This window comes from Rattus norvegicus, chromosome 4 (genome assembly GCF_021556685.1).
Source record: "Rattus norvegicus strain SHRSP/BbbUtx chromosome 4, alternate assembly SHRSP_T2T, whole genome shotgun sequence".
In the NCBI taxonomy this organism is placed as follows: domain Eukaryota; kingdom Metazoa; phylum Chordata; class Mammalia; order Rodentia; family Muridae; genus Rattus; species Rattus norvegicus.
The window spans coordinates 67,928,611-68,062,170 of NC_141537.1; the positions used below are offsets into that span (position 1 = coordinate 67,928,611).

The 133,560-nt window shown below is 41.5% G+C and overlaps 2 protein-coding genes, 3 long non-coding RNA genes, 1 other non-coding gene and 1 pseudogene across 13 annotated transcripts; 5 read left to right on the forward strand and 2 right to left on the reverse strand.

Moving 5' to 3' along the window:
- Positions 1–10,067: 10,067 nt before the first annotated feature.
- On the reverse strand, positions 10,068–12,671 carry LOC147994809 (uncharacterized). The gene is made up of 2 exons (XR_015686487.1): positions 10,715–12,671; positions 10,068–10,579 (listed from the first exon to the last, which is right to left on the reverse strand). It is a non-coding gene; the product is annotated as an uncharacterized LOC147994809 (long non-coding RNA).
- Positions 12,672–13,088: 417 nt separating this feature from the next.
- Ubn2 (ubinuclein 2) lies at positions 13,089–86,116 on the forward strand. 7 transcript variants are annotated; one of them, XR_015685532.1, is made up of 19 exons: positions 13,089–13,762; positions 19,799–19,891; positions 29,205–29,306; positions 37,795–37,932; positions 39,300–39,403; positions 39,854–40,349; positions 44,639–44,709; positions 51,504–51,633; positions 53,705–53,823; positions 54,414–54,527; positions 55,013–55,156; positions 56,051–56,101; positions 58,427–58,469; positions 60,534–60,584; positions 61,626–61,938; positions 62,187–63,170; positions 70,069–70,300; positions 70,560–70,649; positions 76,196–78,252. XR_015685532.1 is itself a non-coding variant. In XM_087657235.1 (18 exons), the coding sequence occupies exons 1-18, from the start codon at positions 13,337–13,339 to the stop codon at positions 76,243–76,245; spliced, it is 3,999 nt and encodes a 1,332-aa protein (XP_087513361.1). In that variant the 5' UTR covers positions 13,089–13,336; the 3' UTR covers positions 76,246–86,116.
- Positions 69,948–76,543, reverse strand: LOC147994811 (uncharacterized). Its single transcript, XR_015686488.1, has 2 exons — positions 74,780–76,543; positions 69,948–71,517 (listed from the first exon to the last, which is right to left on the reverse strand). It is a non-coding gene; the product is annotated as an uncharacterized LOC147994811 (long non-coding RNA).
- Positions 86,117–105,285: 19,169 nt separating the features above from the next.
- LOC134486757 (large ribosomal subunit protein uL14-like) lies at positions 105,286–105,734 on the forward strand (annotated as a pseudogene).
- A 4,340-nt stretch (positions 105,735–110,074) lies between these two features.
- Positions 110,075–119,832, forward strand: LOC134486759 (uncharacterized). 2 transcript variants are annotated; one of them, XR_015686491.1, is made up of 3 exons: positions 110,075–111,636; positions 117,691–117,821; positions 119,524–119,832. It is a non-coding gene; the product is annotated as an uncharacterized LOC134486759 (long non-coding RNA). The 2 variants fall into 2 exon arrangements; XR_015686490.1 differs by lacking the exon at positions 110,075–111,636 and adding an exon at positions 117,354–117,471.
- A 219-nt stretch (positions 119,833–120,051) lies between these two features.
- Trnar-ccu2 (transfer RNA arginine (anticodon CCU) 2) lies at positions 120,052–120,124 on the forward strand. Its single transcript has one exon. It is a non-coding gene; the product is annotated as a tRNA-Arg (tRNA).
- Positions 120,125–120,707: 583 nt separating this feature from the next.
- Positions 120,708–128,728, forward strand: Fmc1 (formation of mitochondrial complex V assembly factor 1). The gene is made up of 2 exons (NM_001037795.1): positions 120,708–120,894; positions 127,580–128,728. The coding sequence occupies exons 1-2, from the start codon at positions 120,757–120,759 to the stop codon at positions 127,781–127,783; spliced, it is 342 nt and encodes a 113-aa protein (NP_001032884.1). The 5' UTR covers positions 120,708–120,756; the 3' UTR covers positions 127,784–128,728.
- Positions 128,729–133,560: the final 4,832 nt, after the last annotated feature.

Below are 133,560 nucleotides of genomic sequence, written 5' to 3' on the forward strand. Positions count from 1 at the left end.
CCATATGTAAAACACAAAAACAAGACAAAACATTATTCCTTTAATTTTCGCTGAGCTGGAAAATAGTTTTGTTTTTTGTTTGTTTGATAAACAAAAGACAAGTAGGGAACTATAGGTATAGACTCTGTGGTAATCACATGACTACTAGCTGCATTTGAATGCTGTGAGCAACCAGGTAGAAATGCAATTACTAACTGTTCTGCCAATTTCAACAGATGGCCATGATAACATTTAACTACATGTGTCAACTATGGCCCTGTGCCTCCTAGTCCTCAAGACTATGAGCATACCCTAATGTACTATCATCTGCATAAGTGGTTACAGGTCATGAAAAATAGCTGGAAAGGAAAGGTATATGTCTAACCTAGACACCCTGATAGCACATCTGCCCAGTATAGTGGGATTATACTTAAAATAAGGGGCTTAGGAGCATATAATATAGGTTTTGTCTGTCTGTTTATTGGTTTGGTTTGTTTGGCTTTTCTTTTTTCTTTTTTTTCGGAGCTGGGGACCGAACCCAGGGACTTGCACTTGCTAGGCAAGCGCTCTACCACTGAGCTAAATCCCCAACCGTTTGTTTGGCTTTTCAAGACAGGGTTTCTCTGTGTAACCCTGGCTACCCTGGCACTCAGACTGTAGAACTCCTCTTATTTCTGCCTCTGCCTCCTGAGTGCTGGGATTAAAGCTGAGTACCACCACCATCAGAAATAGTAGCTATTTTTTTAAGCCTAGCAAGTTGACACCACAGATAAAGGTTCTCTCCTCTAAAGCAGTGGTTCTCAATCTTCCCAATGCTTCGACCTTTTAATACAGTTCCTCATTTTGTGGTGACCCCCAGCCATAAAATTATTTTTGCTGCTACTTCATAACTCTAATTTTGCTACTGTTATGAATCATAATATAAATATCTATTTTTTTCCAATGATCTTAGATGACTCCTGTGAAGGGGTCATTCGACTTCCAAAGGGGTCAAAACCCGCAGGTTGAGAAGCATTTTTCTGGGGTTGGGGATTTAGCTCAGTGGCAAGGCCCTGGGTTCGGTCCTCAGCTCCGAAAAAAGAAAAAAAGAAAAAAAAAAAAAGAAAAAGAGAAGCATTTTTCTAAAGCCTGGTGGGTGACCTGAGTTTAAGTCCTGGGATCCAGTATGAAGCGGGTAGAGGAGAACTGACTCTAAAAAGTTGTGCTTCAACCTCCACATGCACATGTGGCAGCCAAGTGCACACATAGAGACCACACACACATACAACAATAATGTTACATGTTGACTAAAAAGTAAAAACAAAAGACTTATGTTTCAAGAGCATATGCGCCTGTGGTGACAAGTGCTGTTCAGACACTGAGATTCTATCTAAGCACATGTCCAGGGTGTCAACAGAAATACAGAGACCACAGAACATAAGAGACAAGGAAAACTCAAGTGTCTGGTGGGCAGAGGTGGGCCCAGACTATAATAAATGATGAACAAATTAATAGATGGCACTGGATGTCTTGATTGCAGCTCTATAAGTGCATTCTGAGGAGAAAATTTTCAACTAGAGACTGTCACTCAGGTATGTAGATGAACAGATATTTTATATATATTTCATATGTATGCATATTATTTACATTTCATATATATATATTCATATATATATATATATATCATATATCTCCTTTATCTCCTGCACGGTATGTGCCATCTAAAAAACACAGGCACAAACAGAAGAAAAAGGTCCCATCATATAAGAAACAGGGGCAATAACTTAAGGGTGATGGGAAGGCTTGAATGGAAGCAGATTTCAGGACTATTGTACAACAGTCCCAGGCATCACAACATATGGGTCCAAGACTGGTTCATTCAAGATTAGATTCATGGAGGGTGCACCTATGACCACATTGAGAAAAGTTTGTATGAGGGTTTGGAGGTCAGATAAGGCAGGGAAGTGAAGAAAACCATTATAAAGTTTTAGGGAAGGAAAAATACTGCTACTTCGTGATTCAGTTGTAAAAATGATTTCCATGGTTTACAAGAATGGAAGCAGAGCTGGAGAGGTGGCTCAGTGATCAGGAGCACCTGTGGCACTTGTACAGGACCCGGGTTGGGTTCCCAGTACCCACAGGGTGATTAACAGCCATTACTAACTCCAGTTCCAGGGTATTCAATGCCTTCTTCTGAACTTCTTATGTGCACCAGACATCTACGTTGAATACACACATACATGCAGATCAAACACCCATATACAGAAGACAAATATTGAAAAAGTAAACAAATATAAGCAACAAACACTTATTCAATCAAAGATGAATCCAACTGGGTTAGGAGATGGGATGTGTCCACATGTATGAAGGCTGTGTGTGTGTTTGAGAGAAAGGTTAGAGAGAAGGCATAGGAGCAGATGGAGAGGCAGACACACAGAAAGAATACAAAATCTTTCTGTTTGATTAAAATATGATGAATGCAACATTTTAACAGGAAATCTCCTTGGGTAGAGTTCTGAGGTGCAGAAGAGACAGCAGGACATCAGAGACCCAAGCAGTGTATGTAGAAAGCATCTCCCAGAGGCTTAGCAAACGAAGTGGTGAAGCGTAAGTCCAACTCAGGACCAGTGGGAGAATGCCTGTTTAGGGGCACACAGTCCCGGGTCCCTCACCCGAATGTTCATTATAGCAGCTTTCCCAGGAAATTCATGCTCCTCAAAGATGCGTAATCAAACCACAGAAATAGCATTTGTAAGAAATCAGCACAAGAGATAAACAAGAAAAGGAATAAAACCAAGATTTCAAAAAAGAAATCAGGGCTGAAGAGATGGCTCATCAGTAAATAGCACTTGCTATTCTACCAGGAGACCAGAGTTTGCTTCCCAACATTCATACTGGGCTCATAACAACATTTAAGTACAGCTCAAGGGGATCTGATGCCTTCTTGTAGTCTCTGTGGATACCTGCACATACATGGTACACACACACACACACACACACACACACACACACACACACACACACACACATCAGATCAAATCTTTTAAAAACATTATTGAAAATTGGTACATGTATGTGAAAGTTGTAAGAAAGCATTTTACTCTGAACAGAAAGGTAGACAGTAGTATTAGTACAGTTGTGTCATACTAGTGATCAATCTAGTTACAGGCATGGGTGTACCTTATAATTTAACTATAGAATACAGAGAAATAGCATTCAGGTTGTAGATAATGTCCAAAGAAATTTAGAATTAAGGTCATTTTAATTTTACCTCATTACACAATAATACAAAGCATTTAAATTCTCAGAAAAACATATACAAACTCGAAGCATCTAGCAATTTCTAGGAGTTTTGGAACGATGTAAAGGAGAAAGAATGGCAAACTAATGCCTCTGCTCAAACATACCTCTTGTTCAAACCTCTATATTGGTTTATGTCTTCTATTAAAGCAAAGAGACTGGTAGATTGAATCACAAAGTGAAATGCAACTCTGGGCTGCTTGCTCTTACTGAGAACGTAAAAAGATGGGCCGCAGTTCAACTGGGAAAATGCAAAGAGAGAGAGAGCAGGTGCCATAATCAAACAAGGTTGGATTCAGGTCAAAGTCATTAAGCAAGTCAAAGGGACACACTTGGAATGATAAAGGCTCTGTTTCCTGATGAATACAATGGTTGCGAACATGCAACAAAGGGAAGGCACTAATAATCAAAAAACAAAAATGATGAGAGATAACAGCAGTTTATAAATGGTGAAATGAAAACATAAGTAAAGCTGCAGTCATCTCAACATTATTGGCAATAAGCATAGCTTCATATGCCAAAGAACGGACCTCCCTTCAAGGATCCATGGGCTGTTCAATAAAGTTACTGCATAATAAGCCACAAAGAAAATAACATCACTTCCGGGATATGGCTCCCTGTTCTAAACATTTCACAATTGATTAACCCAATTAATCCAATTGATTCTCACACTATTTTTAAAAGATTAATGCATTTAATTTGTATATGGGCATGTGTGTTCCGTGGCAAGTGTGTGACGATCAGAGAACAAGTTGTGGCACTGGTTTTGTTCTTCCACCATGCGGGTCTTAGGGATGAAACCTAGATCATCAGATTTGACTGCAGTCACTTTGACCAGGTAAGCCAATTCATCTGCCCCAACACCAGTGCTTTAAATTATGTATTATCTCCATTTTACAAACCAAGAGAAACTGAGGCACAAAACAAGTGCTTAAGTGACTTTGTATATAGGTCACAGGGTGTATGATAGTAAGCAAGGAAGAGTTAAATCTAGGCAGCCTGTTCTCCCTCTGTAGTTTTAACCTCAAGGCCCAAGACCACCTTCAGTAAACTCAAAAGAACTTGTGTGTGGGGGTTGGGGGGTTGATTGTTTCTGGGTTTTCAAGACAGGGTTTCTCTGTGTAGCCATAGCTGCCCTGGAACGCTCACTCTGTAGACCAGGCTGGCCTTGAACTCACAGAGATCCACCTGCCTCTGACTCCCAAGTGCTGGGCTTAAAGGTATGTGCCACCACCCAGCTCAGTGTATTTATAATCACAGTGATATAAAGCAGAAGTTAATACCCAAACCGAAGCAGGTATTTACTGTGCCATGGACAGTTTCCTCTGTGTTACGCTAGGGATCTAACTCTGGAGTTCTGGCAAGCTTGCAAACTTCCTGCCACAGAGCAGTCATCCCAACTCTCAAGTGTTTAACATAAATAAAAGCAGAGAGAAAAAAATAACAAGTGTCAGGATTAAAACTTTCCTGTAACTTTTAAGTAAAAGGCAATCTAAACTAGATTTGTATTAAAGCTCAGGAGGATGAGGTCTTGAATCCTTAACACTAAAAAAAACAAAAAAAAAAAAAAAAGAAAATGGCATTGGGCTCTTGAGAAATTATAAAAAGATTATTGAAATAAGCATAAGGCTGCCACAAGAAACATTAATCAACTCCAAAATTAATTAAGTTATAAATAGAGGGCTGGAGATATGGCTCAGCGGTTAAGAGCACCGACTGCTCTTCCGGAGGTACTGAGTTCAAATCCCAGAAACCACATGGTGGCTCACACCCATTTGTAATGAGATCTGATGCCCTCTTCTGGTGTGTCTGGAGACAGCTACAGTGTACTCATATAAAATAAATCTTAAAAAAAAAAACAGTTATAAATAGAAGCCATATGGTGGTGACTGCCTAGAAACCCAGCACTCAGAATTCAGAGGTTTGAAACCAGTATGGCCTAAACAGTAAGATGTCTCAAAGGAAAAAAAATTTAAAAATGATACTATTAACAGATATTTTTAAAATAAAAAAATAAGTTAAGCCAGTAAAAGAAGAAAAAATCCTGTATATCTCACCAATCAAGTTGGATAAAAACAAATATGTACAGACTTTTATAGCTCTTCTGGCTGTTCAGATGGATTTCTGTGGATAAAGGTACTTGCCATCAACTGCTCGCCAACACAAGCATGAAGACCTGGGCCTGGATCTCCATACACCTATGTATAAAGCTGGGTATGGAGTGGCATGCTTCTAGGCTTGGCCCTGGAGAAACAGACAGGTGGATGGATCTATGGAACTTGCTGGCCCACCAGCCTAACCAAATTGATGCACTCCAAGTTCAGTGAGAAGCCTTTCTCAAACACTAAGGCGGATGAACTGATGAGATGACCTGGCAGGTTAACGGTTCCACCAAGCCCCATGACTCAAATTTGACCCCCGGATCCCACATGGTAGAAAGTAAGACCAAACTCCTGACCTCCACATGTACACCCCTCAAATACACAAACACTCAAAATAAATGTAATAAACTCCAAATAAGGTAGGAAGTGATTGAGGAAGACATCCAATGTCAGAAACCACAGGCATATGTGAACACAAAAGCATATGCATACAATACACAGATAAGGGATGAGTAGCTCAATAGATTATCTCTTAGGATATATAATGGTTAAATGAATGCATACACTTTAAGAGTATAATGTATAGTTAAAAATACTTTGCACGCAGATCCCGGCCCACAGCAGCTCTCTGCTCCCAAACCCCGTGGGAGAGAGACCTCACCGCCTGATCAGGTGGGCACTCCTGAGGCTGCAGAGCGGAGGAGACCACCAACACTGCCCACCCCTGCCCACATCCCTGGCCTAAGAGGCAACTGTATAAGGCCTCTGGGTTCCCGTAGGGGAGGGCCCAGGAGCGGCAGGACCCCTGCGCCTGAGACACCGCCGGAACCTGAAGGAAACAGACCAGATAAACAGTTCTCTGCACCCAAATCCCGTGGGAGGGAGAGCTAAACCTTCAGAGAGGCAGACACGCCTGGGAAACCAGAAGAGACTGCACTCTGTGCACATCCAGACGCCAGAGGAAAACACCAAACGTCATCTGGAACCCTGGTGCACGGAGGCTCCCGGAAAGAGCGGCGCAGATCTTCCCGGTTGCTGTCGCCACGGAGAGGACTTAGGCAGTACCCCACGAGCAAACTTGAGCCTTGGAACCACAGGTAGGACCAACTTTTCCCCTGCAAGAAACCTGCCTGGTGAACTCAAGACACAGGCCCACAGGAACAGCTGAAGACCTGTAGAGAGGAAAAACTACACGCCCGAAAGCAGAACACTCTGTCCCCATAACTGGCTGAAAGAAAACAGGAAAACAGGTCTACAGCACTCCTGACACACAGGCTTATAGGACAGTCTAGCCACGGTCAGAAATAGCAGAACAAAGTAACACTAGAGATAATCTGATGGCGAGAGGCAAGCGCAGGAACCCAAGCAACAGAAACCAAGACTACATGGCATCATCGGAGCCCAATTCTCCCACCAAAGCAAACACGGAATATCCAAACACACCAGAAAAGCAAGATCTAGTTTCAAAATCATATTTGATCATGATGCTGGAGGACTTCAAGAAAGACATAAAGAACTCCCTTAGAGAACAAGTAGAAGCCTACAGAGAGGAATCGCAAAAATCCCTGAAAGAATTCCAGGAAAACACAATCAAACAGTTGAAGGAATTAAAAATGGAAATAGAAGCAATCAAGAAAGAACACATGGAAACAACCCTGGACATAGAAAATCAAAAGAAAAGACAAGGAGCTGTAGATACAAGCTTCACCAACAGAATACAAGAGATGGAAGAGAGAATCTCGGGAGCAGAAGATTCCATAGAAATCATTGACTCAACTGTCAAAGATAATGTAAAGCGGAAAAAGCTACTCGTCCAAAACATACAGGAAATCCAGGACTCAATGAGAAGATCAAACCTAAGGATAATAGGTATAGAAGAGAGTGAAGACTCCCAGCTCAAAGGACCAGTAAATATCTTCAACAAAATCATAGAAGAAAACTTCCCTAACCTAAAAAAAGAGATACCCATAGGCATACAAGAAGCCTACAGAACTCCAAATAGATTGGACCAGAAAAGAAACACCTCCCGTCACATAATTGTCAAAACACCAAACGCACAAAATAAAGAAAGAATATTAAAAGCAGTAAGGGAAAAAGGTCAAGTAACATATAAAGGCAGACCTATCAGAATAACACCAGACTTTTCGCCAGAAACTATGAAGGCCAGAAGATCCTGGACAGATGTCATACAGACCCTAAGAGAACACAAATGCCAGCCCAGGTTACTGTATCCTGCAAAACTCTCAATTAACATAGATGGAGAAACCAAGATATTCCATGACAAAACCAAATTTACACAATATCTTTCTACAAATCCAGCACTACAAAGGATAATAAAGGGTAAAGCCCAACATAAGGAAGCAAGCTATACCCTAGAAGAAGCAAGAAACTAATTGTCTTGGCAACAAAACAAAGAGAATGAAAGCACACAAACATAACCTCACATCCAAATATGAATATAACAGGAAGCAATAATCACTATTCCTTAATATCTCTCAACATCAATGGCCTCAACTCCCCAATAAAAAGACATAGATTAACAAACTGGATACACAATGAGGACCCTGCATTCTGCTGCCTACAGGAAACACACCTCAGAGACAAAGACAGACACTACCTCAGAGTGAAAGGCTGGAAAACAACTTTCCAAGCAAATGGTCAGAAGAAGCAAGCTGGAGTAACCATTCTAATATCAAATAAAATCAATTTTCAATTAAAAGTCATCAAAAAAGATAAGGAAGGACACTTCATATTCATCAAAGGAAAAATCCACCAAGATGAACTCTCAATCCTCATCTTCGGTTGGTTTATATACAAGTGTGCAATTTCTAGGCTTGAAAGTAAAATGATGCTATCTGGTGCTGGATAGAGGAGCCTTATTTTTTATTATGGCAGCTTGCTATTTTTGTAACATGGTGATTTGGTTGAACACAATAAAGTACAGTAGTTACTGATCTCCCCCTCTTCCTGGATGAGTGAGGAGATGATTAAATGTTGATGTCAGCATCCATGAGCATATTCAGATGAGCTTCTGCTTCTGTTGAAAATGATGCTGTGTTTGATTGTGGTCCGAAGCTTTGAAGCACTACTTGGCATCTCCTTCCTTGGAGGTCTCACTGTTTAAACATAACAGATTTGATAGCTTGTTGGTAAGGTGAGGTCCAGCTTGTCTCCACTAGGTCATCTTCATGTGAATCCGGTGGTTATACGGTTTTGTTCTAGGGATATTTCATTTTTTTAATAACGGTTTTAGCTGACATTCATGGAGAGAATGAATCCTTAGAACTGTGCCACTAGTGAAAGGAAATCCTGTCTAGAGTATGTTTCTTTACAAAGCTGTGTCACACCATCCTTTGGGCCCTCTGCTGGAAAAGTAGAATCAAGTCTCAAATAATGCCTTTTAAATTGTATCCTCTAGTATTATAGATGTAGGACAGTACTGTATCATACCTCTGTGGATGTAAAATAGCTTGTACCTGCTTTATGATACATAGTAGTGACTGTGCTTTATCAGAGCTGTTTTTAATGATGTTGCTCAGAATGTTTTCTTTCCAGATGATGATTGAGAAGCTAATTTAAAAAAAAATGGTGCCAGGTACCACAAGAGTAACAGAACTGTGCTGTTTTCTCGGGTTTTGTTTTTTTACTTTTTTTTTTTAATGGAGTGTGCTGGATGTCTCTACAGTTTTGTTCAGATGACTGCAGAACCTGGAAAAGCTGTTGCTGCTGTTGATGCATAACACACTGCTATTATTGGTCTTTTTATATAAATATAAATATATATATACAGATATATAATTTGAATTTTTTGAAACTTTACCTGTGCTGTCAACTTTCGAAAAAAGTATCCCCGTTTACTGTGTTGAGTTGGCACTGTACAGAAATTAACAGCCATATTGGTCTAGAAATGTTGAACTTAAGTTTTTTCCATTTGTACAGGGGTAACACACTGTATTAAATATGTAAGGTCTTATATACGTGGGTTTGATTACAAAAACTAATAAAGTATTCTCTAAATTAAAAAAAATATATACGATAATAAAAATGTAACTAGAAGGAAAAAAAATACTTTGCACTCACTAGGAACTGATTATGACCTCTTTCTAGCCTCTTTAAGGCCCCCTTTCTTCAACTACATCATTTAGAGCTTTTAAAAATTCTCTCAGAATGATGGCCCAATATTTGAGAGCACTAGGTACTTCCAGAGGCTCTGAGTTCAATTCCTAGGAACCACATGGTGGCTCATGACCATCTGTAACACGATCTGATACTTTCTTCTGGTGTGTCTGAGGATACTGTCAGTGTACACACATACATAAAATAAGTAAATCATTCTTTAAAAGAATTCTCTCAGAAATGTGTAGGTATCTATTTTCTATCCCTAGTTCCTAGGGAGTAAAATTACTTTTTCCTGACTTGTTCAGTTTCTTAACTGCTAAGATGCACATTTACTTCGACTTCAAAACTGCAACCAGCTAGAGGGTTCAGAAACCTGTTTTGAGGGTTACAAGCATTATTTTAAAAAAGCAAGCAGCTAGGCAGTAGTGGTCAGCACTAAGGAGGTAGAGACAGGTAGATGAGTTTTATGCTTGTCTGGTTTCTAGAACGAGTTCCAGGACAGCTACACAAGAGAAATCCTGCTTCATCACTACCCCTCCCCACACATAATCCCCCTCCTCCCAACTCCACAAAACAACAACAACAAAGCAAATTATAATAGATTTTTTAAAAAAAATCAACACTTGACACACCCTCCTTTAGAACTTAAAGCATAACTTTTAAGACCAATTTACATGATCACAACACCCCGAGATATATGCAAGTAAGCACATGAGAATGTTGTTTGCTGACAGAAAACTAGAATTTCCTATTGAGTTTCAGGGTAGGGGAAACCCTATATTTTTTTCATAAAAAGATGTCATCAACATCATATGTGTATGTTAGAGATATCATTCAAGATACTATAAATTGTGCTCAAAGAGGATTTTTTTTTTTTTGGTTTTTTTTTTCTTTTCTTTTTTTTCGGAGCTGGGGACCGAACCCAGGGCCTTGCGCTTGCTAGGCAAGCACTCTACCACTGAGCCAAATCCCCAACTCCGAGGATTTTTTTTATTAGACAAAAGAATAGAAGCCCCATGCCTTGACACAAGATTTTTCTTCCTACCCTTGGCTGTCCTGACATTGTAGACCAAGTTGGCCTTCAACTCACAGAGATCTGCCTGCCTTTGCCTCCTGAGCTCTAGGATCAAAGGTGTGTGCCATTATACCTAGTGGTATATGCCTTTTATCACAGCACTGGGGAGCACTGGGCGGGGGGAGGCATAGGCAAGCAGATCTCTGCTTTTGAGGCCAACCTGGTCTACAGAGCTAGTTCTATGTCATCCAAGGCTACATAGTAAGAGCCTGTCTTAAAAAGCAAAGCAAAATGAAATAAAAACTTTATTCAGCACTGGTGGATACAGTAAATATGGTAGACAAGCTAACACAAATGTGTGGTAATGTCACAATCTAAACTGTTGCTACAGAGCATTTAGAATGAAAAAGTACACCACTTTACGCTAGATAAATGTAGCGAACCAGTCATATAATTATTACTGTCTGTGTAGGAAAATACACTCAAGACTAGAAATTAGCATTTAAACAATTCTAGGCTAACAAGATCACTCATTAGTACAGGCACTGCTGTGTAAGCTTGGTCACCTGGAAGGAGAGAACAGATTCTACAAAGTTGTCCTTTGACCTCCATCATTGTTTTTACTCTATGCTACATTATATTAGTAAGGTAGATTAAATTTCATGATGTGTGTGTGTGTGTGTGTGTGTGTGTACACTGGGTTACAGGGTAGAAACTACTTTTTTCTTGTTTTGTTTCTTGGAGACAGTGTCTCACTCACTACAGAGTTCTGGCCATCCTGGAACTCACTCTGTAGACCAGGGTGGACTCAATTTCATAGAGATCCACCTGCCTCTGCCTCTCAAGTGCTATTCTGAGTAGTTACACTGCCAATTAGAATCTATTGCTCACTGTCGATTGATGTTTAGTATTTGGAAAGCACCCAGCAGAAGATAATGTTGTGTGACAGGTTACCTATAGAAGAGCTTGGCGTGAGGACAGATTGCAATTTCTGTGATAAATTGCAGAAACTGAACACAGGTATAGTGCTCAGTCAATTGGAGATGGGATAGAGGGCGATATAACAACCAGTGTTTCAGAAACATTGACCCATTAGAAGACCGCAGAAACAAGTCTGTGAGCAGAAAGGTCACTTCAGTCCAAAATAGGAGACCCCAATCAAAATCAGTAGTAGTGGAAGGAATGTTAAACATAAAATATGTCAAGGAAATATTGCAGCGTTTTAAAGAAGAAATTCATTTTTTTTTTTTTTTTGGTTCTTTTTTTTCGGAGCTGGGGACCGAACCTAGGGCCTTGCGCTTCCTAGGTAAGCGCTCTACCACTGAGCTAAATCCCCAGCCCCTCATCATTTTTTTTCCCTTGTTGCCAGTTTGTTTTTTTCAGACAGGGTCTCACTATGTAGCTCTGGCTGGCTTAGAAGTCACCAAGTAGAACAGGCTGGCCTTGAACTCAAAGAAATCTGCCTGGCTCCAGAGTGCCACCACTTTCATTAAGAAGTGCTAGCTGACCTGCTTTTTTTTTTTTTTTTTAAATGTGGACAGTGTTGAAATGTAACAGCCTGTATCTTCCTGAGGCTAAATGAGGCTAAAGGCGTACATCTCCACACCTGGCTTAGAGCTAGCAGGACCTTTTGGGATGAACATTCCCTCACCACTTGGCATACACCTTTAGTAAGGAATAGAAGAGCAAATACTAAAAATGTCTGTGACGTCTCTTTGACTCAGCTCTTCAACATCTAATTTAGTTAATGCAATTAACAAGCGTGAGTTTCCTTGAGGATGTGGAAAGGGAGCCCTCAAATTCACTTTCTATTGAATAGATTTAAAGGGCCAATAGCTCTAGTCCTTTAAAATCTGAATTCCAGTTCGTTTCCCACGGGTGCTCCAGCGAAGCTTAAAACAACGCTCTTTCCTTTTTAGAATATGAGCCATGATTTTATTTTCCCCCAAGAGCATGTCCCCTAAAATAACACCAAACGCTGCCAAGACGTTCGAGTCTTCAAGAACTGTTCATTTGCCAGTTCAATTTCTCAACTGAGGCGCGTCACTAAGCGTCTCACCGCCATGTGCAAAGCGACTACGGAGAAGTGTGGGAGGCAGCGTGGCGCTTTCGGGAGGGGTCTGGGGCGAGTCTAGTCTTCGCCTTTCTACCCTGGACACCTCAGGTGACTGGGCAACGGACCGGCAGGCCGGGAAGACGGGCCGCCAGTCCCTCACCCCTTTCCTGGGTCCGCTAGGAATCCTCAGTTGACGACCCTGTTCCCCGACGCCGAGAGCCAGAGGCCAACGTCGGGCGGGACCCGGCGCCATGACTGGGTCGGTCCCAGGCACATCGCGACGCTCACCCTAAGGGATCCGCGAGCGTGCCTCGGTTTCCGGGCGAGAGGAGGAAATCACTCCGGGAACCCCAAACCCCTCCTTTGAAACCAAAGCATACATAGCGTCCCCGTTGCCACGGAGACAGGCCTATTTGTGACGTCATTTCCGCCGAGCTGTCTGGCCTCCAGACTGTTGAGAGGAAAAGAGGAAAACTGAGCAACAGCCACGACTGTGGACGCGAGCGTCTCTAGTGTGCGCATGCGCCCGCTCAGCGGCCTGCTTCTATTTATGTGGGGGATCCAACATGGCGGCTGCGGCGACCCTGGCGATGGTGGTGGAGCCCATCAGAACGTAGTAGCGGGGACAGGGACCTGGTCCGCACTCACGGTGGCGTCCGCGGGGACAGCTGAGGGTGCTGGAGGGAAGAAAAGTGACGGAGAGCAGAAGGAAAGGCGGGCAGGCACGCCGTGCGGCGTCGAGACGAGAGCCGGCTCGAGCGAACGCCGAGGGCCAGAACAGTGGGGATGGCGGAGCCGCGCAGAGTCGCGTTCATTAGCCTGTCACCGGTGAGGCGGCGCGAGGCCGACTTCGCGGGCGCAGAGCGCGAGCCCCCCCGACTGGAGCCGCAGCCGTACCGCGAGCCGGCCCGGGCGGAGCCGGCCCCCCGCGCTGACGCTCAGCCCCCGGCGCGCGACAAGCCGCTCCCCCAGCGCGAGGTCAGCCGCGCCGAGCCGCCCATGGCGCTGCAGCGCGAGCCCCCGCGGCCCGAGCCGCCGCCGCCGCCGCTGCCCCTGCAGACTCCCCCTCCGCGGGAGTCGGCTTCCCGGGCGGAGCCGCCCCCGCGACCGCCGAAGGAGACTGTTCGCCTGGAGCTGGTGCTCAAGGACCCCACGGACGAAAGCTGCGTGGAGTTCAGCTACCCGGAGCTGCTGCTGTGCGGAGAACAACGGGTACAGAGGGTCCCTCCCTCCCGGCCGCCCCACAGCCCGGGCGCCTCCGGACCCGCCGCCTGCCCGGGCTGCTCTGCACTTCGCTCGCCCCGGGGGTGGGGTGGCGGGGGCCGGGCGGCTAGACGGGGCGGGAGCTGCGCCGCTCGGCCAACCTGGGTGGCCGAGGCTGCCCCCTCCACACCGCGCCGAGCCGGTTTTCCTGTGCACCTTTCGAAACCTCAGCTTTTTCCTCCTTTTCCTTTCTGTTCCCCACACCAAATCCCGAGGCCCTGCGAGCCGTGCGGCTAGCTTCTTGTGGCACTTCCATCTGTCGTTCCGGTAGAAGGGAAGCGAAAAAACCTTGGGGGACACGCCCCCCGGTCTGAAGCGGAGAGATTGTGTGACCCCTTCTCGGCTCATCCTCATCCTTCCTCAACCCAGCTGTATCGTGCGCCAGGGCTGCTGAGATGGGCTCGTGGCCGGGTGGTTTATTTTCCTTGATTGAAGGGGATTTAAGAGAAATTAAACATTTTCAGAAACTAATGATTCCACGTTAGGAATGAAAAAGTGGATTCGTAATGTGGTTGCACTTGTGTTGGTAAATATTGTTAGCTTTGTGTGTGTTGAGTTTGTGCATATTGTCTTTGAATGGAAAGGTCTCCTGTCTTATTCGGTGGCTGTTCAGTCATATTATTTGAGTGGCTCTCATTAGTTCGAATTGGGAGCGTTTGTCCGTTGTGGTTTTGTGGAGAATGACGGAAAAAACATTCGCTCTTAATTTAAAAAAATTAGGAAAATATATCGGTATGCTTTTGAGGGAACCGGTGAACAATGGGGATTAGGACAGCGGTTTGTCGGTGACTGTAATTTTTATTGTTGTGGGTTGGTGATCTTTGGGGGGGGGAGATGGGAGAGAGAGAGAGACGGATAGAGGCAGGCAGGCAGACAGACAGAGGCATTGCCCTCTTGTTTAGAGACCATGCTCTTTATTAGACTGGGCTTTCTAATGGACTCCAGAATGCATTAGTTCCTTTCAACTATCTTTGTTGTTGCAGTGAAGGACTCTTTAGTTAAAAGTCTCACATTGACTAATACCATTAATCTGTGTTCATTTTGTGCCAGATAATCGTTTGATGGCTAGTTACAAGTATTGTGTGGCCATCATTACTAAATGTTTTCAGAGAAATTGAATCGTTAGGGGTAGAGACCATTTTAGTCACTTTCACGTATATTTTGTCCTGTAGACTCAATTCATCCATAACTCTTTTTGTTTTTGCAATATGAATATAATTTTTGTCTATTAAATTGGAGCATTTTCAAAAGAATTATCCTTGACTCATTAATATAAGTAGGTGTACAATTTTTACAATTTGCATAAGTTACAGATGCAAAACATTTTGTAGATGTGTATGGTAGCCTGTGACCTAAGCACTCTGGAGGCTGGGGTGGAAGGATGAAGAGTTCAGGACCACATACTGAGAACCTGCCTCAAAAAAACAAAAATTGGGCAACAAAATGGCTCAGCAGATAAAGGCACTTGCTGCCAAGCCTAGAGACCTGAGTTCCGTCCACATGGGGGAAGGAGAGAGCCATCTTGTCCAAGTTGTGTACACACACACACACACACACACACACACACACACAGGTATAATAAAACAGCAAGACAAAAGCCATTTTTGGTAGAAAAAAATTACATAATGCTACTTTGTGGTTTGTTGTTGTGCAAATAGAAAGTACCTACAATAACCTAGATTTTGTTTTGCTTTGAAACCGGATTTGGTGTCCTGGAATTCACTTTGTAGACCAGGTCTCCTACTCAGACCCCTCTGCCTCTGCCTCCTGAGTAGTGGAGTCAAAGGTGTACACTTTCCTGTACACCTGAGTAGGTGTTTTAGTCTGTTTTTAGATATATCCTACTTACATTTAACCTGCTGTATAGGCTCTGTGGTATTTACTGTTGTGTATGTGATCTTTCCTTGACCTTTAAAGCAATGTTTGGTACATGGCTATACTTTTATATTCTATGAGACATATGAGTTGGGTTTAATTTTTATGTTTGCTTCATAGATAATATCAATTTAGGGATTTATTGGTTCAATTTTCTCACTATATATTCAACCATTTATCTTTTGTTTGTAATTCCACAAAAGAATTTGTTTTTTAATGTGATATACTTTTGTAGGAAAAGTTGCCACATTTTCCTATGATTAGTCCCATTTAATATATTTATTATTTAAGAATGTATAAATTACACTTCTGTAAATGAATTGTGACAGTTCCATAAAGAAAGATCCTAGAAGACTGACCGACTGGAGGATGTCTACAAAGTGGTAATCCCAAAAGTTCCTCCTCCAGGAAGTCTAAGCCAAGGGTCTTGAATATGCCAGGCCAGGGATGTATTACTGACATGACTCCAAGTACTCCCCATCCTTTGTTTTTGAGACAAGATGATTCTGATGAGGCTGGCCATTAATTTACTTTGTAGCCCATATTGGCCTTGAATTTATGATCTTGTTTCAGATTTCTGAGTAGCTGGGATTATAGACCGGTACCACCAACACTGGCTTCGATTAATTTATTTTTATTTTTTTTTTTGGTTCTTTTTTTTTCGGAGCTGGGGACCGAACCCAGGGCCTTGCGCTTCCTAGGTAAGCGCTCTACCACAGAGCTAAATCCCCAGCCCCTAATTTATTTTTAGAGTTATAATTTTTCCAAAGTAACTTTAATTTTGAGTTACCGTAATTAGTGTACCTTAGTAGGCTAAGTCAAATTAGAAAAACAAATCTCAATTTTTAAATAGGTGTATGTCAGTGAATAAGATTTGTCAACTGAAAGTTGGTAGGTGTGGGCTATTGAAAACAGTATGTTATAAGTATCATCTACACTGGGGTATATTTAAATAACCATCCTTCTTCTTTCCTGCTAAATGAAGTGTGCAGTCCCAACTAACATACACAGTTGAAATTTGTCCATATTTATGAGGAAAAGTAGATCTTGGCTAACTCTAACAAGCAAGATCACCTTGCAGGTTAGATCAGCCCTTTAATTTGTTTTTTCTTTGTGGTATTTATGCCATAACTGTGGTTCACTATATATTCAACCATATATATATATTTTTTTTTTCAATGCCTGAGACATTGGAATCGTCCCTGCCCTGAGAGATCCATGTGTTCACCGTTGCTGGCAATAATGCATTCTGAATTATGGACATGACAAATACATAAGAAAAAAGTTCAGTTCCTAGCAAACCTAGGAATCAGATAACCTGAGTACCCATTTGAGAACAAAACGAGTTAAATGTTTCCTGTGAGAGAAACTGCTGGTGATGACTGCAGCATTGCAGAATGCTGGTATTCCTTTCTTATGTTGGATAAGACCTGCAAAGGATTTACAGGTGCTACTAGGGTCGAAGAACAGAATCATTGCATTGATATCACACATAGGTAGCTGATAACTTGCAATTTGTTTTACCTGGGTGGGGGAGATTCTTCTTGAGTTTTTATTGGGGAAAATGGTAGTTCTTTGTGGGTGTTTGTTGATTTGAGGTGTCACTGTGTAGCCCAGGTTGGCCTCACATTTCTGTCAGACTTCTTACCTCAGCCTCCTAAGTGCTGGGATTGCCAACATTTTTCTTAACTGTAGAGGAGAAGTGAGTCTTTTAATTTTCTAGACCATGTGTAAACAAGAGATAGATTTTGATGCCTGTATTAAGTACACAAAATACTTTAGAACGGGTTGGGCATGGTGATACTCTTTGTATCAGCATACTAAGACAGGATTATAATGTTGAGACTAGCCTAAACTGTAGTGAAATCCTGTCTTGAAAAACAACTTGGAATGACATTTTAAGGTGATTCTTAGTTAAAAAAAATACAAATCTTTGTTTATATTTACATATATAAAAATGAGTCAGGCTGGGTTGGAGGTAAAGCTCAGTGGTTTTAATTAGCATGTGGTGAAAGGCTCTGGGTCCCATAAAAGTCCCTATGCGAATAAGGGCCTAGTATTTGGACTGCACTGTGATGGGAGGGAACAATTTTAACAGCAAACATGATGATTGCTTCAGTTAGTTCCATTAGATGACTGCGTTTCCCAATTCAATGCTTACCTTCCTTACCAGTCTTCTGTTGCTAGGTTGTTTCCCTTTGAGTTTTATATTTTTCATTCATAATGCCATTAGGATAAGAAAATCTAAATATTTATTATTACATTTAAAAATTGATTCTAAAATCAACTCTTTAAAATCTTAAGAAGTCTCCCTTTATTCTGATGTGCTGGGGAAGATGAACCCCTTTGCCCTCATCCTGTTCATGTTTCCCTGTCCTGTTTTGGGCTGATTTTGTGTGTCAGTCTTTATATTTAGGATGAAGTGCCTTAGTTCCAAATTCAGGTCTTTGTCCTGGTTGTAATATACTTTCATTTTTAACTATTTAAAGATTTATTTATTTATTCTATCTAAGTACACTGTAGCTGTCTTCAGATACACCAGAAGAGGGCATCAGATCTCTTTACAGATGGTTGTGAGCCACCATGTGGTTGCTGGGAATTGAACTCATGACCTCTGGGAGAGCAATCGGGTGCTCTTAACCACTGAGCCATCTCTCCAGCCCCATTTTTAACTATTTAAAGCTGCTACATCAGTTAGAAAAAGTTAACCCTTTAAAATACTTACTTTCAGATGAGTGTGGTTGTGTACACTGTTAATTCCAGCATTAGGGAGAGAGAACTAGAAGGACCTCTGAGTTGGCCATCCCAGTCTATTCAGTAAGTTAGGTCGTTCAAGACTACATAAAGACCCTGTGTTCAAAAAAAAAACAAAACAGGCAAACAGCAAAACTAGAGTTTTTTCAAAGTAAATTTTTCTTAATTGGATAAAAATGGTATTTTTTAAAAGTAGCTCTTAGCTTTTTTGTACATTGAAAAACATGCATATAAAACACATTGGCCAAAACGCATGTCTAGTAAGACTAACAACCTGAGCTCACTCCCCACAATCCACAGAAAGGTACAAGTGAAGACCAAGCTCATAAGGTTACCCTTTGACTTCCACATGCATGCATACCCACTCATCCCCACCGTGCAGCAGCGCACAATAATATTTTAATTTTTAAAAGTAATAAAGTCGGGGCTGGAGAGATGGCTCAGTGGTTAAGAGCACTGACTGCTCTTCCAGAGGTCCTGAGTTCAATTCCCAGCAACCACATGGTGGCTCACAACCATCTGTAATGGAATCTGATGCCCTCTTCTGGTGTGTCTGAAGAGAGCAATGGAAATAAATAAATCTTTAAAAAAAAAGTAGTAAAATCAGGAAAGAGTACAAGTTTATCTGTTTTGGCAAGTGTATGGTGAATTGCTCAGTGTGTGTGTGTGTGTTAAACTATTTTAGAACGTTTCGTTTTACACCGTTAGAAGAAAGCCATGGTGAGCTATTGCGCTTTTTAGCTTTGTGTATCCCTTGAATTGATATCTATTGACAGGAGACAGATGATAAAGAAATTATTCTTAGTCTCAGCAGAAAGCCAGACAGCTGCAGATACTTCAGTAATAACTTGTAAGCATATTATAAATCCTGATTCTATAATTGATTAGCTTTTTAGGGATATTAAGTGGCTGAATCAGTCCTTTTTAGGGATAATATCAAAACAAAATGTATGTTTTCATTTTTACCTAATGTTAGTCTTGAGGAGCGATTGCTTTATTTGGGATGGGATCATTTTGCAAGTGGAGTCAATTTAGATTGTTGACTTCTTGACCATCAAAAAACTGTACAGTGTATATACGTCTATTAGCTGCTGATACTTTCCTACTATGTACTATCGTTAAAAATAGCTTTTAATGCTTTTGACCTATTTGTTTCTATTAGGAATATTGATTCATTGAAATATAAAGATATATTCAAGTCTGGAAAATAATACAATGGGTATAATGAGAATACTTGCTGTGCTATTAAATGTATATTTAGTTATATTGAACTGTAGTTGATATATGATTATTACATGGCAGTGTAGTTGAAGAAGTACTAATACTTGTGTTTCTTTCCCATTTCCTTTAAATCAGAAGAAACTTGTTCATACAGAAGATCCATTTACTGATGAGCATAAGGAGAGACAAGAAGTGGAAATGTTGGCTAAGAAGTTTGAAATGAAATACGTGAGTACAATAATATTTACCTCAGTCATTTTGCCCTCTTGGCCAGTTTTCTTTGTCTAGTTAGTTGGGAGGGCCTATAAATAGCAACTGCTTACTTATCTTGATCTCGCAAATTGAAGCTGAATGAATGGTTTTGACTGCCAGACAGTTTTACAGGTTTGTCCTGACTGTATTAGTAGGCTGCATTCGTTGCAGTCAGTCTTTCTAGAATCTAAACAGTTTGCTTAACAATGTATAATAAAAAAACTGTCAGGTAAGAAAGATTCACTGTATTTATAGATGAAGAGAAAGAGGCGCTAAGTGCCTGGTCCATGGTCACACAAAGTCAAGAATAGACAATACATCCTGCTGCGTGTAGCTCTAACCCTGTCCTCTTCCCACAGTTGTGGAGAACATTGTTCTTTTAGTATAGCAGTTATCCACCTTCCTCCTTTTAAGAGAAGTGCTTTAGACTGTACTACTAAGCTCTGTAGATCAGAATCAGTAGGAAACTCCTTTATGTCATATCCACCTTAAATATTCTTGTATATCCCATATTCCATGCAACAATATATTAATTCTTATTTTAATAAAATATAACAGTGTAATATAATTTCTCATATAACTTTTCCTCCAATTTTAAAACTATATAACTGACTGTAGAAAGCTCTATCCCTATGTCTTGTTTATTCAATGCTTTAACTACTCTTGGTGAGTTGGGAAATGAGGCTGCACTTCTGGTTCCTCTGTGCGCATTAGAAATGCTTTACAGAAATGGGATATCAGTATCCACTGGCCTGCCATTCCTGTTATCCTCAAAGTGTAACTCTTTAGATTGACTTTTTTTGGCTCCTGCATGAGAAAGAAATAACCAAAATACAGTGGAATTTGAGTTAAGTTGTAGGCTACTCTTTGCCACCAACAAATTGTGCCCCTTGGATGAAGTTGTTTTTTTTTTTTTTTTTTTTTTTTTTTTTTTTTTTTTTTTTCTTTCTTCGGAGCTGGGGACCGAACCCAGGGCCTTGTGCTTCCTAGGCAAGCGCTCTACCACTGAGCCAAATCCCCAACCCCGGATGAAGTTGTTTTAAGCCCCAACTTTCATATCTATAAGTGAGATTCCTTTTTTTTAAGAGTCCTTCTGGGTGTATAATCTGTGGCTCTTCACTAAGACAGATGAACTGGTAGATGCTCTAAAAGAAAAGATACCCAAAAACCCATGCCAGTTTGTAGTGAGGTCTTTTCTGGTTGTCCTTGCTGTTTTAAGACAGTCTCACTCTATAGCCAAGGGAAGCCTGAAAGTCATGATCTTTCTGTCTGTATCTCCTGAATAAGATGATGGTTTCAGATGTTGAGGCTAAACACCCCAGGTTCTGGCTATGTTTTAAGATAGTTTCTAAGTGGTGTATGTCAGAGCAGGGAACAGGGTGCATTTTAATGGGTTTAGACTTGTTCTCTTAGTTTGGTACTGCATATGTGTTGGGACTTCCATTTCTAGAGCTGGGTATAAATTCAGTAGTCTCTGTGAAGGTGTCCAGCACAGTGCCTAGTGCCTCACATGGGACTCAGTTAACTTTGATTGTGAGCAACTCCTTGACAAGCATTTACTACCACTGATGAATTATAGCTTTAAAGTCTCCTTACTTATAAAAATATCTGCTTCCCAAAGAACAACAATGCCAAGCAACCAGAGCTTCCAGGGTCTAAGCCACTACCTAAAGACTGTACATGGACTGACCCTGGACTCTGACCTCATAGGTAGCAATGAATAGCCTAGTAAGAGCACCAGTGGAAGGGGAAGCCCTTGGTCCTGCTAAGACTGAACCCCCAGTGAACTAGATTGTTGGGGGGAGGGCGGCAAGGGGGGAGGATGGGGAGGGGAACACCCATAAAGAAGGGGGGGAGGGGGATGTTTGCCCGGAAACCGGGAAAGGGAATAACACTCGAAATGTATATAAGAAACACTCAAGTTAATAAAAAATAAATAAAAAAAATAAAAAAAATCTGCTTCCTCTACCTTATAGATTTGGAATGCCAGTATTAATGTATGTATCAGAGTCCTAGTAGCTTCAGAGTATTTTATATTTTCCTTTTGCTTTTTTAAGGGAACAATGATAAATTTGGTGATCCAAAAGTAATTCTGAGGATCCATATAAATGAAATAGTTGAAGTAATCATTGTGTGGAGCATGCCTGTAACCTCAGCTCTCTGAGGACAGAGGCAGGAGGGTCACAACAAATTGTCTAGGCTAGATAGATTTGATTTGCATGGTGAATTCCATGTCAGGGCTACAAACCAGGGAAACTGTGTCTCTGGTTTTTGTCTGTCTGTCTGTCTGTCTGTCTGTCTGTCTGTCTGTCGTCCCCCCCCCCGTGTGTGTGTGTGTGTGTGTGTGTTTTTAAAAAAGTCTTGAGTTTTTTTTTTTTTGTTTTTTTTTTAAAGATTTATTTATTTATTATATATAAGTACACTGTAGCTGTCTTCAGATACACCAGAAGAGGGCATCAGATCTCTTTACAGATGGTTGTGAGCCACCATGTGGTTGCTGGGAATTGAACTCATGACCTCTGGAAGAGCAGTCGGGCGCTCTTAACCGCTGAGCCATCTCTCCAGCCCCGAGTTTTATTTTGCTATAGAGTATAAAACAAATATGTTAGATTGGCAAGATGACTCAGCAGATAAAGGCACTTTCTGCTGAGCCCAATGGACCTGAGCTTAATTTTTAAAATCCATGATAGGCTGACTTTTGCAAATTGTCCTCCAACTTCCACATGCCCCTTGCCCAAAATAACTAAATACATGTAAAAATGTTCCTTGTGTGTCTGTCCTGTTCTATCTGCCTATCCTTCCTTCTTCCCTCCCTCCCTCCTTCCCTCCCTCCCTCCCTCCCTCCCTTCCTTCCATCCATCATCCATCTATCCATCCATCCATCCATCCATCCATCCATCCATCCATCCATCCATCCATCCAAGTAGGATCTTATTATGCAGCCTTAGCTGGTCAGAACTCACAGACCAACCTGCTTCTGCCTCTCAAGTACTGGAATTAAAGTTGCATGCCACCATGCCCAGAAAAAAATAATAATTTAGTAATTGTATAAATTGTGTTGAGTGACCTAACAACTAGTTGTGAAATACTTTTAATAGTCCCCTTGGATATGGCATTAGGAAGTGGATATTATAAAGTGTGTTATCATTTTAAAAATTATATCATTCATTGGTGCTTCTAACTCCTTTGAGAAGTTAGAGCATTTGAGTAGCCTTCCAGGTTCTGGTTTTCTTCCGTTTTTGTCCTTTTATTGGGTATGGCTCCTAAGACTCAGCTTGCTAAAGTTTTGGATAGAGTTTGGGCAAACTTGTTAAGAAAACTACAAAATGAGTTCTACTCATGAAACAGAAATACCAGTGAATTTAGTGTTCTAGACTAACAGTGGTCTCCAACCAGGCTAGATGTAGTGACTCTCTGTGAGTACAAGCTGGTCTACATAACTCCAGGACTTCCAGAACTACATAGAGAGACCCTGTCTTGAAAAACAACAAAACTAAAAGCAAAAATAAAATAAAGTAGTAGCCTGGGACAGCCCGCCGTAGTTGTGGATTCCACCTCTTTGGACTCACCCCACTGAAATAAGAAGTGTTCTAAAGGAGAGAGAAAGAGACGTGTGTCTGTATTATACACATGGCAACTTTTTTGTAGTATTCCCTGAACAATGCAGGTTGCTAACTATCTAACATTGCACTAGCTGTTAACAAATATCTAGAAATAAAATATACAGCAGGATACAAGGGAGTTATGTATAAACACTATGATATTTTATACAGGATATTTGAACATCCAGAGATTTTGTTATTTTTAGGGGTCCTGAAAATCCAGGATATCATCATAAATGGTCTTTAAAAACTTTAAGGGAGGGGTGGAGAGAAGGCTCAGCGGTTAAGAGCACCCAACTGCTCTTTCAGAGGTCATGAGTTCAATTCCCAGCAACCACATGGTGGCTCACAACCATCTGTAAAGAGATCTGATGCCCTCTTCTGGTGTATCTGAAGACAGCTACAGTGTACTTATATATAATAAATAAATAAATCTTTAAAAAAAAAACTTTAAGGGATTGGGTAGTCTTAAAGGGAAAAGAAATCCTTGCTCAACAGTACCTTTTTGTTTAATTCTGATCATTTGCTTTGTTGAGCCATTTTTATTATATGGCCTCTGAGCTAAATACATTTTTAACATCTTTAATACCTGCAGACATATTGTGAAACAGCAGTTTTAGGACATGTGGAAGATCTTACACCCATAAGTGGTGGTTATCAAAGTGTGTATTAATGTTTCTGTGCTGGCGACTGTTTCCATTGATTTAAAACTGTAGGCTTTTTATTAGAAGGTTGAAATCAGCATGGATGTAAAAAGATAGTTCTAGGGGACTGTCTGGGGTAAAAATTGAGAGGCTTTGTGACAAGGATATTTTCTTCTGGTTGTAAGACCAGAGTCTTATCAGTTGGTGTCCTGCTTGCTCTGTTGGCCATATGTGATCAGAGAATGTTGATGCTTTGCTCCATTGACTGTCACAGAGGTGATGCGGTCCTGCCTTAGGAGTAGCTTGTTTGTTTCTCAGTTTACTACTGCAATCCTTCAACATTGGCTTGAGATACTGATTATCAGGTTAAGCCAGTACTAATGACTCAGTGCTAATGACTGACTCATGAAGGAGTACTTAGAAAAAGGACTTTAAAAGGGTTCTTTATTTGAGACGTAACAAAATGGAAGTAAATTTTGATTCTTTTAAAGTCTACTTAATGTGTAAATTATACAGTATAAAAAGATTCAGAAAATTATAAATTATGATTCTGTCGTAGGGCACAGTCTTTTTTAAAGATACTGAAAAAGAGTGATTCATTATAGGTTTGTCTACTAGGGAGGGCACATTGCTAATCTGTCTTGAGTTCCTTTAGGTAAATTTTAATGCTTAAAATTCACAACTCATATGTTCCTTTTGGGTGTCTATTGAATGAGTTATTCCAAGACAGAAATGGTGGCGCATGCTTGTAATCTTAGTACTTGGATGCTGAGATAGGGAGATTGCACGTTTTGAGAACAGCCTGAGCTGCACAACAAGTTCCAGCTTTGGGACTGGAATTACAGATGGGTGTAAACCACCTTGTGGGTGCTAGACTCAAACCGCCAGGTCCTCTGCAAGAGCAACAAGTACTCTGAACTGCATGAGCCATCTCTACAACACCTGTTTTAAACTTAAAAACTATATATTTAAGTATTTTATGTGATGTTTGCTTGGGTGTCCACATTCATATTACATGTGTGGATATCCAAAGACAATTCATGGAGTCTATTTTCTCCTCCTCTACATAGGTCTTTGGGGAATCAAGCTTTGTTGTCTGGGTGGGCAGCAAGTGTCTTTACCTCTGTGCCATCATTGTTGGCCCTCAGATATCTAATAAACACTCATAGTGTCCTTTCTGTGATTAACCTGAATTTTAAATAAGATTTAATAAACAGCTTTTCTTAGTCCTTATGTATAGCCTTTTGTTTTTAATGACTACTTGCATTGAATGATCATGTCATAGTTAAATGGTTTATATTTATATCTTTGATGCTGTTATTGATAGGATTTTTATGAGATTACATATTAATATAATAGCTTTAGTTAGCTCTTTTTGATAATTTAAGGTTGACACTTAAAAGGATTCATACCTGTTTAACAGTACTGCTATTCTGCTCCATAAGCACTAACAATCAACAATGGTCATTTTTAGTGGCAACAAGCTGGTAACCTTGACTAGACACACAGGTTCCTTCATCTAATTACCAATAAAGCTATTTGTTCTGTATTTGCTCATCACAACAGACCGTGGATTTGTGGTTTTGTTTCTAGTTTTCCCCAGACAAATTATACTCATCTAATTGTACCTTGCGCCTCTGCCCTGAAAGTATCCGATGAGCAGTGACTGTGGTTGTTTGCAGTTGTGATCTTAGTTAGCATTCTAGAGAAAACTTTAAAGTCCAGCTGAGCCATGAGAGTTAAGATGCATGAAGGGTAAGAGTCCATCAAAAGGGAACGAATAAGGATGAGCACATGTGCTTAGGATGAGGATTTCAAAGGACCAAAAAGCTCAGGTTAGAAAGTTGTGAGAGAAAGATGGATAGGCAATTGGACATACCATGCAGAAAACCTCACACTTGTGACTATTAAGGTCTTTGTTTGGATTTTCCTTATAGTAGCATATTTCTGAGGCAGGAGATTATAGGAAGTGATATGTTTGAACTGTTTATCAGATGTACTAAGGGTAAACTTGGGGGAAGTGAGGTTAGCCAAGGAATTGAATAAGTTTAGGTAAAAATAATGTCCAGCTCTCAAGACCTGGAGTTAGAATGGAAAGGAAGCTGGAGGTATGACTACATCTGTGAGCAGAGGTTCATGGGAGACAGACGTGAGCTAGAGATAATAATTCTTAACCCCAACTCTGGCAAAAAGTTAAAAGTTAAAAGGGAGAGATTGAGAAGGAAGGAAGGTAGAGAAGAAAGAACTGAATGACAGACGTTGAAGTTTAGAATTATTATTGAGATATAATTTAATAACAACTCATCAATTTTAATTGTGCAACTTAGTGAGTTTTAATAAGGGTACGCAGTCTGTAAGTATTGCTGCAGTCATGGTGTAGGCCAGTTTTATCTCCCCATAATGTTTTTCGGCAGACAGTCCTCTACTACTAGCCCAAGCCCTGGCAACCTCTGGCCTGTTTTGTTTCCAGAGGCTATTGTTTTTCTAGAATTTCCTGTAAATGAACCCTGTCTGTGTGGGGCTTTGGTTTAACATGGTCTTCTATTATCTCATGTGTCCGTGGGTCTTCCAGTGTTTTATTCATTCAGCACCCCAAAGGACATTGTACTGTTTTCAGAGTTTGGAGCTTTTATTTATCTTTATAAAATAGTTTTTTATTTTCTGTTCATATCGAGGCCAAAGGACAACATATAAGAGTTGCTTTCCCTCCTCTACCTTGTCAGTTCCAGGGACCAAGCTCAGGTTGTCATGTGGAAGCCTGATGTCAATCTGCAGACGTTGGTTTTCTCCTTCTACCAGGCAGCGGGTTCCAGGGATCAAACTCAAGCCACCCTGGCTTGGCCGCAAGGGCCTTTTTTTTTTTTTTTTTTAGATATCTTGTTAGGCACTGGCAGTGGTGACGTTAATCGCCCCACTCAGGAGGCAGGTTAGATGTTTCAATATCAGTTGTATGGCAAACAGTATTTATTTAGAATTACCTTTGGATGTTACTCTGAGGGTAAGCACTGTATTAGAGACATTGTTTATTAGAGACGGTGTAGCCTTTTTCTCCCTATCATTTTTTTATTTAGTTTTTATTTAAAGACAGGTTGCATTAAATGTAACCATCTTTAAACACTAGACTTGATGTGCATTAAAGTCAGCCCTGTGAGAACTGGAACCAAGTTCTCTTATCCTTTTCTACAAAGTCCACTGTGGCTTGAAAGTAACATGTTGATAGGCCAGATCCTTGGTATTTTCCTCTTCCTCCTTCTCCCTCTTCACAGGATGAAGAAATGGTTCAGGGATGCTTAAAAATCATAGTTGAGTTTGAATTTGTAAATGTAAATGTTCAAAGTGAGGCATAGGGTACCAGAGGTTTTCCTGGTACCAGAGGAAGGCTACTCGGTTTAAAGTACTTATCCCAAGCTTATATGGCACTCTGAGAATGTGAGTAACATTTTGTATCTAAAATAGAATGAGCTCTTTATGCTGTGGTTAGCCAGGGCAAAAGTAAGGTATAACTTAAATAATGCCATCTCCAAGAATTGGCTTGTTTTTGCCATTGTTTTGTTTTAAAAACATTTAACATTAATTATAGGTTCACAAGTTTCATAGAGTAGAAGAGATTCTTGTGCTCATCAATCACCCAGCTAGATACTCCCAGACTATGCCTCACATAATGACAGTCATCAAAACTGGAGTATGGACCTTGGCACAGGACACTTGAGAATAGGCTAGACAACAGACTTCATCTGACCACCAATTCCTGTATGTGCTTCTTTTCATAGTCGTATATTCTGCATGTACAATTATATAACATTTCAGTGTAACTTTTTAAGAATAGGTTTTGGGGCTGTAGAGTGGCTTGATGGCTTGCAGAGAACCTGAATTTGATTCCCAGCACCCACATCAGGTAGTTTGCTACTCTGTAACACCAGCTCCAGGGGATCTGATACACTCCTCTGACTCCTGAAGGCACCTAATCTTTGTTTGTATGTAGGTAGGTAGGTAGGTATGTATGTATGTATGTATACCTGCATGTGTGCATGTATTTACATGTATATACAGTGTACGTACATATACATATGTGTATATTTGTATATTTATGTATACATATACACACACATACTTACTGATGCACGCATGTGCACTCACAAAGCTAAAAATCTTAAAAAATAAAATAAAGGGCTGGAAAGAGATGGCTCAGTGGTTTATTTAGATCACTTGCTTGTCTTACAAAAGGATGCAGGTTTGGTTCTCATCATCCATAATTAAGTCCAGTTATAGGGAATCCAGTGTTGCCTTCTGGTTTCTGGGGGAACCGGGCATGTGTACATGTGCATACACATGCAGGCAGCATTCATACACATAAGATATAATATTTCTTAAAGAATGTTTTTATGTATTGTACACATGAGATATAGTTGCATGCCTATGGCATATGCGAGGTCAGAGGATAACTTGTGGGATTAGCTCTCTCCGTAGGCTTATCTAGATTGATTGTTTTTCTTTTGTTTCTTGGAGACAGGGTATCCCTGGCTGTTTTAGAACTCACTATGTAGGCCAAGCTGGCCTTGAATTCACAGAGATCCATCTGCCTCTGCCTCTCAGGTGCTTAGATTAAAAAGCATGTGCACCATATTCAGCAGATTGACTTTTTTATGTTTTCCTTGGCTTTGGTAATCATGATGGCTTTGCAGAACACTGATGAGTTATTTTATAGCCTCGTGGATGAACAAAGGCTTTTGAAGGAAGACCACAGAGTTGAAAAGTAATTTTTATTATTTCAAAGATAGATGCCATCCATTTGACTTCTCATTGTTCTGCTATGTGGTTGAGGACATGTTGACAGATTTTCTACCTTATAGTTACTTTGTCCAGCTTGTTGTACTCTGAAGAAAGAAGCAGTCACTAAGTGCACTTTACATGCCAGATATGGGGAGGTACAATTGCCTACAGAGGGTTTCTCTACAAAAAGGATGTGAATTCTCTAAAAGGCCTTTTTTAATTCATGGAAGCAGTACTGGTGCTGAGTAAATCTAATGTCTCTCTTCTTTGCAGGGTGGGAAAGCCCGTAAACACCGGAAGGATCGGCTGCAGGATTTAATTGATATAGGCTTTGGCTACGATGAGACAGACCCGTTTATTGATAACTCAGAGGCTGTGAGTACTATATTTTCAATATGGCAGGAAGCTCTTGGCAGTAGACGTCAAGGCAACTTAAAATATTTCCGGGGATGTTTATTTGTGCTTTTTAAAGCTGTTTATATAGCTTGAATTTTTTCTTAACTGTAGATTTACATTTTTCTAATGTTGGCTTGTTCATGGTAAGTTGTTACTATATTGCTGTCATAGGCCAGGTTTTGGCAAACTCTAAAGGGCCATGTGGTAAATATTTTAGACTGTGGGCCATATGGTGTCTCTTATAGCTCTTCTCTTACTCTAGCATGAGCACAGTCACAGAGAATATGTACATAGATTACTGTGGCAATGTGAAGGGTAAAACTTTACTGATAGACTGTAAAATTTAAACTCATGTAATTTTCATGCATCACAGAATATTTAATTTGATGTTTTCCCCACCACTTAAAAAATGCAAAATTCATTCTGGCAGGCTGTGTAATAAACTGTTAGGCTGAGCTTGGCCCGCAAGTCCTGGTTTGCCAACAAGATAGTAGGCCATTACTTGTACTTTGCTGTGCTTTCAGGTCTTTCCAGAATGTTTTGAGGTTAGTCAGTTACTTATTTTCAGGTACATAGTTAGCATTAATTCCTAGAGAAATCATTACTCCTTGCCCAAACTAAGAAGTAAAGTTTTCAAAAAGGACAAAGGCACAGTATTATATACTGGCAATCCCAGCATTTGTAGAGATGGGGGAATCAGGTGCTCAAGGTCATTCCTGAGTACGTGGCAAATTGAGGGTGTAGTCTGAGATTTATGAGACCCTATCTAAAAACAGAAGCACATAAGTAATCACAGAAGCACATGCACTCTCTTATACACAAGCACACACATTCATACTCATACTCAGGAGAGGGAATAATGTTCTAATCAAATGCTGAAAATGATTACATTAAACTTAATCAATAGTGGAAAACATTGATGTGCTTTCTTTTTTTTTTTTTTTTGGTTCTTTTTTTCGGAGCTGGGGACCGAACCCAGGGCCTTGCGCTTCCTAGGCAAGCGCGCTCTACCACTGAGCTAAATCCCCAACCCCTTGATGTGCTTTCTTAATTTTGTAAAATTTTATTATTTATGTGTTATGTATATGTGTATGTGTATGTGCCCAGGGAAATCAGAGAGGTATTAGCTCCCTGAAGTTGGAGTTCTAGACAGTTATTTGCTGCCTGATACGGGTGCTGTGAATTGAAGTTTGGTCCTCTGTGAGAATATGCGTTTTAACACTGAGCCATGTCTCCCTGATACATTTGTCTTAACTAATTTATTGAATTACAGTTTCTGGGTATACAGCTTAAACAAATTTTTTTTTGTTCTTAGGACTTCTTGGGTTTTATTTTTCTAGCTCTTAAAAGAATCACTTATAATGCTGGGGAGGTGGCTTAGAAGGAAAGTGTCTGCCATGCAAGCTTGAGAACTTGAATTTGGATCTAACACTCATGTAAAAGTGACATGCACGTACGCACGCACCAGGTAGACAGATCCTAGGGCTGGCCATTCAGGCAGGATTAACAGATCAGTGAGAGACTGAAAAATAAAATGAGGAGAGACTAGGAAGACCCCTGCGAACATAGACCTCTAGCCTCAATACCCACATGCACACATGGAAGGCAGTGCACCTTCATACAGTCACATGCAGCATATACATACATAAATCAGTTATGTTAAATCAACAACGCAGAAGATGGATACTAAGTACAAGGTCAAGTATTCCCCAAATGTCCCCCACCAAAACATAAACATAAAGTTCTTTTGTAGTCATCAAGAAATTCTTTATCTAATAAACATTCAACCTGTATGTCCTTGTAAAAAATAAACAAATATTATCATATGTATTTTAAATATTCTTTTTTAAAAGTCAACATCTTTTAGTAGTATATATTAGCACATATATACTGCTTTTAATGGTTTTTAACAATATATCATTTACTGATTTTAGTAAAAAAAGTTTTAATTCTCAGGGTTATGTGTTTGCAGGTAGTTGAGTATCTTGTGTGCATTCATCTACTTGAATAAACATATATTCAGGACACTTTATAGAGTTGAAATAATATGGCTGAGGCAAATTGCTAGCAGTAGAATTTATTAGTCATGGGGTCCATCCTGAGGCAAGCTTCTGGAGGGCATTTTGGAATGACTTATAAATTGCAAGCCAAGTAGTCCTGAGAGTTGGTGCTCTAGAGTTAAAGTTAGTTTGGCAGATAGCTAAAACTATTCAGTCTGTTGTTGTTGTTGTTGTTATTGTTGTTGTTGTTGTTGTTGTATACCTTACTACAGGGGTGGTGTATTAAGCACCAGACTTTATCACCAGTATGTTTTGACCAAATTCTACAACCTTAGCATCCAATTTCCCTTATGAAAGGAAGATGAAATTTGGGACAACATATAAGAATTATTAGTACTCTGTCTTTTTTAGTACATGAATTAAGGCTTGTCATGTTTTGTAGTGGGTAAGGGTCTTCCATTTTTATCTGAGTATTAGATTACTCTAATGCCTGGGATTATGATGTCCTTTAGGATTATCATATCTTCTGTAGTACTTAATGACAGTACTTAAATATCTTATGGTTTGCAAATTGGTATAGCCTTTGCATGGTGATAGAGCCTTGGTTGCATATATGGTGACAGATCGAGCTTATACTGGTATGAGAGTGGTTGGACTGATTGTCAGTGCAGTGCACACTGGATATCACGTTCCTAAACTATTTGTGCTAAGGCATATTAGCTGTTTAGATTAGAGAGCGCTCACCTTAGCAATTGGCAAGTTAAGATTGGGATGTTTCTATTTAGGTTATTGACTATTACTTGGAACTCAGTGTAGGAAGTCCAAGGTTCTAGTTTTTGTTTTTTTTTGGTTTTTTTTTTTTTTTTTTTTGGTTCTTTTTTTTTTTTTTCGGAGCTGGGGACCGAACCCAGGGCCTTGCGCTTCCTAGGCAAGCGCTCTACCACTGAGCTAAATCCCCAACCCCCCAAGGTTCTAGTTTTATATTATTAGTTCCTAATTTGACATTTGATCAAGAAAACATATGTCAGTGTTAGCTAATTTTCTGTGCATTTATTATCTACCAGTTTCTGTGCAATTACGATCTCCCAGAGTTACTTTGAGATCAAAAGAATGTAAATTTAAATATAGTAAAGAGTGTTGGGGTTGGGGATTTAGCAAGCGCAAGGCCCTGGGTTCGGTCCCCAGCTCCGAAAAAAAGAATTAAAAAAAAAAAGTATTAACAAGTATCAAACAGTAATAATGCTAATATGTAGATTTAAAATTCTGATTTACCCAAAAGGAAATTCATTCATGGCCGTTGCATGTGCCCATCTTTTTACTTAAATAGCTTCTTAAAGTATTTTAGAACAGATTTTTTTTTTTAATTCATTAGGTTTTTAGGTTTTTGTTTTGTTTTGAGACAGGATTTCTTTGTGTTGCTCTGGCTGTTTGCTCTGAAATGTAGAACATACTGGCCTTGAACTCAGATCTGCCTACTTCTGCCTGCCTCCTGAGTGCTGGGATTAAAGGCATGTACCATCACACCAGCTATTTTTTTAGTTTTTAGGGTTTTTTTTTTTTTCTTTTCTTTTCTTTTCTTTTTTTTTTTTTTCTTTTTTTCGGAGCTGGGGACCGAGCCCAGGGCCTTGCGCTTGCTAGGCAAGCGCTCTACCACTGAGCTAAATTCCCAACCCAGGGGGTTTTTTTGAGTCAGAATCTTACTGTATAGCTCTGGGTGTCTTGGAACATATATAGACTAGGCTAGCTTCAAACTCACTAGGATTTCCTTGGACCACCATGTCTGGCTAGAACAGTTTAAGAATCACAGCAAAACTGAACAGAAAGTACAAAGAACTTCCATATCCATTGGCTACACACACACACACACACACACACACACACACACACACACACACACACACACACACACGGTCTCCTTTACTATCAACATACCGTCTAAGGTGGTCTATCTGTTACAGTTGATGAACACTGTTATCACCTAAGTTCATAGTTTGTACCTGCTGGCATGATAGATTGTGTTAGTTTAGACAAATGTTTATTGACATATGTCTACCGTTATGACTATACAGAGTAGTTTCACTCTAAAAATTCTCTATGTTCTGCCTGTTCATCCCTCCCACCCTCTTGATCTCTAGCAGCGCCAACAATCTTAGTGTCTTCAGTTTTGATTTTTGGGGGGCAGGTTGGGGAGGGCTTCTTTGAGTAGCCCTGGCTGTCCTTGACTCAATCAGTAGACCAGGCTCCTTGAATCCCTTGCCTCTGCCTCCCAAGTTTTAGGATTAAAGGTGCATCACTGCCTGACTAAGTATTTACTCTTTGAGAGTGCCTTCTAATGGAAACCGTCATAGATGAACTTTCATCTGTGGTGTTTAAGTATCACTTAACAATATTTATAATATTTGATTAAATAATTTTCAACTTAATTTTGCACCTAATATATGAATTATGTGCCAATTTAGACCATATGACTTATTGTGTAATTATCCGTATGTGTATTTTGCCTGTGTGTATCTATGTGCAAAACATGCATGCCTGGTATCTGCAACAATCAGAAGCCAAGTTCCCTGGGACTGGAGTTATAGTTTTGAGCCATCATGTGGGTGCTAGGAATGGATCTTGGTTCTCTGCAAATTAGTGTTCTTAACTGCTGAGACATATGTTCTAGCCCTCACTAGTATTTCAAAGGAAACAAATCTAATGGAAAATGTTGTATCATAGATAACTTCACTTTCATTGTGTATGAGAATGCTGGGTTTTGATACAGCTTTTTTAACTTGGGTTGAAGAAACTTTGAAAACTGCTGCTTTGACAAGGATGAATTCTGTAGGTATAAGTTGTTGATTTCTTCAGTAATCTTTTGTCATTGATCTTTTTTAAAAAAGCATTTTAAAGATTTATTCATTTAGGTATGAGTGCTGTCTACATGTACACTTGCAGGCCAGAAGAGGGCATCAGATCTCCTTTACAGATGGCCATGAGCTACCATGTGGTTGCTGGGAATTGAAATCAGAACCTCTGAAAGAGCATCCTGTGTTCTTAACGTCTCAGCCATCTCCCCAGCCCTGTCATTGATCTTTTAAAAGTCACCTTGTTCTTTTTATAATTCAGACATAAAACAGTTATAATCCAATCAAAGGACACCTTGCTTGTATTGATTTGTTGCCAATAAGCTTTTTAAATTAAAAGTCATCTATTCCCAGTGAGTGTTTATAGTCTTTTGCTACCTTATTATTAAATGCCTAAAAGTCAGTCTCAGTTTTATTTTTCTAAACTGTAAAAGGACTAAGCATATAGCCTTCAGAAGTTAATGTTGTGAGGTTTGCCAAGTTCTTATTAGTCTTTTGCAAAGGATTTAGAGCAAGGATATCTTAAGTTGTTTCATTTTCTTTTAACATTGTTCTTAGATAGCTCAATTACATACCTGTAAAGTTATTCTGAGCAGTGCTAGGGTAGAAAGCCCAACAGAAAGAAGGCTTAGAGTAGTTATGATTGCCCTGAGTATCTGGGATGCATGTTTTCCCTCATGAAGAAGTGGTTTGGTTTAGCAAATGTGTTGAGAGTTGGCTGGTGACTTGAGTAAAGATACAAACTGGCTTTGGATAGATCCTTACCAGTTTTCACTTGCAAGATAGGGATAATGTTTGCCTTCCCTCCTCCCAAGGCTATCATGAGAACCAAAGAGAAGCATCCATGTGAAGAATCATTGAGAGCTAGTGGTATTTTCAGTATATGAAACCAAAGATAGAGGGATGTACCACAGAGTCATTTTCATCTTTCTCAGTCTTTCACTTGCAGTAATACTGATCTTTTCCATGAGGTGTGAAGGGCAGTGCATCTACTAAATCAAAAGAATAGTTTATTTTCTCCATTTCACGGCTTTGAAATTCAGCATAATTAAACTTTTTTCCTTTTCCATAATCTTTGAAAGGAATTAGTTAAAAATCCCATCATGAGGGGGTTGGGGATTTAGCTCAGTGGTAGAGCGCTTGCCTAGCAAGCGCAAGGCCCTGGGTTCGGTCCCCAGCTCTGAAAAAAAAAAAAGGAAAAAAAAAATCCCATCATAACGTAATGCTTAGCCTTAATAATTTTCTTTCTTTTTTTTTTCTCTTCTTTCTCTCCCTCCTTCCCTCCTTCCTCCTCCTCCTCCTCTCTCTCTCTCTCTCTCTCTCTCTTTCTTTCTTTCTTTCTTTCTTTCTTTCTTTCTTTCTTTCTTTCTTTCTTTCTTTCTTTCTTTCTTTCTTTCTTTCTTTCTTTCTTTCTACTTCCCTGAGACAGGGTCTCTCTATGTAGCCCTGGGTGTCCTCGTACACCAGACTAGCTTTGAACTCAGAGTTCCACCTGCCTTTTTATCTCCTGAATGTTGGGATTAAAGATGTGTGCCATTACCATGCCTTTTATTTATATAGTAACCAGTAAAATAGGCTTTTTCCTTACTTGTGACAAGGATGTTTTTCTTCTTTCTGTCTTTCTTTTCTTTTTGTTTGTTTTTTGAGACAGAAATTCTCTTAACAACTTTGACTGCCTTAGAACCTGCTTTGTACAGCAGGCTGACCCTGAACTCACAGAGATCTGCCTTTCAAGTGATGGGATCAAAGATGTGCACCACTGTGCCCGGCATCTTTTCTTTTAAAGATTATTTAAAATTTTATTTTACATGTACAGGTGTTTTTTCCTGAGTATGTATTTGTGTATCATATGTGTGCCTCGTGCCCACAGAGATCAAAAGAGGGCTTTGGGTCCCCTAAACGGTTGTGAGCCACTATATGGGTGATGGGAAGAAAACCCTAGGCCCTCTGTAAGAGCAGCAAGTGCTTTAAACTGCTAATCCATCTCTCCACTCCCATGGATGTTTTCTTTAAAAACAAAGCACAGTGTAATCTGAAGAATCCCAGGAGGAGATTAGTGAGACATCCTGTTTCCAGGCATCTGAGTACTGCTAGGTACAGAATGCTTTTTTTTTTTTCATTCTCAAATAAACACTGATTGCTTAGGATTGGCCTCCATTGAATATTTGCTTTTCGTCCATCTCCACTGGGCGAAACGATAAACCTTAAACTAGATTTTTGAGGCTGAGTCTGTTAGTTTCCCAGCATACTGCTTGATTCTGTATCTTTCCTTGCTCTGAATGTGGTTTTCGGCTTTCTTTGAAGAAGTATGCTTTACTTTTGTTTTAAATACTTGAAAATATATTTCTACTTACACACAGAGGCAAGACAAAGAATTTTCTTATTCTGCGTCATCTCCTTATTAACAAAATTGCACATTGCTGGGGTTTTTAGGACTGACTTTCTATCTGAATGCTCAGTTCTCTACTCTGGTTGGTTTAGACTCTGCATTAGGATTATTGTCATGAAGGGCAGTGGCAAGGGGAAGGGAATAAAGAACAGAACCATGAGTTCTTAACACCATCCGTCAGGGTTCTTCTGGAAACTCCTCTCTTAAGTAACATTGAATGATCAGAATTGCCTTTAATTCCAGATACTTTTTCTTTCTTTTTTTTTTTTTTTGGAGCTGGGGACCGAACCCAGGGCCTTGCACTTCCTAGGCAAGTGCTCTACCACTGAGCTAAATCCCCAACCCCAGATACTTTTTCTAAACTTATTCTCTCCATCAACATCTACTGTAGTCTTCTCTCCATTTATTTTAAATCAACAAACAATTTTAATGATCAGAGGATCACTAATTAGCCTGGATAATCCCCTAGCTATTTCTTTTTTTTTTTTTTTTGGTTCTTTTTTTCGGAGCTGGGGACCGAACCCAGGGCCTTGTGCTTCCTAGGTAAGCGCTCTACCACTGAGCTAAATCCCCAGCCCCAGAGCTAAATCCCCAGCCCCTAGCTATTTCTAAATACAACGTTTATCAACCAGTTTCTCCCTCACTTCTTTCTGCCTTTATCTCAAACCTCTGTGTTCACATATAGATACTGTATGGTACTGGTTTCTCTTTGCTGGCTTATTTTACTTAACATAATGTCTTTTATATATTGAATTGGATTTTCTGGCTTTTTTTTTTTCTTTTTTTTTTTCAGAAAGGGTCTCCCTATCTAGCTCTGGTGGTCCTGGAACTCACTATGTAGACCTGGCTGGCACTGAGCTCACAGATCACCCACCTCTCTGCCTTCCGAGTGGGATTAAAGCCATGTGCCATCACAACCAGTGCAGGCTTTCTGTTTTAGTGCCAAATAATGTTTCATTATATAAGTAAATGTACCACATTTTAATATTCCTCTCATTTACTGCTGGACACTTAGGTTGCTCCAGTGTTGGCTTTTGCAAATGATGCTGCATTTGAAGCAGAAACATGGCGTATCTTTGGCGCACTGATGTTATCATCTTTGGGAGTATGCCTAGTAGTGGGATGGCTAGATATGCAGTTAGTGTTTCAGGAAGTTGTCAGGAAGTGTTATTCTTTGACATGTTTATAGAATTATAGACAGAAGAGTATATTTGAAACGTTTTTTGCTCTAGTATGACGAATTAGTCCCTGCTTCTCTAACAACAAAATATGGAGGCTTCTATATCAACACTGGCACTCTGCAGTTTCGCCAAGCTTCAGATACTGAAGAAGATGATTTTACAGATAACCAGAAGCACAAGCCACCCAAGGTGAGTTTGACATCTCAGTGGTAAGGGAAGCATAGAATTAATATGATATGTTTTCTGTTTTATTTTGTTTATATTTTTGCTGTGTGTGCTTGCTAAAAACATGAGCCCAGGAATTCTTGCTGTACACCCAGACCAGAGTATGATTTGGTTATTCATTTATTATTACTATTGTATGTATCTAGTGATGAGTGTGTGCAAGCATGTGTATGCAATATTCTTGAGAGTTGGATCTCTCCATCCACTGTGAGCTCCGGTGATTCAACTCAGGCTACGAGGCTTGCATGGCAAGCACTTTTGCCTGCTGAGCCATCTTTCTTCCCCCAGGATATACTTGTGCACTGACTGGGCTGGAATTTGCTATGCACATCAGGCTGGCTTCAAACTCACAGAAATTTAACTGCTTCTGCCTCCTGAGTGCTGGTATTAAAGGCATGTGCCACTAGGCCTAGCCTTAGGATAGACTTTTTGAATATTTGTGCCACAACTATGAACATAAGGAAAAGTATTGTTTAATGAAATTGTACTTAATTATTTGTTTAAAATGTTTGTTTAGATGTGGGCAGGGGATAGCTTAATAGTAGAATCATTGTGTCCTTTGCACAAGGCCCTGGATTCGATCTCTACACTCTTTAAAAGGAACAAAATCAACCACACAAACAATCTTTGCTTTCAGAATTTAGGAGGCAGAGGCAGGTGGATCTTAGTGATTTCAAAGTCAGCCTGGTTTCCATAGCTGGTTTTCAGCCATGGATACAGAGTGAGACCCTGCCTCCAAAAATAAAACAACAAAATGGGCAAACAAACAAGAAAGTAAGATTTTCTGTATAAGAACCATCCATAACTATTGAGTTTCCCTCAGACCTAATTTGTAACAGCTTCTGTTGTTGTACTGTATCTCAGAAGTTAAGATTATCCATAATTGTTTTCTGCTATGGGGTCAAAGCCTGTATATTTACCAGAATCACTAAAGTCCTTTTTCAAAATGTCAACTCTGAGGTCCCAGTGAACTGAATCACAGCTACAGATAGACAGAAGGATATCTGGGCTTGCCCATAAGCCAGTCTATAATTGGTGAGCTCCATGTTCAGTGAGAAACTGACTGAGATGGAGAACAATTGAAGAACGTACCCATTGTCACCCTCTGGCTTCATAAACATCTGTACTCACATACCTATACACATAGACAACAATAACAACAAAAACTTAGGCAAGAATGCTTATAGACCCCAAGAATCTGTACTTTAAGCAAGTAATTCTAACTCAAAAAAACCACTTTAAAAAACTACTACCTTAGATGCTGTATTACTAACATCAAAGAGGAAAATAATTGATACATTAATAAATGATGCACTCTCACTATTTTGTAGGTTCCCAAAATAAAAGATGATGATATTGAGGCAAAGAAGCGGAAGCGGAAAGAGGAAGGGGAAAAAGAAAAGAAGCCAAGGAAAAAAGTACCCAAACAACTGGGGTATGCTAAATAAGCCTTTTCGGAAATTATTATCATAATATTCCAGTTTTATTTTAGAAATATATATTTACCGCTAATGTATTTAGTTATGTCTAATTTAACCTACATGTCATTTTAGAGACTCATGGTGTTTCAGATTACTTACAGATTTTTCATTGACTGTCTTGTTCACTACAGCTTTTTAACCTAAAAGAACCAGTTTAATCCATATGTGTTGTCACAAATCTGTAATTTTTGGACTTGGGAGGGTGAGGATGACATCTAAGGAGCTTGAGTGTAAAACCCTGTCCTCTAGATGTTGAAGGTGCTAATGTGAAAGTTTAATAAGAAACTAAGACGACAAAATTTTGTTCTGCCTCTCCTACATGATTCTTTTAATTATTTCGCTTATTTACATAGTGGATTAACTTTAAAATGATGAAGCCTAACCAGTCTTTCTCTCCTTCACAGAGTTGTGGCTCTCAATTCACACAAGTCTGAAAAAAAGAAAAAACGATATAAAGATTCCCTTTCTTTGGCTGCCATGATACGAAAATTCCAAAAAGAGAAGGATGCCTTGAAGAAGGAGTCTACCCCTAAAGTCCCAGTGATCCCATCAACTTCCTCTCTGCCTAAGCCCCCTTGTGCTGCCACAACCCTGGGGGATGATATCCCGGACTTAAGTCTGAACAGTGCTGATCCTGACCTCCCTATCTTTGTTAGCACAAATGAGCATGAACTATTTCAGGAAGCTGAAAATGCCCTAGAGATGCTGGATGATTTTGACTTTGACAGATTACTGGATGCTACTTCTGATGGAAGTCCCCTCTCTGAGTCAGGGGGAGAAAATGGAAACACCACCCAGCCCACCTTCGCCTCTCAGGTTGTGCCCAAGGTGGTTCCTACACTTCCAGATGGTCTACCTGTGCTTCTGGAGAAACGCATTGAGGACCTTCGTGTAGTAAGTGTAATGATGCTTTTGCTTTTTATTTGCTACACAGACACTTAGTTTGAAGTTTTAAGACAAAAACAACCCAGAGTCTCAACAACTTGTTATTCTCCATAGTCTGTTTTTTAGACATTGGCTGTATATGCGTAGTAGCATTGTTGAAGTTGTACCTGAACTTACTTGGTGGAAGCTGTTTTAACATGTAGTTGTTTTCTTTTGTTATATATTTTTGCAGTTCCAGGAAATCAAATACTGGGTTTCATAAAACTTGGTCAAGAGTTATGCCACTGGCCGGGGGATGGCAGCTGGAACACCTTTAATTCCAGCATTCAGGAGGCAGAGACAGGCAAATCTCTGTTAGTTTGGTATCAGCCTGGTCTACAGAGTGAATTCCAGGACAGCCAGGACTACACAGAGAGATTCTGTCTAGAAAGAACTCTACCTGTGAGCCACATTTTGAACTCCTAGTTACTTTATGATCTATGTTTCCAGCTAATTAGAAGCTGTAGTAAGCATTAGTTATAGTCCCACATGACAGCCGTCATTGGTTTCTCCTCATGCTCTAACTCACCGTTAGTCTGACCAGCTTCAAACTCACTCTCCCACAGCTCCTTTATCTGAGATACAGAATAGTTTGTATTCAAATTTGACAGACCTGCCTTAAATTGATCTTTGATTACTTGCATGTTTGTCTGAATTCATGCCATATTTTAGTAATTTTGAACTTTTCTTCCCCTATTATAAAAGTAATAAAACCTTTTTAATGGTAGGTGCAGTAGTGGATGCCTGCAATTCTAGCATGGAGTCAAAGACCAAAGGGTCTGCAGGTGGAGGCCAGCCTGGCCCATCTACTACAAACAACCTAGAGTGTACTTCATTCATAAGGCAAAACTCGCTCGCTCACCCCTAGCAGAATAGAATTAGCTGTTCTATATTTTTATTTATTTGAATGTCCTTTCTCAGTGCAGAACTTAGAGGAAGTGCGTTAAGAGGGCCAGTGATGACTATATTTCTTAAAAGTTTTATTTCATTTTTGATTATGGGTGTAGGTAAAATGGTCTGTGCACATATCTGTAGGTGCCCATGGAGGCCACAAGAGAGCACTGGGTTCCTGGAACTGGAGTAACTAGTTTCCTGACTTCTATGGTTGCTCCAAATTAAATACATATCTAAAAGTTCAAAGCTAGAATACACAAATAAGAGAGACTGCATCTTTCTGGGTCTGAATTACCTTAGAGTCATTATTTCCAGTCATTTCTCTGCAAATTTCATCATTTTTTTTTCATCACCTGACTCTTCTTTGCAGTTAAATGTACCATGTGTTCACTCTGTTTACTGTTGATTGACATCTAGGCTATTTGCTGGCTGTTAATGAAGAGCAGCAGTGATGGGTTGTCTGGTTTTTTATATTCTAGATACCATTTCTGTCAGATGCATAGCTGGTAAAGATCTTTTCCCATTCTGTACACTGCCTCTTCGTTTGAATGATGTCCTTGGCTGGACAGAAAGAGTTGAGTTTTATGGAGGTCCAATTTTTAATTGTTGGTCTTAATTCCTGCATTACCAGAGTTCTATTTGTAAAGTTCTCTCCTATGCCGTAGGTACAAGTCTTTTACTTCCTCATTTAGTTTTAGTCAGAGGGTTTTGTTTTTTTTTTTTTTTTTGTTGTTTTTTTTTTTTTTTGTAAAATTGTTTTTTGTTTTTATAAGTTGTGAATGGCATTGTTTCCCTGATTTCTGTCTTGGCTTTGTCGTCTTTGGTACATAGGAAAGCTCATGATTTGTGTTAGTTTTGTACCCTGTTACTTTGCTGAAAGTGTTCCTCAGCTGTAGTTTTGTGATGAAGTCTCTTAAGGTCTTTTATGTTTATCATCTGCAAATAAGGATCCTCTGACTTCTTCCTTTCCTTTCTTGTTTGTATCCCTTTTTTCCTCTCCTCTAGTCTTGTTGGTTAATTACTACTGTGTTGGAGTGGAGTGGGGAGAAGAGGCATTCTTGTCTTGTTTCTGATTTTTTTTTTTTTGTGGAAATGCTGTAAGTTTGTCTGTGTTTAACATAGGTTAGCTGTGGATTTGTTGTGTTTTACTATTATTATGCTGAGAGTTGTCCCCTGTATCCCTAATTTCTGAAGTTACAGGCTTTTGCCACAATGCCTGGTCTGTTTTCTATGGTTCCTATTCCTGTTGATACATAGTTATATTTCACTATGGCCAGTTAAAATTCAAGGAATTATTTCAATTTTCTTTATTTATTGAGATAGGTTTTACATCTCAGTATTTTAGTGTAGGGTTCAATGGACTGCTGAGAATGTATATGATCTAGTGGTTGGATGGAATGTTCTATACATATATATTAGATCTATTTGATCTATGATGTCGTTTAATTAATTCTCTGTTCATTTTTTATTTATATGATCGATCCATTGGTGAGAGAGGTGGTCAAAATGGGTTATTAAAGCCAGCTACTGATAATGTGTGTGTGTTAACCTGATACTTTACATCTGAGGTATTTGCTTTGTAGGAGTGAGTGCATCAAAATTTAGTGCATATATTTTTAAGATTGTAATGTCTTGATGGACATTACCCTGGGTCAGTATGTGGTGTCCTTATTTTAGTTCAGGACATCTATCTTCTTGGCATGTTTGCCCATCCTTGTCCTCTAAGACGGACTCTGTCTCTGGTGGTGAGGTATGTTTCTTGAAGGTAACAAAGTGATGGATAGTGTTTCTTAATTCATTTTGCTAGTCTGAATCTTTTGTTTGGAGAGTTAAAACCATTGATACCTACAGTTATTCTTGAAAGATACATGTGTGTATATATAACTGTCCTTTTGTTGACTTTATTGCATTTGATTTTCTTAGTTATCCTTTGTTATGCTTTCCTGTTACTACTTCTTGAATGTGCCAAACTCTTTCTTCAGTCCCAAGTATTCCTTTAAGGTTTCCTTTGTGAGGCTGGCTTGGTGATCATAAATTCCTTGAAACTGCCTTTTATCTTTGCAGGCTCTCCTTTCTCTTCTGGTTAGTAAAGAGAAATGTCTACTGGCATCAGTAGTCATCCAGACTTGTAAAACATCTGCCCAAGCCCTTCTGGCTTTAGAGAGTCTGTTGAGAAGCCAGCTGCTGCTCTCACAGGCATGCCTGGCGTCATAATGCTACTTTGTTTCTGTCTTGCAACTTTGAATATGCTTTCTTTGTTTTGAACATTGAATGTTTTGGCTACTACATGTTGTCTTTTGGTCCTGTCTATTTGATATTCTGTATGCCTTTTGCATTTTGGTAGGCATTTTTTCCCTAGTTTTGTGAATTTTTTCCTTATGATTGTGTTGAAAATATTTTCTGTAAGGTGGTGCGTGGGGCATGGTGGCATATATCTTTAATCACACTGCTCAAGAGACAGAGACAGGTGGATCTCCGTGAATTCAAGGCCAGCCTGGTCTCCATAGCAACAGGACAGCAAAAGCTATATAATGATACCCTGTCTTAAAAGACCAAGAAATAAACAACAACAAAAACAAATGAAAAATAGCAAGAAAAAAGAAAGCATTTTGTGCCTTTGACCTAAGTTTCTTCTACTTCTTCTAAACCTTTGATTTATAGGTTTGGTTTCTTTCTTTCTTTCTTTCTATCTGTCTATCTGTCTGTCTATCTATGTATCTATGTATCTATGTATCTATCTATCTATCTCTTTCTAAAGATTTTGTTTTTGTTTTTTGTTTTTTTTTTTAAGATTTATTTTATATGAGTACACTGTAGCTGTCTTCAGACACACCAGAAGAGGGCTTCAGATCCCATTACAGATGGTTGTGAGCCACCATGTGGTTGCTGGGAATTGAACTCAGGACCTCTGGAAGAGCAGTTAGTGCTTTTAACCACCGAGCCATCTCTCCAGCCCCAAGTTTTTGCTTTTTTTTAAAAAAAGATTTATTTCTTTATTATGTATACAGTGCTCTGTCTACACATATGCCTGCAGGCCAGCAGAGGGCACCAGACCTCGTTATGGATAGTTATGAGCTACTCTGATGACTGGGAATTGAACTCAGGACCTCTGGAAAAACAGACAGTACTCTTAACCTCTGAGCCATCTCTTCAGCCATTAAGTCTGTGCTGGCTGTTACAGCCACTGCAGCAAAAATACATGATAGCCTGTTTGATTCGGATGTCAAACGGCTTTGCCTGACTCTGGGTCAGAATTTGTGTTACTTTACTTATAATGATTGTTTACTAATTATTGTCTTGTTGTTGTTGTTAGACAATTCATGTCAGTGTTTTTTGTTGTGAATTACATTGTCTCTTTTATGTTTCTCTAGGCTGCCAAACTTTTTGATGAAGAAGGAAGGAAAAAATTCTTTACACAAGATATGAATAATATTCTTCTAGAGTAAGTGATTTTTGTCTTTTTCTTTTTAAACCTGGACTGGGAATAAATCTCAATAATAGAATACCTGCCTAGCATTCATGAGTTTAATTCCTAACTGGAAGGAAAGAAAAGAGAACAGATGGCGCACTTTGCAGGATGTAGTTAGTGAAGTGTTTGCTTAGCATGCCTGAAGCCCAGGACTCATATAGCTGCGTGTGGTGGTACATCTGTAATTCCAGCACTTCAGAAGTGAAGAGAGGACAGTTGTGAGTTCAAGGTCAGCCTGGGCTACTCTAGCTCAAATAATAAACTAATTAATAAAAACTTTGCAGAGGGTAGTTGTGTATGCCTCTAAACCCAGCACCAAGAGGCTTAGGCAAAAGAACTACAAATTTGAGGCTAACTTGGGATCTAAGTTGAGAGTTGATGAGATGGTTCAGTGGGTAAAATACTCGCTTATGCAAGTTTGTGCTTAATTTGAATCCTAGAACCCAGATGAAAGGAGAAAACCCACTCCCAGTTATCCTTTGAGCTCCACACACTTGGCACATTCACACTATAATAAATAGGTTGTTGGAGGGCTAAGGATATATATAGTTGAGCTGGTATAGTTCTTGGCTTTAATTATAAAGGTCTGGATCAGATCCCCAGTACTGCACAAACCGGACGTGGTGCTCTATACCTATGGTTTGCACAAACCGGACGTGGTGCTCTATACCTATGGTTTGCGTCTTTCATAACCAGTTCCAGTTTGTTATCCTCACAGTTAAACCTCGCTCCTCAGGCAGAAGTGTGCTCCTAGCAGAGTAGCGGTGGAGACTTTGTCAGCCTGGGGCTTTGTGAACGCAGTGCACTGGAGAGGTGTGGGGCTGCTCATACCCGTGCTGCTTAGGTCACTCCTAAACTCCAGTCACTAGGCAGTGCAGCGCTACTCCTCAGGGTTGTCCAGGTTCCAGATCAGATCTCACTAGCCATGGTTTCCTTGCTTATACACTGATCATCTCTTCTCATGGCTAATACTGGCCTTTTCACTCTCTCCCTTTTTTCCTACTCCATCTACTGTTCTATAAGACATGGATGGAGGGGGGTTGGGGATTTAGCTCAGTGGTAGAGCGCTTGCCTAGGAAGCGCAAGGCCCTGGGTTCGGTCCCCAGCTCCAAAAAAAAAAAAAAAAAAAAAAGACATGGATGGAGGAAGAGAGGGGGAGGCGAGAGAGGAGAGATAGGCTGACCAGGAGCATGTGGAGAGAGAGATGGGAGGAGAATGGGGAGAAAGGGAGAAAGGAGTCAGGGAAAGAAGAGAGCCAGAGAGAATAAGGGAGTAAGAGACCTAGAAGGGGGCAAACAGCCCCTTTTATAGTAAGCCAGCTGGGCAGAGCCTAGAAGGAATGCTAACAGGTAGCTTGCCTGCACATATGTTACTGCCTCGTGCCCAAACAGTTCAAAGAGTTTGCTGGATTTCTTGGCACTGAGAATTACACACCGTTGTTAGGTACCATGTGGGTGTTGGCATGTGGGTGTTGGGAATCTTCTGGAAGAAAGTCAGAGTGAGTCAGAGCCCTTAACCATTCGCTACACCATCTCTCCAGCTCCTCCCTACACCATTCATTCTTCAAGTCCCATAGTCAATTTCTATTGTTTCTGGCCTTTTTTCTCTGTCCTAAACCCACATGCTTTACTTTTCTAGACAGAGTTGCTGTTGTAATAGTGTGTGGTGGTTGTTTGAGGTAGAATCCCACAACATTACCCAGGTGCATTGGCCTCAATATTTCTTCCTTGTGCTGAGGAAGAGATGAGTTTCATGCTTCAACTTTCTTCATAGCTGAACTTGACCTGAATCAACAAGTATGCACACTATACTCATTTGATTTTCTTCCCTGTTACCTGAAGCACGCTTTCCTAATAGATAATGAGTTTTTGACTGTCTAGCACTTCCACTCAGATTGGGCTAGGTGTGTACTCCCAGTTTGCTGGACATGAAAACCAGTGACTTTTTAAATTGTCTCCTTGATTCAGTCTAGACTTCCTTCCATAGAATCTCTTTGTACTTGGGCAGTTTGTATTTTTCTTTCGGGATCACTGACTTTGTAACAATAAGGCAAGTCTAGAAGTCCCTTCTACTGGGAGTCTAGGCCCTTAGTAACTATCTACCCAATGACACCAACCAAGCATTTCTGAGTAGCACTCATGACCCTGGCATTTCCCCATGTCAGTGCTTATTTTTAACCTAATCACACTTAGGGTTTTTTTTGTTTTTGTTTTTGTTTTTTTCTTTTCTTTTTTTCACTTATTTTTTTAATACCAGGGATTTTTTTTTAACCAGTTCTAAAAAATGTGATTTTTGTCTTTTTTTTTTTTAAATTAACAATATCTATTTTTTTCCTCTGGTTTGTTTTATTTTTTTTTTTCCTGGCTGTCTTGGAACTTGCTTTGTAGACTAGGCTGTCCTCAAACTCTCAGAGATCTGCTTGCGTATGTTGTCCAACAATTGTCTGTGGTGACTTGGACATAATTTGTTACATAGAGCCCCAGTTTCTTCTACTTTGTTTTTTTGTTTGTTTGTTTTGTTTTGAAACCAGTCTTAACTGTGTAGCCTTTGTTGGCCTGGATCTCCTAAATAGACCAGGTTGGCCTTGAATTCAGAGAAATCCATGCCACTGATTAAGTATACACCATCATCCCGGCTAAGAGCTTCAGTAATGGCCTCAAACTGACATCTGTTTTTTGTTTTTGTTTTTGTTTTTGTTTTGTTTTTTTTCAGTAGCAGCTGCCAGTTATAGTCTTTTCTATTTTGAGAGACATCTTTTTTTTTTTTTTTTTTCTTTTTTTTTCGGAGCTGGGGACCGAACCCAGGGCCTTGCGCTTCCTAGGTAAGCGCTCTACCACTGAGCTAAATCCCCAGCCCCCATGAGACATCTTATTTATTAATATTTTCTCTCTGCTAAATATGGTAATTATTATAAGCTTTGCTGGTTTACTTTTAAAAGAGAAATCAAGTGAGAAGAGAGAAATATTACTCCCACTGAATGAGATTTAAAGAGGTGACATACTCTCTTCTGTAATGGCTTCTCAGCTGAAATTGTCAGGACACAGGAAGTCTGGAATGTTAGTCAGAAGCCAGGAAAGAGACTCAGGCAGTGGGGCATTCATCAGAAGTATCTGAAGAGGGGCTGGGGATTTAGCTCAGTGGTAGAGCGCTTACCTAGGAAGCGCAAGGCCCTGGGTTCGGTCCCCAGCTCCGGAAAAAAAAAAAAAAAAAAGAACCAAAAAAAAAAAGAAGTATCTGAAGAGACCAAACAATCATGTCTGCTGTACTGGTTCAAATCAGCTTTCTGCAAGTCCAGAGCTCCCTGGTTTTGTAGTCTACTTGTGTAGACATGGTATAGATAATCTTTGGAACAATTTGTAGTGAGTAACTGATTCCTAGATAGTGTTTGTCAGCCAAGTAGGAATCTGCAGGACAGACATAGACTGCAAACGGAGGTTAAAGTTAAGGAACTTAAGGAAAATTTTACATTTGGACCTTCTCCCTACAGGAATAGGTAATAGGCAAGGAAACTTAGGGTGTTGATTGTTGTCATGATAGAAGTACTTAGTCCATTTGACTTGTGACAGGTCAATTCAAATTGCAACTTAATGAAGCTTATTTAAATTGTTTTTGGTTTTTTGAGACAGGTTTTCTCTGTGTAGAACTTGTTCTGTAGACCAGCCTGGCCTCAAACTTAGAGCTCTGCCTGCCTCTACCTCTCAAGTGCTAGAATTACAGGTATGCATCACTACACCTGGCTCAAGGCCTGATTTTCATATATGAAATGTGTTAACCAGGCAAGCTGTTGCTAAATTGATAAAGCTACAGTTAGCTATCAACATCATTAGAGGTATGAGAGAGATAAATTATAGCAGGAAATATCAATTAAAGTGACAGAGGCCTAACATAACACTACTTAGACAGTCATGCTAGGCTTCAGTGGTAGTCTGTTGTGGGCAGAGGTCTGTCTTCAGCTGTCATGTTAGGACAGCATTGCATGTGCAGTAGTGCCCACAGCACTGTTGTCAGGGCCCTCCCTGGCAGCAGGTGAAGCATGGGGCAATTTTCCCGGTGGTTAGCATCATCATTATCCAAACCTGTGTGTGTGCCTCACCCGTCGTCGCCTTAGAGACCCTATAGTTGCCTGTAGGAGCTGACATTTCGATCAATCATAGGAATATTTTTTTTCATTAAACAGATTAAATGTCATGTTCATTGGAACTCTGTAAAGTTATGAGGGCCACTTATTAAGTATACCTGATTTTAAGTAAATTTTACTTGTTTTTAGTTATTTGTTTTATGTTTAACCTTGAAAACATTCAGGACTCTAAAATTTGTATTTAGCATCATTTACATATTAAACATTTAGTTATTTATAAGGTAACTTATTACTAACTTTTGTATTTTAATATCTTTAACAGTTTACAAGTTACTTGCTTTTATAAGATTAGCATTTGTATTTTTATCCCTGTTAGGTTTAGCCTTTAAAAAATGACAATTTTTGAGTTGAAGCTTTTTGAGTATCAAAATGAAACTTCAAGTCATAGGAGACTGGCAACTTTACTTTTCTGGCCTTTTTTTTTTTTTTTTTTTCTTTTTTTTCAGAGCTGGGGACTGAACCCAGGGCCTTGGGCTTGCTAGGCAAACACTCTACCACTGAGCTAAATCCCCAACCCCTTTCCTGGCCTTTTCATGGTGTATCATCATAGTATCTTTCTTATCTGACTTAGTTTATCAAAATAGCTAAAGCTTAAAAAAAGAAGAGACAAAGAGACTATACATATATTCCTAAGTGAGATTTTTAGCCTGAATAAACTTTAAGTGAGGAAAGACATTTTATAGGCTCTTTGCTAGACTACTTAGGTCATTGTCCTGCTGCTTCATGAGATAGGGATATCCCAGGGCACCTCTGGGAGCCCTGCTAGAGTTTTTAACAGAGAAGAAACAGGGCACAGTCATCACCTGGGCAAGGCAAGCCCAAACATTAACAGTGTAAACAACTCAATGCTTAATATCTGGGATTCATTTGAGATCCTTGTGTTTCTAAGGTGCCCAAGTCACCCCTCTGTCTCCACTCTTGACAGCATCCTATATAGCCTACCCCCTAGACTCCAGTCCAGTGGGCTTCATTTCATTGTGGCTGCAGTTCTTGATGGTCATCATACAAAATTGTTCAGGTCCCTCATTGCAAATGGTCTGCATTTTCCTCAGTAGTCTTACCGGGACTCCAGGAATTCCAGTCCTGCCATAGTGCCAAGGTTTAGCTGCTCTCTATGACCCTTTAATAGGCCTTTTAAAACTAGTACCATCTTGTTGACTCTTACAAAGTTTGGTTGCCAACACGAGATACCATCTTTGGATATAAATGCATGGAGGTGCAGCTTTAATATTTTATTAGCAAGTATTGTTTAATCTGGATGGAGGTGACTAAACTGGTTAGTTGGAGAATTGTAGGAACTTGGCAATGGGCCAGTTCCTGGGCATGGGTTTCTACTCTTGCGTCTTTGTTGTATAGTCCAACCATGTCCTTTGATTGGGTACAGGATTTTCAGATAGAGGCTATTCTTCTGACATCAAGTACCCTCACTGTCCCAGACAGGATCCCAGCAGACCAGCACCAGATGTCATAGAAGGAGATGCTTTACTGTGACTTACCAATGGAGGCCTCCTCAGACAGTTGCTTGCTGACTACTTCTTGTGTAGCAATTCTGATAGTCTGCCAAACAGAAAGTATGTTTGTGGCCTTGAGTTTTCTTCAAGGTACACACCTCCTGAGGCAGCAGTCTGCTCTGAATTGGGTTGGAGTCTTATCTCTTGGGGGCCTCCAAAAGTTACTCATCTAATGAGAGTAAAGATCACTGAAGCAAAATTTTTGGTCATTAATTATGCTTTATTTTCTTTCTGTCAGACATCGATACTCCCTAAAGTGGGGTTTGAGAAAATGGCATTGAACATAGGAGAGAGTAGGGATAATATAGCTCAGAAACCTGCAAGACTGGGGGGTTTCCAAGGGTTGTGCTTACCTAGAAACGTTGGAAGAACATCTCAAAATCATTTGGCAGAGCATATTAGCAGGGCGGAGTCAAAGGTATAGGGTATGGAACAAATTCCAGAAAATGGGTCAAGACATGGTCAAACTTAAGTTATGCAGAAAACTGAAAAGAATTTATTTTGACCTTATAACAAAATGGTTTCTATTCTTAAAATTGAGTCAGGCTAGTCCATCAGGAAAAAAAAAATAGCTACTAGGTAAAAAATACAGATTTAACAATTAGTTTTCCTCTCCAGAAAGGGAAGCGTGACCAATAAATTTACAATAAATTGAGTAAACTATTAAATACACAGCTATGTCAGAGTCACAATAGGGAAACAAAGATGAAGAAATAGCATGTACATATAGCTGGGTGTCAGGAGCTTCTCCTTTTCAGATACCTTCAGGGGAAGCACTCTATGGACTGTGGAGAGTGCAGTTCTGGAAACATCTTCTTCCCTCCCTCCCTCCTTCCTTCCTTCCTTCCTTCCTTCCTTCCTTCCTTCCTTTCTTTTCCTTCCTTATTTTGTTATGTTGTTTTGATTTTCAAAAGAGGGTTTCTCTGTAGTTGGGGCACTTGCTTTGTAGACTAGTTTGGCCTTGAACTCAGTGGCCTGCCTGCTTCCCTACTGCTGGGATTAAAGGTGTAAGCCACCACCACCTGACTCCTTTATAGCTTATATGGTGCTATGTAAAAGGGATTCTGTGTTGTTTACTGTGGTGTGGTTTGTTTTTTGTTTTTTGTTTTTTTGGGCAGCATCGAGTTACAGCTACAAGAACTAGGTCCTGTCATCCGTAGTGGTGTCTACTCCCATCTTGAAGCATTTGTGCCATGCAATAAGGAAACACTGGTAAAACGTCTAAAGAAGTTACATCTTAACGTCCAGGTGAGTGGAAGAATAATTTCTACATCTTGGGTTTTGTAACCAGTAAGCAAGAAAGTGTTTGCCCAGAGTCTTGCACATCTGTCACTTTATAGTTCTATTTGCATATCTTTAATAAACATGGAATAGCACTAAAGGTGTTTGAGAGCCCCTTCTCTAGGATTGGCAAGATGGCTCAGCAAGATGGTAAAGGCACTTGTCGAACAAGCCTACCAAATTTGTCCTCTGAACTTCACAAATATGCCATGACATGAGCAATAGTATACACGTGTATACACGGGTGTGTGTGTGTGTGTGTGTGTGTGTGTGTGTACACATAAAATTTTTTTTTATTTTATTTCAAAAGTTGATAGGTTTAGATGAGAAACACTGATTCCTAAGGCATAGATTCTTAGACTAGAAAGTCAATGTAGTAGGCAACACAAAGAGGTTTTTTTTGAGTTGAAAAATTATAGTTCCTTCTTGATTCAAATCAGGTTAATGAATAAAGAAATTGTATCTCATATCTTGTGTTTTGGCTAGCAATTTCAGACATTGGCAGTTGGAGCCAAAATTCAAATGACAAAAATGGGCAACTGATAAAATAGAAGTAGAAATAGAAACACTTTTTAGTTTTTGTTTTTTGAAACAGGGCCTCACTATGTAGCTTTGGCTGGCCTGGAGCTCACTATAGACAGCAGGTTGACCCTGAACTCACAGAGATCCAGCAGCAGTGCTGGAATTGAAGGTATGCGCCACCATACCCAACCCAGAGAAACACCATTTGTATAGTATAAAACACTTCATTTTCCTTTTTGAAAAGGACATAAAGACCTAAACTAGCCCAGATTTAGCAGGGTTTCCATTTGGGTGCTGGGACTTTAGGCCTTTACCATTTTGCTTGTTTTTGTTAGTGTTTTTTTTTTATCTTCTTCATGAATATTCTGCCTGTAGTATATTGGTATACATGAATGTTTATAGTGCCCACAGAGGGCAGAGAGTGTTAGCTTCTCTGGAATTGGAGGCAAAGGTTGTTGCTAGCTGCCATGTGGGTTTGGGGAACAGAATCTGGGTCTATCTCTCCCATGTGTCTTTCTTTTCTTTCCTTTTGAAATAGTGTCTTCCTGTGTAGCTTTGGCTGGCCTAGGACTGGCTATATAAATCAGACTGGACTAAAGTCATGCACAACCATGGCTAGTCTCACCTCACCTGGTTTTATGCCTTTCTAGAAATCGAACCTAGGGCTTAATGTTAGGCAGGACTTCAGCCAGCTAAGCTTGAGCCAGCCCCAGATTATAAACTAATTGGCCAGCTGTAGTGGTACCAGCCTCAGCAGCAGTGATTTTTTAATGCAAGCATTCTGGAGGCAGAGGCCAGCTGGTTCTACATATGATTTTCCAGGACAACCAGAGCTGCATAGTGAAACCCTACCATAAAACAACAACAAAAATAAACAATATATTTTCAAATTTGATATTTGAAGTTATTTAATATTCCATTGGATAATGGGAGAAAGATATCATCTATCTTGTCCTTGTTGGTATTTATATGAGCTTTGTCAGACCATTTCTATCCCAAGAGGAAAATGCTTCTGGCTGATTTAAGGTGTCAAATATAACATTCTTAATTCCTATGCTGAAGCCATATGGAGAGAAGTTTGTTTCTTCTTTCATTTGGCCTTGAACTTGGTTTTTGCTTGCAGCATAACTTATAGTTGCTAACAACAGAGGGGAGGACAGGATAGTCCCCAGTCGTGTATTGTAGTATTTCTGGGCAGTGTCTCTCCCGGGTTATTATCTAGGTTATTTGCATTACAGTTCATTCATAAGACTTATTGGCCAAAGCTTACTCATGCTTAAGAATGTGAAGTAGCAAGCAAAACTGGGACTCTGCTTGGTGAGACAATCATCCTAATTCTGCAGCCAAAGTGCCTTTTGAGAAATCAGTGCTTTGAAGAGATAGTCATATTAGATAATCATTTCAGGCCTGTAATCAATATAAGAAATGTGATTTCACCTACTGAGGATCTGCTTATAGAGTAAGTTTTCTTGGGATGTCTGAAAAAAATTCCAAATATATTCCCTCTCCCCTCTAGGATGATCGTTTAAGAGAACCTCTGCAGAAACTGAAGCTGGCTGTTAGCAATGTCATGCCTGAACAGCTGTTTAAATACCAGGAGGACTGCCAGGCTCGCAGTCAAGCCAAATGTGCCAAGTATGTGCCTCTTCTTTGGGCTGGCTTTACCAAATCACTTTTAGCTAATGTTCTTAAGTAGTCCTCATCCTTGTGTATGTCCCTGAAATGATGTGAATAAGTTTTCCTACTTGTCACTCCCCACTCAACTGCTTTGCTGTCAAAAGCACACCATTTTATCTGGTTAGTATTCATATGAACAAAACAAGAATCCAGCCGGGTGTGATGGGACATGTCTGTAATAACAGCAATTAGGAGGTTTCAGCAGGGTAATTCAGGTTCCAGACTAGCCTGGCCTGCACTTCATACTGAAATGCCGCTCAGAAGAAAAAGGAAAAAGGCTATGCTCTAGTGCTGGTGAGACATGCTGACCAGTCTGATTATACTGGGCCAGACACAGTAGCTGTTGACCTGAAGGATGAGCATTTGTACCTCTGTATTGTAGTTCAGAGGCTTTGTTTACTCAGCTACTTTATGCTACTTCAAAATTCACCATAGTGTGTGGAAATCGCTTCTTGTTTGTTCTGCTCTGAGTAAACATTTAGCTGAACAACTCTGATATTATGAACTTTGGGTGAAAACTTTGCTTCATAAAATGTTTCATTTTTCAGGTTGCAAGCAGATGAAGAACGAGAAAAAAATGGATCCGATGATGATGATGATGAGAAACCAGGGAAGCGAGTCATAGGCCCACGAAAGAAGTTCCACTGGGATGACACCATCAGGTGAGGCCTGTCAGTTGCCACTTACAGTCAGAGATATGGTGAGAAGAAGAGTCCACAGGCATAAGAGGGCTAGACTGGAAGCAGCCAAAGACTAGTTAGTATGTAAGAAAACATACTAAAGAATATTAACTTGGTACTTTGGTTTTGATACAACACTTCAATCACCTACTCAGTGAAGTGAGCCATTGTGGTTGCAGAGGACAAGCTTGTAATAAACGTTGGCGTGCTCTACCCCAGGGAAACAACTATTCCTTTCAGTCCTTACTCACTTAAACAAAGGAACCAAAGGCCCTTGTTGAAAGGTGGGGGTGACTGTGCAATGAATGGTGTTAGAACTTATCTCTCTAATCATTGTCTAAATTCTTTAGCTAATATTCTTTATTGCCACCAGATTTGTGTGCTTCAAAAACACTTCTTTTGAGTTTTATATTCTTTATTTTCACAACTCAGATTTTTGTATCAATATATATTTTTAATCTATTTAGAACTTTGTTATGTAACCTTGTTGAAATCAAATTGGGATGCTATGAACTAGAGCCAAATAAAAGCCAGTCTGCTGAGGATTATCTTAAATCCTTCATGGAGACAGAAGTGAAGCCACTGTGGCCTAAGGGCTGGATGCAGGCAAGGTAAGTAATATGCTTTCTAGGAGTTTGATGTGTTTTCTTGTCAATTTTATTAAATATATTTGCACAAAACGACATCACATTGATTTTGCTAAGAAATTACATGTTGGAGGGGGAGGTACATGGGAAGGTTTGGATGGAGGAAAGGGAAAGGGGGAGTATCATCTCAAAAAAATATTTAAAATAAGAAGTTACATGTTCAACATTCTGTTAATATATAGTATTACAGGCTGGGGCTACATTGAGAGATCTCCATCTCAATAAAATGTGTTTTTGTGTGTGTGTGTGTGTGTGTGTGTGTGTGTGTGTGTGTGTGTGTGTGTTATTTTAGATCATCACCACTTAACTTGTGGAAATAGAAATAAGTATGAAGATTTTATTTTGTTTTTAATTCAATTTTTTTTTCATTTTTGCTTCTGAGTTTAGTAGTAAGGAAAAGGTTGGAGGATGACGGTTCTACTTTTGATGCATAGGAAGGAAACTACATGCTGGATTTAGAGCAGAACTTGACATGGTGGCACAGCACTAATGAGAATGATACAGAAGGGTTGCAGGTTTGAAGCCAGCCAGTAGTAGAGAGTTCCAGCTTGGGCTGTGTAGTATAACACAAAATAATAAACCTTTTCTGCTGATTTGGTAAAATTTCTAAATACAAAGAAACTAAATAAAATTTTCATGAAATACATTATTGAATAAAGTTGTTAATACTTTGTTTGGTAAATAAACAAAAATTAAATGATTAAGGATTTTGAGTTCAAAGTCAGCATGACCTATAATACTACATTTGAAGCTAGTCTGAGCCACACAGCAAGATCTTGTATGTAAAACAAAAACAGAAAATGAAGCAATTACCATGTTAGTTACTATAGAAATAATGTTGTCTTTTAATGTTTCCAGAATGCTTTTTAAGGAAAGCCGGAGTGTACATAATCATCTTACTTCTGCTCCGTGAGTAAACCCTGATTCCAGATTTCTCCATTTGTTGTTATTCATGTTATGGCTTTAAGAAACAAAGGTGGGGCTGCAGAGATGGCTCAGTGGTTAAGAGCACTGACTGCTCTTCCAGAGGTGCTGAGTTCAATTCCCAGCAACTACATGGTGGCTCACAACCATCTGTAAGGGATCCGATACCCTCTTCTGGTGTGTCTGAAGACAGCTGCAGTGTACCCATAAACATAAAGAAATAATTCTTAAAAGAAACAAAGATGTTTACTAAAGTGCTGATTGACATAGGTAAGACTTAAGTCTACTTTTAGGTCATCGTCTCTCTGTTGCCACCCTTAGTTTGGTTTGGTTTTATGTTGTTTTGATTGGTGACTTTGGGAACAGTCCTGAGATACTCTCCCAGTCTAGATTGGTATTCTCCTGTGGGGAGCTCTGAGGGAGCTTAGGGTAGCTCCTCTCATTCTTATTGTCTGCATGTGTAACAGCATCAGATGAGCTGATCCAATAGTGATCTTCCTTGTGTACACAGAAATGGCTCTTTCTTAGAAATAATAAAAAAAAAACAGATTTCTAGGTCTGCAAAATGTTTCCGTGGATAAAAGCACTTGCCTTATAGACTTGATTGGAGCCCTAGAACCCAATGGTGAAAGGAGAAAACCAACTCCTAAAGTTGATCCCTGATTTCCACATGTGTACTGAGGCATGTTTATATCTACACACATATAGTTACTCACTAATAAAATCAAATTTTAAAAAATGTTAATACCAGAGATTAAACCCAGGTCCCAGCAATGCTAGGCAGGTACTCTTCTACTTAGCCACATGCCTAGCGCAGAGAGACTGCTGTTAAAGAGTGAGCCTTTATCCTCTTAATACATAGGAGAATGCAGTGTTTTGTTTGTGGTTGCTTTGGGGGTACATATTGATCCAGTGGGAAAATAGCTCAGTTAGTTGAGTACTTAAAATATATAAGGCCTTTGGTTTTATCTCTAGCACTTAAAAAAGGGTTATTGAAATATATAAAGTTATCAAGTTATAATTTGCTGAGCACTTTAATGTAGTTTTAATTATCATTTTGGGGATGATATTATCAAATTGCTGTTCTCCTTTCATACATACAGTTAGAAGAAATAGAAATTTTTAGTGTATAGAAAGGACACTTTGTTAGTTTATCATCAGAGATCTGTTGTGTTTCAATTATTCTGTTTTCTCTCTTGAGACAGAGTCTTGCTTTTTTGCCCAGTCTGGCCCTAATGGGCTCCATGTGGCCCTCCTGCCTCTGCTTCTCAAGTTCTCAGGTCATGAGTTCGGGCCACTATGTCTCGCCCCCATTGAGGCTGGCTGTTGAGCGACATCCTAGCCCACTCCTCAGCTTTTAAATAGTTCCACTGTTACTGCTACGTTTGTGTTTTATTGTGTGTATGCATGTATATATGTTTGTTTGTATTTTTATCAGAAAATAGAATAAGTAAGCCAGGCAGTGTTGCTACTTTAATCCCAGTACTGGGGAGACAGAGGCAGGAAGATCAGAGTTTGAGGCCAACCTGGTCTATGGAGTGAGTTTCAGGACAGCCAGGGCCATACAGAGAAAGCAGCCTGTCTTCAAAAAAAAAAGAAAGAAAGGAAGGAAGGAAGGAAGGAAGGAAGAAAATAAGATAGGTAAATATGACTGTCTTATGCTCTACTGCCTTCCTCCTAAAAGGGCATGGAGAATTACTGTTGCCTTCCTGAAACTCCATAATATTTGCAGGTATTTCATACTGGTTCCTAAATGTTCAAAGTTTCTTGCTTTATTTATTTTGAGACTTACAAGTGTCTTACAGTGTAGCCCAGGCTGGCCTGGACCTTACTGTGTAGACCAGAGCGACCTCAAACTCACAAAGTTTTCTTCTTGCCCTTTAGTTAATTAGTTATAAATCTAACAATTTTTTATTTTTTTCGTAAGTAAAGTGTCATTATTAACCCATTTCCATAATTTGCATTTGGTCTACCTTGAAAGCTGTTTCCCTACGTATAATTGTGAGTTCTTAACACTCTAAGTCTATCTCCTTAGGCACCTGTTGTGAGTTATTTTATGTTTTATATATTTATGTGTGGTTTTTAATTTTTTCTTATCTAAGATATTTCTTATTTTAGTAATTAATTGGCCTTTCAGTCAATTTGAATTAGAAAAATATTGCTTAAGTATTCCCAGGCAAGCTGAATACTTATATGTGGTTCCTGCCTTCAAGGACGTTTCCCAGTGGTGGAAGAAGTTAGAGTAGTCTGCTGTAATCCATAACATATAACTGCTTTTGAGATGACCTTCATTTCAATCTTTTATCACAGGGCAAAGAAAAAGGTGATTCCTGCATCAAAGCCCAAAGTCAAGGTAAGAGCCCAGCAACTCTGTAGTTGGTCCTGATTGGTGAGTGTTGGGATGGAGTTTAAGGTGAAAAGAACATATGCTGTTTAGCAAAGCATAGGTGCTTGTGTAAAATTCCTTGATTTCAACTTCATAAAAGTCCATTTGAAAAACATATGGTTATGGAGCTGTGGGGATTTGCATACATTAATTCTATGTATTGGGTGAGGGGCTGGGGATTTAGCTCAGTGGTAGAGCGCTTACCTAGGAAGCGCAAGGCCCTGGGTTCGGTCCCCAGCTCCGAAAAAAAGAACCAAAAAAAAAAAAAAAAAAAAAGAAATATTGGGTGAAATGAAAGAAATGTTCTTTAAAAACATAGTTGTCTGGGCATGATTGTATGTGCCTTTAATCCCAGCACTCGGGAGGCAGAGGCAGGCGCATCTCTGAATTCAAGACCAGCCTGGTCTACAGAGAGTTCTAGCACAGCTAGGACTGAACAGAGAAACTGTTCCAGAAAACCATACTAAGATTCTACATAGAAAGGAGGCAGTCCAGAGTCAGGGGAGCTACCCAGTGAGAGTCTGTTGCTGAGGCCCCACTGCCCTGGAGAAGACTGTCCATCTCATAGTGAGAGACTACATATGGAGTGAAACATTGTGGTTTCTTTTCACTTGACATTCAGAGTATTGCAGGATATTCTGGGGTTAGTACAAGTCAGAAATAGAAAAGAAGCCAGTGTAAAACAGGGCCCTGAGAGAGATGGAGAGATGGCTCGGTGGTTCTTCCAAAGGTACTAAGTTAAATTCCCAGCAACCACATGGTAGCTCACAACCATCTGTAATAGGATCTGATGCTGTCTTTTGGTGCGTCTGAAGTCAGCAGTCTACTCACATACATTAAAAAAGCAAAAGCCAAAAAAAAAAAAAAAAAAAAAAAAAATAGGGCCCTGAAAGAATTACATCTTTAGTTACAGACGAGGAGAGGGAGCAGCAGAGAAATGAAGACGATATGTCTTGACCAAGGGTCTAGATTAGAGAAAGACCCCTTCTCTATTGAAAATGTCTCCTTTGTTAGGATTTTAATTTGCATTACTTGGCAAAACCTTAAAGGTGGCCTAGAACAGCAGATAAAAAAAAGGTTTTGTTGTTCACATTCTAGGCTTACTTATCAGTCAGACATACAGGCTGCAGACAGAGCTCAGACAGACTGTAGACTTTGCGTGACAGAGGTCAGTGCTCAACCTCACCACCACGAAAAGACCCAGAATAATAAACAAAACAAAAAACACAAACAACAAGCAAAAAGAACCTATGAGCTTACTGTCTACTGTCTGAAATATAAACTACATGGGGAGGTATATTAGTATAGGTTAGAGTCAGCGGACACCACAAACAACTAAATCCCCAGGAGGACAGGCCATAGATTTGTTAATTTAGAACATAAAATTACTTGGGCATGGTGGTACTTAACTCTAATCCCAGCGCTCTGGAGGGAGAGGCAGAAAAATTACAGCAAGTTTGGGGCCAGTCTGTCTTCTCCATAACTCTGTGTCACTCAGGGATACATGGACCTGCTCCTACCTCCAAGAAAAAAATATAAAATAATTTTAGCAGTGCTTAGGAGAAGGAAGATTGTGAGCCCTCCCATGCTTCTTCTGTTCTTTAGCAAAGCACAAGTCTTGCCTCGCTACCAACATGAATATTTAAAGTGGAAAAGTAATAAAAAGCAGACATTCATAACATTGGAAGTTCAAGCTGATCCTTGGCTTGATGGAGTTGGAGCTTAAACTTGGGATAAAAAAAGATGCTGCCTCCCCTCAGAGAAATAGTTAAAACAGAAACTCTGTGCTGGTGATATTATTGCGCCACCTCTCTAATGATGGAGTTTTAGTAAGTGCTTGTACTGTCACCATGCGCAAGCATGAGTCTCATGTTTACCCGTCATGTGACAACAGCAGACCCTTATAGGGTCATACATACCCACTTTTGTAGATAGTGAGGCTTTGAAGTTCTTAGAGTAAAGTTGAGAACAAGTGCTCTGGAAGTTAGAGTGTACAGCATTCTTAACAGCTTACTTACTGTGACACCGTAGGAGGTGATGGTAAAGACCCTTCCTGTTCGTTCTTTCCCTACTATGCTGAAGGTAAGTGATGTGGCTGTAGACATCAGTATATAAGACTCTGGGTGTGGGACTTTTTCTTCCTAAGGAACTAATAGCACCTTTGAAATGATTTATTGATCTGTGCAATAGTTTTGTCTTTTTCTTAAACATGAAATTTAGCACTATTTATATTACTCTCAACAAATAAATGGTTGCTCTTTAACTTGCTAATATTTTTCTCTGAATATTTTAAACTATAATTCTCTTAACTCTTCCTTGACTTTAAAAAAAAAGTTAATTTAACTGACAATATTCACTTAGATGTTTAGTATTTTAATTACTAATACCTTCATTTTCTTAGGACAGTAAGACTTAGACTTAAGACTTAGATGAGTATTTTTTCACTTGTAGGAGACAGTAAGCACATATTTGATAAACTACAAATGCTGTCCATCAAAACGAGTAGAATGATTTGAATAACTAGTTTCCTAATATACTGTAGTCAGGAGCTACAGAAATACAAGGAAGCAGAGAACAAGAGTTGGCATCCCAGCAAACCTCACTAGACAGGAGTCATAGTCTTGATATAAAAGTGAAGTCCCTTCCACACACCAGGACAATGATGTCAGTCAGTGTCCTTTAGCCCCGTTTTCAGGTCCTGGGAAGGTGACTTGCAAGGACATGGTGGTATAGTATGTCACACTGGTATTTGGAGATCTGGATAGAGTACTGTCTTAATGTTATTTTGGTTTTGGCAGTCTTTTCAAGATTTCTAGCTTTAAAATAAAGGGCCTAGTACCTTGGCACATGACTTTTATATCAGTACTTGGGAGGCAGAGGCACATAAATCTTAGTGAGTTCAAGGCCAGCCTGGTCTACATAAGGAGTTCAGAACAGGCAAGGCTATAAACAGACCAGTATCAGAACAAAATAATTATAACAATAATAATAATAATAATAATAATAATAATAATAATAATAATAATAATTTTAGTCATAAGAATGTCTTAGTCTTATAAAAACTAAATTTAAAGTGTGTAAATTAACTCTGTCTTCTTTCTAATATGATGCTACTTATGCTAGGAATGTAGCCCCAAAAAAGACCCCAAAGCGCCTGCATCCGTGGTGGCTTCAGGTGGTTGTCCTTGCACGAGTTCCAGCACATCGATCGTTGCCTCAGCCAGCTCTAGCTCTACACCAGCCCAAGAAACCATCTGCCTGGATGACTCCCTAGATGAAGACCTTTCTCTCCCCTCAGCCTCTCTGGATCTTGTATCTGAAGCTTTAGCTGTCATCAACAATGGGAACAAGGGCCCCTCAGTCAGTTCAAGGCTAAATGTGCCAACCACAAAACCTCGTCCAGGCCTGAGAGAAGAAAAGCTAGCAAGTATCATGAGTAAGTTACCACTGGCTACTCCCAAAAAACTAGATTCTCCTCAGACTGCTCACTCATCAAGTCTCATTGCTGGTCACACGGGGCCAGTACCAAAGAAACCCCAGGACTTAGCTCACACTGGTATTTCTTCAGGCCTTATTGCTGGTTCTTCAATTCAGAACCCTAAAGTTTCCTTAGAACCTTTGCCAGCCAGGCTGCTCCAGCAAGGACTGCAAAGGTCAAGCCAGATACATGCTTCCTCTTCACAGACTCATGTCTCCTCCTCCCAAGCCCAAGCTGCTGCCTCCTCTCATGCTCTGGGAACATCAGAGGCTCAAGATGCTTCTTCGTTAACACAAGTAACAAAGGTGCACCAGCACTCAGCTGTCCAGCAGAACTACGTGTCTCCTTTACAAGCTACCATTAGTAAATCACAGACCAACCCAGTGGTGAAATTAAGTAATAACCCCCAACTTTCCTGTTCGTCCCAGTTACTCAAGACTTCAGAGAAGCCACTGATGTATCGCCTCCCTTTGTCTACCCCATCACCTGGAAATGGTTCTCAGGGGTCTCACCCCCTGGTTTCTAGGACAGCACCGAGTACCACTACCTCCAGTAACTATTTAGCCAAGGCTATGGTGTCACAAATCTCCACGCAGGGTTTCAAATCTCCCTTCTCAATGGCCGCATCTCCCAAACTTGCCGCATCTCCCAAACCTGCCACATCTCCTAAACCTTTGACCTCACCTAAGCCTTCTGTTTCACCCAAGCCCTCTCTATCAGCTAAGCCTTCAGTATCTACTAAACTGATTTCTAAATCCAACCCAACTCCCAAGCCTGCTGTATGCCCGAGTTCTTCTAGTCCAAACACACTAGTAGCCCAGAGTAGCCACTCCACAAGTAACAACCCTGCCCATAAACAGCCCAGTGGAATGAACATCAGCAGACAGTCTCCCACTCTAAATTTGTTGCCCTCAAATCGCACTTCTGGCCTTCCGACTACAAAAACTCTTCAGGCCCCTTCTAAACTAACAAACTCATCGTCCGCTGGAACTGTTGGGAAGAACAGCTTGAGTGGAATCCCAGTGAATGTACCTGCCAGCAGAGGTAGCAACCTTAATTCAAGTGGAGCTAATAGGACTAGTCTATCTGGGGGAACAGGAAGTGGAACACAGGGTGCTACTAAACCGTTGTCTACTCCACATAGACCAACCTCTGCCTCAGGGTCTTCAGTGGTAACAGCCAGTGTGCAGGTATGTATGGACTGTATATTTATATGATGATGTAAGATAGACAAACTTCCTAGGTCACCTTAATGACTTTGCAGGTGATGCATACAGCACATAGTTTGTGTTCAAAATGGGCTGATAACAGCCATGCCTATGAAATGGTCTCAGAGTTGACATCATAGTGCTGGGTGAAGTTTCCATTGGAATGTGGGTTTTTTATTTTTTCAACCAAGTATCATGTTAGGCCATGTGCGTGGTGCCATACACCTGTAATACTAGCACATGGAAGGCTGAAGCAGGAAGGCCAGCCTGGGCTATATGCAGGGGCTTCTAAGCTAGCCTGGGCTGCATAACAGAGTCTTAAGTAAGACTTTTAGATGGTGGGCACGTTAGCTCAGTGCTAGTCTCTCTAACACGTGTGAAACCCCAAGATTAGTCCCCCATACGAGAGAAAATCACATTTACCTTAACATTTGTTTTTTTTGGGGGGGGGGAAACTTGAGTGGATATTTACAGCTTTATCTCTTAGCCAGACCAGACATGGTGGTGCACTCCTGCAATCCTAATTCTTGCAAGGTCAGATGTTCAGAAGTTCAAAGTTGTTTTTGGTTACACATCAGGTTCAAGGCCAGCATGGGCTATATGACATCCTGTTGAGGGAAAAAAATCTCCACAAACTCTCTCATTAAAAGCAAAACTAAGTATTAGTAGTGCGGGTCTTTATAAATGTGAAATGGCATGATGTGCATATTGGATGCAGTGCTTAAGAATGCCAGAAGAGGGCGACAGAGCCCCCTGGAGCTGGAGTTACAGGCAGGCGTCAGCCTCTGACTTGGATGCTAGAAACCAACTCTGGTCCTCTGGAAGAGCAGCAAGTGAGCTTAACCACTGAGCTACCTTCCTTATTTATTAAGTCAAATGTATATATTTGTATTATTTTTCTTTAAGCATTTATCCTCTCCAAAATTTTGTTTTACATTAGCTTTTTGTTATGTATAATTCTGTCTGCTTAATGTGGAATGCCTATATACCACCTCCTCCCAGTTAATTTTTAGTGTAAACTTGCCTCTCAATCAAGGTCTGTTTGCTGGAAGGGACATGAATTGTATTTCCTTCACTGCTGTTGCACACCTGACCAGGTCTTTGTGTGCTGTGACACTTACCTGGCTTACCGACTGCCCTCAGCACTCCTGCATGGTGTTTAGGGTTATAGAAAGGTCTGAGGCCGTGCTAATTGAAGTACATCCTTTTATAAGAGGGTGTGTTTGCTCTGCTGACACGACTAGAAAACGTCCCTTTAAATCCCAGTATTCTTAGGCTATAGCTGTGCTGATCTCATTTCATTAATTTTGTACTTAGGACATAAAGAACCTCAGACCTGACTCTTTTTTCAGCTCAAGAATATCTTATTCTCAGTCAGTGAGATGGCTGAATGAGTAGAGGTACTTGCCACCAAGCATAATGACTTGAGTTCCATCCCTGGGACCCACAGGGTAGAAGAACAGACTCCCGAAAGTTGTCCTCTAGCCTCCACATCCACGTACCACTATTGCACAGTCTCCTCTGCCCAAGAATAAATGTAATTTTAAGATTATTTTTTATAAAAATAAAGACTGTTGTTCTGTGTTTGGTAGTTGTTTCTGATTCAGTGCTTTATTTAGATTTGTTTAGAGAGTAGACATTTGTATACAGACCTGACTGGCTAGGACCCTACTGCACTCCTACCTGTCCCTGAAGCTGAGACTCCCTGCATGTGCTGAAGGCTATTTTGAGAGGGCTTTTGGTTTTTTGGAGTTTTATGGGGTTATTTTTGTTTTTGATTTTTTGTTGTTTTGGGTTTTTGGTTTGTTTGTTTGTTTGTTTGTTTGTTGAGACAACTTGGACTAACACATCTGATACATTGTTCATATATTTCTTGGCTCTGACTTCTAAGTCATCTTGAATTGTGTCTACTTTTCCGCCTTGTCTATATTTTGAGATTTTTAAGAGACTTGTTCACATTAGTGATGTGGTTTAATATTTTTCCTCCTGGAAGTACTGTATATTCACTATGAACACATTTAGAGACAAGAAAAAGCCACCTGTGCGCCACCTTTTATTTGTAGGGTGTTTTAAGGCTGTTTTCAAAAACCTCTTACATAATAGTATATTGTAAATACCTTTTTGAAAATACATATTTTATGATGTATAGTCCTTAAATCTTTGCGAATGTGACTCATCTGTGAAATGAGTTCTTTAAGTTAATGCTTTAAGTTCTTGTTGCTTCCTAGTCTGTGGAATGGTAATTTAATGAATTTTCCCCTTGCTATTTGTAGAGGCTTCATGCAGTTCAGTATAGTGTTGAAGACTTGGTGTTGTGTACACATTTAATAATACCAAGTTATTCTTCAACTTACATCATTCTCCAGGAATACTAATGTAGAACAAATTCAATTTACTGGCACTTCACTGGTTCATATCCATATTGATGTTTTGTCTTTGTAAAACAAAAAAAAAATTGTTTTCATCATAATAAAGCTGAGTGAGGTGTTCTTCACCTATATGCCAGCACTGAGGCAAAAGGATCACTTGAGCCCATAAGTTCAAGACCAGCCTAGGCAAGATAGTAAGACCTTTCCTCAAGGAAAGGGTTAAAGACAAAGGGTAGAGAGGTAAATAACAAAAGTCAAATTCTCTGATTATGGAGATTATTTTTAAAATTGTTAATTATAGAAAAGGTCTGGGAATTAGCCTTTATTACTCTTCATATTTGCTAAAGAAGTGACTTACTAAAGTTAACCTTTAATTTGATCACAGAACAAAATGAAATTCCAACAAAAGTAGTAAGTAGTTCCTGGTCCACTCTCTCCTCCTTACCACCCACAGTCTCACTTTTTCTGAGACAAGGCCTTCCAGAAGGCCACTGCTTCCTGTGTGCTGGTGTCATAGGCATGCATCACTGTGCCCAGCTTGAAAGAAGAGTGAATGGCAACCAGGTGTGGCTCACCTTATTCCCAGGCAGAGGCAGGACATCTTGACTTCGAGATCAACCTGGTCTTCATTGAATTCAGACCAGGCAAGGCTGCATAGTGAGCATAGTGAGACCTTGTACAAGAAGAAGTGAATGAGTGAATGAATGACCCACTTAATTTTTATAAATGTTACCATATTGGTTCTCTTGTGATTTCCATTATAAAAATAAGAATTTCGGTTCTCTTATAGCTTTACCGTTTTGCTGAAACAGTGATCAAATTTTGGTTAAATCTCTATGACATAAGTATTGTCTTTGCTGTATTATCAGGGTTACAGCTTCGTTTCTTTATTATAAAATGCTAGGGGAGTTTTTTACACTTAAATTGGTTTTGTGTATTGTTGTTTACTTCATCGCCTTCAGGTATCTTGTTAAATTGTCCTTCACTTTTTTCCACCTCTGAAATCTGTCTGACCTTGTATTTGACTATCATTGCCCCAAAGGAAGCCATTCACTATCTTAAGAATAACTGATCTGTCAGCAAGAAGTCTGTATGACAAAATCTGTGCTCAAGACAAGTTCCTTCCTCCTATTCTTCCACTCCCAAGTGGCTTTACAACACAGAAACCCCAAGATGCCCTCCCTCTTTGATCTGTTTTTCTCTCTCTCTCAATGGTTCGACTCAGGAAAAAGTCAGCAGTTTATTAGCATCACGTACCCTCTGCAGCCAAGTAGTTGTTGTGCAGTAGACTGTCTCTAGTGTTGTCAGCTGCTTGTGGCCTCCAGCTGCCTACTGAACGCAGGTGCTGAAAGAAGACGTTCCTTGATGAGGGAGTAAATTTGGGGCCTGTTGCTCTTGCAGTTGCACCTCCTGTCTACAAGGCATCTGCAGGGCTATCTGAAGCACGATGAAAAGATAGGTCATTTAACAAAGGGTGGCAGGTCAAAGCTTAATACTAATTCTGTCTGCTTTCTACTTAATAACTTTCCTTCCAGAACGTTCTTCCCCTTTCTTGACCTCCAACCTATGACTTTGTATGACCCCATATTTGTCTCTTTATTATTCTAGAAGGCATCATTCAGTAAGCAAACTTGAGTACTATGTGAGTACTATGTGCCAAGCTCTCTTCCCTGTGCTGGGGAACCAGGTGATAAGCACAAGTTTATCTAAAAAAAGAAAGCATCTGCTATGAAAAGATTGTTAAAAATTGGTTGTTGGTAAGATCATAGACTATAGAAGGCCTGTTAAAGGAAATACTATTGAATTTGACCTGAGAGTTGGAGGAACAGGGCACAGCCATGTGTAGAAAAGATGGGAAATCAGTATGGGCTAGAGGAAACAGCAGTGTAAAAATGCCAAGTGAAAGAACCCTCAGTGTGCTGTGTGAGCAAAGTATGGGGCGAGACCCACACTATGTCAAGGGAACCTGGTAGGATTTGGGATTTACAATGTATGGAAGGGACGCTGGTAAAAGGTCTTAACTAAGAAAAACGGTATGGCTACATTTCAGAATATTATTCTGGATGAGTGGGAAACAGCTGTCTTACCCAACAGAATGCATAACTTTGTAAGAACAGGTGTCTACCTGAGAAAAGCAGTTTCCATTCATATTTTTTCTCAAAATGGAGAAAGTTTAGAAAACATGTCTGATTGTGGACACTATATATCCTGCTTATCTAGATAATGTTAACAGGTTTTCTGTGCTCCCAAATGTTATAAACGTTGAGATTTTCTACTTCCTAAAGTGCCCCTTAAAGAAACTTCTACATGTCAGTATAACATTGAGGTCACCTGACATTCCAGTTCCATAAACAAAATCAGGTGGAAAATCCTTACAACTAATGGAAACATTAGTTGTAACATTTTTCTAAAGATTTATTTTATGTATATGAGTACACTATAGCTGTCTTCAGACACACCAGAAGAGGGCATCAGATCCCATTACAGATGGCTGTGAGTCACCATGTGGTTGCTGGGAATTGCACTCATGACCTCTGGAAGAGCAGTCGGGGCTCTTAACCACTGAGCCATCTCTCCAGCCCATAACATTTTTTTAATTGCTGATTAATTCGTTATTTTTAAAAATAGGAACTTGTCTCAATTTATCTTCTATGTTGTAATGCTTAATTTAGATTCTTGCAGAAAGACTTTAAAAGGGTTAACTCATTTGCAGTATTTACTGTTTTCACTGAGGGAGTCCATTCAGGACACAGCCTTGGAGACTACCTTGAGACTACAATAGATTTAATATTTAAAATGAAGGACCATTATTGCTTATTTTTAAACTGGTACTGGATCCTTTTTATCCTAGTTGCTTTAAAAAGCTATTATTTCTAATTGGGTAGTTTTTCATAAATATACTCACTGTGTATCAGAATCAGCATAGTAAAGAAAAAGGCTGGCCACTTTTTAAAGTGTCACTTAACAGTGTTGAGAATTAGGTATAAGGAGAAAGTTGGGTGAGGAGGACACTGCCATTCAGTTTTGAAGACGGAAGACTCAGAGCATAGTCCCAACACCTGAAAGAGAAATGCTTGCTGAGGGCAGGGCATGGTGGACCACATGGTTCTAGGTTTGAACAGGTCAAGTGTTGGAAACCCATGGCGTGTTACTCTCTAAACTCTGATTCACAGGATTAAACCCGAGATGTCAGGTCAGAACTGCACTTCTAAATCTCCTCAGTAACAAACGAGAGAAGGGAATGGGGGAGTGAAAGCAAAACGAGATGGCTTCTGCAGATAATCTCACTTCTGTTCAGTAAGAGTATGAACCCTGAAATGTATAAATAGTGTGAATATGCCACACGTGTATGGGAAAGTTACATATATTTCTTAACACATTAAGAAATAAAACCTTCAGCCCTGGTAAGGCATGTTGGTGTCTGAAGCATTCCTGTAATCACAGTACTTAAAGACGTTGAGGCTTTCAGATTTCAAGGTTGGTTTGTGTTTTATAATGAGTTCCAGGCCAGCCTGGGCTACACAGAGACCCTGCTTGAAACAAACATAACTCTTAATTGATGAGGTATTTTAGTTAGAAGTAAGCACACAAAATCAACAATAGCTAATATGTATTATCAACTTAAAAAGCTTTTTGGAAGTTCTGGCTGGCCTGAAAATTGCTATGTAAACCAAACGGCCTCAGTTTCACAGAGATCCACCTGGCTCTGCCTCCCAAGTGCTGGGATTAAAAGCATATACCACCACCAACCCATGAGGAGACGCTTACTCTTAGTCTAAATTCAGAAAAGCAGAGCAATGGGAACCAGCTTTCAGCAGTTCTGGAGAAACTAGACTGTGGAAAATGGAGGAGGCTATCCTTCAGTAAGATTTTTTAAAAGATACAAATGATACCAGATTATTACTGGGAGATGGGGGAAAACTTGAAATAACAGTGGAGATATAGAAAGAAAAAGAGTCTGGGGGTAGGGGATGGAGAGGCACTGTCTATCCTACAGTTGGAGCCCGTGGTGTAGGTAGGGCAGTTATCAGCTCTAGGGAAGCATGGGTAAGAGCGAGGATGACGAGCTTTCAGAGGGTTCAGGTGCTGGGATGAGGGGGCAGTAGGTGAGGACAGCAGTGGGGGCCTTGTACCAGAAGAGCGAGCCTTCAGAGTCCCAGTGGAAGTGGCTGGAATTACTTCCTAGTGACTCCTGACTGGTTTTGGAAGGAGAAGCAGAGAAGGGGAGATGTAAGTTTTGGACTTTGAGGCTTACAAACAAGAATGGACGTTGAACATCCAAGAAGCAGGCTACCGTGCCAACAAAAGAGCTGTGTACTGCAAAAACATTCACTTGAGACTTTCAGAATCATTATGAATAACTCTTTGGATTATTGTTTTCACCTCAGTCTTAATTTCTTTCTGATTTGTTAGAATGGATAAAGAGACAGTCTTGCATCCGTGAATATGTTTATTCAATTTAGGTGCAATGCTTTATTTCTTATCTATTTTGACCCCTGGTTTCTACACAGTCTACAGCAGGAGCATCATTATTGGCTAATGCCTCACCTCTGACTCTCATGACATCACCTTTGTCTGTAACAAATCAAACTGTGACTCCCTTTGGGATGCTGGGTGGCCTTGTTCCAGTGACCATGCCCTTCCAGTTTCCCTTGGAGCTTCTTGGCTTTGGAACGGACACAGCTGGAGTGACAGCCACCTCGGGATCTACCTCAGCGGCTCTCCATCATGGCCTAACTCAGAGTAAGTGGGGCTCTATTCTAAATGAGCAGATGAACCCTCTAATGCCATATTTCCAAGGCAATGCAGTATGTAAGAGAAAGTCAAAGTTTGACGTAATCAAGACTGTATTTGCATAAGTCAACTTTTTAAATATGTGTGCTGTAGTGTTAGAAAGCTCTTAGAGCTTGGGCTTACACTGGTATTAGATAAGGCATTATTTCTAAGTTTGACCTGAGGGACTCACAGCTTACAATTACTAACAACTGTATTTTCCTCTCAGATTTACTAAAGAGTTTACAGCCAGGAACTCAGCACGCAGCAACCCTTCCCCACTCACCTCTGCCTACACACTTACAGCAAGCATTTAATGGTAAGCAGGCTCCTTGTTTCTGTTGTCTGCAAGTATTGAACTGTTTGTTTGTTTTAATGTACATTTGGTGTTTGGCCTGGAACTGGAGTTACAGGCGGTTGTGAGCTGCCATATGGGTGCTGGGAATTGAACCCGGGTGTTCTGTAAAAGCAGCTAATGCTCTTAACTGCTGAGCCATGTCCCAGACCCGAGGAAACTTTTTTGAAGGGTTTTATTATATAAATGTGTTGCCTAAGTATGAATTTATAAAATAATTAACCAAAATCATAGATGCTGAGAAGAAGGCTCAGCAGGCAAGTGAAGGAGGCACTTGAATTCGGGCCCCAGAACCCACAAAAAGAGGTAAATGAGAACAACTCCACAACAGTGTCCTCAGCTCCCACCTACACATGGGTAGGCACATTGCTGCACACACACAGTCAGGAGCTCAGCAGCTAAAAGTCTGCTCTTAGAACCGACCCAAGTTCAGTTCCTAGCAACTCATAAGAGTGTAACTTCAGGAGAGATGACACTCTCTTCTGGCCTCCAGGCACACACGTGCTGCATATACATACATGCAGGCAAAACACATGTCTTGGTTAGGGTTTTACTGCTGTGAACAGACACCATGACCAAGGCAACTCTTATAAAGACCACATTTAATTGGGGCTGGCTTACAGGATCAGAGGCTTAGTCCATTATCATCAAGGCAGGAGCATGGCAGTGTCTAGGCAGACATGGTGCAGAAGGAGCTGAGAGTTCTACATCTTCATCTGAAGGCGGCTAGCAGAATACTGGCTTCCAGGCAGCTAGGATAAGGTTATTAAAGCCCACACCCACAGTGACACACTTACTCCAACAAGGCCACACATCCCAACAGTGCCACTCCCTGAGCCAAGCATATATAAGCCATCACATTCCACTCTCTGGCCTCCATGGGCTTGTTCAAACATATGAGTCTATGGGGGCCATATCTAGCATAGCATAATTTAGAAAGTACATTTAGTCCAACTTCCCAAGTCCCCATAGTCTATAGTAGCATCAACAATGTTGGGCACTGGAGAGGTGGCTCAGTGGTTAAGAGCACTAACTGCTCTTCCAGAGGTCCTGAGTTCAATTCCCAGCAACCACATGGTGGCTCACAACCATCTGTAGTGGGATCTGATGCCCTCTTCTGGTGTGTCTGAAGACAGCTACAATGTGAAAGAAACAATGTTAAAAGTCCAAAGTTCAAAAGTCCCTTCTGAGATCCATCCAATCACTTAACTGTAATCCCTGAATCAAGACAAGAAACCAACTGGGCAAACTCCAAACTTTGTGTCTCCATGTCTGATATCAAAGCAGTCTTCAGATCTCCAGTTCCCTTTTCATCTTTGCTGACTGCAACAAACTTCTTTTTCTGGGCTGGTTCTACTCCCTGTTAGCAGCTTTCCTTAGCAGGTAGCCCACAGCTCTGACATCTCGAACATCTTGGGGTCTCCAAGGCAATTTCAGTGTTACAGCTTCTTGTTTAAATGTCTAGGATGCACATGTGATCTTCTGGGCTCCTCCAAAAGGCTTAGGTCACTTCTCCAGCTCTGCCCTCCATAGCACTGTAAGGTCAGGTTGATCCACTCCACTGCTGCTCCTGTTCTTGGTGATCATCCCATGGTACTGGCATCTCTAATACACTGGGGTCTTCTACTGCAACTAGGCTTCACCAATAGCCTCTCATAGGCTCTCTTCTTGGTGCCAAGCCTCAACTCCTTTGCATGACTCCTTCATTCATGGGCCATCAACTACAGATGAGGCTACACCTTCACCAATGGCCTTCCATGGCCTCTCACAGTGCCCAGCCTCAGCTGCTCTCCATGATCCCTTCGTACCTTCAAAACCAGTACCACCTGGGTGATTCTTGCACATTACCAAGTACAGCTGCAGCACAAGCTACAACCTTGGCTGTCTTTGGAACACAGCAAACACTTCCCAGAAGATTTCACCTCAGTGATGCTGGTCTCTTCTTAGTCACCATTAATTTCTTAGCTCCAGCTACCCAGCATCAATTGTCCCAGTAGTCCCTCCTATTCTGACTCTAAAGCTAGAGCCATGTGTCCAAAGATGTCGAATTCTGCTGTTTCCAGGTGTTTTATTACATTATCACCAGCTTTCTGTTTTCCAACTCCTTCACTGCCTAAGCTCAGCTGGCCTAGAACTTGCTGTATAGACTGACTTTGAACTCGAGGTCTGCATGCCCGTCTCCTAAGCACTGGGATTAAAGGTGTGGTCCACTAACCCTGGATTTAAGTTTTCCTTCACCTAGAACTTGCTGTGTTCTAGGCTGGCCTTCCACTCAGAAATCTGTCTTTGCCTCCTGGGATTAAAGACTTGTATTACCATGCCCAGACCTAAATTTAGCTGTGTGGAATCTTGCCCCAAAGTCACTACTTCCTAATTCAATTCAATATCCTAGAACACAGAACTCTATTTCACTTCCTGCTGCCCCATTAAAATTCAAACCATATTTTTTATTTTTCCTTTCTCAGCTTGCTACACTTGTTTAATATGGTCTTCTTGAGATTTAACCAGAAAACAAAGTCTATGATGGGTGTTTCTGACACTTCCCTTGTCAATGCAATTAATATAAATCTCTTCACCTTAGCCTCAGGTAGACTCTTGAAACGAAGGCAAAAAGCAGCCACATTCTAAACCAAAAAGCCACAAAAACAGTTTTTAGGCCACAGATTAAAATTATTATCTTCTAAAACATCTTGGACCAGGTCTGCACAGTTCAAATCTTTCACAGCAATGAAGTCTTCCATATTCCTACTAGGATTGCCCATTTAAAGCATTCCACTGCTTTCCAAATCCAGTGTCTCCAAATCCACATTTTTTCCAAACAAAAACATGGTTAGGCCTATCATAGCAATACACCAGTCCCTGACACCAACTTCTGTCCTAGGTTTTACTGCTGTGAACAGCCACCATGACCAAGGCAACTCTTAAAAGAACAACATTTAATTGGGTTGGCTTACAGGTTCAGAGGTTCCATCCGTTATCATCAAGGTGGGAGCACAGCAGCATCCAGACAGACATGGTGCAGCAGGAGCTGAGAGTTCTACATCTTCATCTGAAGGCAGCTAGCAGAATACTGGCTCCTAGGCAGCTAGAACAAGGGTTTTAAAGCCCACACCCACAGGGCCGCACCTACTCCAACAAGGCCACACCTCCCAACAATGCCATTCCCTGAGCCAAGCATATACAGACTATCACACACCCATACACATAAAATTAAAACTAAAATAAACTATTTTTAAACCAGTTTACTCTTGAGCATAGGGCAGAAATTAGAGTTATGCAACAGTCTTGAGGCAATAGGCTATCATTAATCCTGTGGTCATTCCCGTGATCAGGTACTCAAGGCTCATCCCTGAGAGAAGGAACGTAAACCCCATCTACTTCCTCTGCATTTGATTTGGTTTAAATGTATTCCTGTTGTGTGGTCCATCCAGTTGCAGACATGTGCTCTACTGACTGGTGTGAATGTGACCACCGACAAGGAAATTGACAAACAGGATTCTTGTTGCTCAAAAGACTCAAGCTCTATGTAAACTAACTTATCTAGTTAATACCACTCTCCCAGAACAGGAAAAAGGAAATCTAACTATTTTTCCAAATAACTAAAATTTAAGTTTAAAACTGTTTCCTTTCACAACCGCCTGTAATGGGATCTGAAGCCCAGCTACAATGTACTTATATGCATAAAATAAATCTTTACAAAAACCTGTTCACTTAAAAATACAATATAAGGCATTCAACTTGAGTTTGGATTCAGTTTGAAAATCTGCAGCATCACTTCTCTTATTCCACATTGAAAACAAAACAAAAAAGCTTCTAATAGACATAGGAATTCAATAAAAATAACTCATCTAGTAAATGGGTGTCAGTAAGAGCCCATTGTTTATTCTCCTAATCTTAATCTAAAACAGGGGCCAAAAGGAAGCTTTTTTTGTTTTTTAGAGATTCATTTATTTTTTTATATGAGTACACTGTAGCTGTCTTCAGACACACCAGAAGAGGGCATCTGATCCCATTACAGATGGTTGTGAGCCACCATGTGGTTGCTGGGAATTGAACTCAGGACCTCTGGAAGAACAGGCAGTGCTCTTAACCACTGAGCCATCTCTCCAGCCTGCTTTTTTGTTTTGGCTGGTTGGTTGGTTGGTTTGTGTTTTGAAACGGTCTCACTGTGTGGACCTGGCTGGCCTGAAATATGCTTTGTAGATCATACCAGCCTTGAACTCATTGCATGCTGCTGCCACCATACCTGGGTGGCACAAATAATAATAAACATTTTATAACTACCCAACTTTATCATTGTAATATAAAAGAGCCACAAATGACTTATAAATAATCAAGTAAAGTTGGCTTCCAATATAAAACTATATTAACAAAATAGATGGTTAATTGATTAAACTTGAATTTGGATTCAGTTCAGCCATGGGCCATACTGCACCAAACTCTGCTATAAAGAATTTCACAATACAGTTAATGGACCTTGCTTTATTTTGATAGTTAAATTATTTTGGTAATTAAACAACTTTTTTGTTACTTTGAACAAAATCCTATTTTAATAGTACCTTACCATTTTAATAATTTTGTTATACCATAGATCAAATCATTTCTCTCTACAAACATATATTGTGAATGAAAACAGCCTGGTTATTTCTAGAACTGTTAATACAACTTTGAAATAATCATTAGCATTGATACAGCTTTTCTTCCAAAGCAGTCTGTTTTGATTTTTTTTTTTTTAATGTTTTTAAGATACTTGGATATGACATGAGTGGATATGGCCGTGTGCCTTAGGATTCCTCCTCTTGTGAAGAATTTCCTTCCTTTGTAATTTTCTTTCAGGCCTGGCTTCTCTGAGTCTTTGTTTTCCTTACTAGGGCTCTGAAAATTAGCTGAGACTGTTCTCTTGCTGTTGTGGATGTTGGGTACTGCTCTTGCATGGGGAACCCTGTCTTCTCTTCCTCCGATGTTTTTAGAAGTGTTTGACTGAGAGTTACATAGAATAGTTACACATTGTGTGCCAGCAGTGACACACTGGTAGATGTGGAAACTAAGCTGCCCATAGGCAGCACAAGGCCAGGACCTAAACAAAGAGACATAGCTACATCTTGTGTACAACCAATGTGCTGTGTTCACAATACTTGGGAATTATCACATATCATATGGCAAAATATTTAATTCCACTTACAAGAAAATAAAAATGGCCTAGTCTTCCAAAGAAATCAAAAGATGGAGTAGGTTCCTTTAAGGTGGGCATTGTGTGATCTGATTCCTTGAGAACCCAGCATTGAACTATTTATTTAAAATAGTACATGCCTGCTGGGATAGTTTTCCTAGAGTTTTTAGCCACTGCCTTTCTACCTGTTAGGTTTAATCAACTTCTGTAATGCCATCACTATGGAGTAAAGGCTATCTTTTTAGAGATGTAAGTCACAATAAACTGATTCTTCTTGCTTTTGCTTTTTTTTCTTTTTTACAATATGCAAAGCATATTCATTTAATGTTTCTTTTCTCAGATGGAGGCCAAAGTAAAGGGGACACTAAATTACCACGGAAACCTCAGTGACTTTGCAGCAAGTGAGAGAGGAACCACGTGGCTGGCTAGCTGGGAGGTGGCCGACCTGATGGGAAGTCTTGGTGGTCACAGGGCTGCTGTTCCTGTCGATGTTTACATTCTTGTCCCAAGCACTGTGGAGAGAAGGAAAAGAAAGAGTATGTTACTTGAGCAAAGCCAGTGCAGGAGGAAGAAATGCTTCTGTGCAAAGTTAGTGACCTTTGGTCTTTTAAAATCAAAGTTCCCATGTTAACCTACTTAAAACAGACTCAGCTGTCAAACCCACAGAAGTATAAATTTGACTTTATAGAAAAAGAAAAAGAAAAAAGAAGGAAGTGAGTTGAGTGGATTTGGGTAAATGGCCATCCATCCTGGGGGTCGGATCTGAACACTCTACATATAAGTGCATAGAAAAAGCAGCTAAAAGTAGAATTAGCCCAGTTTGAGGAGAATCAGTCATGTCTGTTTAGTGGACAGATTTGCCACAGTCGCATGATGCTCTCCAGACAGTAGCCGAAGAGTACTGTACCCTCAAATGTCCTGAGCAAACTTGAATCTTCTCCAGTATGTAGCAGCTCCCTGTGCAAGTCAGCGGACTGAAGATGCTTCAGCAGAGTTGCTGTGACACAGTGATAATAGTACTATAGCTTCTAGATTTTTAAAGTCAGGAAAGTGAGCCTGTGCTCTTAAGAAACAAAATGTAGATAATCCCCTTTTTATAAAAGGGTCAGTTTCATCGTCCATTGAGAAGTAAGTACTGAACTCTTCCCGCAGGTAACTTGTCGCCTGCTATTGACTGGTTAGTATTTATTTCTAGTCCTGATGCACAGAAGTGACTGCTTGCATTTTCTCTTGACATGGGTCTTTGTTGTTGGGCTGCTGCTTTGCTGCTGTCTCTCTTGCAGCCTGCCAAGAACTGCAAATGCCCAGTTCCCTCCCTGCACAGTGCTCTTTCACTAATGGTACTTTAGGTGACTAGAGCTGTTGATATAAACAGGAGTGTGCACAGCATCTGTTTCTTCATGGGTCAAACAAATTACATACACACACACACACACACACACACACACATATATATATGTACATATATATGTATGTACGTACGTACGTATGTATGTATGTATATACATAAAATAGTATACCGTTTTTCATTCTGAAGTATTTTTAAAGGGATGAATTCCAGTAGGAATACAGATGTGCACAAGGGATGACCTTTTATAACTATCACAATGAAGCTTTATGACCCATATCCAGCGTAGTATGTTTTGAGCATTTGGAATCTTAAAAAGTTTTACTAGAATTTACTCAGAATGTTAATAGTCAAGTCAGCGTACAGATTATAAGATTCTTTAATTCTAGTTTCCATATGCAAATAGAGGCAATGAAGGGTGTGAAGGGAAAAACAGTTCTTTTGGGATACATTTTATTTTGCCTCAGCCAGGTTTGTGGTGTCCATTGAATTTTAACTTCTGAGTATTTTCAGAATATCCAAGAATAAGCTCTGAGTGATATAACTTTAGTTTATATATGGTGACAGACTAGCCTGGTAATAACAAGATTGCTTTTATAATCTCATTACATACTACCCTGTATCATTAAGTTTATTCAGATAAGAGTTTTGACCAGCCCCCATTTTCCTTTGATAAGCAAAAGTCCCAAGAAGCCTCTAGGACTATAATAACCGACCTCAGACCTGCTCCAGTTTTTATGCCTATAATTTGACTTCAAAGTCACAATGGCATGCTTAATAGCAAAAAGTCAGTGAAGAGTTGAAAGCTTTAGTTCCAAGAACTCGTTACGGTAAGGGAAGATGATTATTTAGAAGAACTATTGAAGCTGGGTATGGTGGCTCTTGCTTATAGTCCTAGCATTCAGGAACCTGAGGCAGGAAGATCTCAGGTTTGAGGCCAGCCTGGAATATTTAGCAGCAAGTCTGTACTGGGCTAACAATGAGACCCTGTCTCAAAAAAAAAAAAAAAAAAAAAAAAAAAAAGAAAAAAAAAAGGAAAGAAAAGAAAAGGAATCATTGGTATAATTTCTTGACTGTAGAAATTTACTTTACCAATTAAACAAATATGGAGGATATGTAAGCCCCAGTAGATAGTTTGGAAAGATACTGAGATATTGCAGAGAGGTTTGACTTGAATTAAGGTTCATTTGAAAGGTCTCTTAGAGAAACTTGCTCAGCTCTTGGCTTATACCAGCACCAGGTAACTTCCTTTCACAGGCCTGCTTGTACTTCATGGGTTGTTGTGCTGGAGTGTCTGTTGAGGAAGGGAGCCTTGTGCTTCATTTTCTCTACCCAGAGAGAAGTCCGTGTGTATTAGTGTCTCCTTGCTGATACTTGTGTTTTTGTGTATTTGCGTACACATACACATTCATATAAATTAATCACTACTAAAAGTCAAACAATAATCGTAGGTTCGTAAACCCATCGATTCTGAACCATGCTATATGAAGACCGTTGGTGGTTCTTTGCCATCCTTAGAGAAAAACAAAATTTGTAATTCTCTTTCCCATGTCATTTTGTAAAATTACCCTGGGCTCTGAGAATCTATATGTAAAGTATATGCTGTTCCTGCTGGTCTTGACTCCTAAGGACTGCTGCCAGATCCCACTCCAGCAACCCTTTCATGGTAGACAAATGAATCAAAGTCCTTTCTAAATGTACATACATTTCTCTCTGTATCATAACATTGAAAATGGTGTCCATACTTTATGGTTACCTGTCTTTACAGTTTTTATTACTAAACAAGCATATAAGTTGGTTATTTTTTAACAGAGATTTGGAATTCATACTGTATTTTTGCACTTAAAGTCAGATTATGTTATTTTTAAATGGTGAGTAGCTGGAAAGGGTATCTGTAGAGCAGTGTGTGTCGCTAAAGACATTAGCAGCATCCAAATGCAGAAATAGATCAGCACACTTAGGCCCCACTCAATGGGGTACTCGATTCAGGAAGATTAAACCGTCTGTCTCCAGCTGTCTTATATTGAAACTGCCTTCACTGATGTGTGAGCTGTCACTGTATGGACAAGGCGATCCTCAGTATTCATAAGCAATAACAGTCAGCAGAGCCGTCTGCGGGCAGCAATGCTGCACCACAGGTGGACTCCAAAATAAATGCAAGCAATAATTCCTATTAAAATTAAATTACAATTCTTCTCATGCTTCTGAGAACAAAGAATGAGAAATCATGATTTTAAAACAATCTGGAGAAAAGATTTGGGGAAAAGAAGCCAAGTTAATCTATAATAACAAAGTCCTGATACGTTGAAGAAATCAAGAAGATTCAATTAGTACATTCATTCATGCCCTCCACCCCTTTGATGGATGTTATTAGCCCAAATTATATTGTTTTGTGTCATAGACACCAAATAAAGCTTATTTGGGTCCCAACACTGGGGAAAGAACCGGGCATATACCTGTATGAAGACTGTGGGTTTGACACCTGCTTGGAAACAGCTTATTGAAAGTGATCTTAATCCAGGATATTTTTTCCCAAAGCAGATCTAAATTGTTTACTATGCAGAGATGGAAAGGGTAGGCACCCCTATTCTCTCTCCTCTGGTTACCCTCTCCCACAACCCTCCCCACCTCTACTTGGTTCAAGACTTTCTGAATGAAAATTCTGTGTTATTGCGACTGCCATTGGCTGTGAGAACTCTGTCCTTTGGGAAGGCCTCTAGAACTCATTGTCTGTCCTACTTGCTGCTACATTTGGAAGATGAACTGTGTTGCCTGTGTTGGTTGACTTTAACTGCTTTACTGGTAGGAGATTTTGTCCTGTCCTTTGACCCCTGTGTAGAAGAACTAGGGTACTTTATTTTAGGAGTGTACTATAAAAGCACACGGGTCCTTGTTGTGTTATTATTATATAGGTTTTGAATTTGCATCCTTTGTTGGTTTTTGTTTTGTTTTATTTTTCAAATTGAAAATAGAAGAAAAGTCTATAATCCAGACCAGACTTGAGAACCGCCCTGAGCTTCAGCACGGTGCTTCTGCTGACTCACGTTCTCTGAAGGGCACTTTTACTTCCAGGTGTGCATGGGCAACTTACTGTTTGGTTTTGCTTTGGGGGTGCTTTTGGTTTTGTAAAAACAAAGCAGAGAAAAGTACAGTAGTAGATAAATGATCACAAACATGTTATGCAATTTTATTTTATAAAGTTTTAAGGGAAAAGTTTAAATTGTTGTAAATAAGTTCTTATCTCTGGTAAAATGCTTATATTACTCCTCTAAACCATGCTCAATTCAGGCCTTTGTCTTTGTTAAGTGCCTTTTATTTCTTTCTTTTTCTCCACTTTAAAACTTTCAGACACCCTCCAGTACAGACTGATTAAGTCAGGGATTCAGGAGAAAGAATCTCAGACTTGCCAGAATCATGTCATGTAGTAACTCTTCCATCTGCTCTGTGTATGTGGACACAAATGTGAGATGCACAGTGTGTATAGAACCAGGGGCAGCTGCTCCGTGGCAATCTTTCTAAAGCACTGCCCGTTTGACATTTCAGAACATCTGCCTTGTTTATTCCATTGCTTTGCGTTGATTCAGATGGGCAGATTGGGAAGTAGTCTTTGCACATGATGCTAGCTTCCCTTTCTGAATATCTGTAGAAGTTAATATATATATGTGTGTGTATATATATAGGGCATTCTATATAAAACATGTGTTGGTTATTGCAAACATAATAAACTCGGTGGACTCATTGACTATTTCTGGATGTAATCCACTTCTCTCTACCCCTCAAATCCTGCAGAAGTAGTGTATGAGAAAGCATCAGAAAAACAAGAGTATCTTGTTGGTCAAGCTGATATGGTGCCCTATGCAGACAAGATTCAGTACAGGCTAGAGCTAGAACCACGGAATGGTATCTGAATACACTTTGAAGGAAGTTGACACTCATGTCAATATTAAAAGATATTTTCTTCTAGAGAATGATCTTGAAATTATATAGCTGAAACTTCAATAAACTTAGATTTTAGACAATGAGGAAACACTCATAGAATCTGGACATACTTGAGAAATTTTCAATCTGTTTATTGTCAGGTGATCAGATTTTGTTTTGATTTCATGATTGTCTTTCTTGAGCAAAATAACATAACTTTCAGTATCTAAGACCTTAAGGGGGGGGGTTGTTTTGTTTTGTTTGTTTTCTATAGATGTGACCAATGTTGAAAGAGACTAAGTTGAACTGATCCTCTATATATCTAGAAAGGACCGCCTTTTAAGTAAAATTTTAGTTGGAAAAGGATACTTGTGGCTAAAAAAAAAGAGGTTCCTGGTAGCAAAGCTGTTGTCAGCCAGCTTAGGATCAGTAGTGTGTGTTAATTCCTAAACTACTTTATCTAGGGGGAAGTCATTTAACCTTCGTGCCTCAGATTACCCATAAGACAGTTGGGTATAATAATAATCACCTACCTCCCAGGGATATCAGAGACTTTACTATTTCAAAAATATTTTGTTTTTCTAAAACATTCTATATAATTATAGTATTATCTTCTTGCAGAGGTTGAGAAAACAAATGTTTTCCTTATAGTGGATATAAAGAGCACCCTATGGTCTTTAAGTTAAAAAAAATCACTGGAATTTTAATTTAGATGTATATTTGATATTTAAATGTACCATATTTGTTGTGTGGTATAATTATTAGTTTCAGATTAAATCAAAGGGGGATGAACACTAAGTTTCCTAATTACCAATAGACTGTTGTAAAGCTTTTATGATGCGATTGTGTAATGTTTGCAAAGGTTGTGAAGTAAAGTTAGATAAAGCTTGAATTATGGATAAATGATCCTGAAAGTTTATAGCCTCCCTTGTCTACCTTCTGAATCTAATTTCCTTGCAGTATTTGCCTGATGATGGGAAAGTAATTTTTTACTTTTCTAAGAGTAAACAGACGCTGAGTACTACTCCTGCATCAGTAGGGCTATCCACCTTTCCCTGTGGGTGGGGCAGGCCTACCCTTGGGCAGCTGTACATTCCTTTACCTTTGTATTTCCTGCTTTTTCAGTCAGAGCTGTCAGCTGCTCAGGTTGTAGGAAAATAGGAGGGAGAAAGGCAGGGTTCACTCCCTAGCCAGGGCAGAGGTAAAGATGATCTGGATAGAAGGAAATAGGATCTCCCTAGCTCCCGGGAGGAGGTTAGGATCATTTTATCTCACCCTCCATTCATGCACACTAAGTAGCAATGCATGACACTTTTCTCTTTAAAGCAGTAACAACAGGGACAAATGGATGCTACAGGTTTTGCTAGGGCTGAATAGTGTATGTGAGAGAGTGTGTATGGGTGAGTTTAAATTCCAGCTCATATTCAGGGTCAGAAAGAGAGTGGAATGTAGGGTGTTGAGGAACACTTAGTTGCCCAGCTCAATGAGTTAGCAGGTAGCACTAGGCTGAAGCAGCCAGCACATCTGGGCTGACCCAGAACTGGCTCAGACCTAGTCATTCTCTAGTTCTTTTTCTAAAATCACTTTGGGGATTTTTGTTTAATTTTTTTTCTTTCCAGTAGCCTCTAAATATCAGCTATGCAGATAAGCACACTCTTCATTTCCACATTATATTCTTACTCATTCTTCAATAACAAATGTTAGGATTTCCACCCAAAGTAATAAGATTTAGGGTTTTTGTTGTGTGTGTGTGTTTCCTCTGGGGAAGAGTAGCAGAAGCCTAAAATAGATAATCATCTGTGTTCCTCTGCCCTAAAATGGGAACTTTCCATAAAACACTAGCTGAAGATCCTTTTGCCGGTGCAGACCTAGAATTGATGTTGGGAACGCGTTTGAGCTTTTGTGATAAAGTCACCTCATTGTAATGCCGAGACCCGCTTTGGGCTCTGATTAAAAACAGCTTTGAATATTAATGTTGAATTTTTTCTTCATTTCTTTCAGTCTTCATTCAGTCTTTGGTGTGAGCTCTTAAGTTACCACTTGCTCCACTACAGTGTAAGTTGCCTGTTGTTAGATCTAGGGAGAAAAGGTAAACTGTTTCTACATTCTCTTCTCCCTCACTTTGCCATCTGTCCTCAGTCCCATCAACTGCAAAGATAGTATAGGGGGTAGTTTACCTCTTAGTGGAGAATACCGGCATAGATTATTATCTTTAGAGTTTAGTGGAAATACCTTTGACTGGCCTGATGCTAAATGACACATTTCTTATGCACACTCAAAGGACCATTTGCTTTAATGCAGCTGTTTCTGATTTCCTTGTGTTGTGCTGTTTCTACTTGTCTGTCTTTCCTATGTATTTCCATTTCATAGCAGTTAGTATTCAAACTTTGTATACTTTGACACTGCTGCCCAAATTAGTGACACGGTTTGAAGTCTTTATGGTACAAATTAAGGTTCTATACATAGTCTAGAACTTGGGGGGGGGGGTGTCACTGATGACTGCAAATTTTTTTCTCTCTTCATTTATATTAAAAAATAGATTTTTAAAAAAATAGGTTTCATAGGCTGAGAGTGTATCTCTTACCCAGCATATGCATGGGCTGGGGGTCCACACACAGTAGTGCAGAGTAACAATAAATAGATCTCACTTTTACATAATCTGCTAATACCAGTATCTTCCAAGATTCTTCAGAAAAAATACAGACTTTCATTAGGGGCTCATAACAGCTTGCCTTGCCTGTTTTCATACCTTCCTACAACAGAGCTCTTTTGCCAAGGTCTGAGCCAACCAGATCATTGAATCCTTAGTCCCAGTTTTTGGTACCTCAGAAACTATTACTTGCCCCCACTTTGCTACAGTATTCTGGTTTTTTTTTTTTTTGTTTTGTTTTGTTTTTTTCTGAGTCTGGTTGTTAGATGCTTGTTAATAGTAATAGAGCTCTGGTTGGAATAGAGTTAAGATTATTTACCTGAGATAACACAGGAGTCAGCGGCCCCATCTATCCTCAAACTCCATTTAGGAGTCAACAGCAACCAAGACTAGCCACTGTGTGTATGTGTGTATGTGAAAGTCTGTGCTTAAAATTTCATCACCATATTGTATTTTCTGTACTTACAACCATAGTCTTTCCTCTGTTTTGCTTGCCTCTACTGTTTACAGAAACATTATGCCCTATCAGAAAATTCACTGACAAAGTTACCAAGGATTTGCCCAATTTTGGGTAGTAACATAAAAAGGAAAATATATTTTTGTCAGTTGACAAAGGTATTTGTTTTAAATAGAAAGTTAACCCAGCCTTGGTCAGCTTTCTTGACATTTTGGCTCTGACTCCATAACAGATTGTATGTACTTTGACATGTGGTCATCAGGGGTCCTCTCCCAGTAAAGACTGGTTTTCCTCCCACACGGCTTTCAAGGAAGAGAGCCAAGCTTTTCAGTGACCTATTGTCAGCTGTCTTTGAAAGACTATCTTATTCTAGAAAATGCTGTCGTGCTAAACTGTTCTTGGAGAAGAGTGTGCTAGTTTGTTCCTCCCCATGGTGTCTCTTGTCTTGTTAAATGTGTCAGATTTCAAGGACAGGAAGAGAAATCTCTGGCTGGTAAATTTCATGTCCCAAATAATGAACTTAAGTCTAACCAAGGTGACTCAAGAGATGGGAGTTTTCTCTCTCTACTTTGAGCAAGGTTTATTTATGATTGTAAGACTTACCATGGAACTGCAGACCTATTTACTGTAACTGGAAAACATGAGTCTGGTTAAGCACAGATTTCTAACCCTAGGATAAAAGTTTAGGTAAGGGGAGACTTTTGTTTAGTAGCAGAAGAAAAAACAATTCTTTATTCAGTGAGTGTCCACCCCGCAAAGCCACTTCCCATAAGGGAACAGCTCCTCCTCTTCAGTGACCGTCACCCTACACAGATGCTACCAAGTTTGCAAGCCAGTCTCCAAGATAGGAGCCTGAGGACTCAGTTGATGGTCCTTTAGGGGAAAGGCCCTAATTACTGTGTTGCGTCTGCTTGTAGGAAGGTGTGTTTGCTAACGTGAAGGAATATATGCTGTACTTCAAATAAGTGTGTGACTTAATACTTTGGGATTTTTTTCCCTCTAAAACTGGACCTGAACACAGCTTTGAGTTGGTATTTGTAATAATCTCAGGACCTGAAAGATTGTAGCATTTAGTGTGTCTTAATAATTATGTACTGTACCAGCCATGGAGTTTTGTAAATATACCTGTCTCCCTTTTTTGTATTATTTTAGTAAACAATAAATAAATAAATAAATTTAATAAAAGGGGGTGGTGATGATGTGTGTATGTTTGTGTGAATGTGTATGTGTGCGCGCGCACGTGTGTGTAAGGCTCTTTTGAGACAAACTGGTGCTTGTTGAATTTCTAGTTCAGCTCAGCAGGAATATGGACAGACTGCTGTTGTTGACCCTGCAATGAGCAAGGAGGAGGCCCTTCATTCTGCCATCCTGTGGTCTGTCCACATAGTACTAGCAAACTGGAAGTCAGGAGCTAAACTCTTCTCCTACGGCCATATTGCCTTTGAGTTCTTGGTCTAGTTCCAGCTTTCTTTGAACGCTGGTGTTAAAGCTTCCACACTTTGAGGATTCCTGGTTTTAGAGCTCTTATAACTTTCCTAAGAGGCAGATTTAAATAAACAAATAAGTAAATAAGTGCAACAAGAGAGCCTGGCATTCCATAGGACCGCTGGTAGAGTTTGGAAATCCCCAGACAGGCATCTGAGAACTTATTAAACTGGCCCCATGATGCACTCCTCAGTGCAAGGATTTCTGTGTTCATTGTGCTTTGCGACAGCCTCGTTCATATTCCAGGTGTAGCTAGCAAACCCATTTTGAAATGAGAGCCTTATTTGATCCAGTACACATTTCCTGTTGATCCTCATTGACAGGACCTTTTACATGAGTGATTTTTTTTCTTTTTGTATCTGTTATGTGTTTGTTGTATTAAATAAAGAGGAATGTAAATACACTCTTGTGTCTTGTGTTATTGGGTTAGCTTGGGTTTAAATGTTCCACTGTCAGCAGAGGTTGAGAGTCTTAATACTGTACTTGAGCATAGTATAATAATAAAGAAAGTCACAGCCTGCTCATGCTTTCCTAAACAATTTGCAAACACCACCAGTTTTGATGTATACAAAAAGAATTCTTCAAACTTGCTTTGCCACCAGACAACTGAGTTCTGTTCTGGAACAGCACAGGAGGACTCAGGGAGTAGAGAAAGCTCGTGGTGGACCTCCAAGCCATTGGCAGTCAGGAGGCAGTAACAGGTGTACTGGGAGGTATGTGCTTGAGTGGGTACAGTCCTAGAATGCAAGCTCGCTAAATCCTTCCTGTAGGCAACATCTTTGAATGATACACATCTGTGCATAGAAAATACAGGCAAGAACATAGATGCCCAAAATAGGAAGAGTGGTTTGAGTGTGTGTTCTTTTTTCCCTTTTATACGGTGTAAAAGTGTCTTGTCCTGAAGCTAAAAAGGACTAAATTTCAAAAGGGATCAGGTGCTTTGAACTACAAATTAAAGACAGTGTATCTGAGTTCTCCCTGAAGGCACTTCTTAACGCCTCTCAAAAAACTCCCAAACACCTGAGTTAAATAATTTGACATTATGAGGTCATTCTTTTGTCAGTGTATATTATGGATGTATTAAGATACCATTGTAATTTTTTGGAGTTTAATTTTTACTTACATGTGTGTGCGTCCATGTACATGAGTGGAATGAGCATGTTAGTGCTCATAAAGGCTGAAAGAGTTGACTCCCTGTAGCCGAAGTTGTGAACCGACTGAAAAGGGGGCTGGGAACTGAATTTGGGTCCTCTGGAAGAATGTGGTCTTCAGCACTGAGCTATCCCTCCAGGTCCCTACAGATGCATTGTCCTCAGTCAAAGTGGTAAAAAGATCTGTTGTTGGCTCTGAGTAAAAGTCCCTGTGTTAAGCCTAAGAGCCTGAATTTGATCCTTGACCCACATGGTGTACAGTGAGAACCAGCTCAGGAAAGACTCTGTGACCTTCACATATTCGGGCAACCACAGAAACACACCACTCTCTCTCCCTCTCAAAATATACTTAAAAAAAAAAAATCCATCCTTGGTTTGGCACACTTGTCTTACCCAAAGTAGTAGATAAGCAATAGCCCCGCTATTAATCATATATACTAAAAAGTGTTTCTCTATCTAGCCTTGAACTTGTAATCCCACCTCAAACTCCTAAATGTTAGATTACAGCTGTATGCCCATGGGCCTGGCGGAATCTTGTTTCATTGCTTGTTCTGTAAATGGAAATGTTTTTTGAAGAAAAGTCATCCAGGGAATTAAAGGGTTTTGGAATAAGCTAACGGTTTAGAGAGCCAAGAAATAACTGGGTAAGACTGATGCTGTCATGTAGAGCTCAGTGAGCACCAGGTGGAGGTGTTACTGTGGTGTGGTAAACCTTTAATGCGAGCAGAGAATTAAAGAGGCTGACTTGGGGACACACTGGTCTATCTATACAGCAAATTTCAGACCAGCCTGGGCTAAATAGATAGTATGACTCTGTTGTTTCAAAAAAGAGAAAGGAAACCAGTTTTATTCTTCACTGTGGAGGCAACAAAATGGAAAGTAGCTAAGGAAAGATGCTAGGTGGAATTTCAAGCTAAATTTAACAAATTGTTGATGAAGATATTTTGCTTTTATGAATTCTGGGGTTGTGCAGAGGTTTGGGTCCAAGTGTGTCACTAGCCTTGTAACAGTATAGGAATGTAGTCTAACACACAATTGGCTCAGGAAATCAAGTAAAAACACTTGAGAGCATTTCTTAAAATGATCCAAAGCTGAGCATGCCACTGTTTGCCTGTGATCTCACCTCTTGGGAGATGGACAGGAGCTCAGGTCATCCTCAGCTACGTCATGAATGTGAGATCAGACAGGGCTGTATGAGTCCATGTCAGAAAGAGCAAAAGTGGTGTTCCATTGTAGGTGAGATCCTATGCTTTCCAAAGGATAATAGCAGACATCTCTTCTCCAGGTATATACTAGTACGTTTTGTCATCTCAAAAACATGTATCATCCACATGTGCCTTGATGTGGGTGTCCTTTTCTGTTTGTATTTACTGTTCTGTGTTCTGGTGTGTGTTCCTTCACTGTCTCCCCACTATGTTTTTTACTAGTAGGGTGGCATAAGTGTGAAGGAGAACAAGTGGTCATTAGACTTGGGTTCACATGGCTCCACTATAAAAGTCTCACTTAAAATGTGTTCTTGCCTGTTTCTCCCCCAGTGAGAGTGGCTGGACTAGAACCATGCAGACAGTGCCTAGCAGAGTGCCTAGCACAAACCAATAACAGCAGCTGTTAGTTACTCTTCTGCATGGCTGTGCGTCCTCATCCTTTCCCCATTTTCCAAAACGTAAATGAAACAGTCTTGTAAACTGCTGTGATCACTGCTTAGCACACAGGTATGGATAAAAACCAGTTAAAGTGCCTTCATCACAGGTGTCAGGAACTCCTGACTTAGTAAGGGGACTCTTCTTGTGTACCTAGCAGTCTTTCAAAGGTTACCCTGGTTCTGGAGAAGTTTAATCTAGTGAGCACTAAAGTTCGTCTCTTTACTGGTAGCCTACCTGCTGCTGGCTTTTGCTTCATAGCCAATTGGCTACTGCAGTTCCAAAATATTTGTAAGCATGTATAGCTGATAATGTGTCAGTTCAAAAGCATTCTGTTCTCTGATTATACCCTTCGTCCCTGTTCCTCTGTCCATCCTTTAGTCCCTCTCCCTACACTCCCCCGTCCTACAAGCACCTGTTGCTTTTTTGATGCATTTCCTTGTACAAGCATCCTGGTAAGTAGCATTACTTTGCATACACTCATTTAATGTATGCAGTTGATACTAAACTATACGTTTCCTACCTTTTCTGTTGGATTATCATGGTTCTACATACTTGTGTGCTGTCATGGTCTGTTGCGTCATTTATACCAAGTGTGTTTCCTACCCTACTGTAAACTGCTCATCCCCTAGAGGTGGGTACCCTAGTTTGTCACTTAATTCCTTATTACCACAGAAAAACTTTAAAAAAAAAAGGCTCTAGGTAGTCTCCCCTTCTGGAAATTGCTTGATCTTTGCTTGCTTTTCAGTTGCACTCTCTGTCTTCACTGTGGACAATCTCCTCTTGTCAGTCTTGGATGTCACACTTACCCATTCTTTAATGTTGTGTCTGGCATTCTTTACTCAACAATACTTTGCTTTTTAATAGTCCAATTTAGCAAGGGTGGTAGCACATGGAGGGGTGCGAAGCAGGAGGATTGTGAGTTTGAGACCAACCTAAGCTGCACAATGAGACCTTGTCACAAAGGGGCTGGGAGAGATGCATGAGAACACGTAGGTGTTTTCCAGGGCTTCTTTTTAACACGCTTCCCTATCCTAAACCACAGATTTCCTCCTTCATTTTCTCCTCGAAGACTTAACTTCCCTCTCTCTTCTGCTTCACTTAGGCACTTCCCTGAAATCACCTGGTAAATCCTCCCCTACCCTTCGTGGTGCCAGTCTTGTCCCCTGCCCATTTTCCACAGACAGAGGCCCTGCCCAAGCTCTGCTCTCCTCGGTGGGACTGTACTGCACCAGCATTTAGAGGATGCTTCCCGTCAATTCCCCAGTTCTCTGTCCACCTCTTTTTTGTTTGTTTGTTTGTTTAGACTTATTTATTTATACTGTACACTGTAGCTGTCTTCAGACACACCAGAAGAGGGCATCAGACCCCATTACAGATGGTTGTGACCCACCATGTGGGTACTGGGATTTGAACTCAGGACCTCTGGAAGAGCAGTCAGTGCTCTTAACCACTGAGCCACCTCTCCAGCCTCCTGTCCACCTCTGTGGATCGAGCTAATTGTGGGTTTTTATTGTCACATTCCACACTGGGGCTGGCAAGATGGCTTGGTGATTGTGAGCACTTGTTCATGCAGAGGACCCAGCTGTCCCCACATGGTAGCTCACAGCCACCTATAACTGCAGCCCCAGGGAACCCAGTGGTCCCTCTACCTTGGTGGACACCGGGCATGGACATGGTGCTCAGACACATGCAATAGAACTTCATACTCATCATCTGTCTACAGAAAAGTGGAGTAAATCTTTTTAAAAAAAAAAATCCACATTGCACTTGGCATGACTAGCACCTCCTTTTAACTCCAGCACTCCAGTGGCAAAGTTCTAAGTTAAGGCCAACCTGGTCTAAATACTGAGTTCCAAGATAGTCAGAGCTATATAGTGAGTCAGTCTCTCTCTCTCTCTCTCTCTCTCTCTCTCTCTCTCTCTCTCTCTCTCTCTCTCTCTCTCGTTCTCACTCTCTTGTTCTCGCTCTCTCAAGAAAAACCACATTTTAAGAGCACTGGCTGTTCCTCCAGAGGACCCAGGTGGGATTCAGCACCCACATCATCTATAATCCTGCCCTGGGGGATCCAATGCCCTCTGGCCTCTTTGAGGAACCAGGTACCCAAATATACATGCAAGGAAAACACTTATATACATAAAAAAAAGTTTTAAGCTTGCCTTAGTTCCTTTTCTATTCCTAGGAAGAGACTGACCAAGGAAACTTTTTTTCCCCAAGCAGTTAATTGGTGGTTTGCTTACAGTGTCAGAATTGTAGTCCATTATCACGGCAAGGGAGCATGGCAGCACACAGGCAGACAAGCCACTGGAGTACTAGCTCAAAGTCACATCTAACCCACAGGCACAAGGCAGAGTGAGAGACTGGCCCTGGTATTCATTTTTAAACCTCAAAGCCCACCCCAAGTGACACCACACCACAAGGCCACTCTTCCTGATCCTTCTCAGAACTGTCCCAACTAGGAACCAAACATTCAAATGCATAAGCCTGTGGGGGCCATTTTCATTCAAACCACCACAAAGTTGAAATTTTTATTTAGATGGAATTCAACTTGTAGAGCAGTTATAGAATAGAATACAAATATCTGTGGTTTGTTCATTCAAATAGTTTTTGCCTTCTGTGCTTTCTACTTTTCTCTCTAAAGATCTTACGGACTGTCATTTTGGTATCCAATGGTTGTCGTTTTCACAAAAAAGATCCTAGTCTCTATTTTCTGGACTTTTGTTACTTGTGTTAAAGAATGTTATTAGCCAAGCAGGGTCACACACTCCTGTAACCCTAGAAAACTCAGAAAGCTGAGGCAGAAGCATCTTGAGTTTGACCTCAATCTTGTCCACACAGTGAGAGTGTCAAATATCAAAGCAGGAGCTTCAGTGGGGAGGAGGGCAGAGAACATGGTAAGGGGAGGGAGGAAATAGTAGTATTAGGGACTGGGGAAACGGCTCAGCACTTAGGATCACTTGCTCAGCTCTTCCAGAGGATACAGGTTTTACCAGCACCCACATGGCAACTGGGAGCATTCTGCCACTCCAGTCCCAGGGATTCAGTGCTTGCTTCTGGACTCCCTGGTTGCCAGGCAAGCACAGTACACAGACATACATGTAGGTAAGACACATATACCCTTGAAATAATAATCCTAATAAGTAAAACTCCTTTTGTTCTTAGAGTAGAATTAGATTTGGGGTAACAGGATAAAATTCTTTTAATGGAAAGAATGGTATTTATACTGAAGCACTGACTGGTCTGTTCTTGTGCTGTCTGCTCTCAGCCTCCTGATGGTTGAGACTGTGCTACCTTAGCCAGCTTACTGCTGATTCCTGTCCATGTTCTGCTCCCTTTCTCCCTTCCTCGACACTCTTCCCCAGCACTCCTCATCTGAATGCTGCAGATGTGAATTGGCACCTTATTTACTGTTCCCTTTCCTTTCTCTGGGTCTCCTTTGCTCTTCCTTTTCTTTCTCACTTTCCCCCCTGTGTTGGGATAGGGCCCAGACACTCCACTATGGCGCCACGGCCCAACCTTTGCCAAATAGTATTCGTTCCCCCTCACTGCTATTTTGTGGCAGGATCTGGCCTTGAGCAGAAAGTCGTCCTGATTCAGCTTCCTAAATGCTGGCTTGCAGGTTTGCATCAGTCACCCAATCAACCAGTGTTTTTTCACATTTGACGATAGACCCAGAACCTTTGCTAAATCTTTTTTCATTTGGGTGGTGATGGTCTTGGAGATGGAGCCCAGAACCTCACCCAGGACAGCATGAACTCAACTGCCAAGCTACGTCCAGGCACTAAGCCATCTATTCTAGTAACTCCTGTTATCATCAGACAACAAAACAGGGAAGAGTTGGTTTCAGAGCTGGGGTCTGTGTATGAGACGTAAGGCCTGGAACAAACAGCAAGAGCTATACTTTATGTCCTCACCCAGCTCTTTGACTCCTATCTCCTGAGCGTTATGCAGGGTGTCTGCCAGGATGCTAAGCATTGGCCAAGCTAGCATCTGCCTTCCTTAACAATCACAGTAGAAGCAAGACAGGAAAATTTTCTTTAGTGTGTGCACATTTGCATTTCATTGTGTTGTATTTTGTGATGGACTATTGACATGTAGCTCAGGCTGGCCCGGAACTCAGCTGCCTTCATCGTACCGTTATGCCTGGTTACAGTTTGGATGTAAGGTATTTATAAACTGAGAGTTGCTTGGGAATGTAGATCATCATATGCTCACGTTGAGTAATTTCAACATAATATTTGTTCCTAGGAACACACAAAATGCTTAGACAGATACTCACAGTTCCTTTTATTTGTATAATCTTTTATCTTTTTTTTTTCAGTCTTCACACTCTATTTTGCTTATGTATATATTCCACTGTGATTTCAGTCTTGTTATCTCTCCTACTAAGTTTTCAAAGAACTCTGAATGTCAGTGGGTACATGCTCATTGCAGTTCTATCTTTCGAAAATAATTTTATGTGTATGAGTGCTTTCCCCCAATGTATATATGTTCAGCACGTGTGTGTGTATATATATATATGTATATGTGTGTATGCGTGTGTGTGTGTGTGTGTGTGTGTGTGTGTTTGTGAGAGAGAGAGAGAGAGAGAGAGAGAGAGAGAGAGAGAGAGAGAGAGATCATATGCTCTGGAATTGGCGCTCCAGAAGGCATAGCTCTGAAAACTGAACTCGGGTGCTCTGCTCTTTACTGATGAGCTCCCTCTCCAGCTCCTGGTTTCCATGTTGACACTGTATCTACCCTATCCTCACAGGTACAAAGCGCCCTCTCATTTCCCTTTCCATGTGCTCATTAAGTAGTGTATTAAGTATACTTTAGTAGTATATTTCTAATTTATTATAGAACTCTGTATTTCGGGAAAGTTTTCTAGAAGGGCTTCCCAAATCTCCTGTTAACTTACAGTTGGACTGAATATAATTGCTACTTTTCGTTTATCACTTAAAAGTGTAATTTCATTGTTTTCCTGCCCTCCTCTGCTTCCGCCTGGAACACAATGTCAGTCTGATGTCTTGTTTTGATGCTCGCAGACTTCTCTCTCGTGTGTCGAGTGTAGGTCTTCCTGCTCTTTGGTGCTCCTGAAGACTTTGAGTTGGTGCTATTTATTGTTCGTTTTTAGGATTTATTCTCCTAATGACATGTTTTCTTTTGTGCTAAAACTTTGTGTTGGGTTGGGTTTTTTTTTTTTTTAATTTCTTCACCCATACTTTCCATGTCTTTTTCTTCTGTTTTTGTTTTTTGGGATTTTGAAATAGGGTGCCACGTAGCCAGGCTGGCCTTGAACTTGAGATGTAGCTGAGACTGGCTTTGATCCTCTCTTAGCCCTGTCTCCACCATCTTAGCACTGGTATTACAGAGACCACAGGTGTGCACCACACCAGATTTAGACACCTTGAAGATCAAACAAAACAGAGGTCCTGCCCCTGCATGTGAGGCAGACACTCTTCCAGCTCAACTTTATCCCAGCCCATGTGCCCATTCCTAATCCGTCTTGGTCCTTTTGGATTTATCAGTTCATTTTCTTGTTGTGAATATACTCTTAACGTAACTGTTGTCTTAATCTGTGTGTGTTTTTCCCTGGGTTTATCAGCATCCATAGCTGGTGATATCTAGTAAGAGCTGAGCCCAAGGTCCTAAGACCAGCAAGTCAGTTGGGAGCACCAGACCTGTCCCAGAACAAAGCACAGGCACCTCTTTGGTCCCTAATCCATCTGATTTTTCTGTTCCCTGTTCTGTGTAACTTTACAGTGTGCACTGCCATGCTCCTCGGTCCTTTTGTAGAGATCTCTACTCCGGAATGTTAGCTCTGACTCCTCTGAGTCCTGGGTTTAGTATGTTTTGTTGCTGCTGCTTTGCTTTTATTTGCATGTATGCTTGTGCACCACTTGCATATTTCACCCTTCACAGACCCGAAGGGTATGTCATATCCCATGGATATGTATGTACATGGAATTACAGATGTTTTTGAGCCACTATGTGGGTGCTGGGAATTGAACCCCAGTCCTTCAAAAGAGCAGGCAGTGCTCTTAGCTGCTGAGTCTTATCTTCAGTCTCTCTATGGAGTCCTCCTGGCTGTTCTGGAACTTACTGTGGAGACCAAGCTGGCCTTGAATTCACAGAGGTTCTCCTGCCTCTGCTGCATTAAAAGTATATACCACCATGCCTGGCTAAAGTGTATTATTTTTAAAAGGAGTATCTGAATTTGCATTTCCCAGGCTCTAGGGACATTACTCACCCAAGACTACTCCAAACTTAAGTTTTTAGCTCAGGATCTTGGGACCACATAGGATGAATGTTAACATATGTAAGTGATTAATACTAGAGCTTAAGAACTTCGAGGGAGGATCCCTACCTTGTCACTCACCCAGACTTCCTTCGAAGTAGCAGAAAAATGTCCCATCAGGAAGCCAGAGATGAAAGGGGGTTTGCTTAGGTATTTTCATTCTCTGTAAGAAGGTCACTCCTCCAGCCCAGCATTCTTTGTGGATCTGTGACCTGCCTGCCTCCTGTGCCAGTCTGAGGCCTTCGTTCCCTTGGCTTCCAGAGGCAAGTTGGTATGCACAGTCCAGCCTCCCTCTGGTATCCAGACATGCTGTCAGGGGAAATGCTGCAGCTGGGTCCCTTGCCTGTCCCTCTTCTATCTGACCACCTTTCCACTTGTTTCAGCTATATCAGGCTTCCAAAAAGTGGTTTATATGTTCAAGTTTTCACAAACTTTAAGGCGCTTATTGACATAAATCTCTGTACATTTGATTGTACATATGTGAAAACTGTATATCCTCTGTATTTTTATTGAAAAATACCCAGGTAAAAAGACAATATAAAAATAGTTAATAGTTCTGTTTAACTATCTTCACACAGCCCGGTTCATAAGACAAACTGTTGTGTGTCACCTCTGGTCCATCAGATAACCTACTTCAAGAACAGGCGTTCCGTAAGAAAGGAAGATTAACTGTGATAACCATGGTAACCCCACTTACTAAAATGGGGCTCTTTCTGTGTCAGTTTCACCAGATACCCCAAAGGCTGAGAACAAAACAGTAGGTGTGTCCTTCTGAGTTCTAAGGGGAGGAGCTGGATGGCCAGTCGTGCAGCCCATGCTAAGAGACCTTGCAGCCCTTAGCTCCAAGTCCCAAAGGACCACTAGCATCTACCTCTGGGCTGTACCATGGAGCAGGAGAAGATTTCTCTGACAGCAGCTCCTCTTCATCTCAGACCCAGTGAGGTGCCTTCCAAAGGACCAGTACAACCAGCACGCCTCCTAGAGTCTGAGAGACTTAAGAGATTGGTACCAGACTTGCTATTAAAAGTCAACAGATGGACAGTTGGTGGCCAGTACCTTTAGAAGACAGCTGCTCATGGAATCACTGGCATTCTCAAAATCTCCATGTGCCTCACAGAGGAAGGGAGGCCAATCTGATCATTTTCAAGAAGAAATACTTAGGAGTCTTTGAATCCAGTTCCCAGTACTACTGGGGCGGTATGGGGTGGGTAGAGGGGTCCAGCCAAAGGGAGTACTCGGAGGGACAGGATGATCCATTGCAAAAGAGAACTGCTGGTGGGCGCACGAAAGACTGGGCACACATCCTAGCATGCAACTGAGGAGGCCCCTACAGGGCTAGAGACTGCAGAAGCTTTTGCACCCCTGTGAGAAAGTGCAACAAGAAAAGAAGCAACATTCTTTTTCTTTTTTTCTTTTTTTTTTTTTTATTTTTTTTTCCCGGAGCTGGGGATCAAACCCAGGGCCTTGCACTTGCTAAGCAAGCGCTCTACCACTGAGCTAAATCCCCAACCCCAAGAAGCAACATTCTAAATCTGTCACTAGTAGTGACACTCAGCCAGTGTCCAGCTCTAAAAACCAAGGGAAACCTGGTCTCTGCTGCCCTGGCACAGAAGCTAGCAAACAGGGAGGAGGGCTGTAAGAAACAAAGGCTGCTGACCCACGGCCCTTCTGCCACAGACAACCTAGCTGGCACAACGCTTGATGTTTTGATTTGACAATGTATGAGACTTGATACCTAAAAAAAAGAGACTTCAAAAAAGAAAAAAAAAATCACAAAACATAACCTGTGCGTTACCCAGAAGAGCCTGTTAAAACTATAAATTTCATCTGGGTGTAGGAAAAAGATGTCATTGCAGCAGATTTGTGGGAACACTCATAAGGAAGAAGTGTGCTCTCTGCTGTTCTTGAACCTGTTCAGAAAGTTTAAAATTGTGTCTACAAAGCTCAGTAAACCAGCGTGGCTATGTTTGGAGCTCTTGGCCACAGCACAGCCTCGGACACCTTGGCAGACAGAGGAAAACATTTCATCCAGTAAGGCTCCATGGTTTAATGTGATATAGACTGGACCTTTTCAGAACCAAAGATGGTCTAGCATCTCCTGGAAAAGCTGTGTGAACCACCTCTGGTTTATAGCAGGAGAGGAGTGAGTCATCTTGGAGGTTCCTGGAGGCCAAAGGGAAAACAAATAGCTTATCCTGGCGTGCTTGTTAATAGTCACATTTTCTTCTGATTATAATGTTCTTCGATTTAAGTGCTACAGGATGTTATCAACAGAGTGGATCTGACCAAAGTCAGACCTTAGCTGGGCACGTTGGCACACGCCTTAACATGGAGCCTAAGGCAAGAGAATCAATCCCCATTGGTTTGAGGCCAGTCTAGGCTACAAAGTGAATTCCAGGCCAGCCGGTCTGGAAAAAAATGGTAGTTGAAAGTTAGACATGTAAGTAATTGTGGAAACCACGAGGTTGTGGGAAATAGGCATGAACCTCCCTTCCTGAGAGCTGGCAAGGGCACAAATGACTAACCTATTTTCCTTTGACAAAATCCTGTTCTCTGCCTGCTGGGGAGGGAGGGTGTGTGTGTGGGGGGAACTGATCTCCGCCCACTGGGGGCGGGGCAGAGGCTGTCAGGAGGGCCCTGCAGTGCAGTTCTACAGTTTGGGCACCAGCCTTCATTCCATGTCCTTCCAGGCCCCTCTGCAGGCCATGGGGACTCAAAGTACAGAAACTTCACTTCCCATCTTTGCCTTCAAAGTTCTGGCTGTGATTTCTTCCTGCCAGTGCTCTCAAGCACAGCCTCAGGTAGCAGAGAAAAGTGTCACTGGCTGAGTACTCAATGGCTGTGGAGACAAAGGTAGACATAACATTCTTCAATAGACTCCAAGCCACTGAGAGCGACCATGGAGGAATGGGCACTTTCTGCCCTGAGCACCAGACTCAACCGAGCTTCTATACTCTCAAGTGCTGTGTGGTGCAAATATCCCAAACTCCTAACTCCGCAGCCTCTGGCGCCCCTGCTCACTGATGCCTGCAACAGAGCCCCGCAGTGGTTCTTGTTTTCGTAATGAACCTTGACTGACCCAGCTACCTAGCTGATACACAGAAAGAAAGAAATGTACTTCATGGGTCTCTTTAAGTTAAAGGTGATTTTTTTTTAAAGCTATGAGCTATTAACTGTCATTTAAAAAGAAGTATGCTATGAAGAGAAACTTAGCGATGGATGCTTAGAAATGTTTAGGACTGTGATTTCTATTGTCCAAAATAATGTGATAATAATTTTTCAAAATACTGAAGATACATTGTTGAATTTATTGAATTCCATTACTTTCAATAAAATAATCTTTGCTGAGAAATTAGGACTTTTTACTGTTAATAAAAGTATTTTCCAAACATTGTTTACTTTTGAAAATAGCTCATTTCTGCTTTAAAAATGCTTTGCAATATCCATACTATATTGGTTCAGTACTCACTACATGCCTGTAATTTAAAAATACAAGTGCCTGCAGAAGAGGGCACAAGATTGGGCACGGGATCCTGAAAGTCCCCTCTGGAGGGCCCATGTAAGCAGACAGCACAGTTAATGAAGCAGATGTGAGTGTCTGTCTCCTCCCACTTACACTCTGTGTGAGTGTGTGTGAGTGTGCCATGTGTGTGAATGCCCACACAAGCCAGGGAAGATGACAGATTCCCCTGGAGCTGCAGTTTTCTGCCCATGGGACTTAGTGTGGGCAGAGCAGGGGGTTAAGCCTCTCTCCAGCCCCCACACTCTCGTATACAATTTTTCCCCAGTCTTGATGCATAGCCAGGTAGCCAGTCACTGCCACGGTTGCACACAGTAAGGATGGGACCTACAGTGACCCATTTCCCTAGTTTCAGGGTATAAGAAGCTGATATTCCAGAACCCCTCTATTCAGAGCTGGATGGACAGCATGTATGTCAGCTCACCACATGGGGGTCAAGTGGAGGAGGACCTTGCAACTTCAAAGTACCAACAGACTCATCTATAAAGCCACTAACTCTTACCCTCCAGAGACATTGTGGAAGGAGGAGCAAAGAAACTGCTAGAGCCAGAGCTGTGAGCCCAGGTCTCCTATAATGGCAGAAGCTATACCTACAAAGCTTCGCCAACAGGGCTGCCTAAACATGAGCTGAACGTGTACTGCATGAAACATGCCGATGTGGGTGGGCGGGGAGAACACAAAGCCTCAACCCTCTGCAAAGAACTACAGGAAACTAAGGAAAGCTCAGAGTGAGAGAAACAGTCTTCCCCAGGGAGGGGCAAGCAGTTGGTTATCCAATATTAAATGGTCAGCTCCAAAAACATACAAGTAACATACAGACTGAGCAGCTTGTATTTAGGAATAGACAGACAGGGGTTGGGGATTTAGCTCAGTGGTAGAGCGCTTGCCTAGCAAGTGCAAGGCCCTGGGTTCGGTCCCCGGCTCCAAAAAAAGGAACCAAAAAAAAAAAAAAAAAAAAAAGGAATAGACAGACAGACAGACCGGTAATGAAAAAGAGGCCGTGAACTGGGGAGGCAGAGGCAGACGGGTCTCTTGGTTGGTTTACAGAATGAGTTCCAGGATGGCTAAAGCTTCACAAAGAAAGTTTGTCTTTAAACAAACAAACAAACAAACAAACAAACAAACAAAGGCCATGAGTTTGAAAGACCTAGGAGGGTTATATGGGAGGATTTGGAGGGAGAGAAGTGAAGGGAGAGATGTAATTATATAATTTTGAAATGTATGGCATTGTCCTTGACACACATACATGGCTGAAAACACCATGTAAGGCGGTGCCTCCTGCAGGGAGGATTGGCTCTGTGCTCAATATTTGTCAATAAAGACCCTGAACTCCTTACCAAGGCCCAGATCCCAACGCCCTGCCTTATCTCCACAGATCGCTCAGTGTTTCACACGTTGCTTGGCAAAGCAGCTTCTGAGTGCAGCTTTCCTTGCTTTCGTTTCCCAACCACTAGAAGAGGAACAGGACTCATATTGGTGCTTCATAGAATTCATCAAATGATAAAATACTTGCTCTCTTCTCTCCCCTGCCCCAAAACAAGATGTGGGCCCATGATCCAGGTCAGAGCAACTAAAAGCACCCAGCAGAGGGTGTGGCTTTAGGGTAGTGAGGATTTGAGAGAAGCCAGCTTCAGCCATTGTCCTTAAGTGTTTAGCAGGTGTATGGACTAGCTTTATATCAACTTGACGGAGTCATTTGGGAGGAGAGACTCAACTGAAACAACCAGTGCCCCCAGAAGACTGGTCTCTGGTGCATTTTCATGACTGATAACTTGTAGAGAGCTGCGACGTGCCGCGCCTCAAAGATGGCGCTGGTTTCCGCCTACCACCCTCCCAACGGTGAGCGCTCCTTGCAGTAAACAAGTCTTTATTTGGCTATGTCTGCCTGGCCCACTAGCTTCCGCATAGTGACAGCCTATCTACATGACCCACGTGGCCAGTGCTAGCTATTTAAGTGTGGTACAGGGCATTCCCCGGAAAGAGAGACAGTAAGAAGAGAGAGAGTCAGAAGAGAGAGAGTCAGGAGAGAGAGAGTCAGAAGAGAGAAGGGAGAGAGTCAGAAGAGAGAGAGTCAAAGAGAGTCAGAAGAGAGAGAGTCAGAGACAGAGTCAGAGACAGAGAGAGAGTCAGGGTCAGAAGAGATAGAGGTCAGAAGATTGTATCAAGGTTCCTGAGTAAAACTGCTTGAAGATCTCCTGTGGTCGTGTCTTCCTTGCTGGTCGAGGTTGGGCGCAGCAATAACTGATGTGGGAGGACCCAATACCACCATGCTGGTCCTAGGTGGTCTAAAAAAGCAGACTGGGCTGGCCATGAGGACAAAGCCAGTAAGCAGTGCTCCTGGATGGCTTCTGCTACAGGTCCTACCTGCAGGTTCCTGTCCTAACTTCCCTGCATGATGTACTATAACCTGTAAGATGAAAGAAAACGTTTCCTCCCCAGGGTGATTTTGGTCACAGTGTTTTATCACTACAACAGAATACACTAAGGCAGCAGGTGACCAGTGCCATGTGTCAGCATTCTAAGCAGCATTGACTATGTGCCTAGGATGTTTTCATTGGATCAGATCCATGGAACATCACCAAGTTACTGGGCATGTATCTTCTAAGCTTGACTTCTAGTATGTCTAGAATCAGTCATTTCTAGCTTGTATGTGGTACCTCGCACTAGGAATCCCAGCATTTAGAAGACTGAAACAGGAAGGTTGCCTTGAGTTTCAGGCCAGGTTGGCTAGAGTGAGATGTCTTAAAAACAAAACTACAGGGCTGGAGGAGATGGCTCAGCGGTTAAGAGCACTAACTGTTCTTCCAGAGGTCCTGAGTTCAATTCCCAGCACCCACATGGCGGCTCATTTGTAATGGGGTCCAATGCCCTCTTCTAGTATGTTTGAAGAAAGCGACAGTGTACTCACACACATAAATAAATAAATCTTCAAAAAACAAACAAACAAAAAAAACAAAAAAGCCTACCACCAACAAAACCCCCAGAGTTGTGATAGTGTTTTTATCTGGTTAGCGGGCCACCATCTTAAAAAAAACTGAGGGGCTGGGGATTTAGCTCAGTGGTAGAGCGCTTACCTAGGAAGCGCAAGGCCCTGGGTTCGGTCCACAGCTCTGAAAAAAAAGAACCAAAAAAAAAAAAAAAAAAAAAAAACTGAGGGGACTGGATGGTTAAGACTGCCTTCCTTACAGTTGACTGGAGCTGAATTCCTACCACCCACATCAAGCTGCTGCCAGCCACCTGTAACCAGAATCTGACACCCTTTTCTGGCCTCGACATAAACATGTATACACACAAACTTAAAAAAATTTTTTTTGAGACAGGGTTTGTGTGGCCTTAGCTGTCCTGAACAACCTCTGTAGACCAGGCTGGCCTTGGACTCACAGAGATGCACCTGCCACTGCCTCCCGAGTGCTGGGATCAAAGGTGTGCGACACCACTGTCCAGCATCTTTTTTAAGTGCAAAAGGTGCTGTGGATGCATCTCAGCGTCAACCTCTTGCCAAGTATGCCTAAGGCCCTAGCTTCAGTCGTCACACTGCAAAGAACCAAAAACAAGGAAAACAAGGAACAGAGAAAAGATCAGGCACTTTAAAAATAAAACACAGTTCTGGCAATACCAGAAACACATTCTTCTTCTTCTTCTTTTTTTTTTTTTTTTTCGGAGCTGGGGACTGAACCCAGGGCCTTGCGCTTGCTAGGCAAGCGCTCTACCACTGAGCTAAATCCCCAACCTCAGAAGCACATTCTTGATGACATTAAAATGCGCTGAAGCTGGGGCACTTAGTTGGGAGAGGCTTGATGTGCATCAGGAGACACCTGGGTTTGGGTCCCCAGCACCAAGCATTTGTGTCTAACCCCTGGCTGGAGGGTGGAGGAGAGGTTACAGAATCCCTGAAGCTCACTGGCCAGCTTCCGTCTGAACTGAGTAACTCCAGGTTCAGTGAGAAACCCGGTTCCAAAACAGTAAGGGAGAGAATGATGAAAGATACCAGACTTTAACTTCCAGCTCCACTTGAACACACACCCAAAGACATTCACATACACAGATACATGCGGCACAGAAAAGAATGAACTGAAAAGAATTGAACAGACTCTTGGAAGAGGTAGGAAAATTTGCCGATGTTTTCTGTTCTTTTTTTTTTTTTTTAAGATTTAGTTACTTATTTTATGCATATGAGTACACTATAGCTGTCTTCAGACACACCAGAAGAGGGCATCAGACCCCATTCCAGATGGTTGTGAGCCACCATGTGGATGTTGGGATTTGAACTCAGGACCTTTAGGAAGAGCAGTTAGTGCTCTTAACTGCTGAGCCATCTCTCCAGCCCTTCTGCTTGGTTTTTAATGGTGGGTTTTGAGCTCATTGGCCTGTGCTATGCTCGGGATATCAGATGGTTGCACAGTCAACACCCCACCAGCCTCGTAAGTGCTCAAACAATGTGAGCTTATGTGGAACGTTTGACATTCACACAAAATACTGTCTGAGGAGAGTATTTAAGCATGGTGGTGCACGCCTTTACTCTCAACAATGGGAAGGCAGAGGCAGGCACATCTCTCTCAGTTCAAGGCCTGTTTAGTCTACATAAAGGATAGAGAGAGAGAGAGAGAGAGAGAGAGAGAGAGAGAGAGAGAGAGAGAGAGAGAGAAACTGATGGCATTCTCTGTAATCTTCCTGCATATTTCCCTTTGAAAATTATATATTATGAGCTGGAGGTCGGTATAGTGACTTTGTTGTGTGTGACAGGGAGAGGTTATTCCATGTTCATGTTCAGGTAGCCACAGTAAAAGCCAGCACAATGTGAAAGGGACCTGATACAGAGAAGCTGTCACAGTGGGAAGGCCTGGGGCTGCACAGGTGTGTATGAGCTCAATCGGAAGGTAGTAGATCTGAAACACAAGTAGTCTAGCTAGGCTGAGAAAGAATCCGGGGAAATACAAGATAAAGTATGCCTCAAAGCTCATCTTCAGCAAAGACGAACCATGTCAGAATTATAGAACTGAGAACTAAGTCAAAAGTCAGAAGGACGGCGGTTCTAAGAGCCTGTGCACTTAAGTAATTTGGGAATTTTTAATGGCACTAAAGTGTCGAAAACAAATGAAGTGGAAACTTACGGTTTCTTTGGGAAAGTCAGTCGTGTCGGATAGTGGTTTGCTGGGACAAGCACGTGGAGGAGTGTTTTCCTGAAGCAGACACAGGTGAGAGGATGTTTTGCTAAAGCAGACACGTAAAAGGACAAGTGATGAAGGACTCTTTGCTAATGTTAAGCTCTGTTTGTTGTGACGCCATAGAGAGAACCACACCAAAAAACTTCCCCTGGTGTTCCGGTGGCTTCTTGCCACTTTCGAGGACTTGGGCTGATTGGCAGAGTGATGTCACCTGATAGACTCATGTGGACTTTTGCTAAGACAGACTTGTGCTGAGGCAAGACCGGTGCGAGGACATATGATGTTTGGAGGAAGTATAAATAGGATGCCATGGGGAGTAAAAAGAGGCTTGCATATCTAGCTTGCAACATTTCTTGGCCTTGTGTCCATTGCTCATCCTCACTTCATTGAGAGAGGCACGCAAGGAACTCCTGGCATAATCGTTCCTGCTGACTTGAGCCAGTTCAGCTGAGGCCTGGCTGTTTCTGCTAGGTAGGTCATCATCGTCCCACGGCTGCTAATTCATGTTTGCTATTCCGACACTGCTGACCTGGACTGCTAGTGTGTCCATGAAATGTTTGCAAGTGGATCGAGCTGCTGCTGCTGACTTCTGTGAACTGAACTGCTGATTTCCTGACAATGCAGACGGGATTTGCTTCAAAGAAAAATTTCTAAATAGGTCCACTTCCCGCACATCTTAATAGCCTTTCTTTCCAATACTTCTGGTGGATGGTGGGCTAAAGCGGAGATTAAAGCATTTAAGAACCCTTATTAAAGTAGGTTTGGAAAATTGAAGCCTACAAACAAACTTCAAGCTCAAGGGCAGAAATTGGTATTGTTGTGCAGGGAAATGTTAGTGACCCCCACAAAGCCAGACAGGAGCCAACCTTATGCAACTCACAGCAGGGTCTTTATTCCACTTGAGCGAGCTCAGGTTCCATCCCCAGTGCACCGCCATCAGGCAGCATGGTTTTGATGGTGGGGGAGCCCTGAATCTCTATCGGGGCAAGGCTTTCTAGTAAGCAGCAAGCAGGGAGTACCTGTGCAGGCATCTAATTGGAAAGCTACTGTGGCCTCTCACATAATTGGCTGGTGCTGGGAGTCATATCATAAACCTAATTTCTGTTCTCCTCTGCATTGGTGATCATTAGGCAGGGCATGGGCTTATAACCTGGGGGTGCAGGTTTGTTGGGGGAATAACTTGGAAATGCTGGTCTTGTTGGGGATTAGCCTAGAGACTAGAGCTAGGCTTGGAGTTTGTTGGAGGCAACTTGGAAACTAATGCTAGGTACCAGCCTGTTAGTTTACATGAGTTCAAACTTAGGTCAGGTTCTCTAAAATGGAGTCTGAATTTAAAAGATTTGGCATCTCATCATAAAATCAAATGAGAAAAAAAAATCTGCAGTCAGCTTGCCTAATTGGTGTGAGCAAAAGATTATTTACAAAGGTAAGAACTATTCCAAGGGAAGACCTGAGCTCTGGAGGGGACCCCGGGAGACCTCAGAGCTGACCAACTCAACTACTGTCTGGGCCCAGCTCCAGCATTTCTTGTTGGGCCTCCCCAACATCTCCGAGTTGCTGGAGTAGTGGAGAAGCTGGTGCTGCAGAACCAACTCCCGGGACAAGTCATTGTCATCCAGGATGAGAACCTGAAGCATGGCTGTGATCAAAGCTGACAGCCGTCACCCCAGAGTCCTCTGGGGATCCTGAAAGACCCACAGAGGCTCTAAAGGGAGATAAGGCATTGGCAGGGGAGTCTGCAGAGTTTGCAGCGTCCTCAGAAGGACTGGAAAAGGGCAGGTCCGTAGGGAGATGCTTTTAAAAACCAGACTTAGGCTTTCTGACTCTTTCCGGACGCTCAAGATGTCAAAGCGAGGACGTGGTGTGTCCTCCAGAGTGAAATTTCGGATTTCCCTGGGTCTTCAGGTAGGAGCTGTGACCAACTGTGCTGACAACACAGGAGCCAAAAACTTGTATATCATCTCTGTGAAGGGAATCAAGGGACGGCTGAACAGACTCCCTCTGCTGGTGTGGGCGACATGGTGACGGCCACAGTTAAGAAAGGCAAACCAGAAACTAAGGAAAAAGGTATATCTGACAGTGGTAATTCGACAACAAAAGTCATATCGAAGAAAAGATGGGGTGTTCCTTTATTTTGAAGATAACGCTGGGGTCATAGTAAACAATAAAGGCGAGGTGAAAGGTTCTGCTGTCACAGGCTCCACTGCAAAGGAGTGTGCAGACTTGTGACTCAGGATTGCATCCAATGCAGGAGGCATTGCATGATTCTCCAGTGTATTTGTAAAATATATTCATTAAAAAGTCTTCGCTCTGGAAAAAAAAAAGAACTGGACTTAGGAAATTGGACAGAAAGATGACAGAATAGACCTGGGTGTGCTGGGGAGAACGGTAAAGCTACAGAGGGCTATGTCTTGGGCTATGCTGTAACCAGAACCATGTGGAAGTTTATGATCCGAGATGCCGTTGACTCCAAAGGGCAAGGAAGCTTCTTGTGCAGTGATATGAAAGACTACAGACTCACAGTTGAGAATGAGAGATGTAGAAAGAAGGTTTCTGTGACAAACTCTCTCTACTCTCACCCCCCACCTCCCAAACAAAAACAGCCTAGATAGAAGATACTGAAAGGAACTCTTAGAAATTATGATAATTATTAAGGTCTAGGTAAAATATTAAAGCCTGCATGGAATGCTAAGACCCAGGTAAAACATCAAGGCCTAGGTGACTGTTACATGGCTAGCCTGCCATTGTAAGGAAACAATGCCCAAGTTGATTGCACACTCTGTTATGTTCTGGGCCCCCGGAAGCCAATCACGATAGAAGGCAGCAGAACTGTTTTGCAGAGTTACCCAATCACGATAGAAGGCAGCAGAACTGTTTTGCAGAGTTACTCACAATAAGCTTGGACCCAAACTAACCACCCAGCAGCACATCCTGCACCTGCGTATAAGCTTTTTGGGTATTTGCTTTTGTAAGTTGCCCCTGAGATGGATCCCAGCACGAGAGAGACACCTGCACCAATATAAGAAACTATCTGAACTATTTGAATAAGACTTCCATTTTGAGGAGGGGTTGAGTAAAGTTTAAATTCCCGAGACTCCCTGGGAACTGACATCCTACTTGTCAGAGAGAGACATGTATGTGGGTAACTGGCATTCTGACTGGCAAGTTAAGATGTAAATTTTAGACAAGTCCCCTGTCACAGTTAAATACCCCAGCCAATGGGAACGGGATAAATGTACAACCAAGACATGTTCCTAAGTCACCTGTTCCTCAGTCCTGACTGGTGAAATAACCTGACACAGACGTGTGTAGATCTCAGGCTTTAAAAGGCTGATAAGCTCGAATCAAGTCCCTAATCAATCAGCCTTAGGGTGTAGCATTCAATAAACCATCCCTATTTGACTGAGATCAGTGTCTGAATGGTCTGTGCTGCAGTTCCCAGGCCCCTAGCAATAAGGATGCTGAAGTGAACACCTTCACTGTTGGTGGCTTCTGGCGGGGGAGGGTGTGGTGGGAGAAGAAATCAGTTATCTTTAAGGGGCTGGCCCAGGGACTTTGACCATGCTCCAGTGAGTATATGGGCAACATAAATTGAGCTTTTTTTTTTTTTCTTCTTTGTTTTGTTTTGCTTTAGGGGAGGTCATAAGGATAGGGGGTGACCTGGTAGGACTGGGAAGCTAATGGGATTGGGGTTCATTCTGTGAAAATTCTAAACAATAAAAGCCATTAAGTTTAAATGAAGAAACGGAAGATCCGAGCATAGTGAATTCCCAGTCAGGCTGGTCTACATATCAACAAGACCCTGCAGCTCCACAAACCGCCTTAGCAACTCGGCAAGAGCTAAGGAGTAGTGGGACTGAAATGTGCTCTGAGACAAATACAGAGCTTCATTTGCATGCCAAACTGCGGCCGAAAGGGGTGGTTCTATTCACTCTGCCTTGGTAGGAGACACCATGCTGTGATGCTCCCTGGTTTCAGGGTCCCAGGTTTCTCGAGGAGGTTTGATTCTTGAAAATCTATGGACTGAGCCGATGAAAAATAGAGTGCACTTGAAGCTGAGTGATGGCGGCCAACGCCTTTGATCCTGGCAGGGGGCAGGGTGGGGGCAGGGTGGGGGCAGGGTGGGGGCAGGGGCAAGCGGATCTCCGAGTTTGAGTTCGAGGCCAGCCTAGTTCCGAGATAGGGTTGCACCAAAAAACCCTGCCTTGAAAAGCCAAAAACAAACAGAGAGAGAGAGAGAGAGAGAGAGAGAGAGAGAGAGAGAGAGAGAGAGAGAGAGTTGGGAACAGAAAGGTGAAGAGGCAAGCGTGTAAGAAGGCGTCCTACAGACGACTGGCAGTGGCAAGGGCATGAGAAAAGGATGCACACACAAGCACATGTGATTACTAATATTTGCTGTTTTGAGAGACAAGGTCTTGCTCTTTAGCCTGGATTGGCCTCAAAATCACAGCAATCCTGTCCCGGTCTCCCAGGTGCTGAGATTACAAGTATAAGCCCCCACACTTGCTAGCCATTACTAAATACTAATTTTATGTGCATCTGACTGGAGTATACTTCCCTGCTTCTCCTCTCAGTCTAATAGTATAACTTTGTTCTCAGTTGAACAGTTCGGACCTTACTGACAAGAAGACATGAGGGCAAAGAAGATGAAGTCCCTCGCTGTGAACTTGCAGAGAACTATGGGTAGAGTGCAGAATGTTCTTCCCACAGGGTGGTCTTCTAGAAGTAACTACATAAACTGTGATGAGCAAAAGCCAGGCCCGGCAGGGGTCAGGGGAGACCCCATCATGTGCGCTGTGTCTCTGTGGGAAAGGCAAAGGCAGGCCTGGGGTTCACCTGACCAAAGATGAGAAAACACACCACCAGGTGTGTTCCTTCGCTGCATTTGCATTTGCTTAAGCTAGCCGTGGACACCACCACCATCACGTTTTGCTTGCTTTAATAATAAAAATGAGATGCTTGCTCTTTGCCCTGCTGTTGAGATCAAATACTTGGAGTCCCCGGGTATCCCATTAGTCTTTGGAATATCCTTCAATTCACGGGGACTTAGCCTTGCTGGTTACAGGGTAGGGTTTACAATCATGCAAGGAAGACAGAATACAATGTTAAGTTACTGTGTTTTAGATACCCTGAATGGGAGGACAGTGATTCCCCCAAGAAGACATGGGTTAATAATGAAAATGTCAGTACCACATTTGGATACCTCCCTTCTAGTTATTGGTTAGGAAGGCCACTGAGGCCCTCAAATGACGCAATCTAGTGTCATTGCTCTTGCTTGCCCACTGGAACTCCATGGTAAGGCCCTATTTGTGGGGAGAAGAGGAAGTCCTGAGTGAATGATGTCCTGAGTAATTCTGCTGTTGACATAAACACAGCCATGTCAAGGACCAAAGCCTTATACCCATTGGAAAATGGGGAAGCCTCCACACTTCTGGCGAGGCTTGGTAGGATAGCAAAGCCTTCCACTGGTTCATGTGGATATTGACAGTATGTGCAGAAATATCCTCTATAACTTTTCTCCTCTGCAGGGACTGCTCCTACCAGGATTGGTAAACCTGTCTCCTTGTTCTGCTGTATATAAAATAATAAGCCCGCCTCCTGGCTTATACCCATGCACTAACCCACCTCCCTGTTCAGTTCTCCATCTGAGAGCCCAGACCAGCCAATCCCTGCTCTTGGTGCATGTGCCTGTGTGTGCATCCTTTTCTCATGCCCTTGCCACTGCCAGTCAAGTCTGTAGGATCTAAGCTGAGCAAGAATGCAGCCCCTATTGATGAGAATGCAACATGCTTTGGGTGCCGAGAAGTCAGGCTAGCACTGAGTGTTGGAAGCTCTCTCCCTGCTGAGTGGCTTTCACGGTGGAGAAAGTACTGTGCAGGCTTCTGAGGAAGAAAAAGGTGTGAGGTGTATACTGCGGCTGCCCTGCAAGCTATAGTTTCAACTTGTCAGGCAAGGCGTGCTTATGTATAATAATACCATGAAGGCTATACGGGTAACCTACTGTTTTTGCATCAAATTTGAGGCCTGCTTCACAGGAATGAATTCAGACCTGGTACTGTAATCCTGATCAATAGCTTGGGAGGCCATGGGCCATAGGGAATGTGCTAGCTAGTCTAATGTCAATAATACACAAGCTTGAGGTATCTGAAAAGAGGGAACCTCAGATTTTATGTCTCCATAAGATCCAGCTGTAGGGCTGGAGGGATGGCTCAGAGGTTAAGAGAGATGTCTGTCTGCTCTTCCAGAGATCCTCAGTTCAAGTCCCAGCAGCCACGTGGTGGCTCACAACCATCTGTAATGGGATCTGGTGCCCTCTTCTGGCCTTCAGGTATACATGCAGGCAGAATACTGTATACATAATAAATAAATCTTTAAAAGTTGCTTTTTGGTCATGGTGTTTCATCACAGCCATAGTAGCCCTAACCAAGATAAGTTGGCACCAGCGTCGTTGGGTGTTGCTGCGACAGACAGACCGTACCCATTTGGGGGGAGGATTATGGAAGGACTTTGGAACATTGGGTTAGAAAAGCCATTGCGTGTTGAGAGCTCTGTGGGATGTCCTGTGGGTCCCTGGAAGATAAGACTGTGGAGAGCAATGAGAGGATGGAGGCCTGGCTTGTGAAGTTCCAGAGAGAAGTTTAATGACTCTTCTCAGGGCCCTTTGCTGTTTTGATTTAAGATGCTGTCATTCTGGTTAGTTGGGGCAGAAGAACCAGCCGTGCTTAACAAGATACCAGAACCATTAAAGAGAAACTTTTAGGGGTTGGGGATTTAGCTCAGTGGTAGAGCGCTTGCCTAGCAAGCGCAAGGCCCTGGGTTCGGTCCTCAGCTCCGAAAAAAAGAAAAAAAGAAAAAGAAAGAAAGCCTGACTCGAGTTACCTGGGTGGTACTGTTTTGAAGGCATGAAGGAGACATGGAGAGACGCTGCCTGAGACTTGGTACTGTGAGCCTATGAGAGGCTATTGGTGAAAGTGTAGCCCATTTGCAGCAGAAGACCCCAGTGTCTTGAAAATGCCAGTACCATGAGGGTGTCCACCAAGAACTGCAGTGAAATGGAGCCAGCTGGGGCCTAGAAGACGAGCTGTGTGTGCTGCAAAGACAGAGCTGGAGAAGTGACCCAGGCTCCTTGGAGGAACCCAGAAATTCGTGATTGAATCCTGAATAATTATACAGTGGTTCTCAGACCGTAGCACGGACTATTGTTGTTTGACTACGTGACACTTTTCCAGACTGCTTCCTAAGTCATTCTGCCTCTGTAGATTAATCCTGCCATCAACCCAGGGAAGGGAAGCATCTCTCTGCAGTGGCCAACAGTTAGTGCAGAGACACAACTGCCGGAGTGATGAGTAAGCAAGTGTCTACTGGATGCTCAACACTGTGTGGGGTATTTATATCTGTAGGAGGCTCGGAGGTCTTTGTGTCCACAGATAAGCAGTGGGGGAGCTTGGAATGTTAAGCACACTAGGCTGTTCTTCAAGGGAAGGAATGCAATTCTGTTATCTGCCCAGAAGCCTGGAAGCAGATGTGTGTGTTTAGTGGCCTGTCAACCTTTGTGCCCTGTGGTGGAGACTTTTCTGGCAGCAAATCCTCCCCAGTGCCTACATTGTGCTTTTTACTCAGCCTTTCTTTATGGACTTTACACAGAGTTCCAATATAGTCACATCCATCTGATCTGTATTTAGCTTGTTTGTTCCCCAAGAAGATTCATGTAAGATTTGCTGTGACCATGAAGCCGTTCGCACCAGATTTTGCTGTGCTTAAATATGCCTAAAATAAAACCATGAGGGGACAGACCCCAGAAGCTTGAACCATCACTGGCTACTGGGTCATATTGAACTGGGCTGCCTCTGTGCTGCCTGCTGATGTCACTCTGCTGGTTGTGAAGGTTGTAGAGACCCCACACATATTACGCTGGCTCCCCAAGGCTCAGGGAACATCTCAGAAGAGCATAGAAAGAATGGACGGTCCAGAAGATGTACTGCAAGATGCTGTCTTGTGGATAAGACAAGGCCGTTGTACTCACGAACTCGATCTGCACGAGCCTGCACGAGCCTGCACAAGATTGAGTTGATGAAACTTGTGAGCATTCCAATGGGCAGCACGAGTTGGACTCAATGCATTATGAGTGGCAAAGAAGGCAAGGACACAAGCATTGGAGCTTCCTGAGGCAAGTGGGAAGGACGATCTGGGGACTCCTGAGGATGGGGAGGGAGGAGTTGGGGTGCATATGTTCAAAATGCATTGTTTACGTGTGTGAACTTGTCAAAGGATAAAGGATGGTTTTAAAAAGTGACTGTGTGGGGCTGGAGAGATGGCTCAGTGGTTAAGAGCGCCAACTGCTTTTCCAAAGGTCCTGAGTTTAATTCCCAGCAACCACATGGTGGCTCGAAACCCTCTTAATGGAATCTGGTGCCCTCTTCTGGTGTGTCTGAAGATATCAACAGTGTGCTTATATACATAAAGTATACGTGTATGTAAAATAAGTAAATAAATTTTTAAAAAGTTGCTGTTTGAGGTCTCTGCTACAGCAGGCTAGCTAGTCTTTAATAAAGTTATAATTGCAAGAAATTAGAAAAATTACTGTCCTCTACTTGAATATACAAGTCATTTGTTTCTGATAATTGTATAAGAGTGAAACTGGCACCAAAATCAAGTGTTTTGTCACCATAGACTATTACATTTATTTATTTACTTGTTTTGCATAGTGTGTAGGTTTTATGGTTTGCATAAGAATGACCCCCATAGGTTTATATATTTGAATGTTTAGTCACCAGGAATTGGAACTTTTTGAAAAGATAAGAAGGATTAGCATCTGTGTCCTTGTTGGAGGAAGAGTGTCACTGAGCGGTGGGCTGTTTTGAGGTTGCCGAAGCCATGCCAGGCCCAACTCTGTCTCTCTGCTTCTGTATCAGGGCATAGCTCTCAGCTACTGCTGCTCACCATGATGATCATGGACTAGGCCTCTGAACCAGCAAGCCAGGCCCAGCTTACTGCTTTTCATTGTGTGAGCTGCCTTGGACATGGTGTCTCCTTACAGCATTAGAACACTAGCTACACCAGAAGGCATGTGTGTGCCAGTGTCTGTGGGGAGCTCAGACAACCTGTGAGAATTCATTCCCTCCTTCCACCAGGAGGGGCTTGAGAGTCAGACTCAGGCTGGGAAGCTGGGCAGCAAGTGCCCTTACCTGCTGAGTCATCACGCCACTGGGCCCCTGTCACCACAGATTGATTTACATCTTACACAGATGTATACAGGTTTGGTGAGTCACTCTTTTTGGGGTGATGATTTTGAGATCTGTTCATGTTACTGCATAAGTCATTTATTTGTCCCTTTTATTTCTAACTAATATTCCACCATCTGGACATACTACATCTCTCTCTCTCTCTTTTTTTTTTTTTTTTTGGAGCTGAGGACCGAACCCAGGACCTCTACCACTGAGCTAAATCTCCAACCTCTACATCTCATTGTTTTATGCGTACATTTTAAAGATATTTTGTACAGGCTAATCTTATGTCACCTTGACACAAACTAGAGTCAGCAGGAGGGAGCCTTAATTGAAAAAAAAAATACTTCTGTGGGATCCAGTTGTGGGCAAGCTTGTAGGGCATTTTCTTAATTAGTGATTGACTGAGGAGGGCACAATCCATTATGGGAGGTGCCATCCCTGGGCTGGTGGTCCTGGCTTCTAAGAGAGAGCAGCTTCATCAAGCCATGAGGAGCAAGCCAGGAAGCAGCAGTCCTTTGCGGCCTCTGAATAAGCTTCTGCCTTCAAATTACTGCCCTGTTTTGGTTCCTGTCCTGACATCCTTCGATGATGAACTGCTAAACAGAAGTGTAACTCAAATAAACCCTTTGCTCCCCAGGCTGCTTTGGTCATGGTGTTTTCATCACAGCAACAGTAACCCTAAGACAGATTTTATATAGTATATATAATATATAATATTAACATATAATAATATACAGTAAGCACATATATATGTATATATATACATATACACATATATATGCTTATTTATTGACAGGGTTTCTCTGAGTAGCTTTGCATATCCTGGAACTCACCCTGTAGGCTAGGCTGGTCTTCAACTCAGAGATCTACTTGCCTCTGCCTTCTGAGTTCTGGGATTAAAGGCATGCACCACCGCTGTATGTGTGTGTGTGTGTGTGTGTGTGTGTGTGTGTGCACGTATGTGTGTGTTAGATGTACGGTCATGTGAATGCAGATGCCCAAGAGGCTAGAAGTCAGATGCCCTGGAACTGGGTTAAGATGTGGAATGTGCTGGGTCCTCTGGAAGAACAGTATGCACTCTTAACTACTGAGCTATCTCTCTAACTCCATGTCTGTTAAAAATGCATGTTTTGGAGTGTGTGTTTGCAGGATGCTCACTTGAGTGAATCAATGGAGGTCAGGTTGACTCCGGCTGTCTTCTCTTTTGCCACACCTTATCTTTGGAAACAGGATTGTTTGAAGCTTGTCGTTTTGGCTACACTATCTGGCCAGCAGACCCCAGCAATCTCTCTGTCTACTACTCCCCAGCACTGGGGTGGGGTGGGGCGGGGGCTGTTGGAGATCTAAACTCAGGACTTCACACTAGAATATCAAACACTTTACCCCCAGCTGTCTCTCTAATGCCATGTTTTGTTTATTCATTCCTGTTAATGGACATTAAATCAGGAGGGTCTGTTTTGTTTTGTTGGGTTTTCCCTGTGTAGCTCTGGCTGTTCTGGAACTCACTATGTAGATCAGGCTGGCCTCCAACTCAGAGATCCATTTGCCTCTGCCTCTGGAGTGTGGGGATTAAAGGTGTGCACCACCACTACCCAGCTTAAAGCAGTTGTTCTTATAACCATGGTGTGCACATCAGGAATGACTTCAAAAGTATTATCATTTCTCTGACATTTAGATTGTTTCTCAGATGGCCAACACCTTAGTGCCTAAAACTGCCACAGCTGCTGGCCTGGCTTGCTAAGCTTCCCAGCGTCGGTCAGTGAGGGGACACCATGGCAGAGTCACAGGGTTTCAGACAAACAGCAAAAAGAAAATCAGTAGCTGAGCATGATGGTTATGCCTGCAATCCCAGGACTTAGGTGGCTGATATGAGTCAGAAACTGAAAGGCAGCCTGGTCTATGCGGCAAGTCCAGGCTTTCTACTGAGACCCTATACCAAAGTAACATAAATACATAAAGAATATTAACTTTAAAAATAAACACCTAGCCAGGAGTTTGAAGGCACGGCACCAGCCACAGAGTTGAAATCCCAGTAGTTGGAGATGGAAGCCAGAGGGTCAAGAGTTCAAGCCCAGCTTCAACAGATATAGATACCAGGCTAGCCTCACTCAGCTAACAGGGAAGATTGACACTGTGTCTCTTCTCTATAGTCTTTGTTGTTTAACTAAAACAGAAGCACCAACAAACAACAGCAACAACGAAAGCAAAAACAAAAAAACCAACAAACGCCTGATGGTGCACTGGACTGTCAGTGCCCATGGAGGCCAGGAGAGGGCATCAGATCCTATGTGGCTCCAGTTACAGACACTTGTGGAGGACCTAAGTCCATTTGCAGCATCTCACCTCAGTACCTTGCATTTCCAGTCCTGCTCTGCCAAGTGCAGCAAGGCTGAGCTTTCAACAGAATCTCCAGTGTTAAATCACGACTTTGTAGTATGACTGTTCATACTTATTGTAAAGGTTTTGTTTACATTTATTCTCAGGAGCTTTTTTTCTTTCCAATAGGAATTTATTTTCTGTGTATGAGTGTTTTGCTTGCGTGTTTTTCTGTGTACTAAAGTGCATTTGGAGGTCAGAAGGGGCACTGGATCCTCTAGACCTACAGTGACATGGGTGTGAGCTGCTGTGTAGGTGTTGGGAACAGAACCTGGAATGTCTTTTTCCAAAGGTAAGATGGGTGACCAATGACCCATCTTTCTCCAAGAAGCACACACCACCTTTTGTCCATTTATGTGCCACACCCCCTTATACACACAGTTTTGTTCCTGTTTTGAAACAGGATGTCTCTGGGCAGTCCTTGCCGACCTGTAAACTATTTGATAGACCATGCTGGCCTCAGAGTTCTGACAATCACTGCGACTCTGTTCTCCTGAATGACGGGATGAAAGGTGGCAGGCCACGCCCTTCTTTTGATTTTTTAGTCGTAATGGGCTTTGTTTTGCATTTTTCATACAAATGTCATTGGTTTTTTTGCTCATATTCCTCCTCTTTCTATGCCCTCCCTCTTCCCTAGTACCCCACTTTTGCTGGCCAGCTTGTTCTAATGTCACATGTTTTCCAATTCTTGCCCCCCACCCTGCTTTGTTTTTGCTTCTAAAGATAGTCTCATGTAGCCCAGGCTGTCCACAGAGCCCGCTAAGTACCCAAGGCTAGCCTTAAACTGCTCCTGATCCTTCTGCCCCCTCCTACCAAGAGCTCAGATTCTCAGAGGTCTGCCGAAACTGCCTTGTAGCAACCTCACCTCTCCCCTTCCGTTTTTCACTACCAGAGGCTTATGGGCTATGTTGTTTTTGTTTTTTGATATTGTAGTATGCCTTATTTTCATTTCTGTTGCTGTGATAAAATACCCTGACAAAAAGCACCTTAGGGGAAAGGGTTTATTAACTTACCATTCCAGGCTAACATTCTCTCATTTTAATTTGAAGCAGCTGGTTCACAGCTATGGTCAGGAGCACAGAGAAATAAATGTGTACATGCTGACAGGCACTCAGCTCCTTTCTGCATTTACACGGTGCAGGGCCTTAAACCAGGGAAAGGTGCTGACCCCCATGAGCCGATCTTCCTACCTACGGAAAGCAAGCAAGTCCACAGGCCAACCTGATCTACATAGTCCATTGAGACATTCCTTCTAGGAGACTCCAGCTGTGTCAAGTTTACAATTTAACCATCACATAGTACTTTAAGAGGTTTTTAGGGTTGGGGATTTAGCTCAGTGGTAGAGCGCTTGCCTAGCAAGCGCAAGGCCCTGGGTTCGGTCCCCAGCTCCGGAAAAAAAAAAAAAGAAAAAGAAAAGGAAAAGAGGTTTTTAGAAGGAAAAAGTTAGATTTTTGAAAAACAAACAAACAAACAAACAAACAAACAAACAGATTTCCAGCAGTCCACCTCCTTTTGGGAAAAATGAATTAATTTTCCTACCAGGCAACACTTAATAGAGGGGAACAGTGTCTGCCTCTGGAAAAGTAGCCTGAGAGCCCACAGTCCACCAGGTTCATCAACCCTTTTTTAAAAGAGAAAAAATATATTTTATGTGTACATATGTTTTGCATGCATATATGTCTGTGGCTGGCATCCACAGAGGCCATAAGAAGGCATGAAACAATTGTGAGCTGACATGTGGGTGTGGGAATTGAACCCAGGCCCTCTGGAAGAGCAGCAATGCTCGCTCTCAACCACTGAGCCATCCCTCCAGTCCTTCATCAAGGTACTTGTACTCATTAGCCTATCACTACTATGCCACTGGGGCCATCCTTTGAGATATCAGGATGGTCTCTTGCTCCCACTAGGTTCTTGTCTAGCTCTCACCTTGATAAAACTGGGGGAAACGGTGAGCAAACAAGGAGGGTTAATTTGGGATTAACAACTTTTAATTGTTGTTAGAGGTTCTAAATGCAATCCCAGAAACCACATGGCATCTGTGCGCAAGCACCTACTCTGGGGTTCTGATGCCCTCTTCTGGCATGCAGGTATACATGCAGACAGAACGCTCATAGACGTAAAAATAAATACAGCTTTAGGAAAAAACAACTTTAAATGGAAAACCAGGTTGCCACACAGAATTGGCGACCGGATAGCAGCAGTGTGGAAGTGAGCTGGACTAGAGCTGGAACGTAGAAATAACACAGGCAATACCACAGGAAAGCCTGGACTTCCGGGTCTCAGAATAGCGGGTCCTAATGGCAGGAAGTAGCCGCAGGATGCGCTTCTGCCTCTCTGCCTACAGCACGGACTTTGACTCTGGCGAGTCTTGAAGGCTGTCTTCTTCCTGCCTGTTACAAGTGAGCTCAAGCTATCGAACCTGAAGGGAGAAGGGAAGAACACTGAGCCCACCAACTGTGTGCCCAATCAAGTGGGCCTGCTTCTCACCACCACCAATTACTTGCCTCTAGCTCCCAGCTGCCACAAACTCTGAATCTGAAACCCTTCTGTGTCTGTCACTCTTAGGAGCCTCAAACTAAAAGGGGAGCCCAGCACAACCTTATCTTTTTTCCTCTTAGGGAGATGACAAGTCTCCTCGTTGAAAGAAGAAAACAGACAACCACAACAGGATATTAATGTGGTAAACAGAGGGCACCAGGAAAGAAATAAACGTGGTATCAAGGAGACACAAGGCCACAGTGTCTTTGGGGTAAGACACTTTTTAAGACACTGTTCAGTAAATTTCTACTGGGTAAGAAACCTATTTAAATTATTAATGCCACAAACCAACAGGCAGTCAGCAGCATGGCAAGAATCCAAGGGCAGTTCAGGCCCAAGTATGTCAGAGTGGGTATCTCTTCTCAGAGGTTTCAGAGGGCAGGGTGGGGTGAGCCTCCATGCCAAGAGCCATGCTTGTAGGGGTGGGAGGAAGTTTACATCCCAAGGATGGATGTGCGATCATGAGGATATGAAAAGGCTGGAGGAGGAGCCTGTTTAGTTAGTGTGTATCCATCCTGCACTGTGTCACTGGTAGCTCCTGATAACTTTGTCTATAAACTTGGGTCCTGTACACAGAAGCCACTCCTAGGAAGGAGAGACATAGTCGCATATGGGTATGAACTAAGCATTTGGTCTGGGTTCTAATAGACAGGAATGCCTTTTCTTTTTTTTTTTTAAAGGATTTTTTAAATTATTTATTGATTCTACTGCTACTTTTAAAATGTTTATTTTTAAAGATTTTTTTTTTTTACTTTTTCATTCATACAGTTTTTTATTGTTAGTTTTCTGACAAGCATTCAAGTGTCACAGAGGGAAAGAGAGAGAGTGTGTTATATTCCCTGCTGTAGGAGTTACAGACACGTGGGTGCTGAGAACCAAACTGGGTTCTCTGCAATGACAACTGCCAAGCTGTTTCCCCTCGCCCTCTAATGCTACCTTTAATTTTGACTGTAAATGTGAGTATCATGATCTCCATTTCATATTGCTTACATGTTCCTTCTTCTGCCAACCAGCTTTTAAACACATATACTCAAATGTATTATGCTCACACACATTATTGAAATATACATAACATGCAACAAATTGAAAATACTTAAAATACACTATTTAATATTTTTGACATCAAATGAAATAAGCACCCCTTCAACAAGTCACCACAATCATCATATATGTATATATATATATTTTAATGTAATTTGAGACAGGGTCTCACTGAGGCTGTCCTAGAATATCTGGCCCAGGATCCTTCTTCCTCTTCTTCCTAAGGACGCCACCACGAGTGACAAAACTAACTTTAACCTTGACATGTAAAGCATAAGGGCAGCTTCTAACAGACACTGAGCAAGTGAAAAAACCCCGAGGGTTAGTAAGGATACTTAGGCAATATGCAGGCTTTTAGGACTGAGGAAAGAGGCTAGCTCAGATATCTGAGTAGAGGGGCACAAGAAGCAACTGGCTCAGAGGTTAGGAGCACTGACTGCTCTTCCAGAGGTCGTGAGTTCAATTCCCAGCAACCACATGATGGCTCACAATCCTCTATAATGGGATCTGATGCCCTCTTCTGGTGTGTCTGAAGACAGCTACACAGTGTATGTAAAATAAATAAATATTAAAAAGAAAAAAGAAGCGACAGGTGCTAGACAAAGGTTAAGATATAAAAAGCTAATGAGGTAGGGCCTACTAGGGCACCCTCAAAAAGTGGTTTTGTGACACGGCGGTAATCCCTGCACTCGGGAGGCAGACTAATTTCTGAGTTCAATGGCTGCTGGTCTACAGACCACCAGGACTTCAGAAACATTGTCTCACCCTCCCCACCTCCCACACAGTGGTTTGTCCAATTTGACAAACATAATTATCCCTAATTAACTTCTAACTATAGTAGGTACTAATTTCTCGCCGTCCTATACTTATAGCCCACTTGAAAATTCGAAAACACAACCATTCTAATACATCATTGACTGCGGAAATGGCCTCAGCGCTGCAACCGGAAACAGAAACTGACCACTACATAAACGCCATCTAACGACCAGCTTAGAGCAAAGACAAACCCTGAAAGTAGCCCAATCGGAAGGGGCTTGGCTTTTCCTGTTAAAATCTGACAAAGAACAGGACGAGAGGGAGTCTCGAAGAACTGTTTTTTTTTTTTTCAGCCGGTTTGACTCTGTCGTCCCTCAAGACCACTTTTGCGCAGGCGCAGAGCTACTAGACACAGAAACGAACACGTAAGCAAAAGCGGGAGCCGGTTCTGCTTCGTTGCATCCACTGTTTGCAGGGTGAAACTGTTGACTCTCGGTATCTAAACTACATTTCCCAGCAGGCATCCGTTTCATACTGAGACTAAGTGTGGTTCTCTGCGATAGGGTAAAAACAATAAATTTGAGTGATGACGTATAAAACAGGAAATAACTTGATTACAGTGTTTGAGTGTGTCAGTACTAGAAGCCCCAGTGGCCTAATGGATAAGGCATTGGCCTCCTAAGCCAGGGATTGTGGGTTCGAGTCCCATCTGGGGTGGTGCTTTTTTAAATTTTAACACCTTTCAATTAGGAGATGATTGTTGCCAATCACACCTATTATTCATTTAATGTATTATTTTGAGAAAAGGTCTCTCTACACAGAATGGTCTATGAACTCTGTGATCCGCCTGCCTCTAGGGGCTGTAAAGGCGTATACCACAACGCCCGGCCGTTTTGTTTTAAAACTGGAGAAACTGATGTATGGTTTTACTAGTTGAGGATCTGCAGTTTGCCATACCAGGATATGAGTCCATTTTCTTCCCCTAGGCTGCGGGTAGCCAAGTTTGGAGGTCGGTACGTTTAATTTTGACATCCCTGGTAGAAATAGTTAAGACCTTTTTGGCGCGACCTAGGTCAAATCTACATACTCTCTTGCCAGACACCTTTTCTCTGAGACTCGGCGACCTTCGGATTAAGGAAGTCTAAAGTGACGCAGTCAGAAGGGCCGAGAGGATTCGGTACCTTCCCTTGCTTTTCTTCTGATTCCCTAAGGTGTCACTTGGCGTTTCACTCGCAGGGCACTCGGTAGACGGCGCTGTGGGGCGGAGTGGGCGGGCCAGTATCTGCCCCTGACTGTGCGAGCGAGGGCGCCAGAGGCTGTTAGGGACCAGGTTCGCCAAGGACAGGAAAATGGCGGCCTTGGGGTCGCCGGCGCGCACTCTGCGAGGCCTTCTGCGGGAGCTGCGCTACCTGAACGCGGCCACCGGGCGACCATACCGCGACACAGCAGCCTACCGGTACCTGGTTAAGGCTTTCCGAGCACATCGGGTACGCAAGCCGCGTCTGGTGGGCTCCAGGTCGCGGGAAAGGGAAGATGAGGGGGAAGTGTGATGGTGGAGTCTTAGGGCAAACGTGTCTGGTCGACCTGTCCTCCACCTGCGGTTCTCACCACATAATCCAACCCCTTTGGTACCCAACCTGTGGTCTCAAATCCTCTACTGGCCTAGAAGCCGCTTGGGGTGCACCTTCCTAGGGACTTCGTATCTGCCACCCACCAGGGTGGAGCTGTCTCTGACGATTTCATTGGTTTGTCTGGTACGTGGGGTGTGGAATGGGGTAAGGGGCGGGCGTTGTGGGAAGTAGGTACTAGGGGTCGTGAGACTTAAAGGCACAAGGGTACAAGCGTCCGCCTCCTCCTCACCCTTTCCACATTAAAATCTTAATAGGAAGCAATGGTGGTGGTGTGGTGGTGGTGGTGGTGGTGTGTGTATGTGTGCACGAGCGCACACTTGACATGTGTTTGTGGGGAGTGAAGATGCAGAATTTCAGTATTAATCTGGCCGACCTGGAATTTGCTGTTTAGCCAGATTGACCTTGAACTCACTCTGCCTTTTTCTTCTGGTGGGTCTTAAAGGCATGGGCCAGGTAAAAGCAATTTTTAAGGCAATTTAGTTGGGAATATTCAAGAGTTCAAGAGTGGTACAGTTTTATTAATTGTTAGCCTTTCATCACTGAGGAAAGCAATATCTTGTATTCTATAGAGATTGCATATCTTTAGCTTGCTGTATGACAGGATACAAACATAAACATACAAAATGCTATCCTTGAGAAGTACTATTTTGAAATCCACAGTTCACATCCCAATAGAAGATGGTTAATTTTCCAAAGGAGATAGTGCTCAATTCTCTGCCAATGCAAGAGGGGTAGCTAAGGCTCAGGGACACTTACTTGAACAGTTCTGCTCAGAACTACAATCTAGGGGAAGGAAAACTAATGTTCTTGAGCAATTATAATTATAATAATAATTATTATTTTTAAAGATTTATTTTATTTGTATGAGTATACTGTAGCTGTCTTCAGACACACCAGAAGAGGACATCAGATCCCATTACAGATGGTTGTGGTTGCTGGGAATTGAACTCAGGACCTCTGGAAGAGCAGTCAGTGCTCCTAACCACTGAGCCATCTCTCCAGCCCTTGAGCTTATCCCAACTGCTGAATTTGAGCAATGCAAAACCTTAGAACTAAAATTCACTTAGCTTTTAAAAAGTCATGTTAGGGGGTTGGGGATTTAGCTCAGTGGTAGAGCGCTTGCCTAGCAAGCGCAAGGCCCTGGGTTCGGTCCCCAGCTCTGAAAAAAAAGAAAAAGAAAGAAAAAAAAGTCATGTTAGGGACTGTGTATTAAGAACTACAGCCAAATATCAAGAATAAGATGTGACAGGTGGTGGTAGCACATGTCCTTTAATCCTAGCATTTGAGAGGCAGAGGCAGGTGAATCTTTGCCTTTGAGGCCAGTCTGGTCTCCACAGGGAGTTCCAAGACAGCAGGACTATAATAGAGAAACCCTGAAAAACAAACAAAACGATGTGCACGTAAGAAGCACCGTCTACCTGAAGAGCCATGAAGTAAGATCAAGTTTACCACAAACAAGTGCTAAGGGTATATAGATAGTCAGGGGACAGGGCTGTATAGATAGTCAGGGGACAGGGCTATATAGATAGTCAGGGGACAGGGCTGTATAGATAGTCAGGGGACAGGGCTATTTAGATAGTCAGGGACAGGGCTGTGAGGAAGAGGTGGTTAAGAAAGGCTAGCAGTCTACAATTAGGGATCTGGAATTTGCAAGTGAATGGAGGTTAGGAAAGGTTAAGGATACAGGGAAAGAAAATGCATAATCAAATGGCAAATCAACAGTTTCGAATAGTGGAAGGTAAGGTAGGTATATACGGCTGCAGCTGTACATTATAGACGGAACATTATTGCTCCTGAAGGGGCTTTGCAGTAAAGGTTTTGGAATTCCTCACAAACAACATTTGCAGGCAAAGGCCATCGGATCTCTGAGTTTGAGCCCAGCCTGCTCTAGAGTTGAATTCCAGGATAGAATTCCAGAGCTCCACAGTGAAATACTATGGAAAAAACAGTAACAACAAAAGAAATTCCTCAGGAAAACAACGTAAATTCATGCTCAAAATTCCAGGGCTGGGCCAGGTATTAAAGGTGATTCACACCTTTAATCCTGGAAGCGTAAGCGGGCAGATTCTGAATTCAAGGCCAGCCAGAGCTACCCTGTCTCAAGAAACTAGCAAAAACCCAAACAAAACAACAAAAACAGCCACTCAAAACACTAAGACATTTGCAGATGATATGATTGTATATTTAAGTGACCCCCAAAAGTTCCACCAGAGAACTACTAAACAACTTCAGCAAAGTGTTGGGGTATAAAGTTACCTCAAAGAAATCAGTAGCCTTCCTCTACTCAAAGGATAAACAGGCTGAGAAAGAAATTAGGGAAATGACACCCTTCACAATAGTCCCAAATAATATAAAATACCTTGGTGTGACTTTAACCAAGCAAGTAAAAAATCTGTATGACAAGAATTTCAAATCTCTGAAGAAAGAAATTGAAGAAGACCTCAGAAGATGGAAAGATCTTCCATGCTCATGGATCGGCAGGATTACTATAGTAAAAATGGCCATTTGCCAAAAGCAATCTACAGATTCAATGCAATCCCCATCAAAATCCCAACTCAATTCTTCATAGAAATAGAAAGAACAATTTGCAAATTCATTTGGAATAACAAAAACCCTAGGATAGTGAAAACTATACTCAACAATAAAAGAACTTCTGGGGGAAATCACCATTCCTGACCTCAAGCAGTATTACAGAGCAATAGTGATAAAAACTGTATGGTATTGGTACAGAGACAGGCAGATAGATTAATGAAATAGAACTGAAGACCCAGAAATGAACCCACACCCTATGGTCATTTGATCTTTGACAAAGGAGCTAAAGCCATCCAATGGGAAAAAGATAGCATTTTCAACAAATGGTGCTGGTTCAACTGGAAGTCAGCAGGTAGAATGCAAATTGGTCCATTCTTAACACCCTGTACAAAGCTTAAGTCCAAGTGGATCAAGGACCTCCACATCAAACCAGACACACTCAAACTAATAGAAGAAAAACTAGGGCAGCATCTCGAACACATGGGCACTGGAAAAAATTTCCTGAACAAAACACCAATGGCTTATGCTCTAAGAATCGACAAATGAGATCTCATAAAACTGCAAAGCTTCTGTAAGGCAAAGGACACTGTGGTTAGGACAAAACGGCAACCAACAGATTGGGAAAAGATCTTTACCAATCCTACAACTGATAGAGGGCTAATATCCAAAATATACAAAGAACTCAAGAAGTTAGACTCCAGAGAGCCAAATAACCCTATTAAAAATGGGGTACAGAGCTAAACAAAGAATTCTCAGCTGAGGAATATCGAATTTCATCAGGGAAATGCAAAGCAAAACAACCCTGAGATTCCACCTCACACCAGTGAGAATGGCTAAGATCAAAAACTCTGACGACAGCAGATGCTGGCAAGGATGTGGAGAAAGAGGAACACTCCTCCATTGTTGGTGGGATTGCAAACTGGTACAATCAGTCTGGAGGTTCCTCAGAAAATTGGACATTCCACTACCTGAGGACTCAGCTATACCTCTCCTGGGCATATACCCTTATTTATAATAGCCAGAAGCTGGAAAGAACCCAGATGCCCTTCAACAAAGGAATGGATTCAAAAAATGTGGTACATTTATATAATGGAGTACTACTCAGCTATCAGAAACAACGACTTCATGAAATTCATAGGGAAATGGAATGAACTGGAAAATATTATCCTGAGTGAGGTAACCCCAATCACAGAAAAACTACATGGTATGCACTCACTGATAAGTGGATATTAGCCCAAAAGCTTGAATTACCCTAGATACACAGACCACAGGAAGCTCAAGAAAAAGGATGACCAAAATGCGGATGCTTCCACTCCTTCTTAAAAGGGGGAACAAAAATATCTATAGGAGGGGATATGGAGGCAAAGTTTAGAGCAGAGACTGAAGGAACGGCCATTCAGAGCCTGCCCCACATGTGACCCCTAGACATACAGCCACAAAAACTAGATAAGATTGAAGCTAAGAAGTGCAGGCTGACAGGAACTGGATGTAGATCTCTTCTGAGAGACACAGCCAGAATATGTCAAACACAGAGGCGAACACTAGGAGCAAACCACTGAACCAAGAATGGGACCCCCATGGAGGAATTAGAGAAAGGATTGAAAGAGCTGAAGGGGCTTGCAACCACAAAAGAAAAACAATGCCAACCAACCAGAGCTTCCAGGGACTAAACCACTACCCAAAGACTATACATGGACTGACCCCGGGCTCCCACTGCATATGTAGCAGTGAATAGCTTTGTTGGGGCACCAGTGGAAGGGGAAGCCCTTGGTCCTGCCAAGGTTGGACCCCCAGTGCAAGGGAATGTGGGGGGTGGTGGTAAGGGGGGGTGGGGAACACCATTATGGGGGAGGGGGGATAGGGGGCTTAGGAACACAAAACCGGGAAAGGGAATGACATTTGAAATGTAAATAAATATGTCCAATAAAAAAAAAACCTAACACTAAGACAGATTATAAGACGCAGCAGAACAGTACTGGTCTAGCATGCCTGAGGCCCTGGGTTCTACCTCCAGTGATGGGGAGAAAAGGAAAAGTTGAGAAATCTCACTCTCCTGAATGTACATAAGAATGTGTTGGGGGGGTGCTTTTTCACTTTCTTCTGGCTCAGGGCTAAAAGTTTTCTGTGCTCATCTTTTCTGTTCTGTAGGGAGAAAAGATGTAACTGGGAACATCTCTTTTTTCCCCAACTTTGATTTTTTAATATATATATATATATATATATCCTTGGGGGGCATGCATGCCAAACATGGGAGGCCAGAAGACATAGAGTCAGTTTTCTTTTTCTACTCTGGGGTTTCAAGGATTGAACTGGGCATCAGGCCTGACTGGCAGCAAGTGTCCTTACCCACTGAGCTGTATCAATCAGCAATACCTTGATTTTTGGAGGTAGGATCAAAGTGATTTCCAAGAAGACTAGGATTTATAGTGAGACTCTCTTTTTTCTTTTCTTTTCTTTTCTTTTCTTTTCTTTTCTTTCTTTTTTTTTTTTTTTAAGATTTTTTTAATTTTATGTCTGTGAGTACAGTGTAGCTGTCTTCAGATACACCAGAAGAGGGCATCTGATCCCATTACAGATGGTTGTGAACTACCATGTGGTTACTGGGAATTGAACTCAGGACCTCTGGAAGAGCAGGCAGTGCTCTTACCGCTGAGCCATCCCTCCAGCCTGAACCACATACATACCTAACTCTGACAAGGGGTGACTGTTGTGTCCCACACCTGTAAATGTCAGCTGTGGAAGGCCAAGGCAAGAAGGGCGAGTCACAGGCCAGTCCATGCTCTACAGTCTGAGCTTCCTTGTCTTAAAAACGTTTGCATTAGAGCACTTGGGCGCTCCCGTAGTGCATTAAATATTACATGTTCCAGTTTTCAGATTTTTACCTTGGATATTCAGACTGAGAAAGGGAATTATGGTGCTCAAGGAGTAATCCACACATCCCCATGTATGCTCAAATTTTTGATGTTCCTGATCCTTTCCCACAACCTTGGAACCCCAAAATAGTTAAGGACACAGTACTAGTAATGAAGCATTGTGAGGGACAACCAGGACAGGAATCACTCTGGGCCTTGATGCGGATTTTATAGTTCAAGTCATGAGGATCCAGATTTTCCAGATGGGTAAATTGTAAAAACAAGTTTAATGTCAAAACATACTTATTTCATATACATATGTACATACATAATCTCCATTTTGTTACAATCGAGTATAAAGCCATTTTTTTTAGATAAAATGTTTTTTTTTATAGTGTGAAAGGTGTGTTAGGTCTCAGGGAGTCCCTCTATCCAGAAATGAGCTAAGGTTGGATTATAGGATTCCTGGAGGCTTATAAAAGCCAGTGTTCCTCAGAAACAGGTTTTCTACCCAATAAAGGAGCCATTTCCCTTGCTCCTGGCAGAAGGGACTTGGCTGTCCCTTGAACTGCATCTGGGGTTGCACATCAGAGTCCATGCTAGCCTCTGGGTTCTCAGTTCCTATTCATAAGTTCTCCTTATACATGTCAAAGCCACTGTGCTGGCATCCTGGCCCTTCCTCCCTGCCCCAACTCCCAGGCCTGTTCCAGCTCACTGAGTTCCAACTCCAGCAACCCATTCTCCTGTAATTCTACTATCTCTTGCCATCTCACGGCCATGTCCAGTCTACTATTTCTGTATCTCTCTGTTGTAGACTCACCCAGAGGCTTCTGGGTGTTTTCTGTCACAATAAAAAATGTTCCACGAGTGGGCATTTCAGTGCTTTCTTTAATGTACCCCCTCACATACAGGACATATAGGCATTGTTTAAGCCACAGCACACAAAACAGCCCTAATTTGTTTAAATGGAGAGCATGCATTCTTTGTGACAGACCTGGAGGTCAGCTTTCCTTCTGCTACAGTGCTTCTACGGCGCTAGTAAATATGTGCATGTGGGTGACTGTAGAGTGCTTGTTACTGTTCCTTCCCCCCGTGGGTATGGGGATACAGTAGGTGGTGTTAACAGGGTATCTGACTCTGCTGATTACTCTTTTTAGGTCACCAGTGAGAAGTTGTGCAGAGCCCAACACGAGCTTCACTTCCAAGCTGCCACCTATCTCTGCCTCTTGCGTAGTATCCGGCAACATGTAGCCCTTCATCAGGAATTTCATGGCAAGGGTGAGCGCTCAGTGGAGGAGTCTGCTGGTTTGGTGGGCCTCCAGTTGCCCCATCAGCCTGGAGGGAAGGGCTGGGAGCCATGATGCAGAAAGTCCTCAGATGTTTCTTCATTCAAGAATTTAACCATTTCTACCAATATGTATTTATCATTAAATCTTTTTTAAAGTGTAGTTTTGGTTTTTGTTTGCTTTTCTGTGTTTTTTGTTGACTGAATAGTTAGGGAAATAAAATTGAAGTGAATCTGCTGAACTTTTTAACATTGGGTTCACTGATGTTCTTAAAGATTTATTTATTGTATATAAATACACTGTAGCTGTCTTCAGACACCCCAGAAGAGGGCATCAGATCTTATTACAGATGGTTGTGAGCCACCATGTGGTTGCTGGGATTTGAACTCAGGACCTCAGGAAGAGCAGTCAGTGCTCTTACCACTGATCCATCTCTCCAGCCCTCATTGATGTTATGTGTCAGTGCTCTTGCACATGAAGGTTCATGTGGAGACCAGAGTTTGGCAAAGGGATGCCTTTCTCAAGTACTTCTCTGCCTTGTTTCTTGACAGTGTCTCTCACTGAACTTGGAGCTCACTGTTTTGGGTTCAGTGACTAACTAGGAAGTGTCCAGGATCTATTTGTCTTGGCTCTCCAGCTCTGGGGTTAGAAACATGAACTGCAGTGACTATGTATGTGGGTGTTTGGGATTCAAACTCAGGCCCTTACGTGTGCACACTGTATCCAGTGAGCCTGCTCCCTAGTCCCTGATGTATTTGACTTAACTTTTAAAACTTAGGGCTTTTGTTGTTGTTGGTTTTGGTCATAAATGGAGAGATGGGCTTAGTGGTCAAGTGTGTGTGTGTTACTCTTGCAGAGGTTCTGAGGTTGGTTTCCAGCACCCATGTCAGGTAGCTAACAACCATCTTTTGTAACTTGTTACAGAGATCCCAGACCTCTAGTCTGTACAGGTACCTACACTCATGTGCACATACATATATACATATACATAATTAAAAATAAAATTTTGTTTTGCTGTTTTTTGTTTTGTTTTGCTTATTTTATTTTTTATTATTTATTTATTTATTTATTTATTTATTTTTTTCCGGAGCTGGGGACCGAACCCAGGGCCTTGCTCTTCCTAGGCAAGCGCTCTAACCACTGAGCTAAATCCCCAACCCCTGTTTTGCTTATTTTAGATAAGAGTCTTGCTGTGTAGTTCTAACTGGCCTGGAACTTGCTATGTAGAACAGGCAGACCTTGAACTCACAGAGCCCTGCCTGCCTCTGCCTCCAGAGTACTGGAATTAAAGCACCACCATGCTGAACTCTTACCATATTTTAAAAGATAAAAATAATGCAAGCCTATTCTTATGTTCTAATGCCATGAATATAATACCCACATTCATCCTTTGTCTCTTCTCACATTTCCATGCCTTTGGTAAGCATTACTAAGTTACCATGCATCTTTGAACATATTTCCTGTACCTCGACAAACACATAAATATACGGATGGGTATCTTTCTAAAACTTTTATTTTCTTATTGTATGGTATGTGTAAGTGCAGGTAGAGAGGTCAGAGGACAATTTTAGGGAGTCAGTTCTCTCCTTCCACAGTGGGATCCAGGGACTTTGTCTTAATGCTCCAAGTGTTTTGCCAACTTGCTAATCCCGTGTGTCTATCTTTTATAAAAGTACACAACTATGATGTGTTAGGTACTGGCAGGAAACAGAATAAGGTTGAGGAGAGCTAAAGGGATACGTGAAGATGTAGGATGAAAGTAATGCCAAACAGTAAGCTAACAACAGTGGGAGATATTACTTCCTTAGGCCTGATAAGCAATGACACTTAAGGACTATGGCCACAGTTGAACCCCAGCCTACAGGATGTCCAGGAATCGGGGAATAGACTGAGCACATTAACATCTACCTCTCATGACTGTCAACTTGCTCTCACTTTTAAACTGCACTTGAAAGAAATGGCTCTGCATTTAGCTAGTCTACTATAAAACGTGGGCTGTTTAGTATTGCTCTCTTTGCTAGTCAGGTTTAACTTGCCACAAGCTGCTTCTGCAGGTTCTACTTACCTCCTAGTCCTTGTCTTTACTGTGTCTGCCCCCAATTCATGCACTGATAATCTTTTTTTTTTTTAATTAAAAAATATTTGGGGTTGGGGATTTAGCTCAGTGGTAGAGCACTTGCCTAGCAAGCGCAAGGCCCTGGGTTCGGTCCCCAGCTCCGAAAAAAAGAAAAAAAAATATTTACTGACAATTCTGCCATTTACTCCAACACTGAAATATATAATATAGAAATTTCAGAAGTCAATACTAGGAGAATTAAAGAGAACAATAAATAGAACCAGTAAAGGGAACACATAAATTTAATGTTACTGAGTACAAGTTCTTATGCTATACCAGTTTTTATACGTCAAATGAAGTTAAAATGTCTTAAGTATCTTAAAATTCAACCTTCCTCTTTACATGGGAAGGAATTTTAACATTTAATATTTCTTTCTAGTTCTAATCTCATTGAACTCATAAACTGGTTTAGCATTTCAGGAAAATAAATAATTTTTAAATTTTGTAGAGTGAATAGTTCATAGTAGAAATTCTATTTATACCAATATTTTTCATTATAAATTTACATTGAGAAATATTTTTCCTGATTCAAAAGTGTAGAATATACTACTGAAAGTAATAATTTCCCCCAAGTAAAAAGAAAAATGGAACATTTTACAAATTTGCATGTCCTCTTTGTGCAGGGCCATGCAATCCTCTTTTACTGTTCAAGTTTAGTGTGTATGAGTGAGCACCATTGATAATCTTTTGAAGTAATAAATGCCATAAATGACCCTTTTGCTTCAAATCTCCTTAATTCCAAAAGTTATTTTCTATAAATCACCAACTTTCCATTTGCTCCTCTTTTTTATGCGAAGGCTTCCCTCCCCCAACCCCCACACACAAGAAACTAGGTATCTTAAACCAAAACCCATGGCTCACTCATCTTTGTATTCTTCAAAGCATATTTTCATATGCATAAGCATGCTACCCACATAGCATGTGTTCAGGTGGTGCTATGGAATGCATGGCCCAGTTAACTCCACTTTAGAACTGTTAAATGGGAGGCAGAGGCAGATGGATCTCTGAGAGTTAGAGGCCAGCCTGGTCCAGGACAGCCAGGGCTGTTACACGGAAAAATCTTGTCTTAAGAGAACCCAAAAATGCAAAATTGTAAACTGAATAACAACCACTCAAAAAGGTTTTTGAGTACTGGTTATATCCATCCTCCTTTCTCAGCCTCTTCATTACTGGGATACAGGCTTGAGCCGCCCTATCTGGCTTAGTTATTTTAGCTTCAGTTTGACTCTTACTATGTTATTTCCTTCACAGACTTCAGATATCAATGCCTTTTTATTTTCACTAGAATTCTGGGACGGTATTTCTGCTGGTCAGTGGTGGGGTACAAAAGGCAGAGGCAGGTGGATCTCTAGGAGTTTGAGGGCCTGGTCTACATAGTTCCAGACCAGCCAGGGTTACATAATGAGATCCTACTTCAAGCTAACCAGCCAATGAACAAAACCAAAAGAACAACGCTGCTCACCCTGAAACAATCAAGGAGGCAGTGGTGTGGATTCAGTGTTTGGCTGCAGTTTCCTGAATCTTATTCAAAGAAAACCTTTGAACAAAAAGAAATGTTCCCAAATGGAAGGCAGAGGTATCAGAATGAAGAGGAAAGTTAATATATGAACCTGATTGTATGAAACGTGCTCTGAAATAGAACATCAGGAGTTGGATGCAGCACAGTAACAGAAGGCATGTTTAGTATGCTAAATCCCTGGATTTGGGGGTAGGAAGATGGCTCGATAGGTAAAGACCCTTGCCACCAAGGCTAAGCCTGACAACCTTACGTTTGCTCCTGGGATTAACATTGTAGTAGAGTATCACCTCTGAAAGCTGTCCTCTGGTCCCTACACTCCCGCTGTTACACAAAAATAAATGTTTCTGTCTTCTGGTTAGATTAAGCCCTACAAACCAAAAGGCCTGGTCACAAAGCAGAAGTCACAAGACTGAGGGAGGGGATTTCTACTCTAAAGCATTGAATTATTACTCACATTGATTTTCACGGTATTGAGTGTTTGAATTACAAATAGAAACATTTGGTAAGGACCAGATGCTTATCTTCTATAATTGTGTGACAGGGAAAGAGACCAATGCAGCCATGAAGAATACACAATTAGGCTAATCTGTTTTGTAAGGAAAGTTTTGTTTTTCCCCTTTTCCTTGTGGTCCTGGGGATTGAACCCAGGGCCTTACCAGCACCAAACAAGTGCTCTGCCACTGACCTATATCCTTTCCCTTTTGTTTCCATTTGGAAACAATCTCTGAGTTACATACAGGCCAGCTTGGTTTACATAGTCAGTTCCAATCCAGTCAGTTACATGGTGAGGACCTGTCTCAAACAGAAATCACAAACACTTCAACAGAATTACTCAGCATTTTAGTGTACCTTTCTAAGAATGTGTTTCTCAGGATAATACTGTAGCTATAATAGTGCGTCTGTCTAGAACATAGTTTGCAGTTTTCTATTTACATCAGTCTCCTTTTTAAAACACATTTTTATGTATTTGATTGTTTTACCTCAATGTATGTACATATATGTGCTTGGTGTTCTTAAAGGCCAGAAGAAAATACCAGTTCTGACGCTGGGGTTGGAGGGTGTGAGCTGCTGTAAGGATAATGGGAACTGAAGAACCTAGGTCTTCTGTAGCCAGTGCTTTTAACGTCTAAGGCTCTCTCCAGTTCCTCTGTACAATTTCCAAAGGATGTCTGCAAGTAGTCGTTTGGAATTGTTTACAATTTAATTTTTAACCCAGACATTGTGGCACATACCTACACCTAGAGTGGCTGAGGTAGGATGACAAGTTTCAGGGTAGTTTGAGCTACAGAGTTTAAGGAATAAATCATTTGTCCATTGTCAGCATGAGCTGCATTAGATAAAGCTGGTTACAGATCACCGATAAACAGGAGACACTAGGCCCCATAGTCCCTACTTGGGAGCTGGCTGCCTGTTAAGGCCCTTGCAGTTGATCACAGGGTTGAAATGCTACAGGCCAGCTGGGCTCACAAGTGGAAGAGAGAACCTTGGGCTCCAAGCAAAAGGGTGAGGAAATTGGAGAGGGGGGCAATATTAGAATTTGGGAAGAGATAAAAAGTGGAGAGACATGCAATTAGGCAATTTGAAAAACAAAACACCAAACAACAGCTAAACAGTTTTAGGCTAAGTTGGCAGTTCAATTGTTTTGCCTTTTGTGTCAGGGTAATGCTTAGCTTTTGCAGACTGAAAAATGTCTGTCCCTAACCTATGCCTCACTTTTTAAAACTATTTTCCTCATAACAGTAACACCCTGCCTCAAAAACAGTTTTTTTTTTTGTTTTTTTTTGGTTTTTTTTTTTTTTGCTACTTGTTGACGATAACATGATTACAATTTGCATTGGCTCAATATGTAGTACTAATCTTGGGAACTGTGATTGTCCTTTCACATTATTTTACTATTATGGACTTGGCACTAGTTAATTTTAATTCAATGCGTGTGCGATTATAATGAAACGGCAACAAAATATCCATAATTTCCCTCCTATTATCTAGAAAGTAGCGACATATTAGCTTAAAAGAATCGCCAGTTTCTTTTTGCGCACCAGCTCTTTTTCAAAAAACCAGTAAGCAGCGGTGGCCTAGGTATTTCCCCTTGGCTCCTCTGGCCTCACGAGGCCGTTTATTCGGTCACCCACACTAGCTTTGAGATGAAGAAATCAACTATGGATGGAAGGTCGCAGTTAGCAAGGCGTGGGAGTGCTGGGCGACAGTTAGCCAAGA

Coding starts and splice junctions, on each gene's coding strand:
- Ubn2 (XM_087657235.1), top strand. CDS start 13,337: ATGGCGGAGCCGCGCAGAGTCGCGTTCATTAGCCTGTCACCGGTGAGG. Junction 54,528..55,012: donor CACTGGGATGACACCATCAG/GTGAGGCCTGTC, acceptor TAATCTATTTAG/AACTTTGTTATGTAACCTTG. Junction 70,301..70,559: donor CCATCATGGCCTAACTCAGA/GTAAGTGGGGCT, acceptor TTTTCCTCTCAG/ATTTACTAAAGAGTTTACAG.
- Fmc1 (NM_001037795.1), top strand. CDS start 120,757: ATGGCGGCCTTGGGGTCGCCGGCGCGCACTCTGCGAGGCCTTCTGCGG. Junction 120,895..127,579: donor AGGCTTTCCGAGCACATCGG/GTACGCAAGCCG, acceptor TACTCTTTTTAG/GTCACCAGTGAGAAGTTGTG.